General features: G+C 44.3%; 1 protein-coding gene across 1 annotated transcript; it reads right to left on the reverse strand.

Annotated features, from left to right (window-relative positions):
* Positions 1 to 46,222: 46,222 nt before the first annotated feature.
* sf3b3 (splicing factor 3b, subunit 3) lies at positions 46,223 to 118,761 on the reverse strand. The gene is made up of 27 exons (XM_061722341.1): positions 118,665 to 118,761; positions 117,077 to 117,253; positions 114,937 to 115,092; positions 109,819 to 109,989; positions 109,326 to 109,498; positions 108,891 to 109,032; positions 108,108 to 108,220; positions 107,042 to 107,179; positions 106,827 to 106,930; positions 106,583 to 106,748; positions 105,343 to 105,438; positions 104,778 to 104,850; positions 103,047 to 103,198; positions 101,476 to 101,631; positions 101,234 to 101,389; positions 97,567 to 97,710; positions 93,470 to 93,592; positions 92,615 to 92,769; positions 89,126 to 89,300; positions 87,296 to 87,501; positions 84,816 to 84,972; positions 68,679 to 68,804; positions 67,491 to 67,703; positions 67,301 to 67,399; positions 50,687 to 50,830; positions 49,727 to 49,831; positions 46,223 to 47,540 (listed from the first exon to the last, which is right to left on the reverse strand). The coding sequence occupies exons 2-27, from the start codon at positions 117,144 to 117,146 to the stop codon at positions 47,400 to 47,402; spliced, it is 3,654 nt and encodes a 1,217-aa protein (XP_061578325.1). The 5' UTR covers positions 117,147 to 117,253; positions 118,665 to 118,761; the 3' UTR covers positions 46,223 to 47,399.
* Between the last annotated feature and the right edge of the window lie 4,420 nt (positions 118,762 to 123,181).

Raw genomic sequence — 123,181 nt, forward strand, 5'->3', positions numbered from 1 at the left:
CAGGTTTTCTCGGCCGTGTTTCATTTTTTGGGGATTTTTTTTTTCCACAACAGAGCGGGGTCATGCTTTACACCCGCTGGTGCGCAGTGGGACCTTTGCGACTTTAGCATGTTAGCAAAACGCTAGCAACATTGCTTTTTGGGCCATTCTGGACGATTGCAATATGGTCATGCCACTACTTGGCATGCCCATAATAATAAAAATTCCTGCAAATACAATAGGGCCTTCGCACTGAAGGTGCTCGGGCCCTAATTAAAGCTGCAAGCAGCGATGAACGGGCCCTCGCACTCACGGCCACCGCCCCCCATAAGCATATCAGAAAAGACACCACCCACAACTTCCTATGTCAAACCATTCAAAAGTTATAGCAGAAAAAAGGGACAACCAATCAGAAGAAGGGGCGGGGCTAATTCAGGCCAATGAAGGTTAAGGACTCCATACAGAATCTGATGATACCACCCACGACTCTCTATGTCAAACCATTCCAAAGTTATAGCAGAAAATCGGGACAACCAATCAGAAGAAGGGGCGGGGCTAATTAAGGCCAACGAAGCTCAAGGACTCCATACAGAGTCCCATGACACCACCCACGACTTCCTATGTCAAACCATTAAAAAGTTATAGCAGAAAAAAGGGACAACCAATCAGAAGAAGAGGCGGGGCTAATTCTGGCCAATGAAGGTCAAGGACTCCATAAATAATCTGATGACAGCACCCAGGACTCTCTATGTCAAACCATTTCAATGTTATAGCAGAAAATCGGGACAACCAATCAGAAGAAGGGGCGGGGCTAATTAAGGCCAACGAAGCTTAAGGACTCATTAAAGAGTCCCATGACACCACCCACAACTTCCTATGTCAAACCATTCAAAAGTTATGGCAGATAAAAGTATTCTAGGGGGCGCTGTTGAGCCGTTAGGCCACGCCCATTAATGCAAACCATGAAATATCAAATTTATCCCCAAGTCTGGCTTGCATGCAAAATTTGGTGACTTTTGGAGAACTATCAAATATGGACCAATCACATGAAGGGGGGGCGCGCCTTTTGGCGTTTAGCGTCGCCACGGTAACACTTTTGAAAGAGAAAAGTAATGCGTGTAGTCGCAGGATGTAGACGCACATTTTGATGTATTTGACGTATTATGGGGCTTGAGGCTCAAAGTTTTTTCCCTCTGAACCAATCAGATGAAGGGTGGGCGCACTTTTTGGTGTCTAGCGTTGCCGCGGTAACGCTTTTAAATGAGAAAAGTAATGTGCGTCGTTGCAGGACAGGGACGCACATATTGATGTAGAAAAAAAAAAATTGCTGACAAAAAAGTCTGGATACTGCGGGAATCGAACTCTGATCTCTGGCTCCAAAGACGGGAATGCTCTGGCTGAGCTAAGACTCAGCTTCTCATTTCTAATTGACGTACTGACTTAGGACAGACCAACATATCGATATTTAGTAATGTAAGTCTGGAGCTGTTTTTTCTAATTTTTTTAAATATTTGTAAGTTATAAATATTAGTAAAACCCTACTATTTTAATTATTACTTTTTCTGTAAACATTCTGCCAAGGTTGTAACCGGGCTGAGCTGGGAATATTTCTGACGTCACCACATTACAGGGAGCTGATTGGTCAGGGGGCGGGGCCGTCATCACCCTACTCGCAACTGATTGGTCGGGGGGCGGGGCCGTCATCACCCTACTCGCCACCGATTGGTCGGGGGGCGGGGCCGTCATCACCCTCCGCGCCACTGATTGGTCGGGAGGCGGGGCCGTCATCACCCTACTCGCCACCGATTGGTCGGGGGGCGGGGCCGGCAGACGTTTGAATCAGGAAGCGGGAGTCAGCGCGAGAGCGACTGGCGGCTCGTGGCGATTTTATTATAAAAAAGGGACAACCAATCAGAAGAAGGGGCGGGGCTATTTCAGGCCAAAGAAGCTCAAGGACTCATTGCAGAGTCCCTTGACACCACCTACGACTTCCTATGTCAAACCATTCAAAGTTTATAGCAGAAAAAAGGGACAACCAATCAGAAGAAGGGGCGGGGCTAATTCAGGCCAATGAAGGTCAAGGACTCCATACAGAATCTGATGACACCACCCACGACTCTCTATGTCAAACCATTCAAAAGTTATGGCAGAGAAAAGTATTCAAGGTGGCGCTGTTGAGCCGTTAGGCCACGCCCATTAATGCAAACCATGAAATATAAAATTTATCACCAGGCCTGGCTTGCATGCAAAATTTGGTGACTTTTGGAGAACTATCAAATATGGACCAATGACATGAAGGGGGGGCGCGCCTTTTGGCGTCTAGTGTCGCCACGGTAACACTTTTGAAAGAGAAAAGTAATGCGTGGTGTCGCAGGATGTAGACGCACATTTTGATGTATAACACACCTGGGTGCACGATACGGTTCGGGCTGAATTAACTCTCGAAGGAATGGCATAAATTTCGCCAAGATGACACAATTTATTCAAAATGGCCGACATCCTGTTCGGTTTTGGCCATGGCTCCAAGAGACTTTTCTTTAAGTTGTGCCATGATACAGGTGTGTAGCGATTTTCGTGCATGTACGTCAAACCGTATTGTGGGGCTTGAGGCACAAAGTTTTCCGGGGGGCGCTGTTGAGCCATTTTGCCACGCCCATTAATGCAAACCATGAAATATCAAATTTATCACCAGGCCTGGCTTGCATTCCAAATTTGGTGCCTTTTGGGGAACTATCAAATATGGACCAATCAGATGAAGGGGGGGTGCGCTTGTTGGCGTCTAGCGTCGCCACGGTAACACTTTCGAAAGAGAAAAGTAATGCGTGTAGTCGCAGGATGGAGACGCACATTTTGATGTATAACACATCTGGGTTCACGATACGGTTCGGGCTGAATTAACTCTCGAAGAATGGCATATATTGCTCCAAAATTACGCAATTAATTCAGAATGTTCAAAATGGCCGACTTCCTGTTCGGTTTCGGCCATGGCGCCAAGAGACTTTTCTTTTAGTTGCGACATGATACAGGAGTGTACCAATTTTCGTTCATGTACGTCAAACCGTATTATGGGGCTTGAGGCGCAAAGTTTTTTCTGTCTGAACCAACCAGATGAAGGGTGGGCGCGCTTTTTGGCGTCTAGCGTCGCCACGGTAACGCTTTTGAAAGAGAAAAGTAATGCGTGTGGTCGCAGGAGGGAGACGCACATTTTGATGTATAATACACCTGGGTGCACGTTACGGTTCGGGCTGAATTAACTGCCGAAGGAATGGCATAAATTGCGCCAAAGTGACACGATTAATTCAAAATGGCCGACTTCCTGTTCGGTTTCGGGCATGACGGCAAGAGACTTTTCTTTAAGTTGTCCCATGATACAGGTGTGTACCGATTTTCGTGCATGTACGTCAAACCGTATCGTGGGGCTTGAGGCACAAAGTTTTCAAGGGGGCGCTGTTGAGCCATTTTGCCACGCCCATTAATGCAAACCATTAAATATCAAATTTTTCGCCAGGCCTGACTTGGGTGCAAAATTTGGTGACTTTTTGGGCATGTTAAGGGGGGCAAAAAGGCCATCACTTTGTCAGAAGAAAAATAATAATAATTAAAGCTGCAAGCAGCGATGAACGGGCCCTCGCACTCACGTCCACCGACCCCATAAGCATATCAGAAATGACACCACCCACGACTCTCTATGTCAAACCATTCAAAAGTTATAGCAGAAAAAAGGAACAACCAATCAGAAGAAGGGGCGGGGCTAATTCAGGCCAATGAAGGTCAAGGACTCCATACAGAGTCTGATGACACCACCCACGACTCTCTATGTCAAACCATTCAAAAGTTGTGGCAGAAAATCGGGACAACCAATCAGAAGAAGGGGCGGGGCTAATTCAGGCCAATTATGGTCAAGGACTCAATACCGAGTCCCATGACACTACCCACGACTCTTTATGTCAAACCATTCAAAAGTTATGGCAGAGAAAAGTATTCTGGGGGGCGCTGTTGAGCCGTTAGGCCACGCCCATTAATGCAAACCATGAAATATCAAATTTATCACCAGGTCTGGCTTGCATGCAAAATTTGGTGACTTTTGGAGAACTATCAAATATGGACCAATCAGATGAAGGGGACGCGTGCTTTTTCGCGTCTAGCGTCGCCACGGTAACACTTTTGAAAGAGAAAAGTAATGTACGTCGTCGCAGGACAGAGACGCACATTTTGATGTAAAAACACAAAAATTGCTGACAAAAAATGTCATCATAGGTACAGCCAGGCTCGAACTCTCGACTTCTGGCACCAAAGACCGCAATGCTGTGGCTGAGCTATGTCTCAGCTATCCCTTTCACTTCGACTTACTGGCTTAACAGAGACCAACATAGCGATAAAATGTCTGGAACTTTTTTTTCCTAATTTTTTAAATATTTGTAAGGTATAAATATGAGTAAAACACTACTATTTTTATTACTTTTTCTGTAACCATTCTACCGAGGTTCTAACCGGGCTGAGCACGGGTCTATTTCTGATGTCACCATATTACAGGGAGCTGATTGGTCGGGGAGCGGGGCCGTCATCACCCTACTCGCCACTGATTGGTCGGGGGCGGGGCCGTCATCACCCTACTCGCCACTGATTGGTCGGGGGGCGGGGCCGTCATCACCCTACTCGCCACTGATTGGTCGGGGGGCGGGGCCAGCAGACGTTTGAATCAGGAAGAGGGACTCTCTATGTCAAACCATTCCAAAGTTATAGCAGAAAATCGGGACAACCAATCAGAAGAAGGGGCGGGGCTAATTAAGGCCAACGAAGCTTAAGGACTCATTACAGAGTCCCATGACACCACCCACGACTTCCTATGTCAAACCATTAAAAAGTTATAACAGAATAAAGGGACAACAAATCAGAAGAAGGGGCGGGGCTAATTCAGGCCAATGAAGGTCAAGGAGTCCATAAATAATCTGATGACACCACCCACGACTCTCTATGTCAAACCATTCCAAAGTTATAGCAGAAAATCGGGACAACCAATCAGAAGAAGGGGCGGGGCTAATTAAGGCCAACGAAGCTTAAGGACTCATTACAGAGTCCCATGACACCACCCACGACTTCCTATGTCAAACCATTCAAAAGTTATGGCAGATAAAAGTATTCTAGGGGGCGCTGTTGAGCCGTTAGGCCACGCCCATTAATGCAAACCATGAAATATCAAATTTATCGCCAAGTCTGTCTTGCATGCAAAATGTGGTGACTTTTGGGGAACTATCAAATATGGACCAATCAGATGAAGGGGGGTGCGCTTGTTGGCGTCTAGCGTCGCCACGGTAACACTTTCGAAAGAGAAAAGTAATGCGTGTAGTCGCAGGATGGAGACACATATTTTGATGTATAACACATCTGTGTTCACGTTACGGTTCGGGCTGAATTAATTCTCGAAGGAATGGCATAAATTTCGCCAAAATGACACAATTTATTCAAAATGGCCGACATCCTGTTGGGTTTCGGCCATGGCTCCAAGAGACTTTTCTTTAAGTTGTGCCATGATACAGGTGCGTACCGATTTTCGTGCATGTACGTCAAACCGTATTGTGGGGCTTGAGGCACAAAATTTTCCGGGGGGCGCTGTTGAGCCATTTTGCCACGCCTATTAATGCAAACCATGAAATATCAAATTTATCGCCAGGCATGGCTTGCATGCCAAATTTGGTGCCTTTTGGGGAACTATCAAATATGGACCAATCAGATGAAGGGGGGGTGCGCTTGTTGGTGTCTAGCGTCGCCACGGTAACACTTTCGAAAGGGAAAAGTAATGCGTGTAGTCGCAGGATGGAGACACATATTTTGATGTATAACACATCTGGGTTCATGATACGGTTCGGGCTGAATTAACTCTCGAAGGAATGGCATATATTGCTCCAAAATTACGCAATTAATTCAGAATGTTCAAAATGGCCGACTTCCTGTTCGGTTTCGGCCATGGCGCCAAGAGACTTTTCTTTTAGTTGCAACATGATACAGGTGTGTACCGATTTTCGTTCATGTACGTCAAACCGTATTATGGGGCTTGAGGCACAAAGTTTTTTCTGTCGAACCAATCAGATGAAGGGTGGGCGCGCTTTTTGGCGTCTAGCGCCGCCACGGTAACGCTTTTGAAAGAGAAAAGTAATGCGTGTTGTCGCAGGATGGAGACGCACATTTTGATGTATAACACACTTGGGGGCACGTTACGGTTCGGGCTGAATTAACTTTCGAAGGAATGGCATAAATTTCGCCAAAATGACACGACTAATTCAAAATGGCCGACATCCTGTTCGCTTTCGGGCATGACCCCAAGAGACTTTTGTTTAAGTTGTCCCATGATACAGGTGTGTACCGATTTTCGTGCATGTACGTCAAACCGTATCGTGGGGCTTGAGGCACAAAGTTTTCAAGGGGGCGCTGTTGAGCCATTTTGCCACGCCCATTAATGCAAACCTTTAAATATCAAATTTTTCGCCAGGCCTGACTAGGGTGCAAAATTTGGTGACTTTTTGGGCATGTTAAGGGGGGCAAAAAGGCCTTCACTTTGTCAGGAAAATAATAATAATAATAATAATAATAATTAAAGCTGCAAGCAGCGATGAACGGGCCCTCGCACTCACGTCCACCGCCCCCCATAAGCATATCAGAAAAGACACCACCCACGACTCTCTATGTCAAACCATTCAAAAGTTATAGCAGAAAAAAGGAACAACCAATCAGAAGAAGGGCCAGGGCAAATTCAGGCCAATGAAGGTCAAGGACTCCATACAGAGTCTGATGACACCACCCACGACTCTCTATGTCAAACCATTCAAAAGTTATAGCAGAAAATCGGGACAACCAATCAGAAGGAGGGGCGGGGCTAATTCAGGCCAATGAAGGTCAAGGACTCCATAAAGAATCTGATGACACCAGCCACGACTCTCTATGTCAAACCATTCCAAAGTTATAGCAGAAAATCGGGACAACCAATCAGAAGAAGGGGCGGGGCTAATTAAGGCCAACGAAGCTTAAGGACTCATTACAGAGTCCCATGACACCACCCACGACTTCCTATGTCAAACCATTCAAAAGTTATAGCAGAAAATCGGGACAACCAATCAGAAGAAGGGGCGGGGCTAATTAAGGCCAACGAAGCTTAAGGACTCATTACAGAGTCCCATGACACCACCCACGACTTCCTATGTCAAACCATTCAAAAGTTATGGCAGAGAAAAGTATTCTAGGGGGCGCTGTTGAGCCGTTAGGCCACGCCCATTAATGCAATCCATGAAATATCAAATTTATCGCCAAGTCTGTCTTGCATGCAAAATTTGGTGACTTTTGGAGAACTATCAAATATGGACCAATCAGATTTCAAAATGGCCGACTTCCTGTTGGGTTTGGGCCATGGCTCCAAGAGACTTTTCTTTAAGTTGCGACATGATACAGGTGTGTACCGATTTTCATGCATGTACGTCAAACCGTATTGTGGGGCTTGAGGCACAAAGTTTTCCGGGGGGCGCTGTTGAGCCATTTTGCCACGCCCATTAATTCAAACCATGAAATATCAAATTTATTGCCAGGCATGCCTTGCATGCAAAATTTGGTGACTTTTGGGGAACTATCAAATATGGACCAATCAGATGAAGGGGGGCCGCGCCTTTTGGCGTCTAGCGTCGCCACGGTAACACTTTTGAAAGAGAAAAGTAATGCGCGTAGTCGCAGGATGGAGACGCACATTTTGATGTATAACACATCTGGGTTCACAATACGGTTCGGGCCGTATTAATTCTCGAAGGAATGGCATATATTGCTCCAAAATTACGCGATTAATTCAGAATGTTCAAAATGGCCGACTTCCTGTTCGGTTTCGGCCATGGCGCCAAGAGACTTTTCTTTAAGTTGCGACATGATACAGGTGTGTACCGATTTTCGTTCATGTACGTCAAACCGTATTGTGGGGCTTGAGGCGCAAAGTTTTTTCTATCTGAACCGATCAGATGAAGGGTGGGCGCACTTTTTGGCGTCTAGCGTCGCCACGGTAACGCTTTTGAAAGAGAAAAGTAATGCGCGTAGTCGCAGGATGGAGACGCACATTTTGATGTATAACACACCTGGGTGCACGTTACGGTTCGGGCCGTATTAACTGCCGAAGGAATGGCATCAATTTCGCCAAAATGACGCGATTAATTCAAAATGGCCGACTTCCTGTTCGGTTTCTCGACATGACGCCCAGAGACTTTTCTTTAAGTTGTGTACTGATACAGGTGTGTACCGATTTTCGTGCATGTACGACAAACCGCATTGTGGGGCTTGAGGCACAAAGTTTTCAAGGGGGCGCTGTTGAGCCATTTTGACACGCCCATTAATGCAAACCATTAAATATCAAATTTTTCGCCAGACCTGGCTTGCATGCAAAATTTGGTGACTTTTTGGGCACGTTTAGGGGGGCAAAAAGGCCTTCCTTTTGTCAGAACAATAAGAAGAAGAAGAAGAAGAATAATTCCTGCAATTACAATAGGGCCTTCGCACTGCAAGTGCTCGGGCCCTAATAAAAATTCCTGCAAATACAATAGGGCCTTCGCTCTGAAGGTGCTCGGGCCCTAATAATAATTAAAGCTGCAAGCAGCGATGAACGGGCCCTCGCACTCACGGCCACCGCCCCCCATAAGCATATCAGAAAGGACACCACCCACGACTCCCTATGTCAAACCATTCCAAAGTTATAGCAGAAAATCGGGACAACCAATCAGAAGAAGGGGCGGGGCTAATTAAGGCCAACTAAGCTTAAGGACTCATTACAGAGTCCCATGACACCACCCACGACTTCCTATGTCAAACAATTAAAATGTTATAGCAGAAAAAAGGGACAACCAATCAGAAGAAGGGGCGGGGCTAATTCAGGCCAATGAAGGTCAAGGACTCCATAAAGAATCTGATGACACCACCCAGGACTCTCTATGTCAAACCATTCCAATGTTATAGCAGAAAATCGGGACAACCAATCAGAAGAAGGGGCGGGGCTAATTAAGGCCAACGAAGCTTAAGGACTCATTACAGAGTCCCATGACACCACCCGCAACTTCCTATGTCAAACCATTCAAAAGTTATGGCAGATAAAAGTATTCTAGGGGGCGCTGTTGAGCCGTTAGGCCACGCCCATTAATGCAAACCATGAAATATCAAATGTATCGCCAAGTCTGGCTTGCATGCAAAATTTGGTGACTTTTGGAGAACTATCAAACATTGACCAATCAGATGAAGGGTGGGCGCGCCTTTTGGCGTCTAGCGTCGCCACGGTAACGCTTTTGAAAGAGAAAAGTAATGCGTGTGGTCGCAGGAGGGAGACGCACATTTTGATGTATAACACACCTGGGTGCACGTTACGGTTTGGGCTGAATTAACTGCCGAAGGAATGGCATAAATTGCGCCAAAGTGACACGATTAATTCAAAATGGCCGACATCCTGTTCGGTTTCGGCCATGGCGCCAAGAGACTTTTCTTTAAGTTGTCCCATGATACAGGTGTGTAGCGATTTTCGTGCATGTACGTCAAACCGTATTGTGGGGCTTGAGGCACAAAGTTTTCCGGGGGGCGCTGTTGAGCCATTTTGCCACGCCCATTAATGCAAACCATGAAATATCAAATTTATCGCCAGGCCTGGCTTGCATGCAAAATTTGGTGCCTTTTGGGGAACTATCAAATATGGACCAATCAGATGAAGGGGGGGTGCGCTTGTTGGCGTCTAGCGTCGCCACGGTAACACTTTTGAAAGAGAAAAGTAATGCGTGTCGTCGCAGGATGGAGACGCACATTTTGATGTATAACACATCTGGGTTCACGATACGGTTCGGGCTGAATTAACTCTCGAAGGAATGGCATATATTGCTCCAAAATTACGCAATTAATTCAGAATGTTCAAAATGGCCGACTTCCTGTTCGGTTTCGGCCATGGCGCCAAGGGACTTTTCTTTTAGTTGCGACATGATACAGGAGTGTACCAATTTTCGTTCATGTACGTCAAACCGTATTATGGGGCTTGAGGCGCAAAGTTTTTTCTGTCTGAACCAACCAGATGAAGGGTGGGCGCGCTTTTTGGCGTCTAGCGTCGCCACGGTAACGCTTTTGAAAGAGAAAAGTAATGCGTGTGGTCGCAGGAGGGAGACGCACATTTTGATGTATAACACACCTGGGTGCACGTTACGGTTCGGGCTGAATTAACTGCCGAAGGAATGGCATAAATTGCGCCAAAGTGACACGATTAATTCAAAATGGCCGACTTCCTGTTCGGTTTCGGGCATGACGCCAAGAGACTTTTCTTTAAGTTGCCCCATGATACAGGTGTGTACCGATTTTCGTGCATGTACGTCAAACCGTATCGTGGGGCTTGAGGCACAAAGTTTTCAAGGGGGCGCTGTTTAGCCATTTTGCCACGCCCATTAATGCAAACCATTAAATATCAAATTTTTCGCCAGGCCTGACTTGGGTGCAAAATTTGGTGACTTTTTGGGCACGTTTAGTGGGGCAAAAAGGCCTTCCTTTTGTCAGGAAAATAATAATAATAATTAAAGCTGCAAGCAGCGATGAACGGGCCCTCGCACTCACGTCCACCGACCCCATAAGCATATCAGAAATGACACCACCCACGACTCTCTATGTCAAACCATTCAAAAGTTATAGCAGAAAAAAGGAACAACCAATCAGAAGAAGGGGCGGGGCTAATTCAGGCCAATGAAGGTCAAGGACTCCATACAGAGTCTGATGACACCACCCACGACTCTCTATGTCAAACCATTCAAAAGTTGTGGCAGAAAATCGGGACAACCAATCAGAAGAAGGGGCGGGGCTAATTCAGGCCAATTATGGTCAAGGACTCAATACCGAGTCCCATGACACTACCCACGACTCTTTATGTCAAACCATTCAAAAGTTATGGCAGAGAAAAGTATTCTGGGGGGCGCTGTTGAGCCGTTAGGCCACGCCCATTAATGCAAACCATGAAATATCAAATTTATCACCAGGTCTGGCTTGCATGCAAAATTTGGTGACTTTTGGAGAACTATCAAATATGGACCAATCAGATGAAGGGGACGCGTGCTTTTTCGCGTCTAGCGTCGCCACGGTAACACTTTTGAAAGAGAAAAGTAATGTACGTCGTCGCAGGACAGAGACGCACATTTTGATGTAAAAACACAAAAATTGCTGACAAAAAATGTCATCATAGGTACAGCCAGGCTCGAACTCTCGACTTCTGGCACCAAAGACCGCAATGCTGTGGCTGAGCTATGTCTCAGCTATCCCTTTCACTTCGACTTACTGGCTTAACAGAGACCAACATAGCGATAAAATGTCTGGAACTTTTTTTTCCTAATTTTTTAAATATTTGTAAGGTATAAATATGAGTAAAACACTACTATTTTTATTACTTTTTCTGTAACCATTCTACCGAGGTTCTAACCGGGCTGAGCACGGGTCTATTTCTGATGTCACCATATTACAGGGAGCTGATTGGTCGGGGAGCGGGGCCGTCATCACCCTACTCGCCACTGATTGGTCGGGGGCGGGGCCGTCATCACCCTACTCGCCACTGATTGGTCGGGGGGCGGGGCCGTCATCACCCTACTCGCCACTGATTGGTCGGGGGGCGGGGCCAGCAGACGTTTGAATCAGGAAGAGGGACTCTCTATGTCAAACCATTCCAAAGTTATAGCAGAAAATCGGGACAACCAATCAGAAGAAGGGGCGGGGCTAATTAAGGCCAACGAAGCTTAAGGACTCATTACAGAGTCCCATGACACCACCCACGACTTCCTATGTCAAACCATTAAAAAGTTATAACAGAATAAAGGGACAACAAATCAGAAGAAGGGGCGGGGCTAATTCAGGCCAATGAAGGTCAAGGAGTCCATAAATAATCTGATGACACCACCCACGACTCTCTATGTCAAACCATTCCAAAGTTATAGCAGAAAATCGGGACAACCAATCAGAAGAAGGGGCGGGGCTAATTAAGGCCAACGAAGCTTAAGGACTCATTACAGAGTCCCATGACACCACCCACGACTTCCTATGTCAAACCATTCAAAAGTTATGGCAGATAAAAGTATTCTAGGGGGCGCTGTTGAGCCGTTAGGCCACGCCCATTAATGCAAACCATGAAATATCAAATTTATCGCCAAGTCTGTCTTGCATGCAAAATGTGGTGACTTTTGGGGAACTATCAAATATGGACCAATCAGATGAAGGGGGGTGCGCTTGTTGGCGTCTAGCGTCGCCACGGTAACACTTTCGAAAGAGAAAAGTAATGCGTGTAGTCGCAGGATGGAGACACATATTTTGATGTATAACACATCTGTGTTCACGTTACGGTTCGGGCTGAATTAATTCTCGAAGGAATGGCATAAATTTCGCCAAAATGACACAATTTATTCAAAATGGCCGACATCCTGTTGGGTTTCGGCCATGGCTCCAAGAGACTTTTCTTTAAGTTGTGCCATGATACAGGTGCGTACCGATTTTCGTGCATGTACGTCAAACCGTATTGTGGGGCTTGAGGCACAAAATTTTCCGGGGGGCGCTGTTGAGCCATTTTGCCACGCCTATTAATGCAAACCATGAAATATCAAATTTATCGCCAGGCATGGCTTGCATGCCAAATTTGGTGCCTTTTGGGGAACTATCAAATATGGACCAATCAGATGAAGGGGGGGTGCGCTTGTTGGTGTCTAGCGTCGCCACGGTAACACTTTCGAAAGGGAAAAGTAATGCGTGTAGTCGCAGGATGGAGACACATATTTTGATGTATAACACATCTGGGTTCATGATACGGTTCGGGCTGAATTAACTCTCGAAGGAATGGCATATATTGCTCCAAAATTACGCAATTAATTCAGAATGTTCAAAATGGCCGACTTCCTGTTCGGTTTCGGCCATGGCGCCAAGAGACTTTTCTTTTAGTTGCAACATGATACAGGTGTGTACCGATTTTCGTTCATGTACGTCAAACCGTATTATGGGGCTTGAGGCACAAAGTTTTTTCTGTCGAACCAATCAGATGAAGGGTGGGCGCGCTTTTTGGCGTCTAGCGCCGCCACGGTAACGCTTTTGAAAGAGAAAAGTAATGCGTGTTGTCGCAGGATGGAGACGCACATTTTGATGTATAACACACTTGGGGGCACGTTACGGTTCGGGCTGAATTAACTTTCGAAGGAATGGCATAAATTTCGCCAAAATGACACGACTAATTCAAAATGGCCGACATCCTGTTCGCTTTCGGGCATGACCCCAAGAGACTTTTGTTTAAGTTGTCCCATGATACAGGTGTGTACCGATTTTCGTGCATGTACGTCAAACCGTATCGTGGGGCTTGAGGCACAAAGTTTTCAAGGGGGCGCTGTTGAGCCATTTTGCCACGCCCATTAATGCAAACCTTTAAATATCAAATTTTTCGCCAGGCCTGACTAGGGTGCAAAATTTGGTGACTTTTTGGGCATGTTAAGGGGGGCAAAAAGGCCTTCACTTTGTCAGGAAAATAATAATAATAATAATTAAAGCTGCAAGCAGCGATGAACGGGCCCTCGCACTCACGTCCACCGACCCCATAAGCATATCAGAAATGACACCACCCACGACTCTCTATGTCAAACCATTCAAAAGTTATAGCAGAAAAAAGGAACAACCAATCAGAAGAAGGGGCGGGGCTAATTCAGGCCAATGAAGGTCAAGGACTCCATACAGAGTCTGATGACACCACCCACGACTCTCTATGTCAAACCATTCAAAAGTTGTGGCAGAAAATCGGGACAACCAATCAGAAGAAGGGGCGGGGCTAATTCAGGCCAATTATGGTCAAGGACTCAATACCGAGTCCCATGACACTACCCACGACTCTTTATGTCAAACCATTCAAAAGTTATGGCAGAGAAAAGTATTCTGGGGGGCGCTGTTGAGCCGTTAGGCCACGCCCATTAATGCAAACCATGAAATATCAAATTTATCACCAGGTCTGGCTTGCATGCAAAATTTGGTGACTTTTGGAGAACTATCAAATATGGACCAATCAGATGAAGGGGACGCGTGCTTTTTCGCGTCTAGCGTCGCCACGGTAACACTTTTGAAAGAGAAAAGTAATGTACGTCGTCGCAGGACAGAGACGCACATTTTGATGTAAAAACACAAAAATTGCTGACAAAAAATGTCATCATAGGTACAGCCAGGCTCGAACTCTCGACTTCTGGCACCAAAGACCGCAATGCTGTGGCTGAGCTATGTCTCAGCTATCCCTTTCACTTCGACTTACTGGCTTAACAGAGACCAACATAGCGATAAAATGTCTGGAACTTTTTTTTCCTAATTTTTTAAATATTTGTAAGGTATAAATATGAGTAAAACACTACTATTTTTATTACTTTTTCTGTAACCATTCTACCGAGGTTCTAACCGGGCTGAGCACGGGTCTATTTCTGATGTCACCATATTACAGGGAGCTGATTGGTCGGGGAGCGGGGCCGTCATCACCCTACTCGCCACTGATTGGTCGGGGGCGGGGCCGTCATCACCCTACTCGCCACTGATTGGTCGGGGGGCGGGGCCGTCATCACCCTACTCGCCACTGATTGGTCGGGGGGCGGGGCCAGCAGACGTTTGAATCAGGAAGAGGGACTCTCTATGTCAAACCATTCCAAAGTTATAGCAGAAAATCGGGACAACCAATCAGAAGAAGGGGCGGGGCTAATTAAGGCCAACGAAGCTTAAGGACTCATTACAGAGTCCCATGACACCACCCACGACTTCCTATGTCAAACCATTAAAAAGTTATAACAGAATAAAGGGACAACAAATCAGAAGAAGGGGCGGGGCTAATTCAGGCCAATGAAGGTCAAGGAGTCCATAAATAATCTGATGACACCACCCACGACTCTCTATGTCAAACCATTCCAAAGTTATAGCAGAAAATCGGGACAACCAATCAGAAGAAGGGGCGGGGCTAATTAAGGCCAACGAAGCTTAAGGACTCATTACAGAGTCCCATGACACCACCCACGACTTCCTATGTCAAACCATTCAAAAGTTATGGCAGATAAAAGTATTCTAGGGGGCGCTGTTGAGCCGTTAGGCCACGCCCATTAATGCAAACCATGAAATATCAAATTTATCGCCAAGTCTGTCTTGCATGCAAAATGTGGTGACTTTTGGGGAACTATCAAATATGGACCAATCAGATGAAGGGGGGGTGCGCTTGTTGGTGTCTAGCGTCGCCACGGTAACACTTTCGAAAGGGAAAAGTAATGCGTGTAGTCGCAGGATGGAGACACATATTTTGATGTATAACACATCTGGGTTCATGATACGGTTCGGGCTGAATTAACTCTCGAAGGAATGGCATATATTGCTCCAAAATTACGCAATTAATTCAGAATGTTCAAAATGGCCGACTTCCTGTTCGGTTTCGGCCATGGCGCCAAGAGACTTTTCTTTTAGTTGCAACATGATACAGGTGTGTACCGATTTTCGTTCATGTACGTCAAACCGTATTATGGGGCTTGAGGCACAAAGTTTTTTCTGTCGAACCAATCAGATGAAGGGTGGGCGCGCTTTTTGGCGTCTAGCGCCGCCACGGTAACGCTTTTGAAAGAGAAAAGTAATGCGTGTTGTCGCAGGATGGAGACGCACATTTTGATGTATAACACACTTGGGGGCACGTTACGGTTCGGGCTGAATTAACTTTCGAAGGAATGGCATAAATTTCGCCAAAATGACACGACTAATTCAAAATGGCCGACATCCTGTTCGCTTTCGGGCATGACCCCAAGAGACTTTTGTTTAAGTTGTCCCATGATACAGGTGTGTACCGATTTTCGTGCATGTACGTCAAACCGTATCGTGGGGCTTGAGGCACAAAGTTTTCAAGGGGGCGCTGTTGAGCCATTTTGCCACGCCCATTAATGCAAACCTTTAAATATCAAATTTTTCGCCAGGCCTGACTAGGGTGCAAAATTTGGTGACTTTTTGGGCATGTTAAGGGGGGCAAAAAGGCCTTCACTTTGTCAGGAAAATAATAATAATAATAATTAAAGCTGCAAGCAGCGATGAACGGGCCCTCGCACTCACGTCCACCGACCCCATAAGCATATCAGAAATGACACCACCCACGACTCTCTATGTCAAACCATTCAAAAGTTATAGCAGAAAAAAGGAACAACCAATCAGAAGAAGGGGCGGGGCTAATTCAGGCCAATGAAGGTCAAGGACTCCATACAGAGTCTGATGACACCACCCACGACTCTCTATGTCAAACCATTCAAAAGTTGTGGCAGAAAATCGGGACAACCAATCAGAAGAAGGGGCGGGGCTAATTCAGGCCAATTATGGTCAAGGACTCAATACCGAGTCCCATGACACTACCCACGACTCTTTATGTCAAACCATTCAAAAGTTATGGCAGAGAAAAGTATTCTGGGGGGCGCTGTTGAGCCGTTAGGCCACGCCCATTAATGCAAACCATGAAATATCAAATTTATCACCAGGTCTGGCTTGCATGCAAAATTTGGTGACTTTTGGAGAACTATCAAATATGGACCAATCAGATGAAGGGGACGCGTGCTTTTTCGCGTCTAGCGTCGCCACGGTAACACTTTTGAAAGAGAAAAGTAATGTACGTCGTCGCAGGACAGAGACGCACATTTTGATGTAAAAACACAAAAATTGCTGACAAAAAATGTCATCATAGGTACAGCCAGGCTCGAACTCTCGACTTCTGGCACCAAAGACCGCAATGCTGTGGCTGAGCTATGTCTCAGCTATCCCTTTCACTTCGACTTACTGGCTTAACAGAGACCAACATAGCGATAAAATGTCTGGAACTTTTTTTTCCTAATTTTTTAAATATTTGTAAGGTATAAATATGAGTAAAACACTACTATTTTTATTACTTTTTCTGTAACCATTCTACCGAGGTTCTAACCGGGCTGAGCACGGGTCTATTTCTGATGTCACCATATTACAGGGAGCTGATTGGTCGGGGAGCGGGGCCGTCATCACCCTACTCGCCACTGATTGGTCGGGGGCGGGGCCGTCATCACCCTACTCGCCACTGATTGGTCGGGGGGCGGGGCCGTCATCACCCTACTCGCCACTGATTGGTCGGGGGGCGGGGCCAGCAGACGTTTGAATCAGGAAGAGGGACTCTCTATGTCAAACCATTCCAAAGTTATAGCAGAAAATCGGGACAACCAATCAGAAGAAGGGGCGGGGCTAATTAAGGCCAACGAAGCTTAAGGACTCATTACAGAGTCCCATGACACCACCCACGACTTCCTATGTCAAACCATTAAAAAGTTATAACAGAATAAAGGGACAACAAATCAGAAGAAGGGGCGGGGCTAATTCAGGCCAATGAAGGTCAAGGAGTCCATAAATAATCTGATGACACCACCCACGACTCTCTATGTCAAACCATTCCAAAGTTATAGCAGAAAATCGGGACAACCAATCAGAAGAAGGGGCGGGGCTAATTAAGGCCAACGAAGCTTAAGGACTCATTACAGAGTCCCATGACACCACCCACGACTTCCTATGTCAAACCATTCAAAAGTTATGGCAGATAAAAGTATTCTAGGGGGCGCTGTTGAGCCGTTAGGCCACGCCCATTAATGCAAACCATGAAATATCAAATTTATCGCCAAGTCTGTCTTGCATGCAAAATGTGGTGACTTTTGGGGAACTATCAAATATGGACCAATCAGATGAAGGGGGGTGCGCTTGTTGGCGTCTAGCGTCGCCACGGTAACACTTTCGAAAGAGAAAAGTAATGCGTGTAGTCGCAGGATGGAGACACATATTTTGATGTATAACACATCTGTGTTCACGTTACGGTTCGGGCTGAATTAATTCTCGAAGGAATGGCATAAATTTCGCCAAAATGACACAATTTATTCAAAATGGCCGACATCCTGTTGGGTTTCGGCCATGGCTCCAAGAGACTTTTCTTTAAGTTGTGCCATGATACAGGTGCGTACCGATTTTCGTGCATGTACGTCAAACCGTATTGTGGGGCTTGAGGCACAAAATTTTCCGGGGGGCGCTGTTGAGCCATTTTGCCACGCCTATTAATGCAAACCATGAAATATCAAATTTATCGCCAGGCATGGCTTGCATGCCAAATTTGGTGCCTTTTGGGGAACTATCAAATATGGACCAATCAGATGAAGGGGGGGTGCGCTTGTTGGTGTCTAGCGTCGCCACGGTAACACTTTCGAAAGGGAAAAGTAATGCGTGTAGTCGCAGGATGGAGACACATATTTTGATGTATAACACATCTGGGTTCATGATACGGTTCGGGCTGAATTAACTCTCGAAGGAATGGCATATATTGCTCCAAAATTACGCAATTAATTCAGAATGTTCAAAATGGCCGACTTCCTGTTCGGTTTCGGCCATGGCGCCAAGAGACTTTTCTTTTAGTTGCAACATGATACAGGTGTGTACCGATTTTCGTTCATGTACGTCAAACCGTATTATGGGGCTTGAGGCACAAAGTTTTTTCTGTCGAACCAATCAGATGAAGGGTGGGCGCGCTTTTTGGCGTCTAGCGCCGCCACGGTAACGCTTTTGAAAGAGAAAAGTAATGCGTGTTGTCGCAGGATGGAGACGCACATTTTGATGTATAACACACTTGGGGGCACGTTACGGTTCGGGCTGAATTAACTTTCGAAGGAATGGCATAAATTTCGCCAAAATGACACGACTAATTCAAAATGGCCGACATCCTGTTCGCTTTCGGGCATGACCCCAAGAGACTTTTGTTTAAGTTGTCCCATGATACAGGTGTGTACCGATTTTCGTGCATGTACGTCAAACCGTATCGTGGGGCTTGAGGCACAAAGTTTTCAAGGGGGCGCTGTTGAGCCATTTTGCCACGCCCATTAATGCAAACCTTTAAATATCAAATTTTTCGCCAGGCCTGACTAGGGTGCAAAATTTGGTGACTTTTTGGGCATGTTAAGGGGGGCAAAAAGGCCTTCACTTTGTCAGGAAAATAATAATAATAATAATTAAAGCTGCAAGCAGCGATGAACGGGCCCTCGCACTCACGTCCACCGACCCCATAAGCATATCAGAAATGACACCACCCACGACTCTCTATGTCAAACCATTCAAAAGTTATAGCAGAAAAAAGGAACAACCAATCAGAAGAAGGGGCGGGGCTAATTCAGGCCAATGAAGGTCAAGGACTCCATACAGAGTCTGATGACACCACCCACGACTCTCTATGTCAAACCATTCAAAAGTTGTGGCAGAAAATCGGGACAACCAATCAGAAGAAGGGGCGGGGCTAATTCAGGCCAATTATGGTCAAGGACTCAATACCGAGTCCCATGACACTACCCACGACTCTTTATGTCAAACCATTCAAAAGTTATGGCAGAGAAAAGTATTCTGGGGGGCGCTGTTGAGCCGTTAGGCCACGCCCATTAATGCAAACCATGAAATATCAAATTTATCACCAGGTCTGGCTTGCATGCAAAATTTGGTGACTTTTGGAGAACTATCAAATATGGACCAATCAGATGAAGGGGACGCGTGCTTTTTCGCGTCTAGCGTCGCCACGGTAACACTTTTGAAAGAGAAAAGTAATGTACGTCGTCGCAGGACAGAGACGCACATTTTGATGTAAAAACACAAAAATTGCTGACAAAAAATGTCATCATAGGTACAGCCAGGCTCGAACTCTCGACTTCTGGCACCAAAGACCGCAATGCTGTGGCTGAGCTATGTCTCAGCTATCCCTTTCACTTCGACTTACTGGCTTAACAGAGACCAACATAGCGATAAAATGTCTGGAACTTTTTTTTCCTAATTTTTTAAATATTTGTAAGGTATAAATATGAGTAAAACACTACTATTTTTATTACTTTTTCTGTAACCATTCTACCGAGGTTCTAACCGGGCTGAGCACGGGTCTATTTCTGATGTCACCATATTACAGGGAGCTGATTGGTCGGGGAGCGGGGCCGTCATCACCCTACTCGCCACTGATTGGTCGGGGGCGGGGCCGTCATCACCCTACTCGCCACTGATTGGTCGGGGGGCGGGGCCGTCATCACCCTACTCGCCACTGATTGGTCGGGGGGCGGGGCCAGCAGACGTTTGAATCAGGAAGAGGGACTCTCTATGTCAAACCATTCCAAAGTTATAGCAGAAAATCGGGACAACCAATCAGAAGAAGGGGCGGGGCTAATTAAGGCCAACGAAGCTTAAGGACTCATTACAGAGTCCCATGACACCACCCACGACTTCCTATGTCAAACCATTAAAAAGTTATAACAGAATAAAGGGACAACAAATCAGAAGAAGGGGCGGGGCTAATTCAGGCCAATGAAGGTCAAGGAGTCCATAAATAATCTGATGACACCACCCACGACTCTCTATGTCAAACCATTCCAAAGTTATAGCAGAAAATCGGGACAACCAATCAGAAGAAGGGGCGGGGCTAATTAAGGCCAACGAAGCTTAAGGACTCATTACAGAGTCCCATGACACCACCCACGACTTCCTATGTCAAACCATTCAAAAGTTATGGCAGATAAAAGTATTCTAGGGGGCGCTGTTGAGCCGTTAGGCCACGCCCATTAATGCAAACCATGAAATATCAAATTTATCGCCAAGTCTGTCTTGCATGCAAAATGTGGTGACTTTTGGGGAACTATCAAATATGGACCAATCAGATGAAGGGGGGGTGCGCTTGTTGGTGTCTAGCGTCGCCACGGTAACACTTTCGAAAGGGAAAAGTAATGCGTGTAGTCGCAGGATGGAGACACATATTTTGATGTATAACACATCTGGGTTCATGATACGGTTCGGGCTGAATTAACTCTCGAAGGAATGGCATATATTGCTCCAAAATTACGCAATTAATTCAGAATGTTCAAAATGGCCGACTTCCTGTTCGGTTTCGGCCATGGCGCCAAGAGACTTTTCTTTTAGTTGCAACATGATACAGGTGTGTACCGATTTTCGTTCATGTACGTCAAACCGTATTATGGGGCTTGAGGCACAAAGTTTTTTCTGTCGAACCAATCAGATGAAGGGTGGGCGCGCTTTTTGGCGTCTAGCGCCGCCACGGTAACGCTTTTGAAAGAGAAAAGTAATGCGTGTTGTCGCAGGATGGAGACGCACATTTTGATGTATAACACACTTGGGGGCACGTTACGGTTCGGGCTGAATTAACTTTCGAAGGAATGGCATAAATTTCGCCAAAATGACACGACTAATTCAAAATGGCCGACATCCTGTTCGCTTTCGGGCATGACCCCAAGAGACTTTTGTTTAAGTTGTCCCATGATACAGGTGTGTACCGATTTTCGTGCATGTACGTCAAACCGTATCGTGGGGCTTGAGGCACAAAGTTTTCAAGGGGGCGCTGTTGAGCCATTTTGCCACGCCCATTAATGCAAACCTTTAAATATCAAATTTTTCGCCAGGCCTGACTAGGGTGCAAAATTTGGTGACTTTTTGGGCATGTTAAGGGGGGCAAAAAGGCCTTCACTTTGTCAGGAAAATAATAATAATAATAATTAAAGCTGCAAGCAGCGATGAACGGGCCCTCGCACTCACGTCCACCGACCCCATAAGCATATCAGAAATGACACCACCCACGACTCTCTATGTCAAACCATTCAAAAGTTATAGCAGAAAAAAGGAACAACCAATCAGAAGAAGGGGCGGGGCTAATTCAGGCCAATGAAGGTCAAGGACTCCATACAGAGTCTGATGACACCACCCACGACTCTCTATGTCAAACCATTCAAAAGTTGTGGCAGAAAATCGGGACAACCAATCAGAAGAAGGGGCGGGGCTAATTCAGGCCAATTATGGTCAAGGACTCAATACCGAGTCCCATGACACTACCCACGACTCTTTATGTCAAACCATTCAAAAGTTATGGCAGAGAAAAGTATTCTGGGGGGCGCTGTTGAGCCGTTAGGCCACGCCCATTAATGCAAACCATGAAATATCAAATTTATCACCAGGTCTGGCTTGCATGCAAAATTTGGTGACTTTTGGAGAACTATCAAATATGGACCAATCAGATGAAGGGGACGCGTGCTTTTTCGCGTCTAGCGTCGCCACGGTAACACTTTTGAAAGAGAAAAGTAATGTACGTCGTCGCAGGACAGAGACGCACATTTTGATGTAAAAACACAAAAATTGCTGACAAAAAATGTCATCATAGGTACAGCCAGGCTCGAACTCTCGACTTCTGGCACCAAAGACCGCAATGCTGTGGCTGAGCTATGTCTCAGCTATCCCTTTCACTTCGACTTACTGGCTTAACAGAGACCAACATAGCGATAAAATGTCTGGAACTTTTTTTTCCTAATTTTTTAAATATTTGTAAGGTATAAATATGAGTAAAACACTACTATTTTTATTACTTTTTCTGTAACCATTCTACCGAGGTTCTAACCGGGCTGAGCACGGGTCTATTTCTGATGTCACCATATTACAGGGAGCTGATTGGTCGGGGAGCGGGGCCGTCATCACCCTACTCGCCACTGATTGGTCGGGGGCGGGGCCGTCATCACCCTACTCGCCACTGATTGGTCGGGGGGCGGGGCCGTCATCACCCTACTCGCCACTGATTGGTCGGGGGGCGGGGCCAGCAGACGTTTGAATCAGGAAGAGGGACTCTCTATGTCAAACCATTCCAAAGTTATAGCAGAAAATCGGGACAACCAATCAGAAGAAGGGGCGGGGCTAATTAAGGCCAACGAAGCTTAAGGACTCATTACAGAGTCCCATGACACCACCCACGACTTCCTATGTCAAACCATTAAAAAGTTATAACAGAATAAAGGGACAACAAATCAGAAGAAGGGGCGGGGCTAATTCAGGCCAATGAAGGTCAAGGAGTCCATAAATAATCTGATGACACCACCCACGACTCTCTATGTCAAACCATTCCAAAGTTATAGCAGAAAATCGGGACAACCAATCAGAAGAAGGGGCGGGGCTAATTAAGGCCAACGAAGCTTAAGGACTCATTACAGAGTCCCATGACACCACCCACGACTTCCTATGTCAAACCATTCAAAAGTTATGGCAGATAAAAGTATTCTAGGGGGCGCTGTTGAGCCGTTAGGCCACGCCCATTAATGCAAACCATGAAATATCAAATTTATCGCCAAGTCTGTCTTGCATGCAAAATGTGGTGACTTTTGGGGAACTATCAAATATGGACCAATCAGATGAAGGGGGGTGCGCTTGTTGGCGTCTAGCGTCGCCACGGTAACACTTTCGAAAGAGAAAAGTAATGCGTGTAGTCGCAGGATGGAGACACATATTTTGATGTATAACACATCTGTGTTCACGTTACGGTTCGGGCTGAATTAATTCTCGAAGGAATGGCATAAATTTCGCCAAAATGACACAATTTATTCAAAATGGCCGACATCCTGTTGGGTTTCGGCCATGGCTCCAAGAGACTTTTCTTTAAGTTGTGCCATGATACAGGTGCGTACCGATTTTCGTGCATGTACGTCAAACCGTATTGTGGGGCTTGAGGCACAAAATTTTCCGGGGGGCGCTGTTGAGCCATTTTGCCACGCCTATTAATGCAAACCATGAAATATCAAATTTATCGCCAGGCATGGCTTGCATGCCAAATTTGGTGCCTTTTGGGGAACTATCAAATATGGACCAATCAGATGAAGGGGGGGTGCGCTTGTTGGTGTCTAGCGTCGCCACGGTAACACTTTCGAAAGGGAAAAGTAATGCGTGTAGTCGCAGGATGGAGACACATATTTTGATGTATAACACATCTGGGTTCATGATACGGTTCGGGCTGAATTAACTCTCGAAGGAATGGCATATATTGCTCCAAAATTACGCAATTAATTCAGAATGTTCAAAATGGCCGACTTCCTGTTCGGTTTCGGCCATGGCGCCAAGAGACTTTTCTTTTAGTTGCAACATGATACAGGTGTGTACCGATTTTCGTTCATGTACGTCAAACCGTATTATGGGGCTTGAGGCACAAAGTTTTTTCTGTCGAACCAATCAGATGAAGGGTGGGCGCGCTTTTTGGCGTCTAGCGCCGCCACGGTAACGCTTTTGAAAGAGAAAAGTAATGCGTGTTGTCGCAGGATGGAGACGCACATTTTGATGTATAACACACTTGGGGGCACGTTACGGTTCGGGCTGAATTAACTTTCGAAGGAATGGCATAAATTTCGCCAAAATGACACGACTAATTCAAAATGGCCGACATCCTGTTCGCTTTCGGGCATGACCCCAAGAGACTTTTGTTTAAGTTGTCCCATGATACAGGTGTGTACCGATTTTCGTGCATGTACGTCAAACCGTATCGTGGGGCTTGAGGCACAAAGTTTTCAAGGGGGCGCTGTTGAGCCATTTTGCCACGCCCATTAATGCAAACCTTTAAATATCAAATTTTTCGCCAGGCCTGACTAGGGTGCAAAATTTGGTGACTTTTTGGGCATGTTAAGGGGGGCAAAAAGGCCTTCACTTTGTCAGGAAAATAATAATAATAATAATAATAATAATAAAAATTCCTGCAAATACAATAGGGCCTTCGCTCTGAAGGTGCTCGGGCCCTAATAATAATAATAAAAATTCCTGCAAATACAATAGGGCCTTCGCTCTGAAGGTGCTCGGGCCCTAAAAATTCCTGCAAATACAATAGGGCCTTCGCACTGCAAGTGCTCGGGCCCTAATAAAAATTCCTACAGATACAATAGGGCCTTCGCACTGAAGGTGCTCGGGCCCTAATTAAAGCTGCAAGCAGCGATGAACGGGCCCTCGCACTCAGGGCCACCGCCCCCCATTAGCATATCAGAAATGACACCACCCACGACTTCCTATGTCAAACCATTCAAAAGTTATAGCAGAAAAAAGGGACAACCAATGAGAAGAAGGGGCGGGGCTAATTCAGGCCAATGAAGGTCAAGGACTCCATACAGAATCTGATGACACCACCCACGACTCTCTATGTCAAACCATTCCAAAGTTATAGCAGAAAATCGGGACAACCAATCAGAAGAAGGGGCGGGGCTAATTAAGGCCAACGAAGCTTAAGAACTCATTACAGAGTCCCATGACATCACCCACAACTTCCTATGTCAAACCATTCAAAAGTTATAGCAGAAAAAAGGGACAACCAATCAGAAGAAGGGGCGGGGCTAATTCAGGCCAATGAAGGTCAAGGACTCCAGAAAGAATCTGATGACACCACCCACGACTCTCTATGTCAAACCATTCCAAAGTTATAGCAGAAAATCGGGACAACCAATCAGAAGAAGGGGCGGGGCTAATTAAGGCCAACGAAGCTTAAGAACTCATTACAGAGTCCCATGACACCACCCACGACTTCCTATGTCAAACCATTCAAAAGTTATAGCAGAAAAAAGGGACAACCAATCAGAAGAAGGGGCGGGGCTAATTCAGGCCAATGAAGGTCAAGGACTCCATAAAGAATCTGATGACACCAGCCACGACTCTCTATGTCAAACCATTCCAAAGATATAGCAGAAAATCGGGACAACCAATCAGAAGAAGGGGCGGGGCTAATTAAGGCCAACGAAGCTCAAGGACTCCATACAGAGTCCCATGATACCACCCACAACTTCCTATGTCAAACCATTCAAAAGTTATGGCAGAGAAAAGTATTCTAGGGGGCGCTCTTGAGCCGTTAGGCCACGCCCATTAATGCAAACCATGAAATATCAAATTTATTGCCAAGTCTGTCTTGCATGCAAAATTTGGTGACTTTTGGAGAACTATCAAATATGGACCAATCAGATTTCAAAATGGCCGACTTCCTGTTCGGTTTCGGCCATGGCTCCAAGAGACTTTTCTTTAAGTTGTGCCATGATACAGGTGTATAGCGATTTTCGTGCATGTACGTCAAACCGTATTGTGGGGCTTGAGGCACAAAGTTTTCCGGGGGGCGCTGTTGAGCCATTTTGCCACGCCCATTAATGCAAACCATGAAATATCACATTTATCGCCAGTCCTGGCTTGCGTGCCAAATTTGGTGCCTTTTGGGGAACTATCAAATATGGACCAATCAGATGAAGGGGGGGTGCGCTTGTTGGCGTCTAGCGTCGCCACGGTAACACTTTTGAAAGAGAAAAGTAATGCGTGTAGTCGCAGGATGGAGACGCACATTTTGATGTATAACACATCTGGGTTCACGATACGGTTCGGGCCGTATTAATTCTCGAAGGAATGGCATATATTGCTCCAAAATTACGCGATTAATTCAGAATGTTCAAAATGGCCGACTTCCTGTTCGGTTTCGGCCGTGGCGCCAAGAGACTTTTCTTTAAGTTGCGACATGATACAGGTGTGTTGCGATTTTCGTTCATGTACGTCAAACCGTATTGAGGGGCTTGAGGCGCAAAGTTTTTTCTGTCTGAACCAATCAGATGAAGGGTGGGCGCGCTTTTCGGCGTCTAGCGTCGCCACGGTAACGCTTTTGAAATAGAAAAGTAATGCGTGGTGTCGGAGGATGAAGACGCACATTTTGATGTATAACACACCTGGGTGCACGTTACGGTTCGGGCCGTATTAACTGCCGAAGGAAGGCATAAATTTCGCCAAAATGACACGATTAATTCAAAATGGACGACTTCCTGTTCGGTTTCTCGACATGACGCCCAGAGACTTTTCTTTAAGTTGGGCCATGATACAGGTGTGTACCGATTTTCGTGCATGTACGACAAACCGCATTGTGGGGCTTGAGGCACAAAGTTTTCCGGGGGGCGCTGTTGAGCCATTTTGCCACGCCCATTAATGTAAACCATTAAATATCAAATTTTTCGCCAGGCCTGACTTGCATGCAAAATTTGGTGACTTTTTGGGCACGTTTAGGGGGGCAAAAAGGCCTTCCTTTTGTCAGAACAATAAGAAGAATAATTTCTACAGATACAATAGGGCCTTCGCACTGCAAGTGCTCGGGCCCTAATTAAAGCTGCAAGCAGCGATGAACAGGCCCTCGCACTCACGTCAACCGCCCCCCATAAGCATATCAGAAATGACACCACCCACGACTTCCTATGTCAAACCATTCAAAAGTTATAGCAGAAAAAAGGGACGACCAGTCAGAAGAAGGGGCGGGGCTAATTAAGGCCAAAGAAGCTCAAGGACTCATTACAGAGCCCCATGACACCACCCACGACTCTCTATGTCAAAACATTCAAAAGTTATAGCATGAAATAGGGACAGCCAATCAGAAAAAGGGACTGGGCTAATTGTCACCAATTATGGTCAAGGACTCAATGCCAAGTCCCATGACACCACCCACGACTCTTTATGTCAAACCTTTCAAAAGTTATGGCAGAGAAAAGTTTTCTAGGGGGCGCTGTTGAGCCATTAGGACACGCCCATTAATGCAAACCATGAAATATCAAATTTATCGCCAGGCCTGGCTTGCATGCTAAATTTGGTGGCCTTTGGAGAACAATCAAATATGGACCAATCAGATGAAGGGGAGGCGCGCTTTTTGGCATCTTGCGTCGTCACGGTTACACTTTTGAAAGAGAAAAGTAATGCGCGTAGTCGCAGGATGGAGACACAAATTTTGATGTATAACACATCTGGGTGCACGTTAAGGTTCGGGCCGTATTAATTGCGGAAGGAATGGCATAAATTGCGCCAAAATTACACAATTAATTCAAAATGGCCGACATCCTGTTCGGTTTCCGCCATGGCACCAAGAGACTTTTCTTTAAGTTGCGGCATGATACAGGTGTGTACCGATTTTCGTGCATGTACGTCAAACCGTATTGTGGGGCTTAAGGCACAAAGTTTTCCGGGGGGCGCTGTTGAGCCATTTTGCCACGCCCATTAATACAAACCATGAAATATCAAATGTATCACCAGGCCTGGCTTGCATGCCAAATTTGGTGCCTTTTGAGGAACTATCAAATATGGATGAAGGGGGGGCGCGCTTTTTGGCATCTAGCGTCGCCACGGTAACACTTTTGAAAGAGAAAAGTAATGCGCGTAGTCGCAGGATGGAGACGCACATTTTGATGTATAACACACCTGGGTGCACGTTACGGTTCGGGCCGTATTAATTCTCGAAGGAATGGCATATATTGCTCCAAAATTACGTGATTTATTCAGAATGTTCAAAATGGCCGACTTCCTGTTCGGTTTCGGCCATGGCGCCAAGAGACTTTTCCTTAAGTTGCGACATGATACAGGTGTGTACCGATTTTCGTTCATGTACGTCAAACCGTATTATGGGGCTTGAGGCACAAAGTTTTTTCTGTCTGAACCAATCAGATGAAGGGTGGGCGCGCTTTTTGGCGTCTAGCATTGCCACGGTAACGCTTTTGAAAGAGAAAAGTAATGCGTGGTGTCGGAGGATGGAGACGCACATTTTGATGTATAACACACCTGGGTGCACGTTACGGTTCGGGCCGTATTAATTCTCGAAGGAATGGCATATATTGCTCCAAAATTACGTGATTTATTCAGAATGTTCAAAATGGCCGACTTCCTGTTCGGTTTCGGCCATGGCGCCAAGAGACTTTTCCTTAAGTTGCGACATGATACAGGTGTGTACCGATTGTCGTTCATGTACGTCAAACCGTATTATGGGGCTTGAGGCACAAAGTTTTTTCTGTCTGAACCAATCAGATGAAGGGTGGGCGCGCTTTTTGGCGTCTAGCATCGCCACGGTAACGCTTTTGAAAGAGAAAAGTAATGCGTGGTGTCGGAGGATGGAGACGCACATTTTGATGTATAACACACTTGGGGGCACGTTACGGTTCGGGCCGTATTAACTGCCGAAGGAATGGCATGAATTTCGCCAAAATGACACGATTAATTCAAAATGGCCGACATCCTGTTCGGTTTCGGGCATGACTCCAAGAGACTTTTCTTTAAGTTGTGCCATGATACAGGTGTGTACCGATTTTCGTGCATGTACGTCAAACCGTATCGTGGGGCTTGAGGCACAAAGTTTTCCGGGGGGCGCTGTTGAGCCATTTTGCCACGCCCATTAATGCAAACCATTAAATATCAAATTTTTCACCAGGCCTGGTTTGCCTGCAAAATTTGGTGACTTTTTGGGCACGTTTAGGGGGGCAAAAAGGCCCTCCTTTCGTCAGAAAAATAATAACTCAAAGAATTCCTACAGATACAATAGGTCCTTCGCACTGAAGGTGCTCGGGCCCTAAAAATTCCTACAGATACAATAGGGCCTTCGCACTGAAGGTGCTCGGGCCCTAATTATTAAAGCTGCAAGCAGTGATGAACGGGCCCTCGCACTCACGGCCACCGCCCCCCATAAGCATATCAGAAATGACACCACCCACGACTTCCTATGTCAAACCATTCAAAAGTTATAGCAGAAAAAAGGGACAACCAATCAGAAGAAGGGGCGGGGCTAATTCAGGCCAATGAAGGTCAAGGACTCCATACAGCATCTGATGACACCACCCACGACTCTCTATGTCAAACCATTCAAAAGTTATAGCAGAAAATTGGGACAACCAATCAGAAGAAGGGGCGGAGCTAATTAAGGCCAAAGAAGGTCAAGGACTCCATAAAGAATCTGATGACACCACCCACGACTCTCTATGTCAAACCATTCCAAAGTTATAGCAGAAAAAAGGGACAACCAATCAGAAGAAGGGGCGGGGCTAATTCAGGCCAACGAAGGTCAAGGACTCCATAAAGAATCTGATGACACCACCCACGACTTCCTATGTCAAACCATTCAAAAATTATAGCAGAAAAAGGGACAACCAATCAGAAGAAGGGGCGGGGCTAATTCAGGCCAACGAAGGTCAAGGACTCCATAAAGAATCTGATGACACCACCCACGACTCTCTATGTCAAACCATTCCAAAGTTATAGCAGAAAAAAGGGACAACCAATCAGAAGAAGGGGCGGGGCTAATTAAGGCCAACGAAGCTTAAGGACTCATTACAGAGTCCCATGACACCACCCACGACTTTCTATGTCAAACCATTCAAAAGTTATGGCAGAGAAAAGTTTTCTAGGGGGCGCTGTTGAGCCGTTAGGCCACGCCCATTAATGCAAACCATGAAATATCAAATTTTTCGCCAGGCCTGGCTTGCGTGCAAAATTTGGTGCCATTTGGGGAACTATCAAATATGGACCAATCAGATGAAGGGGGGGTGCGCTTGTTGGCGTCTAGCGTCGCCAAGGTAACACTTTTGAAAGAGAAAAGTTATGCGTGGTGTCGCAGGATGGAAACGCACATTTTGATGTATAACACATCTGGGTTCACGATACGGTTCGGGCCGTATTAACTCTCGAAGGAATGGCATATATTGCTCCAAAATTCCGCGATTAATTCAGAATGTTCAAAATGGCCGACTTCCTGTTCGGTTTCGGCCATGGCGCCAAGAGACTTTTCTTTAAGTTGCGACATGATACAGGTGTGTACCGATTTTCGTTCATGTACGTCAAACCGTATTATGGGGCTTGAGGCGCAAAGTTTTTTCTGTCGAACCAATCAGATGAAGGGTGGGCGCGCTTTTTGGCGTCTAGCGTCGCCACGGTAACGCTTTTGAAAGAGAAAAGTAATGCGTGGTGTCGGAGGATGGAGACGCACATTTTGATGTATAACACACTTGGGGGCACGTTACGGTTCGGGCTGAATTAACTTTCGAAGGAATGGCATAAATTTCGCCAAAATGACACGACTAATTCAAAATGGCTGACATCCTGTTCGGTTTCGGGCATGACCCCAAGAGACTTTTGTTTAAGTTGTCCCATGATACAGGTGTGTACCGATTTTCGTGCATGTACGTCAAACCGTATCGTGGGGCTTGAGGCACAAAGTTTTCAAGGGGGCGCTGTTGAGCCATTTTGCCACGCCCAATAATGCAAACCATTAAATATCAAATTTTTCGCCAGGCCTGGCTTGCGTGCAAAATTTGGTGAAGAAGAAGAAGAAGAAGAAGAAGAAGAAGAAGAAGAAGAAGAAGAAGAAGAAGAAGAAGAAGAAGAAGAAGAAGAAGAAGAAGAAGAAGAAGAAGAAGAAGAAGAAGAAGAAGAAGAAGAAGAAGAAGAAGAAGAAGAAGAAGAAGAAGAAGAAGAATTCCTGCAAATACAATAGGGCCTTCGCACTGCAAGTGCTCGGGCCCTAATAATAATAATACATTTTATTTGTTAGGCACCTTTCATGGTACTCAAGGTCGCCGTACAACAATCGAAATATAAAAAACACAATTTAAACAGAAAACGGCACAGTTTGCAGCCGAAGAAAAAAGTGACTTGAATATTAATTGTGACATTTCCAAAAGATAATCCAACATATTTAGGAAGAATTGGTAGACAGACTGCACATTGGCAGATATAACTATATATAACTAACAGGCTTTTTTACAAGTGCATTTAGTGGCGGACTTTGTGGCGACTAAGAAGGAAAGGTCGACATCTACTGTACATTTTGGTTGTTCTGAAGAACATTCAAGCGTGTGAAGGTTGATCCGTCTATGACACGAGTCCCGGCAGTCTCTAGCGACCATTTGAGCTGCAGAACTAACTACAAACACAATATTTTGTGTCACAATACAATGCAACTCTTTTTTTCCATTATGTAGTTCTGGAACTGAAAAATGATCATCTAAACATGAAATATACAGTGTTTTTACTTGATATCATGTTACTTCACCAATTTTCTGTGCATTTTATACATAATTTATAGAAGTAGAGAGATTAAACTTGTGATTTCATATCGGCATAGTCAAAACTGTAAGAATAAAAGAAGCACAAAGGAATGTTTGGGTGCCTCTATAGGTGTACAGGTTAAATCACTTATTTATGTTGAACTTGAACTGAGAACCCTGCGTATGATGCATGTGGGATGATCCTGGACTTCTTAAGAAGACAGCACAGTTATCAAATACAGGGAAACACGTGACAGAGGCAAAGGGGAAGTTTATTCAGTATAAGATCATTCATAGATTTTATTTCACCCCCTCAAAACTGCACAGAATGGGCTTTATAGGAAATAACTTGTGTTGGAAATGTCAGAATGATACAGGGACATTTGTACATGTGATCTGGGGACGTAAACTAGTGTACCCATTCTGGGAGAAAGTACTGGAACATGTGCGTAAATGGCTGGTGTGGCGGTACCTGGATCACCAAGACCGGGTTTGTTAGTGGAATATCTAAATATGATGAGGTAGTTTTAAAAGTGGGGATGGTCACAGCTGCTCGAACGATTCTCAGAGTATGGAAAAGTACAGTTGCCCCAGATGTTAAAAAATGGATGGAAATGATGTCAGAAGTTGCATCTTATGAAGACATGCTGGCTAGAGTGATCAATGAAGAGGAAGATCCTAGGAGGGCGTGGGACTGGATTTTTTTATATGTAGGGCAGATGGGGAAATTTGTGGGGGGGTTACACTGGGACACTCTTCTGGGACACGGGGGACTGGAGGCAGAGTGACGTGATGAGTGCGCGCATGGGACAGAGGGGGGGGGGGGGGACTTAAAATGAAGGCATCTGATTGGTTCTTTCCACCCTGCCAATCCTCTGGGGCTCTGACCAATCCGTGCCACTCGGTGTGCATTGGTTAGAGTTTTTACAGGATTAAAGCTGTCAGAGAGATTGGATTTTTTTCTTTCCTTTTTCTGAACACATTATTCACTGGCTACTCTCAGGATGGAAGGACCATCCTGAGATGTTTTTGAATACGATCACAGACTATACCTTTAAAGGCAGCTCACGGAGTCCAGGAGTTGGGAAGTATTGGAAAGCTCAAAGGCGTTGTGGGCTGTGTTGTGAGTATCAGGACCAGATGAGTCCCCGGGGCGTCCACTGGTGTTAGTGCAACTTCAACACTCTCCAAGGGTCACCGGTGGAAAGATGAGCCCGCGTTTAGAGAGCATAGCTGGCCTTTGCTCCCTTAATCCCGGCCTCCAGCCTTCTCCTCACCTCGGTGCAGATGCATCCTGAAGGCCGAGTCCCGCTCTTTTCCATCCAGCCAGGGTTTTAAGTCACATGCAAAATGCATTTGCTGTTAAAGCTGCAGACAGATGGTCTACCGTGGCCCTTTCCTGGGGATGTCCCGCTGTCGTGCTGGAAACAGCACAGATGCTCCTCAATGCTCTACTGTGTGCCATGTTATTGATTCTGAGCACAGGATGATGAGCAGGAATCAGCATGACAGAAATGCGATTATAGAAACAGCCCTTCTTTCATTTGTTAGAAACGTGGTTGAGTGTGTTACCACTGGCTAATAAGGAAACATGATGGTGGCACATGGGAAGAATGTCCATGAGTAAGTGCCTGGCTGCTTTTTCTGGGAAACACACATGTGATAATTAAGTTCCACTAGCTGTGGGCAAGTAATGTGACCAGTGGTTGAGGCCAAATGTGAAATAGTAAAATGTTAATACAACCGCAAAAATATTGGGATGTTGTATAAACCATACAAAAAAACAGAATGCAAATGTTTGCATACGTTATAAAACCATATATCTTCAATCTTTATTTCATTCATTAAAAGAAAAACAAAACAGTTCAATATAACTACAACAAATGTCTTTCCTTGAATGAAAGGGAACAGAAAGAAGACTAAGCTTATTTTATCCGTCCCTTTTTCCTACAAAATCAAATTTCAATAAATGTAATAATAAAAAATAAAAAGACAAATTACACAATTTAAAAAAAACAGTTTCCAATAAACGTAATAAAAAAACAACAAACAAAAAAACAAACCAAAACTACAACAAAGTTATAAAATAACACAAAATAGCTGTCTTCAAACACAGTCGTATTCTTATATATTATTCCCAACAGAACAGAAATGCATCAGATGTTGCTATTTTGTAGAAAATATTAGCTCATTTTGAATTTGATGGCGGCAACATGTCTAGAAAAAGCTTTGAGGGAGCATATTTATTTACCGTTGTGTAGCATCTTTTCTTCTTTCAACAACTGTCTATAAAATTCTGTATGTGGTTGAGCATCGTCTTGCTGAAATATTCAATTCAATTCAATTTAATTTATATAGCGTCTATTGCAACAGAATGTATAAAAAAATATGCAAGGTCTTCCCTGAAAGACTTGTTTTCAGGATGGGAGCGAACCTGGCTGTTCTGCCCTCAGACACTAATGCACTAATGAACTGTTTCAGTCATTTCTAGTAGAGTCCAGGGGCCTCATTTATCAACCGTTCGTACGCACAGATCTGTGCGTAAAGTGTGCATAAGAACATTCCCACGCAAAGTATGGAATTTATCAACATGTACCTGTGTGCAGAAACGCATGTAAATTCAAGCACAACTCCGACCATGCGTACACACAAAACCTAGTGGTAGAACAGTGAAACTACAAATAGAACCCATTAAAAGAGTCACAGTGTTCAGCGATCTTCCTGTCCCTGGCCGGTGGGGGCCTTGGGGGCCTGTGGGGGGGGGTTGCCTCATGGCGGTGGGGGGGGTGGCTGGGGGGGGCTCGGGCGGGGGGCTGTGGCTTGGGCGTCTCCGGGTCTCCCGGGGGGGGCTGGGCCGTGGACGTGGGGGTCCCACTCGGAGGGCCCGGCCCTGCCTGGGTGGGGGGTGGCTGTCTGCGCTGGGGGGGCATTGCTGCCTTGGTCCTCCGTTGCTGGGCGAGTGCCCCTGCGGATGTGGGGACTCCGTGACCCTTGGGGTGTCCGCCGGGGTGGCCTCGGGGGGGGGTGGGGCCGGGTCCGGGGATCGGGCCTCCCCTGACCGAGGGGTGCACGTGGCGGCGGGGTGGCACCATTCCCAGGTGTCTATGTCTTATGTTGTCAGTATGAATGGGAGGATGTTGGACCGTTTCCCCCTCTGTCTGGGGGCTCGGCGGCGCCGGGGGTGCCCGTGGAGGTACGGTGGGGCCCTGGCCCGGCTCGGAGGGCTGGCCCCCGTCTACTGGATGGCCGGTGGGGGGGCGCGGGTGTCTTATCAGGGCTGGCTTTATGGCATTAATCACACGCACTCAACACCAGGGGCGGGAGGGGGTCCCACATCACCCGCGTTCCCTCACCGGTCTGGGATAGGTGGGTCGGGATACCCGGGCCTGGCGGGGCTCGCCGTGCAGCCTGGGGTGCCTCCTGGCGGTGCTGGACCCCCCCGGGGAGGGGGAAACGGTGCGTGATTGTGTGTCTGTGTCGGTGAGAATGCGATATGGAAGGATCCTGCCATGGAGGATTTGGGCTTCCATTGGCAGGACAACAAAACTTAATAATTTATCAATATTATATTATACAAAGATGGTTATTATTATTATTATTATTATTATTAGTAGTATTATTATTAGTATTATTATTATGTATAGTATATCATATTATTATTAGTATAGATATCGGATAGTTGAATGGATGAATGAATGGGATGCCTGGGTCTGGGGCCCTCCGTTGTCGGGCCTGCACGGGTGTCGCCTTGTTGGGGGGTTCCCTCTCTCCGGGCCCGTCTCCGGTCCCCCCCGCTGCCTCTGTGGCGGGGCGCCCCTCTGGTCTTGGAGGGCCACTTTCGTGGGGGGCGGGTGCGCCTGCCCGCGTCGGCAGCCGGGGCGGCTCTGTCTCTCTGGGCAGGCTGGCCCCCTGCCGGGTGGGGGTCGTTGGCCTGAAGGGTGAGGGCCTCCTGGCCGCGTGTCCGGCCCGGACCGGGTGGCCGGGGATTGCCTGGGTCGCGGTCCGCCGCCGCGGGATCCCTGGCTGCTTCTTCCCGCGCCGTGGGCGCCGAGACCAGAGGCCGACACGGAAGAGCCCGGAACCCAGGCCACCAGAGCGTTGCAGCACATTTTGCAGCACACAGCCTGTTCAATGCCAAGGAGAGATACACTAGAGGGCTCATTCTTTTGGGTTTGGAACGCTTCATCTGACATTATTACTAGAAAACTTAAAATGTATACGGATTTTTTTCATAAATCTTGCCACAATCCGGCCTCAAGCTCCTTTAAGTACATTCTTACGGGAGGGTCGGGGTTGCCGTAAAGATAAGCAGATATTTCGGTTAGTTTTTTCTTTTTAGATCCGAGGCTTTGCGTAGATGGCGGCTTCCGCAACTTTCAGGCGCCTTTTCTGCGCAAGCAAGCTTTATAGATGAGGCCCCAGAAACTCATTGCATTACCTTTGTTAACATTTGATCAAATGGCTTAAATATGTTTTTGAAGACTTTTAGGGCAGGACCTCTTCCTACTTTTTTGAAAGTTGTGGCTGCTTTAGACTTTCTGGTTGAGTCTTCCTTTTACAGAAAACAATCAACAGAAACAGAAAACTCCAAACTGACATGTTTAGGTGTGATTCTTAGCATGGCTCAAACGGATAAGGTAGAGACCCCAAACCAACAAAACACCTCCTTTTTCAGTATAAATATGACTGGAATGATAATTACCTCTGTGGTCTAGGACAAAAGTACCTTCGGCCAGGAAATATTGTGCATGATATAATAAAGCTGGATTTGACATTTGATTCAATTCAATTCAATTTTATTTATATAGCGTCTAATACAACAGATGTTGTCTCTAGACGCTTTCCAAAGATCCAGAACATGAACATAAACATAAACATAAACCCCCGAGCAATTATTACATAAACAATGGCAGGTAAAAACTCCCTTAGTGGGAGAAAAACCTTAAGCCAAACAGTGGCAAGGAAAAACTCCCCTTTAGGAGGGAAGAAACCTTGAGCAGGACCAGGCTCATAAGGGGGGACCCTCCTGCCGAAGGCCAGACTGGGGGAGTCAGGGACGTCGACAGCACACAACAGTCATGTGGAAGCAGGAGCGGGATGACCAGAGGGGGGGGGGGGCGTCAGCAGCACACAACAGTCATGTGGAAGGAGTAGCGGGATGACCAGAGGGGGGGGGGGTGCAGGCAGGCGGAAGCAGCAACAGCAGACATCCACGTAGGCAGGTGGAAGAAGCAATGGGATGACCAGAGGGGGGGGAGGGCCGGGAACACAGGCCAGAACGCAGCTCCTGAGGCTCCGGCCTGCAAACATGCACAAAAGAGAAAAAAGGGGGGCCGGCACAAGAAACTACAGGAACGATGGACAAAAATGATAGCTATGAGATATTTATAATAAATAAAAATGGTAATGGAGAAGAGAGGCAGGGAAAAGGAGAGGAGAAGAAGGGTGAGAGGCACCGCCCAGCGGATCATGTCGGTGCCCCCCTGCAGCATAAGCCTATAGCAGCATATCTACCGCGAAGCTATATTTGAGACTAACTATTATAGTTTTGTTCTATAGCTGCGACTATGACTACTGACTCTAACACACTAAAGTTTACACTACCTAGAGATTTACCAACACCAGCTAGAGGTTTACTAAACACTAACTATAAGCTTTACTAGCTTTATTCTTGATGGTTTTTCTTATGTTGCAGCAAATGAAAGAACATGGAGATCCTTCACCAACAAGGAACCCACTTATTTTGCAGTAATAATACTACACAGGTGCATTGTCTTCACTGATTTCATCTTCAAACCCCTTGTGTTGTTAAATGTTTTGCGCTCCTGTCTTGGTTTGGCTTTTTTATTGATCTGGCCTGGTTCATATTCATCTTGATCTCGATGTTTTATCTTTGTGTCTGTGAAGCGTTTTTGAGATCTTTTAAAAGCGCTCTATAAATAAAATTATTATTATTTTAAAGTGTCCCGACATTTTTGGAACTGGGGTTGTAAAAACAGACTGAAATGATTTGCTTCAATCTTTGTGTTCAAAATGCGTGAAAAAGAGAATGAAGTCATGAAAAAAAACATCTGGAAAAGTTAGAACATGTTTAGCAAAAGGTCATTAGCAAGGAAAAATGTGAAAAAAGCTAAATCAATGTTTCCACCGAGGAATGGAACGGTTACGAACCATTCCAAAATGCATCTACTTTCAAATAAAATTATAAAGACGTCAGTACTCTGGGCCTTTAAAGTCATATATATGGGGGTATTATTGTTCCAATATTATTTGTGTGTGCGTATCTCAATCTGTGTGTGCGTAAAAAGATTTGTGTGTCTGTATTCAGATTTGTGTGTGCGTAAAAAGATTCGTGTGTCTGTATTCAGATCTGTGTGTGCGTAAACATATTTTGTGTGTCTGTAGTCAGATTTGTGTGTGCGTAAAAAGATTCGTGTGTCTGTATTAAGATCTGTGTGTGCGTAAAAAGATTCGTGTGTCTGTATTCAGATTTGTGTGTGCGCAAAAATCAGCCGGTAGCTCTCGATTGGCTGTTTTTGCACACGTGGATTTTGACACACTTCTGCCGCGGCAAATCTGTAAAAAGATCTGTGTGTAAAACGATTTGTCCGTATCTTTTGCTTTGCCCTGAGCTCAGACTCACAGGCTCACGCCAGGCTACAGTAGCAATGCAGCCTTCACCACTAGTCGGCGCGTAGCACTCAGTCAGTACGTTCACCTGCAGCAGTTCCATCGGGGTTTTGAACATATTATTAGACATCGTTTGGACTTTTATACTGCATTCAAACACCTGAACCCCATCTACTTCGGACCTATGTCGGACACTTAGTAATCGGGTTGCATATGGAGTAAGATAACTTCCAAAAAGATGTGTCCATGTTATAACTATTCGTATTCATAATGATAAACATTTGTATGTAAATAAAAAAGTTGTACTCAAAATGCTGCTGTCACGCACATGAGTCTGATAAATTATTAGGGTAAGAGTAAGAAATTAGGTAAGAAATTGACCTTTTACGTCTCATTTATTCATTCACACACGCACTAATATATTTGGGAAACAGTTAGGCACCAAATATAATATATTTTAATTTTCTCAGATGGCAAAAATAAGAACTTTATTGATCCCACATACTGTAGGAGTAATTCATGTCATATTAGAGAACAAGGTAGTGCCGAAAAACAATATATAGCCTATCCCCCCTCACAAAAATAAAAAAAATATATTTTCTCATCAACAAAGCATATTTTACATAAACATATTTAAAAATTTTCAAGTAACAAAATAACATATTTGAACAATTCTTCAGATTTTTTCAGTTCTTTTATTGTCTGAAAAATGGTTCAAATGTGTTATTTTGTTATTTGAAAAAATTTAAATTTGTTTTGTTGATGAGAAAATATGTTTCTCTATTCTTATTTTTGTGAGGGAGGATAGATTATTGTTTTTTTTTCAGCACTACCTTGTTCTTTATAGCTGATATAAAATTAATTACTCCTATGTGGGATCAATAAAGTTCTTATTTTTGCCCTCTGAGAAAATTAAATATATTATATTTGGTGCCTAACTGTTTCCCAAATATATTAGTGCGTGTGTGAATGAATAAATGAGACGTAAAAGGTCAATTTCTTACCTAATTTCTTACTCTTAACCTAATAATTTATCAGACTCATGTGTGTGACAGCAGAATTTTGAGTACAACATTTTTATTTACATACAAATGTTTATCATTATGAATACGAATAGTTATAACGTGGACACATCTTTTTGGAAGTTATCTTACTCCATATGCAACCCGATTACTAAATGTCCGACATAGGTCCGAAGTAGATGGGGTTCAGGTGTTTGCATGCAGTATAAAAGGCCAAACGATGTCCAATAAAATGTTCAGAAACCCGATGGAACTGCTGCAGGTGAACGTACTGACTGAGTGCTACGCGCCGACTAGTGGTGAAGGCTGCATTGCTACTGTAGCCTGGCGTGAGCCTGTGAGTCCAAGCTCAGGGCAAAGCCAAAGATACGGACAAATCGTTTTACACACAGATCTTTTTACAGATTTGCCGCAGCAGAAGTGTGTCAAAATCCACGTGTGCAAAGACAGCCAATCGAGAGCTACCGGCTGATTTTTGCGCACACACAAATCTGAATACAGACACACGAATCTTTTTACGCACACACAGATCTTAATACAGACACACGAATCTTTTTACGCACACACAGATCTTAATACAGACACACAAATCTTTTTACGCACACACAAATCTGAATACAGACACACAAAATATGTTTACGCACACACAGATCTGAATACAGACACACAAATCTTTTTACGCACACACAGATTGAGATACGCACACACAAATAATATTGGAACAATAATACCCCCATACATATAATTCTATGGAGCAAAAGTTGAGTAAGTCCTTATGAGGTGGAACATCTTCTGGTGCAAGTGTTCAGTCTGAAAGTAATTTCCGAAGTCATGGGCGCTGCGGCGTCCTGGCCGGAGATGAGACGGCCGTCCAGCTCTTCATCCATCTACAATCCAGAATCATCTGACCCGGGACGGGGCTGGATTCATCCAGCTCTTCATCCGTCTGCAATCCAGAATCATCTGACCCGGGACGGGGCTGGATTCATCCAGCTCTTCATCCATCTGCAATCCAGAATCATCTGACCCGGGACGGGGCTGGATTCATGCGTGGAGGACAAATATCCTGCACATCGACAGGGGTGGCTCTGGAAAGCGTCTTTATTAGGACTGCTAATAAACCCGTACATGTGACCAGCTTGCAGCCAAAACCCGCCAAGACATTCATTGGAAATATTTGGCACATTTTGAAACAAAACAATATCAAAAAAGGATGAGATGGCTGAAAGGCTTTGTAGAGAATGTGAAAACAATTTGAGTTGAACAGAAACTACAGCAGTGCTCTCCCCAGCTGCTGTCAGATCATTAGCAGTCACATTTATCACTTTTCCACTGGGATTTCAAACATGTGAGAAGTTGGCTGTGAGTGGGGTTGATGATGAAATCCCAGCAGGACTGGAGCAGCTCGCTGTGCATGGTCCAGGACAGTTCTGTTCTCGCCTTCTGCAACACTAACGTCACCGTTGCTGCTGTTGATACTGTAGACCAGTGTTTCTCAATCCTGGTCCTCGAGTACCACTGTCCTGCATGTTTTAGATGCTACCCTGCTTCAGCACACCATGATACAAGTACCTGTGTCATCAACAGAACTGTGCAGACCTTGGTGACAAGCTAATTAGGACCTTTAATTAGAATCAGGTGTGTTGGTGCAGGGAAACATCTAAAACATGCAGGACAGTGGTACTCGAGGACCAGGATTGAGAAGCACTGCTGTAGACCATGTTATTCTACTTCAGCACCTTGAACAGTGTTTGGGCCTCAGAGGCTCAGTTCTTAACTGGTTTTCATCATATCTAAGTGGTAGATCTTTCTCTGTTTCGGTCAGCAGCTATGAATCTGATAATGTCAGCATTCAATATGGAGTCCCACAAGGGTCAATTCTAGGTCCCCTACTTTTCAATTTGTATATGTTACCACTTGGGTCCATCATTCAGCATCATAATATTCAATATCATTCTTATGCTGATGACACACAATTATATATATCTGTTACTGCCGATCATTTGAGCCCAGTCAATGACCTCATTCAATGCATTACAGATATCAAGTATTGGATGGCAACTAACTTTTTACAGCTTTTAGTTGGTCCAAGTGCTCTGAGGCAACATATTCTCCCTTTGTTAAGTCCTCTGTCAGTAAAACCTTGAGAGCTCGTCAAAAACCTGGGTGTTATTTTAGATGCTGATCTTAACTTCCAGAAACACATAGCTAATGTCTCCAGGACTGCCTTCTATCACCTCAGAAATATATCTAAAGTGAGATGCTTTCTGTCACAATCAGACTCTGAAAAGTTGGTTCATGCTTTTATCTCCAGTAGATTAGATTATTGCAATGCACTTTTTGCAGGACTAACAAAGCAAGTGTTACATAAACTCCATCTTATTAACCAAAACCAAGAGGTATTTTTTATCCTCTCTTCACTGGCTCCCTAAAGGAGCTTGAGGCCGGATTGTGGCAAGATTTATGAAAAAAATCCGTATACATTTTAAGTTTTCTAGTAATAATGTCAGATGAAGCGTTCCAAACCCACAAGAATGAGCCCTCTAGTGTATCTCTCCTTTGCCTTGAACAGGCTGTGTGCTGCAAAATGTGCTGCAATTCGGTCCCGAATTTCCCGCGCTGGGCTGCGGATGTGACGTCACATGACGCTGCATGTGCGTTCTCCCCGTTCTCCCGTGCCGGCTTCACTGTTGGCTGCAGTACCCCCAACGGCCGTCGTGGCGAAGGGTGGCGCTAGAGAGTCTCATTTCTTAAAAGGAGCCTCAAGCTCCTTTTAAGAAAGTAGATTTTAAAGTACTTCTTATTGTTTTTAAATCTATGAATGGCTTAGCTCCCTCCTACATCGTTGACATGCTGAATACATACCTGACAGATCCCTTAGATCATCAAATAAGAGTCTTCTCATCATGCCTAGGAATCCACACTAGATCTGCTCATGGTGCTTCAGTCACTACTACACTCTCTGGAATTCCTCTCTGCAGGAACTAAGGTCTGCTCCAACAGGAACTAAGGTCTGCTCCAACAGGAACTAAGGTCTGCTCCAACAGGAACTACGGTCTGCTCCAACAGCAGGAACTAAGGTCTGCTCCAACAGCAGGAACTAAGGTCTGCTCCAACAGCAGGAACTAAGGTCTGCTCCAACAGCAGGAACTAAGGTCTGCTCCAACAGGAACTAAGGTCTGCTCCAACAGGAACTAAGGTCTGCTCCAACAGCAGGAACTAAGGTCTGCTCCAACAGTAGGAACTAAGGTCTGCTCCAACAGTAGGAACTAAGGTCTGCTCCAACAGTAGGAACTAAGGTCTGCTCCAACAGTAGGAACTAAGGTCTGCTCCAACAGCAGGAACTAAGGTCTGCTCCAACAGCAGGAACTAAGGTCTGCTCCAACAGGAACTAAGGTCTGCTCCAACAGGAACTAAGGTCTGCTCCAACAGGAACTAAGGTCTGCTCCAACAGCAGGAACTAAGGTCTGTTCCAACAGCAGGAACTAAGGTCTGCTCCAACAGTAGGAACTAAGGTCTGCTCCAACAGGAACTAAGGTCTGCTCCAACAGGAACTAAGGTCTGCTCCAACAGCAGGAACTAAGGTCTGTTCCAACAGCAGGAACTAAGGTCTGCTCCAACAGTAGGAACTAAGGTCTGCTCCAACAGCAGGAACTAAGGTCTGCTCCAACAGGAACTAAGGTCTGCTCCAACAGGAACTAAGGTCTGCTCCAGCAGGAACTAAGGTCTGCTCCAACAGTAGGAACTAAGGTCTGCTCCAACAGTAGGAACTAAGGTCTGCTCCAACAGGAACTAAGGTCTGCTCCAACAGGAACTAAGGTCTGCTCCAACAGGAACTAAGGTCTGCTCCAACAGGAACTAAGGTCTGCTCCAACAGGAACTAAGGTCTGTTCCAACAGGAACTAAGGTCTGCTCCAACAGGAACTAAGGTCTGCTCCAACAGGAACTAAGGTCTGTTCCAACAGGAACTAAGGTCTGCTCCAACAGGAACTAAGGTCTGCTCCAACAGGAACTAAGGTCTGCTCCAACAGGAACTAAGGTCTGCTCCAACAGGAACTAAGGTCTGCTCCAACAGCAGGAACTAAGGTCTGCTCCAACAGCAGGAACTAAGGTCTGCTCCAACAGGAACTAAGGTCTGCTCCAACAGGAACTAAGGTCTGCTCCAACAGGAACTAAGGTCTGTTCCAACAGGAACTAAGGTCTGCTCCAACAGCAGGAACTAAGGTCTGCTCCAGCAGGAACTAAGGTCTGCTCCAACAGGAACTAAGGTCTGCTCCAACAGGAACTAAGGTCTGCTCCAACAGGAACTAAGGTCTGCTCCAACAGCAGGAACTAAGGTCTGCTCCAACAGGAACTAAGGTCTGCTCCAGCAGGAACTAAGGTCTGCTCCAACAGCAGGAACTAAGGTCTGCTCCAACAGGAACTAAGGTCTGCTCCAACAGCAGGAACTAAGGTCTGCTCAAACAGCAGGAACTAAGGTCTGCTCCAACAGGAACTAAGGTCTGCTCCAACAGGAACTAAGGTCTGCTCCAGCAGGAACTAAGGTCTGCTCCAACAGGAACTAAGGTCTGCTCCAGCAGGAACTAAGGTCTGCTCCAACAGGAACTAAGGTCTGCTCCAACAGCAGGAACTAAGGTCTGCTCCAACAGCAGGAACTAAGGTCTGCTCAAACAGCAGGAACTAAGGTCTGCTCCAACAGGAACTAAGGTCTGCTCCAACAGGAACTAAGGTCTGCTCCAACAGGAACTAAGGTCTGCTCCAACAGGAACTAAGGTCTGCTCCAACAGCAGGAACTAAGGTCTGCTCAAACAGCAGGAACTAAGGTCTGCTCAAACAGCAGGAACTAAGGTCTGCTCCAACAGGAACTAAGGCCTGCTCCAACAGGAACTAAGGTCTGTTCCAACAGGAACTAAGGTCTGCTCCAACAGGAACTAAGGTCTGCTCCAACAGGAACTAAGGTCTGCTCCAACAGGAACTAAGGTCTGCTCCAACAGGAACTAAGGTCTGCTACAACAGGAACTAAGGTCTGCTCCAACAGCAGGAACTAAGGTCTGCTCCAACAGCAGGAACTAAGGTCTGCTCCAACAGGAACTAAGGTCTGCTCCAACAGGAACTAAGGTCTGCTCCAACAGGAACTAAGGTCTGCTCCAACAGGAACTAAGGTCTGCTCCAACAGGAACTAAGGTCTGTTCCAACAGGAACTAAGGTCTGCTCCAACAGGAACTAAGGTCTGCTCCAACAGGAACTAAGGTCTGCTCCAACAGGAACTAAGGTCTGCTCCAACAGGAACTAAGGTCTGCTCCAACAGGGACTAAAAACTTACCTCTTTGCACTGACGTTTGAGTAAATTCTACATGATTGGCTGGGTGATAGCACTTTTGTTAAAATGGAATTATGGTTATTGTTTTTCTCTTGTCATAATTTTTGTCTGTTCCTGTTATTGTTACCCTGTAATTTTGTTTATGTATTTGAGCACGAGTCCATGCTCATCATGTGAAATGTGCTTTATAAATAAATTTGCCTTGCCTCGCTAGTGTAAAAATATAACAAATAGATATAACAATTCACAGAAACAACTGGATTCCAGGCACCGAAGCGTGGATTTGTGGTTCCCATTTTGTATCAGGTAATGTTGGACTTTTGGTTAGCTAACGTTAAACGGTCAAATCATAAAGTTCAGTGTCCTCATCACTTTAATTCTACAACCAAGCGTCAAGACTTTTGTAAGCCTTCAAGCTTTGCTTTGTGTATTTCCCCGGCGTAGAAATTAAGTACATATAAATATCAGGAAACTGGATTCGTGGCCAAATATAAATGTCCATGGACCACTGGTTCTTGGTAACTGTACCAAATATTAATGTCCATGGACCACTGGTTCTTGGTAACTGTACCAAATATTAATGTCCATGGACCACTGGTTCTTGGTAACTGTACCAAATATTAATGTCCATGGACCACTGGTTCTTGATAACTGTACCAAATATTAATGTCCGTGAACCACTGGTTCTTGGTAACTGTACCAAATATTAATGTCCATGGACCACTGGTTCTTGGTAACTGTACCAAATATTAATGTCCATGGACCACTGGTTCTTGGTAACTGTACCAAATATTAATGTCCATGGACCACTGGTTCTTGGTAACTGTACCAAATATTAATGTCCATGGACCACTGGTTCTTGGCAACTACCAAATATTAATGTCCATGGACCACTGGTTCTTGGTAACTGTACCAAATATTAATGTCCATGGACCACTGGTTCTTGGGGTAACTGTACCAAATATTAATGTCCATGGAACACTGGTTCTTGGTAACTGTACCAAATATTAATGTCCATGGACCACTGGTTCTTGGGGTAACTGTACCAAATAATGTCCATGGACCACTGGTTCTTGGGGTAACTGTACCAAATATTAATGTCCATGGACCACTGGTTCTTGGGGTAACTGTACCAAATATTAATGTCCATGGACCACTGGTTCTTGGTAACTGTACCAAATATTAATGTCCATGGACCACTGGTTCTTGGGGTAACTGTACCAAATAATGTCCATGGACCACTGGTTCTTGGTAACTGTACCAAATATTAATGTCCATGGACCACTGGTTCTTGGGGTAACTGTACGGGTCACTGTCAAGTCCAACTGACTTTAATTTAAGCCAATAATCAGCTGTTATCCCATCTTCTCCACTAGTTGTACCAGTAAGGGGACTGGTACCTCTATTGAGCTAACAATTGACAGGTACTACAAATATTTAAATTCAATTTTATTTATATAGCATCTAATACAACAAAAGTTGACTTTAGGCGCTTTCCAGAGACCCAGAACAAGATGAAATATTCTTGTGTCAGCAATGGAGAAATACGTCTCTGTGTTTCTACACACGGTCTCCGGCAGAAAAATGACAAACACACAGGATATCATAAAGTACAAAACAGCTTTATTTACAAAAAGCAGACCACTGCCACTGTCCCACAAACCCAGGCCCAGGTCCTGTGCTTTGTGTGGAATGCTGCGTCTGTCTGAGGTTGGAAATTCACTGGGCTGACAAAAACACCACCAAGTGCAAGCCCGGAGTGTTTTTCCACCCACGTATTTAGTCTGAGTTTACCCGTCGTCTATTAAACCTCCTTGAACCTGAGGCTCGGTCGGAGCTCTAGCTCCGTCTGACTCCCGGCCGCAGGGGAACCAACCAGACGACAGCAGACGCTGGAGGAGGATGCTGCTGGGGGAACGGACCCATGTTCTAACTGTTATACATTAAAAGAATTGATACAAAAGCCTGTTTCTTTCACTGGGATCAAAGTGAGGGGACCAAATGAGACGCTTCCTTCTTTAAAATAATAATAATAAAAAAAAATAGTCATTTCAGTTTCTAGACTTTGATGCTCATCTGCACCAGCAACACCAAGTCCGTCTGTACAAAGTGTGTCCATGAGGGAGAATCTGGACTGTTCTCCCTGGTCTCTAAATAAAGATGCAAACGCTCAGAAACAACGACAGATGGATCTGGCTCAGCTTTCACTTCACATGCACAGATGACACGATCCAAGTTACTCATGTAATCAAACGCACAAGGATTCATTCCACAGCTTGTGTGTGTGTGTGTGTGTGTGTGTGTGTGTGTGTGTGTGTGTGTGTGTGTGTGTGTGTGTGTGTGTGTGTGTGACAGACAGCTGGTTTCAGAGCTGTATGTGTCAGATATAATCTGCACGGAGACATCATTTGAAGTTGATTAGACGCTGATAAACTGCAAGGTCTTTGTGCGACGATGTCCTCGCAGCTGTGAACACGTTCTCACACATGTCAGTGCGTGTTCTGGGGTCAGTGTGAAGCAACTTCCTGTCTGCTGCATCATAGCTGGTCAGCTTGAGATGGCTGCAACATCCGTATGGGAAATTTTTCTTCTTTTGCAAGTTTCTATGTAATAAATTGCGCCTGAAAAGTTTCTACATGAGAAAACAAACTGAATTCTTGAAAAAGGGACATATTGTTGCACAGCAGGATGTGTGTGGTGCTGTCCATATCAATTATTTCTGTGTGAGTATCTTGGGTGGATGGTCCTCTGCGCAGGTCTGTGTGTGTTGGAGACGGATTAGAAGGCGTAGCGAGTGCGGATGTCCTCCAGCTTCTTGGACACCTCTGGGGGCGTCCTGTCCAGCTCCTCAGAGACACTTTTCTGCTTGTGGGGATCCATGCTGTTGAACTGCTCGCAAAGATCTCCATCAATCACATTCTAGAGAAAAACACACACAAACACACAGATTCAAATCTGCTCCCATCGCTCTCAAGACAGTGAAAATACATTTACCCAGAATTATAAAAATGTTATGCGTTTGTCTAGACTTCTCTTGTCTGCTGTGTGCTAGCTGACGTCCTGGCCTGAAGACCTGCTGGTCTTCAGCAGGAGGGTCCCCCTTATGATCCAGGTCCTGGTCCTGGTTTCTCCTTATGATCTAGGTCCTGGTCCAGGTTTCTCCTTATGATCTAGGTCCTGGTCCAGGTTTCTCCTTATGATCCAGGTCCTGGTCCAGGTTTCTCCCCCCTTATGATCCAGGTCCTGGTCCAGGTTTCTCCCCCCTTATGATCCAGGTCCTGGTCCAGGTTTCTACCCCCTTATGATCCAGGTCCTGGTCCAGGTTTGTCTCCCCTTATGATCCAGGTCCAGGTTTCTCCTTATGATCCAGGTCCTGGTCCAGGTTTCTACCCCCCTTATTATCCAGGTCCTGGTCCAGGTTTCTCCCCCCTTATGATCCAGGTCCTGGTCCAGGTTTCTCTGTATGATCCAGGTCCTGGTCCAGGTTTCTACCCCCCTTATTATCCAGGTCCTGGTCCAGGTTTCTACCCCCTTATGATCCTGGTCCTGGTCCAGGTTTCTCCTTATGATCCAGGTCCTGGTCCAGGTTTCTCCTTATGATCCAGGTCCTGGTCCAGGTTTCTCCTTATGATCCAGGTCCTGGTTTCTCCTTATGATCCAGGTCCTGGTCCAGGTTTCTACCCCCTTATGATCCAGGTCCTGGTCCAGGTTTCTTCCCCCCCTTATGATCCAGGTCCTGGTCCAGGTTTCTACCCCCTTATGATCCAGGTCCTGGTCCAGGTTTCTACCCCCTTATGATCCAGGTCCTGGTCCAGGTTTCTTCCCCCCCTTATGATCCAGGTCCTGGTCCAGGTTTCTACCCCCTTATGATCCAGGTCCTGGTCCAGGTTTCTACCCCCTTATGATCCTGGTCCAGGTTTCTACCCCCTTATGATCCAGGTCCTGGTCCAGGTTTCTACCCCCTTATGATCCTGGTCCTGGTCCAGGTTTCTACCCCCTTATGATCCTGGTCCTGGTCCAGGTTTCTACCCCCTTATGATCCAGGTCCTGGTCCAGGTTTCTACCCCCTTATGATCCAGGTCCTGGTCCAGGTTTCTACCCCCTTATGATCCTGGTCCAGGTTTCTACCCCCTTATGATCCAGGTCCTGGTCCAGGTTTCTACCCCCTTATGATCCAGGTCCTGGTCCAGGTTTCTTCCCCCTTATGATCCAGGTCCTGGTCCAGGTTTCTTCTTATGATCCTGGTCCAGGTTTCTACCCCCTTATGATCCAGGTCCTGGTCCAGGTTTCTACCCCCTTATGATCCAGGTCCTGGTACAGGTTTTTACCCCCTTATGATCCAGGTCCTGGTCCAGGTTTCTACCCCCTTATGATCCAGGTCCTGGTCCAGGTTTCTACCCCCTTATGATCCAGGTCCTGGTCCAGGTTTCTTCCCTCCTAAAGGGGAGTTTTTACCTGCCAGTGTTTATGTAATAATTGCTCGGGGGTTTATGTTCTGGGTCTCTGGAAAGATCCTAGAGACAAATTCTGTTGTAATAGACGCTATATAAATAAAATTGAATTGAATTCTTAAATAATACAAAGAGATTGTGGGGCTGGACAAACAAAATGAACAAAAACATCAGATCTATTCCTGCATCTACCAGAGGGCCAGTACTCTACCCAGTACTCTGCTGCAGAAACACAGTTCCAAGTGTTGGTGGGAGGTGAAAGCAGCGCAGAAGATCATCGGCTGCCCTGATTTGACTATTTAAAAATGCACCTTAACCTTTTTTATATTATTTATATTTCTTGTATCTGTATGCACCGTCTTGCACTGGAAAGGAGATGCTGCTTTTAATCTCACTGTACCCATGAACACTGACAAAGTATTCTATCCTATAATTTTTTGGTCCTGCACATCTAACTACCTTCTGCTGACCTCAGGATATTTACCGTTAAGAGCAAAGAAAAGTGTTAAAGAAAGACGTGAGTATTGTGTCAGTGAAGATCTGCCTGCAGGCGTCCGTGCTGACTTCTTTTACCCCGAGACAAAAACAACATGCGAGTACACTGATCATTTAAAAAGCCCCATATGATGCACCCTCAGTAAAAAGACCACTCACCTTCACTGGGAAGTAGTAGGACCTGAAGCTCAGGTGGTCTCTCCCGCAGAGCGGGGGGAATTCAGAGCGCATGTGCATCTCTAGATGCTGGAAGAAGTCATGATCCTAGAGGGAAGAGAGAGAGAGTTATCCATGTAATAGATGATGATTCTAGCAACGATTTAGGTCATCCAGCATGTTAGTGCCCGTGTGTGGAGCGCGGCACGTGCCCGTGTGTGGAGCGCGGCACGTGCCCGTGTGTGGAGCGCGGCACGTGCCCGTGTGTGGAGCGCGGCACGTGCCCGTGTGTGGAGCGCGGCACGTGCCCGTGTGTGGAGCGCGGCACGTGTCCGTGTGTGGAGCGCGGCACGTGTCCGTGTGTGGAGCGCGGCACGTGCCCGTGTGTGGAGCGCGGCACGTGCCCGTGTGTGGAGCGCGGCACGTGTCCGTGTGTGGAGCGCGGCACGTGTCCGTGTGTGGAGCGCGGCACGTGCCCGTGTGTGGAGCGCGGCACGTGTCCGTGTGTGGAGCGCGGCACGTGCCCGTGTGTGGAGCGCGGCACGTGTCCGTGTGTGGAGCGCGGCACGTGCCCGTGTGTGGAGCGCGGCACGTGTCCGTGTGTGGAGCGCGGCACGTGTCCGTGTGTGGAGCGCGGCACGTGTCCGTGTGTGGAGCGCGGCACGTGTCCGTGTGTGGAGCGCGGCACGTGTCCGTGTGTGGAGCGCGGCACGTGTCCGTGTGTGGAGCGCGGCACGTGTCCGTGTGTGGAGCGCGGCACGTGTCCGTGTGTGGAGCGCGGCACGTGTCCGTGTGTGGAGCGCGGCACGTGTCCGTGTGTGGAGCGCGGCACGTGTCCGTGTGTGGAGCGCGGCACGTGTCCGTGTGTGGAGTGCGGTACGTGTATGGAGCGTGGTACGTGTCCGTGTATGGAGCATGGTACGTGTCCGTGTGTGGAGCGTGGTACCCGGGTCTGGCTCGTACCTCATGGGAAGTGAAGGGGACCAGGATGCCGATGCCTCCGGACAGCGTGGTGTAGACCAGGGACTCGGAGCCTCCGGGGATCAGAGTGGTTTTCTGGAGAGACAACACGGTCTCCCCTACGTGGTAGTTGACTATCACTTCAGCCTGGAGACAGACAGAGGAAGAGGAGCAGGGGATGAAGGACAGGTTTCTGTTGAAACTGGTATAGAACAACAAGGAACGCTGTTGAGACATGACAAATGTTATCCCGTTCTGACCAATGAAACAACAGATGTTATCTGATGTCATTTTAGGTAGAGATGCACCGATCGATGGGCAACCGATCAGGATCGGCCCATAATGCCCCTATCGGCTTTGATCGGAGTTCTCAAAATAATAGTCCAAAGCTGGCCGATCAGATGACGTTTACTACAACAAACCGCCGCCGGCGCTGCGTTCCCGCATCTCAGACCCAGCTGTCCTGATGGGGCGTGGTCGGCCTCGTCGGTACGGGAGTTTTACAATGTCCCAAAAGGACAATAAATTTGCAGTTTTTTGCAAAGTGTGTGCAAAAGGAGATACCACGAGGAGGAATGTTAAAAGAATTTCAACACAACGAAGCTGATAAAACATTTGAAAGTTTCTCAAGTCAAGGACTATATAAAGAACAGGAGGGTGCAGCAACGGCGCTAACTCAGCTGTAACAGACCTAGAAACGACAGCAGCAACAGCAAGAAAAATAAAGAACTACATTGTAAGGTAATGAATTCATATGCCTTGATCATCATTTCTGTTGCAGAAGACATCGGGTTTAAACGCGTTGTTAGCTGCTTTGATCCCGGGACGCGCTGCTGCGTCGGAAATATTTAACTGATGAATATCGGCTGGAGTTATACCAAACTAATATTTATGTATGTATGTATTTGCGCACACACACACACACACACACACACACACACACACACACACACACACACACACACACACACACACACACACACACACACACACACACACACACACACACGGAGTTTTAGTGTGAAGAGTTTCCTCACACACAGCGGATGATATCGCTAAAGCTTTAGCAAACCTTAATTCATTTTTTATTTTGAGATTTATTCCTTTTTCCACAGGAAAACTAAAGTTTATAGTTTACAACTTGTATCAACTCAAAGAGAGAGACGTGTCTGCTGTTGTCTGTGTTGGTGGACATGTTGTGGTGTACATAATCATTACCACAGGAAAGCTTAAGTTAATAAACTACATGAGTCTAAATTGTCTCTAAGAGTCTCTCCAGGGTGAAATATTGCACATTGCCTCAGCCTGAAATAAAACAGTGGTCAATTCATGATACTTTCTCATCTCCTAATTTTGATACCTAATAATACAATGTCAGTGTTGTGTACATGAAACAACAATACTGACGAATTTATCCAGAATTCAGCCAGAACCAGAAAAACAAACCCATGAACAGCTTTGCTGGTGCCGGAGTCAGAGAAGATGCACCGGGGTCCCCTGGAGGAGAACGTTACACAGTTACACGTTACATCATCCTCCGCTGCAGTGAGCTTATCAGGACGTGGCTCAGGTACAAACGCAGCACTGGGGACTAATAAGACCTCAGTGGTGCTCTGCTGATGGAGATGAATCACAGAGATGCGTGATCCTAACACCATGAGACCAGGAGGGCTCAGGGAAAGTTAAATTAGACTCTGTGGTGGAGACGGATGGGGACGACATGCAGGGAACACAGCTCCTCTCTGACGGGAGACAACAGCAGCTCTGTGTGGAGATGACACTTTAATGTCATGAGATGGGAGACACAAGTCCGTCTTGTGATTTGTTAGAAGCCCCCAAAGACAACAGCCAAAAGATGTTTTTAATCACTGCCGACAGACAGACAGTGTATTTCAGTGAAATCCTCCGCTCCAGTCTGGTCTCATCTCCTTCTGAACCTGACCCGCTGGAGGAGGAGAGATCTCAGGGAACATCAGTGCTGATACACGGCTCAGCAGGTACAACCAGGCACCGCTTAACCTCCTGGTAGCAGAGTGCTGAGGTTAAAGGTCCAGTTTTGGGGGTTGTGAGGAACGTTTTTTGTAAAAGCTAAACAAAATTAAAGCTGCAAGCAGCGATGAACGGGCCCTCGCACTCATGGCCACCGCCCCCCATAAGCATATCAGAAATGACACCACCCACGACTTTCTATGTCAAACCAGTCAAAAGTTATGCCAGAAAATAGAAACTAGAAATAGAAACTATCAAATATTGACCAATCAGAAGAAGGGGCGGGGCTAATTCAGGCCAATTATGGTCAAGGACTCAATACAGAGTCCGATGACACCACCGACGAGTCTTTATGTCAAACCACTCAAAAGTTATGGCAGAGAAAAGTTTTCTAGGGAGCGCTGTTAAGCCATTAGGACACGCCCATTTATGCAAACCATTAAATATCACATTTATCGCCAGGCCTGGCTTGCGTGCAAAATTTGGTGACTTTTGGGGCACGTTTAGGGGGAAAAAAAGGCCCTCCTTTCGCCAGAAGAAAGAATAAAAAAGAATTAAAAAAAAAATAAATCCTACAGATACAATAGGGCTTTCGCACCAAGTGCTCGGGCCCTAATAAAAAAAAAGCATAAATTGTGCTGAAATGTGATATTTCCTATAGAACAGTGAAACGGCATGAAGTCGCTGACAGGAACTGGTGATCCAGCCTGGACTCATCTGGTCACAGGCTGCTCACGTTACAGCCGACCAACTAACGTAGGAGACGTTTGTGTCCTCGTTAGTTCAAAGTTAGGGTTGTTCATTCTAGCACGCGTGTATCCATCTGCATAAGCTCATCCTACACAGGGAAGCATTTTGGATAATTGTAGTCACGTCAAGGATTTCTTTTTTCATGTTGCAAATAAGTAACAGAAGAAGTGAGGATGAGAGAACGAGGGTGACTGAGCAAGAGGCCAAACTAATCTTGGACGTCGTCGTAAAACCAACTTGACCTCCAGGCGATACCACCTTAAATCAATATCAACAGAAATCGACACTTTTACCTGGATAACCATAAATGCGCGTGTTGTGTGTTGGAAATGCATACATTTGTGAATATGTTCATGTAAAATATGTATCTAAACATTTCAAATATCTGACATGTGTTTACCTACGCAGGCACGTACACAGGCCACTTTATTGGATACACTTGTCCAACTGCTACCCACACACACACACACACACACACACTATTAATAGACTCAAATAATATTCTGTCTTAAGTAAAACTGACCACTACTATCTCTCTATGTGCGCATGGGTTTTGTCACGTACCTGGACACAGACCATAAGCCTACTATCTGCACGCCGACTATGAAAATATGTATTTTCAATGTAACCCAGTATCCTGTATCATAGCAATGTTTGACTTTTGCACCAAAGAAAACCCGCTGGAAAATGGATTGACAATCCAGTGAGTTGTGGTCATTTTTCCTCCCTTTTAGACGGGGGAGTGAACGGAGCTGACGAGCGGTCCAACATGTCAGCCCATTGGTTGGTCCGCTGCTACAGACGAACCATCAACTCTGTCCTGTCTATGGTTTCACAGAGACTGCCCCCCAGTGGCCGGAGCCCGTCAGAACCCGCTGACCTGCATTCCTGCGGGAGCAGCCCCAGAATCACGCTCAGGCCCTAAAGCTAAGGTATTCTTTGAAGTTGATGTTGGTCAGGAGGAGACCGGCAGCTGGCAGACACATGACCTGAAGAACCAAACCAGTTACTTTCCTGGGAGCTAACATCATTTGAATGAACAAGTGAAGAATGTAACACTAACAGAAGTCCAACTGTTGCCTCACATGATGGAAAGCCATCCTTCGCCTCAGTATAGCCAGTGGAAGTGGTTTGTTTTGGAATATGAGGCGGCTAATAAAACTGACGGTGATAAGAAAGTGTAAACAATAGTAAAAAATGCCTGTGATTAATACAGGCCAAGAGAGTTACTCCTGCTCTTTGAAACAAACTGTTAAAATTTAGTTATCGTTGGCCAAGGTGGTTTGAAGCTTCTTATAATTTCAAGTTTTTTCTTTGCATGTGACATGACCACACAAGATAAAATTTGGTGCAGAGACAGTTGATCCATTCATTTGTTTGACAGGCGGCTATGTCTGCCCAGCCGTGATATTTGGAGATAAAATAATCAAAGTGGAATGTTTCTAACTCAATATAAGACCAGCCATGCAACGATAATTGAGGTCAACTGGCCAAGATGTGTGCACAAACACAGGCAAGACACACACACAAGTCTGGGCGTTTACACATCTATAAATAGAAATGCTGCATTTCCAAACTGAAATGAATCAATGTGCACACAAGCAAAAATAGCAAACAAACACTGTCACAGAGGAAACTGGGAGCAGCTGGTAATTGGAGGGACTTTCCTAGCCTGAGTGCTACCTAAACAGTTTCTGACCAGGATTTAAAATGCAGGGATGATGATGATGATGTTTCCTCGGTGTGCAGCACTAGTGAGGAGATTGAACCTGTGGCTTAAGGAAGTGTCAGTGGAGGTTAAAAACAGTGGGCAGGGCGGCGTGGTGCGTCGGCTGCATTTTCTGACCTGGAAAGATATTTCAACTGAAAAATTCTTTGTTGGAGCCTGAGTGTGTGTGTGTGTGTGTGTGTGTGTGTGTGTGTGTGTGTGTAACCGTAGATCATATAATTGTTACCATGGGCAGAAAAACCTATGCTTACAAAAAGGGTCAGACCTCCTGCGTATGCAGAAGTTAGAGCAGTTGAACTTGTTTGAGCATATGCTGATGAGCAACAACCTTTAAAGCAATGGTATCGCTCTCTCTTCATCACATTAGGCAGATACTTTTCTCAAAAAGGGTCAGACCTCCTGCGTATGCAGAAGTTAGAGCAGTTGAACTTGTTTGAGCATATGCTGATGAGCAACAACCTCTAAAGCAATGGTATCGCTCTCTCTTCATCACATTAGGCAGATACTTTTCTCAAAAACCACCCGCAACAGAAGAATACAATCATTATTCAAATATATTTCTAAGCTATTTAATTGTATTCTGAAGTATCGTATAACTCTGAGTTATCAGTTGTACTGTATAGGCCTATATGGTTTTGTGAATTAGTTTTTTATTTTTTCTTGTTTTTAGGAAGGGAGCCACTTATGCCGTATTTTCGCGACCATATGGCGCACTGTGTGGAAAGGCGCACCCTCAGTTTTGTGTGTCAGTTTTGGTTTTAAAACACACATACGGCGCACCGACCCAAAAGGCGCCGTCTACGGAGACGGAGCTGCACACACACGCGTTGCAAAACACACACGCGCTAAAAATACAGCAGAAGCAAAACTTAGTTTGATATTTTATTTCACTTTTCACATCAATCAAACCCTTCAAAGGTTCATATTCTGTTTCTGCAAAGAATTTAAAAAAACCACCGGGTTGCTGCACAAACCTGTCTCAGCCACTGATCATCTCCTCATCCATCCAGCCCTTTTCATTTCACTCTGGCTGGAAAAGTCTCTTTAGGGAACGCTTTTCTTTTAAAAATCCCGACCGCGGCGGTCCCGGGTCCCGCTCCCCGTTTGCTCCCTCGCGCTGGACCGGGTCCCGGTCGGCCCTCCCCCGCGCTGGTCCCGCGGCGGACCGGGTCCCGGTCGGCCCCCCCCCACGCTGGTCCCGCGGCGGTCCCGGGACCCTCGCGCTGGACCTGCTCACACACACGCGCTGTCGGGGAGCCGGTATCGGGGTTTGTATCCGACAGGAGCTCCGTTAATTCAGCTGCGCCAGTCCGAATTTCCAGACCTGTCTCAGCTTCTTGATCATCATCATCCCTTCATCCAGCCCCCTCTTTTCATTCACCCTTATAATGACTCCGGCTGGAAACGTCTTATGCAAAGTTTTTCTTTTAAATATCACCATAAGTTTCTGTCCATCAGCTGCGCCAGTCCAGCACCACATACATGAGAATCTGTGTGTCGCGCCGCAAATACACACACGCGCATGTCGGGATCCGGTACCGGGTTTGTAACCGACAGATTTGGCTGCAAATCTCGGAGAGTGAAGCTGATCTGACCTGAGACAGACCCCAGAAATCTCTGCTCTTAAAGCGGCCGGGAACCAGGTCATCGGACCCGCTTGGGGAACCAGGAAGTCGGCTGCAGCAGCGCGCATCACCGCGCTGCTGCAGCCGCTGCTTTAACCGGGGAATGTGGACGGTTCCGACCGGCCGGGACCGGAGCAGCCCACATGGACTGGTAGCAGGGGCTCCCGGGGAAAGAGCACCGGCATTTCAGCCGGATCTGCCCCGGGGAAAGCGGCGATCGGACCCGCAAACCCACGGCAGGTGCGATCGGTTCCCGACATGCAAAACACACGCGCGCTGCAGAACACTCACACACAAGTGTGCTTATTTAAATACAGCGGAGCAAAACTTAGTTTGATTGTATTTTATTTCACTTTACACATCAAGCAAATCCTTAAAAGTCTTCATCATCTGTTTCGCATTAAACAGCTCAGTGGATGGTCTCATTCAGCTTCACCCGCCCCCTTCTCTTTTTACCTTCTCATGGTGGCCGACCTGACATTACCGTAATTCAGGTAATAGACACGGCGCACCGTTTCTTAAGGCGCCCGGCACATTTAAAAAAAAAAAAAAAAAAAAAAAAAAAGTTGCGCCTTATGGTCGCGAAAATACGGTAAGCCCTTCGCGTTTTTATGCCCTCTCCTGCACATATTTTCTTTTCATCTGTGTAATGTTCCTTTTTACAAGTGCAAACAATAAAACAAAAACAAAAAAATCAAGCTACAGTCCTTAAGTGGAGTGCCACTAAGAAGACATTCAAGTTCCACTCACTAAGTTACAGTTGCAGGTACAGACGGGTGTTCTTGGAAGGGCCAGTGGCATTTTCCACACCTTCTTGAAAGTAGAGGGACGTCACAGGTCACTTGTTCCCCCCACCAGAGGAACAACGTGGGAGAGCAGTCCCGACTGGCCTTGTGTAAGGAGAATAGCGGCGTGCTTGTGAAGGGGTTTAAGTCTCTACGATGGAGTTCAGGTGCGGACTAGAGGGCTGCGTTGTGATTGGCTCCCGCCGGCTCCCTCCGGGTCCCAACGCAAATCTGGCGGGAGCGGGCGGTTTGAACTTTGCTGCTAAAAAAAAAACACTGCGGGATCGGGATGTAGTCTAGCGACAAAATGGAAATCAATGAGGTGGAAAAGAACCTCAAACAAGGTCTTTACAAAACCAAGACAAAGCAAGGCCAGTCAGATATTTGAAAAAAAAAATGTGTCTGTGGAGCATCTTGGAAGAGACGCAGGGATTGGAACCATCAGTCGGTCAGCAACATTCTCTTCCTCCACAGCAATGTAATGGCCAAGTGGTTCATTTGTTACATTAATTTCATTCGTTCACTTTGTTTATTTTATGTTATTTATTAGTGTTATTTGAGCCACTCACACCTACTCTCGTTGCTGTAACCTCAATCACATAATTGATACGTGTGTGAAAGGTGAAATAGCTTGTGTGGTGATGATGGATTTGTAACCAACTTTCGGTCAGGTGACCTATGAACTGTCAATCATCCATCAAGCTCCACAATTATCATGTTAACATTAAATCAGATAGATTTGTCTGGACATTTCTCTTGCGGGACGGGAGAAGACAAAATCAATGCATCTTTATTATTGTGCAGCATGAATTCTCAGAGTTTTGTGGATGCGGGCAGGAGTATAATATATATATAACGGGGCTTAAAGTAAAAAAAAAAATCCTGAGCCTGAACTTTTTTCCGGGAGCGGGGGCACATGCGCTGGCAATTTGGCAAGTAACAAGAGATAAATATATCTAAAAATGGGAGCCAGAGACCCACATGAGTGATTATGACAAATTAAAAGAAAATGTTTCACTTTAAAACAATCAATTTGTATATAAACTGAAAATATTTAAAATAAATAAATGTGCTTTAATTCCCCTTTGTTTTCATTTAGGCTCTATTATAGGAATTGCATACAGAGGAATGTCCACAGCACTTCAGTGTCAACAAAGGTACATAAAGAGCTTTGTAAAAGATTGACGGGTAGATATTTTAAATATTTTGTAAACCTGTCTTAAAATGTAATGGACCTCGGTTGGGCTGGTTGGACAGCGGGTGGCGTTAAATTTCCCTTATTTTTTTAATCCAAAACTTGACAGGTATGTATGCCATGAGTATTCATATAGTAATCCCTTGTTTTTCGTGGGGGTTACGTTCCAAAAAGAACCCGTGATAAGTGATATCCGCATAGTAGCAACCCCTTTTTTTTTTACAATTATTATACAAGGCTTCAAATTGCGGAGATCAGCCCTGCCTCGCACGTATTCCACTGCTCTTCTGATGCTGCTGCATCCCGACTCGCGCTGTAGCGTCTTTTTATCCTAAAGCCCGCGGTGCAGGTGTGTTTTTTTCGAGAAGAAAATGGTTATGGGTATTTTTTGTCGCTCTTTTTTTCTTCTGGGCAAAAAGATTCTTATAAACAGACATTCATTAATTTTTCTCCATCTTGAAGTCGGTGATTGGTATTCCGGCAGGTTGAACCACGGCTCTGCGCCCTGCTGCCGTCAAAGACCTGCCCAGCTCTACTTCTGATGTGTCTTTGGTTGAGCGCCAGAGCTGCTTTTCCTCTCATTCTATGGGTAGACGAACTCGGTTGACTCAAACTTTTTTTTTTTCTCAATTTTTTCTTCTTTTTTTTTTTTTTAAAGCAGTCAAACTCGCACGTCAAGAAAAAAATTCCGTACGCCGGAGATCCGGCACGGTGCCGGAATACTTTAAGCCCTGATATAATATAAAGACTGCGGGAGCGGGTGGTAACGGCCAGGACGAAGGAAACGGTCCCATGCAGGGCTCTAGTGCCGACCCTGACGTGACAGGCAGATGACCGGGACTAGTGTTTTATTTACAGTTTTTCACAATTGTTTAAACACATTTCCTGATAGACTATCTCACTTTCTCAAAACTCTTACACACAAATTACAAAACTCACACACAAAATCCTACACTTCTCTTGCAAAAGCACACTCTACCCTCAAAACAGTGTTAACTCTTCACTAAATGGTATTTCCTTCTCAAATGCCAAACACATACATCATTTGAGTAGACATTTCTAAGCACCCACTGAACACTGATGTGCAGAATGGAAGACACTATAGTATGAATGGAAAACACTATGAATGCCTCAGTAGAATCATGCATTTGTATGTTCAGTGTTACACCTTCAGCTGTTGGATGGAATATATCACCATATAGTATTCTTATGTATAGGCTACTCGAATAGAAAACAAGAGACAAATTCTTTACTGTAACAACAGATACAGTAATATTTTACTGTATTTGGACTCAAAATGTGTAAGATCGCTCCTCCTCCTCTTACTCTCACTCCTCTCCCTCCTCCTCACCTTTCTCAATATTGCCACCATCCATTGTTCTCCAAACAAACCAGAAGCTCACCTGTGACCCTGTGACCCTGGTCCATGGGCCAGAGCCCAAAATTTCACTTGTCAGTACCACTCAAGGTGACCAAACTTGCTTATAATTTTTCAAAATATCCATGTCTATAGATGATATTCTGGTATGATAACCCTTCCTGAGTGGCAGCTGGATCATAGTTATCAGCTCATGAAGTTACCCACCTCCTTCAGAAAATTACATTTTAGATGCTGCTGCATATCCTGGTTTAGACTCATGTACAGGATATCTGTCAATGTGTCACAATATTGTCTTTGGTATCATTTTAAAGGGGACCTTTTAAGCATTCATTCAAGCTTATATGTGATACATTTCCCGAATCCAGTTTTTGTATTTTGTGTCTCTGTTGTTCCTAGATGGCACAGGGATAAAAAATACTATATCATTTAGGCGGAAATTGTGTAAAAATGTGTGTTGTTTATAGTTTAAAGAGCTGCAGTGACCTCTATGTTGGTCAGAAAGATTCACATATTAGCTTGAATGAATGCTTAAAATGATACCAAAGACAATATTGTGAAACATTACATAACAGATATCCTGTACATGAGTCTAAACCAGGATATGCAGCAGCATCTAAAATGTAATTTTCTGAACTTCATGAGCTGATAACTATGATACAGCTGCCACTCAGGAAGGGTTATCATACCAAAATATCATATAGAGACATAGATATTTTCAAAAATTATAAGCAAGTTTTTTCACCTTGAGTGGTGCCGATATCTGGCCTGGCCCATGGACTATTATGGCAAATTGCTGATTGCATATCTCACAACAGCCTTTGGAGTTTAGAAATGTGATTGACTGTGTGTTCTGTGTGAACAGCAAGAGAGGGAATTCAGGAAGAGTGTGCAGGATATTGGGAATTGTGTGTAGTGTTGTGAGAAATGTGTGGTATGGAATGGGAATTTGAGTCTAGAGCAGTAAATGTGCTTGGAGTTCAGCAGGATTGGTTCAGCCACCTGAAACATGAGTTTCAGGTTGTGCACATTGTGTCTGATGTTCCAATGAATGTGTTTAAACAATTGTGAAAAACTGTAAGCTGGTAGCCGGCGGAGCTCAATTGGCACTTTTGCACAGGGATTAAAGCAAAAAAAAATCCCAGGATGGAAAGTTTTCAGACCCCCCCCGGTGGTTTAAATTTAGTCATTTCAACCATCAGGGGGAAGGATAGGTTGCAAGTTTGGATTACAAGGTACAGTTAAGGACCCATTGGCTTAGCAGTTAGTTATTTAGCAACGTGTAAGTACCTTTAGTGTAGAACATTTTAACTTTCTTACTCTTATGTTTAAAATATCCCTGATGGTCAATAACAAGTGAAGCCTCATTAAACTGAGCTGCAAAGGGAAGAAAAACAAGCACAAAAATACTGTAACGACCCCCCCACTCCCCCCTACTCCCTCACGGTGTTACCAACTTTAACATTAGTCACATTTAAACACACATCCATTTCCACAGGTGTTGTGATTGTAGTTGTTATACAACCTTTAAAAAAGAACAAGCAGTACACTTACACTTAGCTCCCAGGCTAACTAAGCTGGCTACCACAAAACTGCCCCTTTAACTCTCATTTAACTGCCCTGATTCCCCCTGATAGACACACCGGTGACAGGTACAAGGCTGTCCCGTCGTGGGGGGGGTGAATGAATGAGGGGGTGAATGAACGAGGGGGTGAATAAACAGGAATATCCCTCTCTATCGTGGCGGAGCTGGCGCCGAGCCTGAAGCTGCTGTCACGCAACCACTGACATTGCTGAATAATCTCTCGAATATAACCCAGCTGGAGCTTGAAAACAACATTTTAAAAAGATATTTAAAAAAATAAAATAAAAACATACAACAAATACCAGTTTGGGGTCGAGAAACAGCCGAAACCGGCAACGGTGGGAACATTTTTCGCGGCAGATGCGCATGTAAGCCTGATTTATGGTTCCGCGTTAAATCGACGGCGTAGGCTACGGCGTAGGGTACGCGGCGACGCGCACCATACGCCGTAGGCTATTAGGTGTCAGGTTACGTGCATCTAAAACCAGAGGAGAACTTTACTGTGTGTGCACAGCCAACAGCTGATTGACTGCAGTGGGCGCCGTTCGACAAGTCACCACGGCGCTACAGACACCCCGGTGTTCATATTTTTTGTCGGATTTGCGCTGATCTCTTTAAAAATATTTTTAAAAAAATCCCCAGGACGGAAATCCGTACCCAGTACGGAGAACTTTAATCCCTGACTTTTGCACTAGGACTTACTTGGCGCGGCTCCACACGTGTGTTTTCGCACTGCCAGGGGAGAAGTGGGGGGGGTGGGGTGAAGCGGCTGTGACGTACTCGATTGCGCAGCACCTTTGTTTGTGTCGGCGCAGATGAGAAATCAGCTGGAGCCGGGAGCGGCTGAGAAAAAAACAGCCCGTCTACATCGCTTTTTTAATTTTTTCTCGACAGCCACCAGGTTTATGAACATCTGCACCTCAGAGTTGGATCACCAAACAGACGTTTTTGCTGTATAATAAAATCGCTGCGAGCCGCCTCGCGCTGACTCCCGCTTCCTGATTCAAACGTTTGACGGCCCTGCCCCCCGACCAATCGGAGGCGTGGAGGGTGATGACGGCCCCGCCCCCGACCAATCTGAGGCGTGGAGGGTGATGATGGCCCCGCCCCCCGACCAATCGGTGGCGAGGAGGGTGGTGACCTCAGAAATAGTCCCTGCTCAGCCCGCTATAGAACCTCACTGAAATGGTTACAGAAAAAGGTATCGGCTTGGAACGGCTCTACCCGTCTCAGCCCTAATGCAAAAGCGCAAAACGGGTAGAACGAAGCGAAGGTGATACTAGTGCAAAAGCGGCAAATGAGCAGAGACGTGACACGTGTCCGTCTGAGTTGATTAAAGACCTTATCTTCAGGTTCTGAAGACTCTTGAGGCAAAGTGTTGAATGTTTAATTTCCTCTGATTGGATAATCACATTCACACCCTTGACCCAGTCTGGATGACGACGGTGACTAACGATAACGATAGAAGCAACTGCTCTCTACACAGGGGAATGTGGGCTTGGAACAGGAATACAGAATACCACAGTGATTTTTTTTTTTTTTTTTATATTACAAAATTAATATTGTTCTTTTTAAATTCTTTAGTGCCCCTTTGGAGGACCATTTTTCATTTTCCGTGCATGTCTAGAAAAGGTTTCTCCAAAAGTGTGCACTGGAGTAACTTATGCAGTAACTTGGCATTACTTTCGCTGATGTCTTTAACAACCTCTTACTAACTTATCATATACTGCCAACTAAACTTTTGTGGATTTTTAAAAATTATTTTTAAAACATTCATCCATAGACCCGACCCTTGTAATTTTAAGTCTGTTAGCTTTGTGCCAACTTGGCATCTTTAGCAGAGCAACGGCAGCTGATTAGACGGGCGACTGACAAGTGATGCTTTCTACTTCAGGTGAGTCAAGTACCAAATTTCCGCGCTACAACTTGCACTTAAAATCCTTAATTTTCCTCAGAAAAATCCACAGCGTGTCCTATAATAAGGGGTGCATTACGTATGAATTTTGTTGTGCTTACTGGCCTCAAACCAACTTTATGTGGAACACCGCACTCAAATCTGTCCAAATGTTTCAGTGAGACTTTGGTAGCGACGAAGCCGCTCCGCTTGATTGGTTGTCAGACCAGTCAGCTGATATAAGGACGTTGCATTAAAATCAGTCCTTGGTTGGATACGGGTTGCAACGTCAGACATTAGACAATGTTTTATCATGACCCTTATAGCCTGCTGCTCCTGATGTATATCTGATGTATAAGTGCATCTACTTGTATATATGTATATAAGATGTATAAGTAGACCCGGTCATTGATGTCGCGCTTTATAATGCGGTGCAACTTATGGCCCCATAAATAGTATTAAGAGTACATTAACCTTGTTGTTCATTTATAAATCATGGGGCTGTCTGTGAAATACTAAAAAATGTGGTCAAGGATAAGAGTAGACTTTACAGCTGCTCAATTCTGGAGGGAAAAAAAAAAAAAAAAAAAAGAACTGCACATTTCTTTACTATTCTTTTATTATCTATTGATGCAGTGTTTTTACAGGCTCAAGACCTTTTTAGTCTAGCTTATAACTGAATTTTATTTTATTAGTGTGGTTTAATTTATTGTTATTTAGTTATTATTTTAATTGTCTGCTTGGCCTGTGGGGTTGTTGCCGTGGCGATGGGGAGTCCTGCACCGCAGCCATGGCTGTGGTGGGGCCGTTACCGTGGTAACGGCTCTGACCTGGGCCGTTACCGTGGTGACGCCCTCATTGGTCATTGGTGGGGGCTCCTGGTGTGGATAGATGCCCAAGAGATTGTTCCTCACCTCAGCGTCAAGCCAGAGCTTTATTTATTTATGTATCTATTTATTTATGATGTTTGTGATTATGTTTTCATGCCTATGGGTATTAAAGTGAGGAAGTGTGTGAAAATGACCACATGTGTTTTTAACCATGAGTGTGTAAGTTGTTCTGTTAAAATTTGATTTTATTATGTAAAGCACTTTGCGTTACTAATGTATCAAAAGTGCTTATATGAATAAAGTTTGGTTTGATTTGATGTTGGTACATGTGGCCAAATCCCTTCATGCAGTGGCCACGGTTACATGATGTTTTTTTAATTCTGAATTCATTATTCCGAATTAAATAATTCCGAATTAAACTATTTTCCTTCGAGTTTACATGGAAATAGTAATTCTGAATTGAGGTTTACATGGAAAACACGTTTGATGGTCTTTCTCCAATTCCTCTTCAGGTCTGGGGGTTAGGAAGGTTCTGATTCCAGAGTCCCTGACCCTGCACCCCAACCTGGGACTTGCTGATTGGGCCGGAGCTTCGGGAGCTGCGTGCTGGCCTGCAGTCCCCACCCCTGGTCATCCCGTTGCTGCTTCCACCTGCCTGCTGTGCTGTTGCCGTCCCTGACCCACCAGTCTGGCCCTCGGCAGGAGGGTCCCCCCTTATGAGCCTGGTCCTGCTCAAGGTTTCTTCCCTCCTAAAAGGGGAGTTTTTCCTTGCCACTGTTTGGCTTAAGGTTTTTCTCCCACTAGGGGAGTTTTTACCTGCCATTGTTTATGTAATAACTGCTCGGGGGTCATGTTCTGGGTATGGGTCTCTGGAAAGCGTCTAGAGACAACTCTGTTGTATTAGACGCTATATAAATAAAATTGAATTGAATTGAATTGATTGGATAGGGGAGCGGACCGGAAGTTAAACTACCGGAAGAAAAACAAACTTAGCCGCTACAACTTTGAAAAGTTTCACTCCATCTGTTCTTTTAATTATTTCCAGGTCCTCCAAGCTATTTATTAAATAAATGGTCTCTGCTATTGACCAGCGTTTACTGCGTGCTGCCATCTTGAAACTTTGTTTGAAAACCAGCCCAGCGCGGAATATAAGCGTCATGGAGACAGACGGGCGAGGGAACGAGCAGAAAGAAAGACCGGAATTAATTTAAAGAGGAATGAGTGTATACATGATCGCAGGATTATTCTATTCGGATTTAAAATCGGAATAAACCAACCACTTACTTCGGAATTAAGTCTAATTCGGAATGGCCATTTTTATTCGGAATTAGGTGTTTACATGGTAATTTTTACTCATTTTAAGTCAGATTTAATTAATTCTGAATTAAAGAGGAATTAAACTTCCCATGGAAACGCACTGAATGTGTCAACGTCACTGAAGAAAAGAGCAGATTCCTGTACTAACTGAACAAGGGCTGCAGGTAGCAGGGAATGTTGCAAACGTGCAGAGAACACGCTGCTTTGCTTAGGTTTATCATACACAGTTATATCTCCATATGAAAAAACAGGTCACGTTTCATCCAATTTACTTTGAGCTGGAAAAACTGGATGAGAAGGAGCAGTTAGTGAGTAACTCAGTGTTTCCCCTACCATTATATAGGCCTGGCGGGGCCGCCAGGCCAACGAGACCCCCCGCCAGGCCTAAAAAAAAAAAATCAATGATCATTTACGTTTAGGAGCCTCTGCAGCGCTGTTCTGCAATGGGAGTCAACCTGCTTCCTAGTAACGCTGCTGAAAGCGCGGGCACATTATTATATATTATGGCATGTATAGAGTTTGTAGCTAGCCAAAAAAAAAAGAAAAAATATGGCGGGCGACAGACAACATGATATAAAGAAATGTTTCTGCAGGTCCCTGTGTTTGTGTTTGCATGAGACGCTGCAGGGAAGCATGAAGGAAAACACCGCCCGACGACACACCAGGCGTCCGCGGGGTCCTGGCGCCAGCCATGTATGAGCGTCTAGGCTGATTTATGGTTCTGCGGTACACCAACGGCGTAGGGTACGCGGCGACACGCACCGTACGTACGCTTCGCTGTGTACCCTACGCCGTAGGCTCTGCGTTGGTGTACCGCGGAACCATAAATCAGCCTTTACCGTTGCTGACACCGGTCCGACTGGTGACCCAGTAAAAAACAACGCAAAAACATCTGGCTGGGATCCCAAATGGCTTAATAACCATAAATACAGCCTTTGGTTGTACCACACTCCCCATGGTAAATTTCCAATTTGTTGTTTAGCTTACATTTTTGTTCTGATTGAGCTTCTTTTTTTGGTAAGCAATAATGATGAAAATAACACAGACAATAGATTGTCTTTCCAGTAAAACCACTAAAGGTTCATTTTTTTCCCCAGTCAAATGCATGTAACTCTGTTATAACAAAACGGGTAAAACAAATCTACAATGTTTAAATTATTTATAACTGATATAATCTCAATTGTGAATAGGGATGTTTTGTCACATATGCCGTCAGCACAAGTGGCCCGTTAAAAGAAGACCATCCCAGAGGGTTTTCATAGAGATCCCTCTGAAATATCTAGAAAAGATGTGCTCAATGCTCGTATAGGTCAGACCTTTCTGGCCCACGACACTTTGGTTAAAGGTTAGATTAAATCTTATTATTTCATTGAAGTGATATCATTCAGCAATATAGGCCTACAATGATTTTTAATGTTAAACTTTGTTATATTGCTACATGTCCAATATGCCGTCCCACGCGCCTCGTCTGTTTAGGATTTTTTCGGTGGGTACCACCGGGCCTGAAAAAAATTCTAGGGGAAACACTGTAAATGTTTACCTTTTGTGATGCTCCGTTCAGGAGCCCTCTGTCCCATAAGGCTTTGTTCCCCGTGGGGTCTTCGTCCACGTCGTCGCTGGTGTTGGGCGGGAGACGCACCTGGGAGAGCAGGGACAGGAACGGGACTGGTGTGAGTGCAAGTTGGAAAGGGTGGACGCCCTGCTGACACATCCCTCCTCCAGAAACTTACGATGCTGATGTTTCCAAACTTATCGGCAGAGGCCATGGTGTCGTAGTCCAGCAGGCAGGCCGTCGTCACCCAGCGGGGATACGTGTCATCGGCAAAGATGATGAGCTGGTTCTCGTTGCGTCGATACCGAACCCAAAACAGACTCTCCTGAACGTCTGTCACAATTACCCGCTGGCCAATGGTGTGGATACCAGTCACAATGGTGGGGACGTGCTGTAGGAGAGAAGAAATCAACAGTGAAGAAAGAAGAAAAAGAAAAAAAAAAAAAACTTTAAAAAAAGTTTTAGGCCTGTGTTGAAAAAAAATAAAATAATCAATTTTCCAATTCTAAATCGATTCTCATATTATTCCTAATAAGTCGATTCATATGTCTAAAGATTGATTTTTTTCATCATTACATTACAACTTTTGGGGTTTTTTTTGTTTATGCCCAAAAAAGGAATGTTTTGTTGGACACAAGAATAACTGGTGCCATGTTTTTGCCTTTAAATATGTTTAAAAAGATATGAAAACAAGGTTTTCAGTTATAATTGCATAAATTGTCTACATTTCATTACTTTATATACTGTCTTGGGGAACATTTGCATAAAATGCTCAAAACCAAATTCTCAAAAATAAAAAAACGAAAAACACCAAAAATGGAAAAAATTTGAACGGAATGTGGGAAAAAATTAAAACGATTTCATAAGCAGGGATTAAAGCAAAAAAAACATTTTTGACTGAACATTTTTTTCAGGCCAGTTCATATTCCCCCTCCATCTCTGCGCTGCACCACTTTAAGAATGGCCCCTTTTCTGCCGTGCGGTCGCTTCCCAAAGGTTTCAAGTAAAAAAGTTAAATGCTCTATTAGCCCTTCTGTTTTCTGTTTTTTATCACCATTTAATTCGATCCGATATTGATGTGAATTAGTGTTATTAAATATGTTTTTTGAGCTGTTGCCTGAATTATACGACTGTAAAATAATTAGTGAAATAATAATTTCACAATTTCACATTATTGTGAAATAACTTCAAAAATAAATAACTCAAATGGATCCATTTAAAGTGCAAAAAAGAAGGAAACTGCTAACGCCTTTAAACTGCTGACGCCTCTAAAGCAAAGCTCCTACAGAACCAGTCATGTTCATGTGTTACCTTGTTCTCACACTAAAGCAAAGCTCCTACAGAACCAGTCGCGTTCATGTGTTACCTTGTTCTCACACTTGCGAAGCAGCTTCTTCTTGCCCAAGTCGTAGATTCTCAGAAGTTTCCCAACTCCGACCAGGACTCGTCCCTGGAACGGTGCGATAGCCAACGGTACATCCTCTACTGGAGTCTGGAAATTCATAAAATAAAGTGAATTTAGGTTAAGATATAGTTCAATGGAAACAAAATAAGCTGATATTTCTTAAGAAGCTGGTGAGATCATTTTAAAATGGAGCCAAAGTGTACATCCATTTCCAGTTTTCAGAGTTAAGTGGCAGTTTGCTTTTTTCCCCCTTTAATTATTGTCTTATTATCAAAGCTTCTTTACAAATGCAATTAAGTGAGGATAAATTATTTAACTGCTGCAATGAAATTTAAAATCAAGGACTGGTGCAAAATGTTGCACGCATACACAGATCATTTTCAGGAGCACCAGTGAGAAGCGACAGCCTGGAGTCATTCATTATCAATTCATTCATGTTTAAGGTTAATCCTACCACAGACAGCTTTTTATATATATATATATATATATATATATATATATATATATATATATATATTTTTTTTTTTTTTTTATTAGGAGATAAGGCACAGTAGAGCAGGATCTATTACATTTGCATTGAGTATCATATCATTTCAGTATGCATGGATTAAAGCCAAAAAAGTCAATCAGGGGGCAGAGACTGGAGAGAGTGGAAGAATGTAAGAAAAGGCCATCTATTATAAGATTTGTTAGAGCTACCTTTCACTGAGTATCTGATCTTTTCCAGCTTCAGAAAAGACATGGTATCGTTCAGTCACTGAGTTAGGGTTGCCACCCGTCCCGTAAAATACGGAATTGTCCTTTATTTGAGAAAAAAATGTTGCGTCCCGTATTGAACTAATACGGGACGCGATTTGTACTGTATTTTCATTAACTTTTACACCATATTCTAGTTGAATTATTGAAATAAATTAACTTTTACACCATATTCTAGTTGAATTATTGAAATAAGTTAACTTGTACACCATATTCTAGTTGAATTATTGAAATAAATTAACTTTTACACCATATTCTAGTTGAATTATCGAAATAAATTAACTTTTACACCATATTCTTCACCTGTAGGCTATATTATACATTTGGGCTGATGTGGACATACATAGCATAGGAGGCTATTTCAGTTGCTAGTATGGTTGGCTGTCTGTACAGTCATGAAAGTTCAATGCTATTAAAGCACTTTAAACTTTAAATCAAAGAATTTTGTTTTAGTTTAGAAGTTTTGGGGCTTTTTTTTGGCTCCTGCGCTGCTGAAATCAGGGCGTCCCTTATTTCTATTTCTGAAAGGTGGCAACCCTACACTGAGTACTGTAGTACTAGAGTACTCTAGTGGCACTTTTGCACTAGGACTTACTTGGCCCGACTCGGCTCGGCTTTACACGGCTCCACACGTGTGTTTTCGCACTGCCAGGGGAGAAGTGGGGGGGTGGGGTGAAGCTGCTGTGACGTACTCGATTGCGCAGCACCTTTATTCATGTCGGCGCAGATGAGAAATCAGCTGGAGCCGGGAGCGGCTGAGAAAAAAACAGCCTGTCTACATCGCTTTTTTTAATTTTTTCTCGACAGCCACCAGGTTTATGAACATCTGCACCTCAGAGTTGGATGGTGATCCAACAGACGTTTTTGCTGTATAATAAAATCGCCGCGAGCCGCTCTCGCGCTGACTCCCGCTTCCTGATTCAAACGTTTGACGGCCCCGCCCCCGACCAATCAGAGGCGCGGCGGGTGGTGACGGCCCCGCCCCCGACCAATCAGAGGCGTGGAGGGTGGTGACGGCCCCGCCCCCCGACCAATCAGAGGCGTGGAGGGTGGTGACTAGGGCTGAACGATTTTTGAAAATAATCTAATTGCGATTTTTTTCCTCAATATTGCGATTGCGATTTAATATGCGATTATTTTTTTCAAGGTCCTGTTCTCATGTATTTTTCAACTACACAAGCAATAAATCAGTCTGTTTTATAATAAACAATGCCAGATTTATTTAAAGCACAGATTACAACAATAAAGAAAACAAATTTGTGCCTTTACCTCTTTAACACGTCTACACATGGGTCGTTCTCTCTGAACCCAAACCGGGTTAAACTTTAGCCAAAACGAGGCGTAGTTTAATAGAAAAACACAGAAAAACTCCCACAGGGAACAAAAAACCTTCCTCACAGGCAGTACTCGAGTTGTAAAAAAAAAAAATCAGGGGGGATGGTGGATTTTATCATATGGGGACAGATAATTTGTGCTGATTACAAATAATAAAATATATAACAAATAATAGCACTGACCTGCAGAAATACTGCAGGAATGACATAGCAGCAGTTAAATGCAGCCTTCTGTAAGCTTTAAATATCCACTGGGCTTACATTAAATACATCAAAACACAACAATAAAAAACAGTTTTCTGAACTTATCAATATGACTCTGTCCTTCACAGGATAAGTAAAATGGATCAATGCAAAATCTTAACAAGAATATTTGTCTTATTTCTAGTTAAAATGTCTCATTTTAGTAAAAAGAAATCTCATTACACTTAAAACAAGACTCATCACTGGAAAAAACAAATATTTTCACCCGTTTCAAGTAGATTTTCACTTGAAATAAGTGGAAAAATCTGCCAGTTGAACAAGATTTTTTTGCTTGTAATAAGAAGATAAATCTTGTCCCACTGGCAGATTTTCCTACTTATTTCAGGTGAAAATTTACTTGAAACAGGTGAAAATTGTCAAGTTATTTTTCTGGTGATGACTCTAAATGTTGAAATAGCAGTAAAACCACATTCATTGATGAAATGACATAAGCACTTTTTTTCTCTGCCGGCAACGTGACCAGATCCCGTGACTGGTCAAATCGCAGCCTTTGCGGTTAGAAAATCTCGTTTTATCACATCGCGATATTATCGCAAATGCAATTAATCGTTCAGCCCTAGTGGTGACCTCAGAAATAGTCCCGGCTCAGCCCGCTATAGAACCTCACTGAAATGGTTACAGAAAAAGGTATCGGCTTGGAGCGGCTCTACCCGTCTCAGCCCTAATGCAAAAGCGCAAAACGGGTAGAACCGAGCTAAGGTGATACTAGTGCAAAAGCGGCATAGGTACTAGTACTAGAGGAGCCTTCGTGAACTTCCAGTGGAGAAGGAGGTGGCGTCTCGCCAGTAAGGAAGTAAAAGCTAAAATGTGTAGTTGAGTTGAAGTAAACCGGCTCTGGTTCCTCTGGGAGCCCGAATACGGCAACATGGGGGGAGACTTTTATATTCACTGAAAGTATTTTTGACATAGTGTCAAAATAATTCAACCAAAAGTGAGAAAGTAGCGGGCAAGAGGAAAGCATATGGGTTAGATTGCAGGATGAGGCACGACATTTGTCCACAGACAGCTTTAAGGAAAAAGGGATTGCAATGAAGCCAGACAGGATGGGATGTCTGCAAAGAGAAATTGTTCTCACTTTGGTCTTTTTGTGCTCCAATAAAACGCACTTACTCTAGACTTGAGTAAAAGCTGCTTATTCTGACCTGTCAGACAGATATCTGCTTAGATAAACATCTGCACTCGTTTCTAAGTGATTAAACTAAAGAGACAAGTCTTGGGTGCTTCTTAAAATGGTTAACCTTTAAAAGAGCTTAAAAAATATTTAGCTCTGACTGTCATGATATGGAAAACAGAATTTAAAGTTTAACTTGGCTGAGTGACAGATGTGCTCTGTTGAATCTCTGTAGTTGTCCATGACAAATACTGTTCTGCCTCAGATCCATATGCTCCGATGACGACGGTCCATTTCCTTCCTTTGAACTCTGCACAACATGCCTTTTACAAACCTGTTTTTTGCAGCACCTGGATAATGCTAAAAGGTATCAGGAGGGTTTAGCTACAAGGCAAAGTAAGAAAGTGATACACCAGCACAAAGGAAAAGTATAAAAGGAGTCAACCCGCAACAGCAACTTCATCACACTAAATTTCCAGATGTGCCGTACAAGCTATCAAAGATCTAGAGACACAGCCGATGAGAAAAAAGCCTGGGTAATTATCAAGAATCTGTCTTAAACTGAAACTGGCAGCAGACTTGTGAAAAATCTAGTCCAGAAACACTCAAATTAAACCCACTTATTCAATATGTAGTTGCAGAGAAAACTAAAGAACTTTTTTTTAGTCCACTACCAGTGCAGGCACACATCCAGGCATGGCTTGGATCCCTACTGGCAGTAACCCGGAGGAGAGAGACCGCCCTAAACCCACCCAGGGACAGCAGAACGGCTGCTGGCCCCCATGGCCCCGATGGCCTCCCTGGACGAAACACTGAAAACACGTCTTCAGCTGCTCACCCTTGTGTTCGTCTCCATTTTCAACCTTTTCCCCGTTTTCCGGCGTGATCCAAAAGGTCTACTGTCACCCCAATCATCCCCCCAAAAAAGACCAGTACTGCACGTGTAAATAAAAAGCGGCAGGAAGCACCTGTACCTGTCTCTGTGGTTACAATGTGCTGATCAAGGACTTCCATCTGCTCTCCCTGACCAATTATTTTCAATCTCTCAAGTTCACTCACTGCATGAAAACAGGAGTCCCGTTGATGCTGTAGACCCGTGATTCCCAACCCCCGGTCCCCGGACCGGTACCGGTCCGTAGAGTCGTTACTACCGGGCCGTGGAATGGCTTGTGTTCCGATCATAATTAGGGCTGCAACGATTCGCCGACGTTGTCGACAAAAAAGCGATAATCAAAATTGTCACCAGACGTTTTTTTTCCCAATGGAGTGAGGCATCTCACCTCACTTCACCTCATACAATCTCTGCCCAGAGCCGCGCTGCAGGACGTCTCAGCGGAGCCTTTTTTTTTTTTTTTTTTGCGCCCTCCCAGCGCAGCTGCGTGTAACAAAACTTCAAATGTTCGGGAGCATTTTAGCCTGGATACGGCGAATAAAAGAACACTTGCAAGTAGGGTTGCCACCCGTACCGTAAAATACGGAATTGTCCTTTATTTGAGAAGAAAATGTTGCGATTTGTCCCGTATTTTCATTAACGCCCCATACACACGTCTGTCACACACACACATCAACACTAAATTGATCAATAATAACACAAATAAAACACAGGAAACATTAAGTCCAGCAAAATCTTTGTGGCGGACCTGCTGCGTCTGTGCCCAGATCTTTCTATGTGCCAGACAGCGCTGCGGGGAGGAATCGGGCTTCACTTCCAGGTAGGGGTTGGGAATTGGAATTAAAAGTTCCGTATTGAACCAATACGGACATATATTATGCCAGGCCCGGTTCTACGAGGGTGCATAAGCAAGCATTGCACCCTCAGTTTGTGTTTGCGTGCTCAGTTGAAAAGACGAAAAGAAAAATAAAAGAAAAAATCGTTAAGCCTGATTTATGGTTCCGCGTTAAATCGACGGCATGGCTACGGCGATGGGTACGCGTGCGACGCGCACCGTACGTTCGCGTCTCCGCGTATCCTACCCCGTAAACTCTGCGTCGGTGCAACGCGGAACCATAAATCAGCCAGTGTCCGTCACTCATCTCCGTGCAGCAGTTACCTGCAGCAGCAAGACGCTGCTCTCTGATTATGGCTGACAGTTTATGAAAGCCCCAAATAAAAGAATAATTAGAGAATATTTTATGAAATCAATAAACAATTCCATCATCAAAATTATAACATAGGTTCAAAATATCATGCTTTGCATGTAATAAGACTAGGTAATATATTAGTTTCACCTTTTAAGTTGAATTATTGAAATAAATTAACTTTTACACCAAATTCTAGTTGAATTATTGAAATAGATTAACTTTTACACCATATTCTAGTTGAATTATTGAAATAAGTTAACTTTTACACCATATTCTAGTTGAATTATTGAAATAAGTTAACTTTTACACCATATTCTAGTTGAATTATTGAAATAAGTTAACTTTTACACCATATTCTAGTTGAATTATTGAAATAAGTTAACTTTTACACCATATTCTTCACCTGAAGCATTTTTTTGTCATATAATTTCAGCCAAAACTTGTTTAAATCTAAATGTGTTTCTTTGAGTGGCAGCCCTGTCATGGCTTGGCGGACAATAAGTTCTGGTACCCGACTGGACTGAACAGCGCCATGCACAGGTGCTGTATGCAGGTTAGGTACAGTCAGCTGCAGAGATGAGCGGACCTCAGCAAACCTCCATGAGCCGTTTCTTTACTGGTTGTTCGAGTAAAAGAAATGGTGATGAACAAGTGGAAAATCCTACCAAAAAGAAAAGCAAAAGCTTTAATCGCAAGTACGACATTATGTATATAAAATATGGATTTGTTGCAATTGGCGATTTGGAGGCGCCAAACCCACTATGTATTTTATGTGGAGAAACGCTCGCCAATGAAGCAATGAACCCATCCAAGCTTCAAAGACACTTAAATACAAAACATCCTTCTCTCAAAGACAAACCAGTGGATTTTTTCGAAAGGAAAAAACGTGAGTTAGATTTGCAGAAGCAAGTTTTAAAGGCCACAACATCAGCTAACGTCGTTGCAATGAGGGCTTCATATCTCGTTGCTCACCGGATTGCAAAAGCTAAAAAGCCCTTTACAATTGGAGAGGAGCTAATACTGCCCGCTGCAAAAGACATCTGCCTCGAACTTTTGGGGGAAAAAGCAGCTGGCAAAGTGTCGCAGCGGTCTGGCAATTGAAATAGGCTGTTATTTTCGTAAAATGAGTCGCCACCTGTTGGTGGATAAATATATGCACCTGAAACCATTGTAAAGTTAGTAAAACAATGATAGCCTGCATTTTAAAATGCATTGTTTTTTTCTAAAATGTTTATTAAAATTGACATAAATTGTCAACCGGTCCCTGAGCTTTTTGTTTATACTTCTGCTGGTCCTCGGCATAAAAAAGGTTGGGAACCCCTGCTGTAGACGATGTCCTCCCGTCCCCGCTCACTCACCTGTGGTACCGGCTGTTCTTTCACTACAACTCTGCATTCAACACCATCGTCTGCCTAAGCTGCTAACCGAGCTCAGGGGTCTGGGACTAAACTCCTTACTTTGGGTGCAGAGCTTCTCCACTGACATATTACAGTATGGACGGGCAGGAAATTGCACCTCCGAGCTCCCTACCATCTTAAAATCAGCAAGCCCTGGACATCTCTACACCCACACCCCCCTCCAACATTGTGGTGAACTCTGGGGCTCTCACAACGGTAATGGTAAAGGGAGACAACCTATGTGGAGGTGAGGACAACCTGGATCTGAAGACAACAGAGATTTGCCATCGACTTGAGTGAGATGAGCAGAAGACCTATGGCATCTTATGGTGCTTTTCCACTATTCGACTCGACTCCACTCGCCTTGCCCTCGTTTATTTTCAATACCCAGATCAGAAGTAGGAGGTTGGAGTGAAGCTGCTGTGACCTATTTGATTGTGTATCTAAACGGAGAAGACAACAACACTAAAGATGTTAACCTGGAGGAGATGATAGATGTGCTGCTGGATCTGTGGTTTGTGTTTGATATCAAGTTAAAAATGAGTGAGAGAAGCTTCAAGCAGTGATGAAGAGAGAGCTCCTGGTAGATCTGGTCATTCCTCATCTCCGTCTAGATCCCTTTTTAATTCTCTCCTCAGCACCAGGTTAATGAACATCTGCACCTCAGAGTTGGACCAGAACAGACTTCTGCTGCTGTTGCTGGTTGAATAAAATGAACCAGAATCCGTCAGAGTCTCTTTCTCTGATTCCTCCTCCCGACTCAGACGTCTGACTCCAACCCCCCGACCAATCGGTGGCCTGTAGTGTGATGATGTCAGATACAGCCGACTCAGCAGCTTAGAACCTCAGCAGAATAGATACAGAAAAGTATCTACTCGGCACTAGACCCCTAGTGGAGAAGAACCAAACCGAGTGGAGGAGAGTCAGGCTGAGTAGGGACTAGTGGAAAAGCGCAGTTGCCTCTAATGGCCCTTTTCCACTAGTCCCGCTTCACCTCGGTTCTACCCGCCACGGCCCCGTTTTGCACATTTGCCCTAGGGGCTGAGACGGGTAGAGCTGCTCCAAGCCGATACTATTTCTGTAACGATTCTGGCGAGGTTCTATCCGGGCTGAGCCGGGACTATTTCTGAGGTCACCACCCTCCTCGCCACCGATTGGTCAAGGGGCGGGGGCCGTCATCAAACTACAGGCCCCTGATTGGTCGGGGGGCGGGCCGTCAGACGTTTGAATCAGGAAGCGGGAGTCAACGCGAGGCGACTCGCGGCGATTTTATTATACAGCACAAACGTCTGTTTGGTGATCCAACTCTGAGGTGCAGATGTTCATAAACCTGGTGGCTGTCGAGAAAATTAAAAAAGGGATGTAGACGGGCTGTTTTTTTTCTCAGCCGCTCGCGGCTCCAGCTGATTTCTCATCTGCGCCGACACAAACAAAGGTGTTGCGCAATCAAGTACGTCACAGCAGCTTCACCCCAACCTGCCCACTTCTCACCTGGCTGTGGAAAAACAAACGAGGACAAGGACGGGTGGAGCTGCGACGAGCCGAGCCGGGCGGAGGCGGGACTAGTGGAAAAGTGCCATAAGTGATGCTCACATGGATCCTTTGTGTCTAGTCAACTGCTTGCTGACAAAACTTGCAGATCATTGAATCGCCAGACACGTTACACACGGACACATTCATACACACCCCCAACCGTGCACAACCAGGGTTTTGGATATTTCAGCTTAAATTTCTAAATGTTATATTAGTTCAATGAAGTTCCATCCATCCATCCATCCATTGTCCACCGCATTATCCGAGTCCGGGTCGCGGGGGCAGCAGTCGGAGCAGGGATCCCCAGACTTCCCTCTCCCCGGACACTTCCTCCAGTTCTTCCGGGGGGACTCCAAGGCGTTCCCAGGCCAGCCGAGTGACGTAGTCACTCCAGCGTGTCCTGGGTCTTCCTCGGGGCCTCCTCCCGGTGGGACATGCCCGGAACACCTCACGAGGGAGGCGTCCAGGGGGCATCCTATACAGGTGCCCGAGCCACCTCAGCTGGCTCCTCTCGATGTGGAGGAGCAGCGGCTCTACTCCGAGCTCCTCCCGGGTGACAGAGCTCCTCACCCTCTCTCTAAGGGAGCGCCCCGCCACCCTGCGGAGGAAACTAATTTCGGCCGCTTGTATCCGGGATCCCGTTCTTTCGGTCATGACCCAGAGTTCATGACCATAGGTGAGGGTGGGAACGTAGATCGACCGGTAAATCGAGAGCTTTGCCTTTCGGCTCAGCTCCTTCTTCACCACGACGGACCAATACAATGACCGCATTACTGCAGACGCCGCACCGATCCGCCTGTCGATCTCGCGCTCCGTTCTCCCCTCACTCGTGAACAATACCTCAAGATACTTAAACTCCTCCACCTGAGGCAGGAAGCCACCTTTTTCCGGTCGAGAACCATGGCCTCAGACTTAGAGGTGCTGATTCTCATCCCAGCTGCTTCACACTCGGCTGCAAACCGCCCCAGTGCATGCTGAAGGTCCTGGCTCGAGGGAGCCAACAAGACCACATCATCTGCAAAAAGCAGAGATGAAATCAAGTGGCTCCCGAACCGTACCCCCTCCGGCACTTGGCTGCGCCTAGAAATTCTGTCCATAAAAATAATGAACAGAACCGGTGACAAAGGGCAGCCCTGCCGGAGTCCAACACGCACCGGGAACAGGTCTGACTTACTGCCGGCAATGCGAACCAAGCTCCTGCTCCGGTCATACAGGGACCGTACAGCCCTCAGCAGAGGGCCTCCGACCCCATACTCTCGGAGCACCCCCCACAGGATGGCACGTGGGACACGGTCGAAAGCCTTCTCCAGGTCCACAAAACACATGTGGACTGGTTGAGCAAACTCCCATGCGCCCTCGAGCACCCTGCGGAGGGTGTAGAGCTGGTCCAGCGTTCCACGGCCAGGGCGAAAACCGCATTGTTCCTCTTGAATCCGGGGTTCGACTATCTCCTCTCCAGCACCCTGAAATAGACTTTCCCCGGGAGGCTGAGGAGTGTGATTCCCCGGTAGTTGGAACACACCCTCCGGTCCCCCTTTTTGAAGAGAGGGACCACCACCCCGGTCTGCCAGTCCAGAGTCACTGTCCCCGACTGCCACGCGATGCTGCAGAGGCGTGTCAGCCACGACAGCCCCGCAACATCCAGAGACTTGAGGTACTCAGGGCGGATCTCATCCACCCCCGGTGCCTTGCCACTGAGGAGCTTCCGAACTACCTCGGTGACTTCAGCTTGGGTGATGAATGAATCAACCTCTGAATCCTCAGCCTCTGCTTCCTCGACGGAAGGCGTGTCAGTGGGATTGAGGAGATCCTCGAAGTATTCCTTCCACCGCCCGACGATGTCCCCAGTCGAGGTCAACAGCTCCCCTCCTCCACTGTAAACAGTGTTGGCGGAGCACTGCTTCCCCCTCCTGAGGCGCCGGATGGTTTGCCAGAATTTCCTCGAGGCTGACCGGTAGTCCTCCTCCATGGCCTCCCCGAACTTTTCCCAGACCCGAGTTTTTGCTTCCGCGACCGCCCGGGCCGCAGTCCGCTTGGCCTGCCGGTACCCGTCAGCTGCCTCGGGAGTCCGCCGAGCTAGCCAGGCTCGGTAGGACTCCTTCAGCTTGATGGCATCCCTTACTTCCGGTGTCCACCACCGGGTTCGGGGATTGCCGCCGCGACAGGCGCCGGAGACCTTACGGCCGCAACTGCGGACGGCCGCGTCAACAATGGAAGTGGAGAACATGGTCCATTCGGACTCAATGTCTCCGGCCTCCCTCGGAATCCGGTCAAAGCGCTCCCGGAGGTGGGAGTTGAAGACCTCCCTGACAGGGGAATCTGCCAGACGTTCCCAGCAGACCCTCACGATACGCTTGGGTCTTCCAGGTCTGACCAGCTTCCTCCCCTGCCAGCGGATCCAACTCACCACCAGGTGGTGATCAGTTGACAGCTCAGCCCCTCTCTTCACCCGAGTGTCCAAGACATACGGCCGGAGGTCAGATGACACGACTACAAAGTCGATCATTGACCTCCGGCCTAGGGTGTCCTGGTGCCACGTGCACTGATGGACACCCTTATGCTCGAACATGGTGTTCGTTATGGACAGACTGTGGCTAGCACAGAAGTCCAATAACAAAACACCGCTCGGGTTCAGATCGGGGAGGCCGTTCCTCCCAATCACACCTCTCCAGGTAACACTGTCGCTGCCCACGTGAGCGTTGAAGTCCCCCAACAGAACGATGGAGTCCCCAGTTGGGGCATTTTCCAGCACCCCTCCCAGGGCCTCCAGGAAGGCCGGGTACTCTGCACTGCCGTTCGGCTCGTAGGCCGAAACAACAGTGAGAGACCTATCCCCGACCCGAAGGCGCAGGGAAGCAACCCTCGTTAAGTGGGGAGAACTCCAACACATGGCGGCCTAGCTGGGGAGCTATGAGCAAGCCCACACCAGCTCGCCGCCTCTCACCATGGGCAACTCCAGAGTGGAAGAGAGTCCAACCTCTCTCAAGGAGTTGGGTTCCAGAGCCCAGGCTGTGCGTGGAGGTGAGCCCGACTATCTCTAGTCGATACCTCTCAGCCTCCCGCACAAGCTCAGGCTCTTTCCCCCCCAGCGAGGTGACATTCCATGTCCCTAAAGCCAGAGTCGTCGTCCGGGGATTGGGTCGCCGGGGCCCCCGCCCACGGCTGCCACCCAAATCACACGGCACCTTCCCCTTATGAACCCTCCCGCGGGTGGTGGGCCTACGGGAGGGCGGGCGGTCAAGAATCAATGAAGTTCATATTATCTATATTTACTATAGCTTGTTTGGTTTCTCTGTTATCGGACACAGTTTATCATGACATACCGGAGAAATGTCTGATGCTTCATGTCCAGCTGTGTCTGGTGACAGAATAAATTAGACAAGCTAAAATGATTTGTTTACTGAATGAGCTGTTGCATTTTCTCTCTTTTTTTTTTAATCACTTTAAATGGATATTGAAAGGCCTATTTGAGTTATTTATTTCTTTATTATTCTCAGACAGATGAGGAAATTCGACATTCCCACAGCACAGCAGTGGAGTCTGTAGGGATGGGAATTGATAAGATTTTTTCGATTCCGATTCCATTTTGCTTAACGATTCGATTCTTTATCGATTCTCTTATCGATTCTCATTTGGAAAAAAGAAGAAGAAACCATTGTAGTATCAACTTTGTTTTAATAAAACAAAGTTGTCACTAAAATTGTTTCTTTGTTTCAATTTCTTTGTTTCTCTGATCTTTTTTGTTCAAAGATATAAAACTTTTATATCTTTGAAGAAAAAAATATAACATAACATTTTCTTATGATTCGTGTTTTGTGGACGGTTGCTGCACGCGACCAAACAACAATAAAATGCAGACGATGGCAAGAGGAATTCCCATTTAAAGAAGGAACAGGAGAAACGGACAGTAGGGTGGTGTGTAAACTAATTTAGGCTGAACTAAATTACAACAGCAACACGACAAACCTGCGGAACCACTTAAGCCGACACCTTGCGGATGCAACAACCTACGGCTGAAACTGTGGACCCAAAACAGATGCAACTCGACCAAGCCTTTGTCTGCAAACTAGCGCCAAGATCTGTCCACGCACGGAAGATAACGGAGTCCGTGGCGTCCTCATTTGTAAGGACCTTCGACCGTTCAGTGTTGTGGAAAATCAAGGTTTTAGGAAGATGGTACACACACATGGTACACAAACTTATGGTGCTGCTGAGTTTAAATGCTCAGTTCATTTCTATGTGAAGTAACATGTCACGTCACGTGTTGACCGGGCATGAAAATAAAAATAATTGCCAACAGATATTTGTGTATTTCTACGTCTTACTGAATCGATATTGAAGCATTTAAAATCAATAATCGAATCGTGAGGTTCTTAGCAATGCCCAGCTCTATGAGCTACTCTCACAAAAACATGCACACAGTCCTGGGGCCTCATTTATAAAAGAGTGTAGGATTCATACTAAAAGTGCACGTAAACCCAAAAGCCGAAAACGCTGTGCGCAAAAAAAAAATCTGGATTTATAAAACCGTGTGCACGCACACTTGCACGCAATGTTTGCTTTATAAATCAGTCCAGCTGGAAGGTTGCGCACGTGAATTTGCCTCATACCCCGCCCTCTACACGCCCACTTTTTACCAAGAATGGTCAATGCAAAGCACCTGGCGACTGTATTTGCATATAAATGAACCTGCTGATCAACGGTGTTTTACACTCAAAAATCATGGCAGGGAAGACCAGAAAGCTAAATTTCACGGAGACTGAGATGGAGATGTTGTGGATGAGGTGGAGGCAGGAAAACGACATTATTTGGTGATCACAGTAATGGCATCACTAACAAAAATAAAGCGAGTGATTGCCTGCCAGAATCTGATTTCTGGCCGCGGGAGCGCGCACAGCAGCCCGTTGAGCGATAGCGCTGAAACGTCACATTTTCAGATTATGAAGCTCAAGAATCAAGATCAAATCATATTTAGGTGGAAACAACCTTTCATTAAATTGTATTTGGCCTTCAATCAATTTTTGGCAGGTAAAAAGACCCATTTTCAGGGGAGAAATCAGATTCTGGCAGGAAATCACTTTTTGGCACGACACCGGCACGGCCTGTCCGCGGTAGGATGATTTGACAGATGAAAAGACCCCGTCAGATCACGCGCCCACATAGACATCAACATTTATCTATGTGGAAGCGTGATCTGACGGGGTTTTTTCTTCCGCCGAAGCGTCGTACACATAGACCTATGTGGAAGCACTTTCTGACTTCCTGCTGTTAAATCGTCTATTTGCATGAAAAAGCCTTTGAAAAAAAAGAAACTGAGATAAAAGAAACAGGGATCGTACAGTAGTATTTTCTGCCGAGGTAGGACACCTCGGCAGAACACCGGCTTGGGTGTACATGGATCTATAAGTCTGATATGTGATGATGACATTAAGAGTAATACATGAATCTGGCTTCATTTCACCACCTCACCGCCGTCGCCAGTTCCCCATATCTTCAAAATGTTCGTGCACGAGGGTCAGGGTTGGCGTAAAGATACACAAATTTTTCAGTTAGTTTTTTTTTTTTTAAATCCCAACCTTTGCGGTGAAGGTGGCGTGCGCATCTTTCAAGCCCTGTTTTGTGCGCAAGCAAGCTTTATAAAATGAGGCCCCTGGGCCTACATTCCCCCTCTGGCCAGCCAGGGAACAGATGGGGTGGGCTAACGTGATCGGAATACCGTGATCCTTCCACCGGTCCACCGGGCCGGAGAAGCCCCACCCTGTCTGGTGAAAAGAAGCTGCTCACTCCTCAAGTAAGGAGGAGACCTGAGCTCAGTGTGGCCCCCCCGGGGTTGGAAGAGGAGCTACGCCCAGGACTGATATTTGGTTGGGGGGGGGGGGCGCAAAAATGTTGTTTTGTAAGTACGGGCATGTAAAAAAATATAAAAGCTTGCGTCACAGCCAGATAGAAACACCTAAAAACATTTCTGGTTAAGTGGTGGGGAAATTCCTCTAGCTGTGTGTAATATTGTGACGCATCACTCCTTGGTCTGTTATTCCCCATCAGGTAAACACTTGTAAGCTGATTCACCCCCTGATCTCCACCCTGCTCATGTTTCTGGGGAATTGCCCAAAGAGCAGTATGGGACACCACAGGCTGAGCCATCTTTAACGGCTTTATTTAGGACCGTCCCTCCTTGTGAACTCTCATGACCCTGGAGGATTGTTCTTATTATGCAGCGCAAACATTCATTTCTTTTGCTCTGCAACTCTCAGATTAAAACTTTGGAGACACTGTGTTGTTAACAGACATGATGGACAGACAGAAGCTGACAGCAGTGTAGTCAGTGCCAGAACACAATGCTGCCAGATACCAGGAATACAACAGTTTACCCGTCATGACAGGCCGACCGAAAAGGAATTACAGACAGGTTATTTCAAATGAGAGAGCTGAAGAAATGGCTGCTGTATAACAAACATTATCATTCCCCAATATCAGCAGGAAAGGCCAATAGGGGGAATTCGTTGATGTCAATTTCCCACTGGACCACGACCCCTTACTGGCACTGAGTGGCAAAAACACCTGGAGAAAACGGGATAACAGCCGATTATGGGCTTAAATTAAAGGCAGTTGGACTTGACAGTGACCCGTTCAGTTACCCCAAGAACCAGTGGTCCATGGACATTAATATTTGGTACAGTTACCAAGAACCAGTGGTCCATGGACATTATTTGGTACAGTTACCAAGAACCAGTGGTCCATGGACATTAATATTTGGTACAGTTACCAAGAACCAGTGGTCCATGGACATTAATATTTGGTACAGTTACCAAGAACCAGTGGTCCATGGACATTAATATTTGGTACAGTTACCAAGAACCAGTGGTCCATGGACATTAATATTTGGTACAGTTACCCCAAAAACCAGTGGTCCATGGACATTAATATTTGGTACAGTTACCAAGAACCAGTGGTCCATGGACATTATTTGGTACAGTTACCAAGAACCAGTGGTCCATGGACATTAATATTTGGTACAGTTACCCCAAGAACCAGTGGTCCATTGACATTAATATTTGGCCACAAATCCAGTTTCCTGATATTTATATGTACTTAATTTCTACGCCGGGGAAATACACGAAGCAAAGCTTGAAGGCTTACAAAAGTATTGACGCTTGGTCCGACTTCAAGGCAGGATTTGTTGTATAAATTGAAGTGATGAGGACACTGAACTTTATGATTTTACCGTTTAACGTTAGCTACCCAAAAATCCAACATTACCTGATACAAAATGGGAACCACAAATCCACGTTTCGGTGTCTGGAATCCAGTTGTTTCTGTGAATTGCAGCGATCCATTTGTCTCTATTAAGCTTTTTTTTCGGCAGTCTGTAAAACGATAACTCTGATTTCTTGCTATGCTAAATCTATGAGTACAGTCTATCTCACGACAGCTCTTTCCCATTTTAGATTTTTTCCAGTTGCTCAAACTGAAAGTTTACGCTGCCACTCAGTCTTTCCGACACCCAGTCTTTCCGACACCCAGTCTTTAGGACACGTAACCCGCTGTGAAGTCGCATCTGTGACGTTGTGCGCATTCCCTCTATATGAAAGAAAAAAAAACCTGCAGAAGTCAGACCTACCTTATGCACAAACTCGAGCTTCTCCCCTCCAGCAGTGAGCCGATAGGTGTAGATGAACCCGCCCCCCACCGACCGGGGGTTGAGGATCATGTCTCTGGCTACGCCCACCAGGACGTACCATTCGTCCCCCGTGTTGGGAAACCGACACACTGCAACACTGAACAAGACAGAGAAGGCAAAGCTGTGAGAACATGGCACATCTTCATCAAATGTCATCGATGAAAGAGATGGGATGCATCATTGTGGAAAATGGACGTATGAACAGTTTTGTTAAGGTGAATTAAATGGACGAGACGACGAACTTCTCTGACATGGGAGAAGGTCATGTCTCATCCAACGTTGGTTTGGGACAAGCGCCAACCATCTCACTTCCAGGTTGAAGCTCATGTGGAATCGAGATAAGTTGCCGTTCCTCTACTGACCCATCAACCAAAAGTGAGTCATTCTCCATCGTCTTCCCAAGCGGCAAGGCTGCATGCGGTACGGAGAAGAGGCTTCAAGACCACTCTGAAGGAACCAATCTGTCACCTTAACTAATGCTCATTTTTTAGGTTTGATGCAGTGTTCATTTCCTTGACGAAGACTATGACAAAAAATGTGTCAAATAACTTCTTCATGGACGAAAACTAAATAAAAAGTCAGATATGATGATGAAGACTATGACCAAATATAACTGACACTTTATTTTTTTATTTTTTAAGATTTTTTGTGGCTCTAGTGGCCCTTTATTCAAGTTGCAGACAAGAATGTGGATGACATGCAGCAAAGGTACGCAGGCCGGGATTGGAACCTGCAACCAATGCAGGAGCACTGTAGCCTCCACCGCTTGCTTAACCCACTGTGCCACCGACCGGCCCATAACTGACACTTTAGTCAATGAATAAAAACGAGACGAGAATGTTGGGAGGGAAGAATGGACAAGAGATCCAATCAGAACGACTGTTCTGTGGGAAGAGTTGGGAAGAAACCCAATCAGAGCGAGTCTCATTGTGAGGGTAGGTTGATCTATGCGGAAGCAGCAGAGCATCTTAAAAAACTGCGGACGGGACATGCAGCGCAACAGCTAAACAAACGCAGCAGCACAGTTCAGGGATTAAAGACAAAAATATATTTTTGACTGAACATTTTTTTCATGCCAGTTCATATTCCCCCTCCATCTCTGCGCTGCACCACTTTAAGAATGGCCACCTTTCTGCCGTGCGGTCGCTTCCCAAAGGTGTCAAGTAAAAAAGTTAAATGCTGTATTAGCCCTTCTGTTTTCTATCACCATTTGATTCGATCCGATATTGATGTGAGTTAGTGTTATTAAAAATGTTTTTGGAGCTGTTGCTTGAATTATATGACTGTAAAATAACTAGTGAAATAATAATTTCACAATAATTATTGTGAAATAACTAAAAAATAAATCACTCAAATGGGTCTTTCAATATCCATTTAAAGTGCAAAAAGAAGGAAATTGCAACAGCTCATGCAGTAAATAAATCATTTTAGCTTGTCTAATTTATTCTGTCACCAGACACAGCTCGCCATGAAGCACCAGGCATTTTTCAGGTGTCATGACAAACCGTGTGTCCAATTACAGAAGAAACCAAACAAGCTATAATTAAAATTGATAAGTAAAATGGATCACTGCAAAAAGTCAAAATCTTAAGAATATTTGTCTTATTTCTAGTTAAAATGTCTCATTTTAGTAAAAGAAATCTCATTACACTTAAAACAAGACTCATCACTGGAAAAAACAACAATTTTCACCTGTTTCAAGTAGATTTTCACTTGAAATAAGTAGAAAAATATGCCAGTGGAACAAGATTTTTTTTGCTTGTAATAAGAAGATAAATCTTGTCCCACTGGCAGATTTTTCTACTTATTTCAAGTGAAAATTTACTTGAAACAGGTGAAAATTGTCAAATAAGTTATTTTTCTGGTGATGACTCTAAATGTTGAGATAGCAGCAAAACCACATTCATTGATGAAATGACATAAGGATGGAAAGGGGGGATGATTTGGACCATTTTTAGCTCTGTCTGTCCGTTTTGTTGTCATGTTTGTACTCGCAGAACAGCTTCACAAAGTGTTTTTTTTTGTTCCATTTTTGAGGCAAACATGGCATTATTGATTAAAAATGGACATTTCTTGGGCTTTATTTGATCAACATTATATAAGAGCGCCCTCTGCTGGACCATGAGGCAAACTACTTCCAATTAATTGGAAGAACTTTATATAATGTCGAAGCAAACGGACTGAGAAATGTGACTACCAACCGATAAGAATTGCTTGATTTTGAATTTGGACTATAAAAAGGTGATGACACAAAGGGAATGTTAGAAAATCATCATTCACACATCTATTGTTTCTTAAGGAAAGATGTGATATGATGAAATCCTCTCTACCCTACTAAAGTTTCTAAGGATTGTTTGATGACAGAGATAATTTGCACGTTCATTTGCTGTGCAAATTACGTTTAAATGCGTCCTGCTCACCTGAATGCAGCTTCGTTCTGCTCCAGCTGCACCTGGTCTAGCGTTGCTCCCTGTATGGGATTAACCAGCCGCACCAGCGACGCCCACTGCCCGGCTCCGGCTTTAGGCGCTCCAAAAATGGCTTCGGGGAGATTCTCGTTGAGGAACGCAGCAGCCATTTCAGCAGCCAGCTCTCGCTCGTCCTCGCCAGCAGCCTCCACCATTTCCTACAGCAACACAAGATCAATCGTTTGTTTGACTGCATTTTGAGCTGCAGAATATGTTAACAAAAACCGGCCCATATCAGTCAAGTATTGACATGTATATTTTGTTCTGAGCTGCTGTTGCAGCTATTAAAGTGCACTTAGCAGAGCTTGGGAACATTAACCTAGAGAAACTAACCCCCCACTAGTCTTGGTGTCGTCAAAGTCAGAAAATCTTGTTGAGGTTATTGGAAAGGTCATTAATCAGGAATTGAGGACGAAGGTTCAGTTATTTCTGATCAGGATTTTTCTGCATGTTACGCAGATAACGACTCATGGCAGCCCAGAAACAGACTAGGTTTTGTTGGTATCTGGCTGAACATGAACACAAAATAATAATCCACTATGACAGTCATTTATCTTTTTACCCGGTAACATATTATATAATGAATGAAAACACATTGGCCTCTCTTTTGTGCTTGTAAGGGGGGCACTGGTGGTTCTAGGACTTTTCTGAAACAGGGGCCATTATGGTGCCAAATGTAACCTTCAGAGGCCACACCATTTTCATCCAGATATAGCGCTGCTTGACTGAACGTCAATTTGCGACAATGCAAAAAGCACATTATCCAGCAGGTGGCAGTAAAACATGTTGACTGACTGAAAAAGTAGGAAACGCGCATCAAGATGACTTGCCATGCCAAAAGACTGTGACTGCAGTGTTTAATATCTCTGGCTGGAGTTTCCATCAACTATCCCTGAATACTTGATTCCCTGCCATGGAGCATCTTCTGGACGATGAAACAGCAGTCTGCTCTGTGGAATTACTGTGGACTTTGTGTCACAAGGCTGGACTCATTCTTGAACCAATTTGATTCCCATCATAGTCTGACTGAATGTATTTACCCCTCAGCCTTATTGAAAACCATTTTTCTATTCAAAATGCCACATGATTTTAATACATAAAACACAAATAAAGACTAGATCCATATGGCATCATTACCTACAGGGATTACAGCTAAAGTTGAACATACTTAATTATATAGGCTACTTAATGTTTGTACACTTGTAAAAATGACCAAGTCTACTTCTTCTATTTATTAGCAGCTGTAGGCATTTGGATACTAAAACAAGTTAGAACTTCAGTAGACCCTTAAACTGCATTTATCCTCTATGCAATCTCAATGAATGCTGTTTCCTGAACAATACACTCATATTATATCATTTCCTCCTCCAGACTGTTGGTGGTTAACTTGAATTTCTTTTGAATGACCCAAACCACTTCATTAAGTAGATGTTTGGAAGCTATTCAGTAATTTGGGCTGATCATCTGATGGATGAACTTTGCTCGGTTATCTCCAACATCAGTTATACAGTTTTCAAGCTTAGGGCTAGTAAAACTTCATGCACATGTGAGAGGAAAATAGCCCCACTAGAACATCCACTCTTGGCTCAGTCTTTCACATTAACACACTGCATCTAGAACAACAGATCAAGTCTTTCTTTCCAAGCTGTGAACTGGAGTGAGTGAAGACATGCAGTTTACAAGACTTGCTGTCATGTCAAGAGAATGTGTGACATAAAAAAAATACATTTATAAACAAATATGCTAAAACAATCCATGTTTGATGTGGCGAGCGTTCCACACCTCAGCCATCTGCTGCTTCCTCTGAGCCTTGGTTGCTTCTGTGTAGGCGTTGTGGTCCGTCTCAATCAGGACCAGGTTGTTGGTTTCTGGGTGGATTACAAACTTCCTGGGCGTGTACTGCAGAGGAAAGGCCACCTGGTTGAAAACCGCTCCTAGTTTCTCCAGAGCCAGGATTCTGCAGTCACATCAAGGCAGAAGAAACAAGTTAGGCACTTCATTCATATATTTTATTTAACAGTAGAACCCAAAACTGGAGGCGTTTGCTTTATTAGTAAGATAGATGTTGCATGTGTTTTGAGTTCCTACCCGGACAATTGCGCTTTGTCCAATAAGGAAAAAGAAAAGGTTGACCTATGATTACTGCAAGCTAGACCAGTGTCTCCCAACCTGGGGTCCGGGCCCCCCTTGGGGGGGCGCCTGAGATCTCTGGGGGGGGGGGGCGTAAAACTTTGTCTGCTTTGAGGATATGCATGTTAAATAAATAAAAAATAATAACACACCTAATGGAATACTGTAATCCAAGTCTGTATAAACCCACTTAGTATTTTAAAATGACCAAAATATATTTCTAAGTTATTTAGCAGGATAAAAACGTAATAACTTATTATATCATTATTCAACATTTAATCATACTACTACTCAGACAGGTAGGAAAAATGTTAAAAATGTTTGCGCTCATATTAAAAGAGGGCTGAACGATGAATTGCATTTGCGATAATATGGCAATGTGAAAAAATGAGATTTTCTAACCGCAAAGGCTGCGATTTGACCAGTCACGTGATCTGGTCACGTTGCCGGCAGCGAAAAAAAGTCAGTGCTGCGTGTCCGCCTGTAACCTATTTATCATGGCCTCAGTGTTAGGGCTCGGCCAGGCGGGGCTTTATAAATATATGGGCTTTATAAATGTATTAAATATATGAGCGCAGAGTCGGCGAGGAGCTGTGTGCGGCGCCGAGCACGAGCCGGGCGCACAGTGAGTCGCGCTGTGAAGCCTGATTTATGGTTCCTCGTTAAATCAACGCAGACCCTACGGCGTAGGCTCTGCGTTGGTGTAACGCGGAACCTAAATCAGCCTTAAACCACACCTGCAGCCCGACAGCTCATCAGGAGGAGAGGTTAAACAGCGGGGCTGCCATTTGTTCATTGCTGGTTCATTTTGTTAACTCTGTGAGATAGTTTGCTGGTGTTTTTTTTTTCTCTGTGATTTTTGAGTTATTTATGAAGAAGTTCTGAGTTCCCTGTGAGCAGTAGTCGAGTTGAGGGGGGATGAAATAAAAACGGTCCAAATCATCCCCCTGTAAAACTGCCATCACTCCTTTCCATCCATTATGTCATTTCATCAATGAATGTGGTTTTACTGCTATTTCAACATTGAGAGTCATCACCAAAAAAAATAACACCAGAAAAATAACTTATTTGACAATTTTCACCTGTTTCAAGTAAATTTTCACTTGAAATAAGTAGAAAAATCTGCCAGTGGGACAAGATTTATCTTTTTATTACAAGCAAAAAAATCTTGTTCCACTGGCATATTTTTCTACTTATTTCAAGTGAAAATCTACTTGAAACGGGTGAAAATTGTTTTTTCCAGTGATGAGTCTTGTTTTAAGTGTAATGACATTTCTTTTACTAAAATGAGACATTTTAACTAGAAATAAGACAAATATTCTTGTTAAGATTTTGAGTTTTTGCAGTGATCCATTTTACTTATCCTGTGAAGGACAGAGTCATATTGATAAGTTCAGAAAACTGTTTTTTATTATTGTGTTTTGATGTATTTGATGTAAGCCCAGTGGATATTTCAAGCTTACAGAAGGCTGCATTTAACTGCTGCTATGTCATTCCTGTAGTATTTCTGAAGGTGTTTTGGTCAGTGCTATTATTTGCTATGCTATGCTATTTATTTGCCGGGGCGGCAGTAGCTCAGGTGGTAGAGCGGGTCGTCCAATGACCAGAAGGTCGGCGGTTCGAATCCCGCTCTGTCCCAGTTTGCTGTCGTAGTGTCCTTGGGCAAGACACCTTACCCACCTTGCCCCGTGTGAATGTGTTTGAATGTTTGGTGGTGGTCGGAGGGGCCGTTAGGCGCGATATGGCAGCCACGCTTCCGTCAGTCTGCCCCAGGGCAGCTGTGGCTACAATGTAGCTTACCACCACCAGTGAGGATGTGTACGAATGAATAATGATCTCTGTAAAGCGCTCTGGGTGCCTTGAAGGGCGCTATATAAATCCAAGTCATTATTATTATTATTATTATTAATATATTATATTATTTGTAATCAGCACAAATTATCTGTCCCCATATGATAAAATCCACCATCCCCCCTGTTTTTTTTTTTTTTTTTACAACTCGAGTACTGCCTGTGAGGAAGGTTTTTTGTTCCCTGTGGGAGTTTTTCTTCACCCGGTTTGGTGTCGTGCAATTGGGTTCAGAGAGAACGACCCATAACACTCATGTGTACAGACGTGTGTAGACGTGATAAAGAGGTAAAGGCACAGATTTGTTTTCTTTATTGTTGTAATCTGTGCTTTAAATAAATCTGGCATTGTTTATTATAAAACAGACTGATTTATTGCTTGTGTAGTTGAAAAATACATGAGAACAGGACCTTGAAAAAAATAACCGCATATTAAAACGCAATCGCAATATTGAGGAAAAAAATCGCAATTAGATTATTTTCAAAAATCGTTCAGCCCTATTGGTGACACAAAATGAAAGTGAGAAAGACAAAGTCATATGTATACAGGGTAAACCAAAGAGAAATGTATCACAAAAACATAATTAATGTTAATTTTTTTCAATTAAAGATTTGTAACGAATCACTTGACTCTTTTGGTGCTAGTACGTACGGGTCGGGGGGCCCGGCTGATCTTAGACACAAGTAGGGGGGGACAAGGAAAAAAGGTTGGGAACCACTGGGCTAGACGATCAATAGCCTTGTGCTGGAAAAGTGTTAAGGGTCCAAGCTTAGGCCTCTGGCTGAGACATCTAACGTCATGACTGGCTCTAGAAAAACTCACCTACTGTGTCAAGAAAAAGCCCTTTGAATTTGATGATATATGGGGAAAGTTCTTAGCTTTTCTTAAAAACGGTGATATTGATGAGGCCTTGGAAGCATGAATATACAGTGAGGTGACCTGAAGAGGCATCGTGGAGATACTTTATATAAATACTTACATTTTAAAATGCCTCTTATTTTTTTATTTTATTTATTTTTTCTATTTAGTTAGTTGTTATTTCTGTTACGAGCTTGTTTTCATTTTGTTAATGCGTTTCTCTTCTTTTTAATGTCCTTGCCCTTGTCTGGTTTTTGTTTGTGTTTTTTTGCGTTGTGCTGTCAAAGGGGGTTTCTGTATTGTTGTGTATTATGTGGAAAATCTAATAGACATGTTTAAAAAAAAATTAAAAATAGATGTTGCATGCACCATTTACTTCAATTAAAAGTGAATCCTACATGTGTTTCCCCCCCTCCAGAGCAGATGCGTCCGTACCTGAGCGTGTTGGTGGAGATGGCCACGATGCCCTCGGGACACTGCTCGGAGGCGAAGCCCGAGGCGTATTCCAGAGTCTCGTACGAGAGCGGGGTCAGGTGGAACCGGGACTGGTACGAGTAGCTGAGCCACGAGCGGCTGGACATGGCCAATACCTGGTAATGAGAGCAAGTGCTGTGAGACTTCCACAAACATTTCTTTCCCTTCAATTCAACTAGCAATGGATACTGGTTTTTATGTATGTAATCCATTGGCCTTTATAATTCCTTATTTTCATATGGTACTTTTCCACTAGCACCTACTCGGCTCTACTCATCTCAGCTCAACTCATCTCAGCTGGACTCAACTCAGCCTGGTTTCTTTTCCATAACAATTCAGCACCTGGATCAGAAGTAGGAGGTTGGAGTGAAGCTGCTGTGACGTATTTGATTGTATATCTAAAAGGAAGAAGAAAAAAACACTAAAGATGTAGAACCTGGAGGAGATGATAGATGTGCTGCTGGGTCTGTGGCTTGTGTTCCATATCAAGTTAAAAATGAGAGTGAGAGAAGATTCAAGCGGTGATGCTTTTTAATTTTGTTTAGTTTGTCTCTGCGCTGCTGAAAAGTCCGTTAGTAGCAGAGCAGCTATGAAGAGACAGAGCTCCTGGTGGATCTGGTCGTTCCTTATCGCCGTCTAGATCAGTGATTCTTAACCATAGGGCCGCGGCCCACACTTGGGGCACTTGGGGAAGGAAAGAACCAAACCGAGTGGAGGAGAGTCGGGCTGAGTAGGTACTAGTGGAAAAGCGCCAATAGAGACATTATTGACACAGTTTAACTGTTGTGTGAGTTAAATGTGAATAAAGGTTCATACAGCTTCCTGGCCCTGCATCCGGACTCTGAACAGCTTGACGGGTCGGGAGCCCAGGTAGCGGGTTCTGGTATCTGACAAGTCCCCGGTCACGGGGTCCAGAACCGTCCTAAGCAGCACACCGTTCTGAGGGATTTACAGACAAACATACATTACAGGCTGAAAATCTCACAACCAGACAAAACAACAATAGAAAATGCTGCTACACAATACATTTTTTAAAAAAAATAAAAAATTGTGACTTCAATTTAGACCTACATGCAATCTCATTTCAAACTAATTTCTTCTGCATTTTATTTGACGAGATGCATCACAAAGAAACACTCCTACTTTCCTCCAAGTATCCAAGGAGTTTCTCAAACACTCCAATACATCCGAGGAGATTATCACTTTAGCATTATAGTTTATGTAACTATTATTCACTGCTAGGGATGGGAATCGAGAACCGGTTCTTGTTGAGAACCGGTTCCCAGTGTTTCAATTCCTTGGAATCGTTTGCCTTTTTCCCCAAACGATTCCCTTATCGATTCCAGCGGGCGCGAATGACGTCACCAAGCACGTTGCGCAGCGTGCGCATTTGCGCCCAGCAGGAAAACACGGGGACAAAGCGGCATAAACGCTGGGAAGTTTGGTTACATTTTACCAAAAAGGATGACAACAGGGCGACAATTCTTGCAATGTGGACATTTCAACAGAGGGGGGAAACTGTTAGGACTCAGCCGGCTGATCCGCTGGGAGCGCGGAGTCAGCCTGCATGTGGTAAGGCTGATTTATGGTTCCGCGTTACACCAACGCAGAGCCTACGGCGTAGGGTACGCGGCAACATGCACCGTACGGCGCGCAATGCCGCGTACCCTACGCCGTAGGCTCTGCGTCGATTTAACGCGGACCATAAATCATGCTTTAGAAGAGCTGCGCTCCGGCGGACAGCGGAGCTCCTGACACAGCTGCAACTGATCAGCTCATCTATGGAGAAGTTAAAGAGCATCTACCGCTAGATTCTCCTTTCATCAAGGCAGGAAGAGAATCAGGCCAGAATAGATGAATGTCACCAAGCAGGGACTAAGTTTGTGGTGTTGAACATGTTACTGGACATTCTTGTGTAATTGCCACAAAATAATTTGTTGTTTTTCATTAATTTCTACAGAAGAATATTTATTTTATTATTATCATTTTATATTAAATACATATTTTACTGTATATTACAAATCATTTTGTGGGGACCCACTGGCACCATCGAGGAGCCTAAGGCTGGGGGCATCTTAAGACCTCATTATATTTTTTTTGTTCAAAGATATAAAAGTTTTATATCTTTGAACAAAAAAGATCGGAGAAACAAAGAAATTGAAACAAAGAAACAATTTTAGTATCAACTTTGTTTTATTAAAACAAAGTTGATACTAAAATTGTTTCTTTTTAGTATTTTAGTATTTTCTAAAATGGTTTCTTCTCCTTTTTTCCAAATGAGAATCGATAAGAGAATCGATAAAGAATCGAATCGATAAGCAGAATCGATAAGAGAATCGGAATCGAAAAAATCTTATCAATTCCCATCCCTATTCACTGCACTGGCTTGTAGTCAGGATAAAGGGTTATGGTTGGAATTTTGAAAATTGTAAAATGACAATAAACATTTCAATCAGTGAAAAAAAAAAAAAGTCATGCCCAAGAAATGCAAAAGGAAAAAAAAGAAAAATTGTGATTCTCATTTTTCGAGTATTATTGTGCAGCCCTTATATAAAATATTCACAAGCTTTAAATATTTGTTTAACTGCTCAGATGATCATCTAACTGCTGCACCGCAGGCCGCAGTTTTGATTCATGAACAATCTGAATATCTAGTTGTATATTCTTCCTGTTCAACAGAAATTAACTCAATACCTGCACAGAAATGACTGAATGAATGAATGAATGAATGAATGAATGAATGAATGAATGAATGAATGAATGGCTGTAAACTGGGCAAGGCAAGTTTATTTGTATAGCACAATTCAACATAAGGTAATTCAAAGTGCTTTACATCAACATTAAAAGCAGCAAGACATGGGTGGTCACGTGATCCGGATCAAGATGGACGCTTGAGACTTTTCTCCACTCCAGGCTTCAGATAAATCTGTAACTTTCTCCAAGTAAACTCACTGTCATCAGCCAAATCATATCTGAGATGCCTAGAAAGCAGCGCGGCGAGGACTATTCTATTTTTTCACCGTCGCCTTCCGCAACTAAGATGAAAATTGCCGAACAAGCGGCTGCACGTGTACCGGACGAGGCTAAACTAGCTCATGCTAACTCTTGGGAGCTGGCGCCGACTAACCAAGCAGCTATGGAGCAGATTTTAACTGAAATAAAGTCTGTGGCCTCCCGGGTGAACAACATGGATCAATCAGTCGGCGCTCGCCTGGATACCATTGACGGTGCGCTAAACAAAATAAAAGTATCCGTCACATCCTTTTTTTATCCTGTGGTTCTTAATTTTTAAGTTTATTGATTTCGATGTTTTATCTTTGTGACTGAAGCGTCTTGGATTTTTTAAAAGCGCTCTATAAATAAAATGTATTATTACTATTATTGTTATTATACTGACATTTAGTTGAATTCACTTTTTTTAAATGGATAGATTATATGGCTCTCACTGAAATACATTTCCAATTTTTTTGCTTTCATGGCTCTCTTAGTCAAAAAGGTTCCTGACCTCTGCACTAAATCAATGCATCTCTATTATTGTTAAAACAGTCCTGCGCAGGGCTCTAGAGCAGACCTCAGGTCTACAAGAAGTTTGTTCCACCGGTGAGGAGAAGAATAACTGAACGCTGCTTCACCTTGCTTGGTTCTGGTTCTGGAACCACAACAAACCAGATCCAGATGAACCTCAGGGGTCTGGGAGCTTCATAGGAACTAACAGATCCAGATGAACCTCAGGCGTCTGGGAGCTTCATAGGAACTAACAGATCCAGATGAACCTCAGGGGTCTGGGAGCTTCATAGGAACTAACAGATCCAGATGAACCTCAGGGGTCTGGGAGCTTCATAGGAACTAACAGATCCAGATGAACCTCAGGGGTCTGGGAGCTTCATAGGAACTAACAGATCCAGATGAACCTCAGGGGTCTGGGAGCTTCATAGGAACTAACAGATCCAGATGAACCTCAGGGGTCTGGGAGCTTCATAGGAACTAACAGATCCAGGTGAACCTCAGGAGTCTGGGAGCTTCATAGGAACTAACAGATCCAGATGAACCTCAGGGGTCTGGGAGCTTCATAGGAACTAACAGATCCAGATGAACCTCAGGGGTCTGGGAGCTTCATAGGAACTAACAGATCCAGATGAACCTCAGGCGTCTCGGAGCTTCATAGGAACTAACAGATCCAGATGAACCTCAGGGGTCTGGGAGCTTCATAGGAACTAACAGATCCAGATGAACCTCAGGCGTCTCGGAGCTTCATAGGAACTAACAGATCCAGATGAACCTCAGGGGTCTGGGAGATTCATAGGAACTAACAGATCCAGGTGAACCTCAGGAGTCTGGGAGCTTCATAGGAACTAACAGATCCAGATGAACCTCAGGAGTCTGGGAGCTTCATAGGAACTAACAGATCCAGGTGAACCTCAGGAGTCTGGGAGCTTCATAGGAACTAACAGATCCAGATGAACCTCAGGGGTCTGGGAGCTTCATAGGAACTAACAGATCCAGATGAACCTCAGGCGTCTGGGAGCTTCATAGGAACTAACAGATCCAGATGAACCTCAGGGGTCTGGGAGATTCATAGGAACTAACAGATCCAGGTGAACCTCAGGAGTCTGGGAGCTTCATAGGAACTAACAGATCCAGATGAACCTCAGGGGTCTGGGAGCTTCATAGGAACTAACAGATCCAGATGAACCTCAGGGGTCTGGGAGCTTCATAGGAACTAACAGATCCAGATGAACCTCAGGGGTCTGGGAGCTTCATAGGAACTAACAGATCCAGCATGTATTCTGGTCCAAGACCATTCAGGTCTTTGTAGACCAGCAGTAGGATTTTAGACTATGTAAATGGGATTATCTTGTGTTCTTTCAAAGCATGTGTCTCAACAGTGACACTTCTGAAATCAAAATGAATACCTGGAGGCCGATGTTCAGGTAGAGGAAACCCATGGTGGTTTTGTCTCCAAGTTCATCCTGCTTCTCGATGCCGCCCATCTCTACGATGCACAGACTCTCTGGCTGGGCAGGAAGAGCCTGCATACTCAACGGCTGCAGACAGTCCTGAGGGGAGAAACATTCAGAGCGTTTGAACCATTTCAACATGTGCAAGGTTCCAAAAAAAATAGTAAATGCAACTCATCACAGTGTTTGGATGTAACATGTCAAGAAAACACACACAGACACACACAACCCCCCTCCCCCTGCAGCCCACCTCCCACACACACACCTATCTTCATTCCATTTCAGAGTAGAAATATCAGACTGTATTTTAAAGTATTTTTTTTGTATTGTTGCAGTGTTCTTTTTTCTTTTTCTTTGCAAACGAGAGCTGCAATGTCAATTTCCCTGAACTTGTACATCTAATCATCTAATACAACAGCGTCTTCAGTCTTGCATAGATGCTTCTCAGGATTGTACAGTAGGTAGGTAGTCTGTCAGTAGGGAGATGAAGCTCTGAGACTTTTCTGATTTTGATGACTAACCACCTACAAGAGAAGTGAAAGAAAGCAGTGCAGCTTCCTGGGGGAGCAGAGGAGGACCAGCGCGGGGGAGCGGACCGGGACCCGGGACCAGCGCGGTGGCTGAGACAGGTTTATGTGCAGCGACCCAGTGGTTTTTTTTAAATTCTTTTTTTTGCTCCTGCTTTATTTTTAAATAAGCACTCTTGTGTGTGTGTTCTGCAGCGCGTGTGTGTGCAGCTCTGTGTCTGTAGACTGCGCCTTTTGGGTCGGTGCGCCGTATGTGTGTTTTAAAACCAAAAATTATACACAAAACTGAGGGTGCGCCTTTTCACACGGTGCGCCGTATGGTCGTGAAAATACGGTATGATCCCTGGGTTACTCCTTTTAAAACCCGAATATTCAGTCAACGGAACAGGAATTTGTTTTCTGACTACCGTATTTTCCGGACTATAAGCCGCTACTTTTTTCATAGGTTTTGAACCATGCGGCTTAAACAACGGCGCGGCTATTTTGTGGATTTTTTTCCACCGCCAGGGGGCACGCTAACCGGAATTACCGGTAGAATCAAAAGTAAGACAAGTAAATGCAAAGAAGAATACACTACTCCTTTAGCAGATAAAACTAGGTAGAAGCAGATAGAAAAACGACGAATTAAATATTTTCAAATTCTCACCCCCCTTCATCATGGAACCCACACGAAGAACTGTGTGCTGCTGACGCTAAGGGAGTTTTTACCTGCCATTGTTTATATAATAATTGCTCGGGGGTTTATGTTTATGTTTATGTTCATGTTCATGTTCTGGATCTCTGGAAAGCGTCTAGAGACAACATCTGTTGTATTAGACGCTATATAAATAAAATTGAATTGAATTAGAACTTCGCATGATGCAAGTTTTAAGTTGAAGGCCGTTGATCCCGCTATACAGGAAGGTAACCCCGCTGCTGCTCGGAAGCTTAGCGTCAATGAGTCCATGGTGAGACGTTGGAGGATGCAGCGGGATGAGCTCATGCAATGCCCAAAGTCCAGGAAAGCTTTCAGGGGACATAAAAGCAGGTGGCCTGAACTAGAAAATGTCCTGGAGGACTGGGTGAACACGCAGAGAGCGGGTGGCCGGGGTGTATCCACTGTACAGGTCCGACTTAAAGCCAAAACCATTGCCCACGAAATGGAAATTAAAGATTTCAAAGCGGGGCCGTCATGGTGTTTCAGATTTATGAAGCGTAAAAACCTGTCCATCAGAACACGGACCACTCTCTGTCAGCAACTCCCCCCTGACTATCAGGAAAAAATAAAAAACTTCCATACATTCGTTGAAAAACATGTACAAGAACACTCCATCAGACCAGATAAGATCATAAATATGGACGAGGTCCCTTTGACGTTTGATCTGCCGCTGACCAGGACCATTAACAAGAGGGGCGCATCATCCGTGCAGCTGAAAACAACGGGCCATGAGAGGACGCATTTCACCTGCGTTCTGGCATGCACTGCATCGGGGCAAAAACTTCCACCACTGGTGGTTTTTAAGCGCATTACTATGCCTAAAGAACAATTCCCGAAAGGCATAGTGGTCAAAGTTAACAGCAAAGGCTGGATGATGGAAGGCGTGATGAAGGAATGGTTAACGGAGTGCTACAGCAAGCGACCGGGAGGATTTTTTCACCGGAAAAAAGCACTGCTTGTTTTGGATAGTATGAGGGCCCACATCACAGATTCTGTAAAAGCAGCAATCAAGAAAACAAATTCTATTCCAGCTGTGATTCCTGGAGGTACGACCAAGTTTTTGCAGCCGCTTGACATCTGTGTCAATCGGGCATTTAAAGCTGCGCTCCGGGTTGAGTGGGAGACTTGGATGACAAGTGGAGAGAAGTCATTCACAAAAACCGGCCGCATGCGAAAAGCATCCTTTACTGACGTCTGTCAGTGGATCCTAACAGCGTGGATTGCTGTGAAAGAATCCACCATCACCAGCGTGTTCAGAAAGGCTGGACTGCTGCGCCGCGAGGAGAGCGGCGCAGCTGCAGAGCCGACCTCAGCGGAGGATGACAGTGACGCGGAGAGCGAGACTGATGGAGACAAATGTGATGAAGCGCTGCTGAGTTTGTTCAACTCCGACACTGAAGAAGAGGACTTTCTGGGTTTCAGCGAAGATGCTTAAGGTGACGTGATTTCACAGATAAATAAATAAATACCGTTTATTTTCTCTTGGTTCTGTCCTGTTTTAATCAGCAAAGTTGCTGCCGTGTTACTGTTAAAAGACATGTTGTCTTTGTTTATTGTTAGGAAAGGATCTATGGTATTTAGGTACATACATGTATCATTTACAGTTAAAAATCGTTCTGTACATGTATTAAATATTTCATTTAACAAATAAACTTTAACATAAATATCTGCAGCTTCCATATCTTTTTTTTTTTTAATAGAGTGGGTGCGGCTTATATATCTTTTTTTTATTTTTTTTTTTAAAATAGAGTGGGTGCGGCTTATAGTCCAGAAAATGCGGTATGTTCTTTTTGCAAGGAATCCTGGTCTTTTGAGTCCAGGAAGTTCTTATAAACATGGAGAAACACAAGACCAGGAGGAGACTAATCACTTCATAAATGTAATGAAGGATATGAACATTTCTGCATTTGTAGACGGTAGAAAGTACCGGGATAGAAGATTTACAAGAAGGTGAGTGAAAAGTTGCGTGAAGCAGCATTTGTAGGAACACCAGACTAGATCAAGCTCCGCTGGAAGACGCTGAAAAAGGAAAACTACAGGGACAAGAAACAAAACGACTTCTACTGAGCTGTTGATTATCCACCGTGCTGCTGTTATTGTTGTTGTTGTTGTGGATTTGGATACAGGAAGAAGCAGCGGAAATTACGGGAATTGCGTCATGACGTTCTCCGTGCATCGCTGTTTGATCCAGATATCCCAAATGATGAATTACCATGTAAACAGGGATAACCCCGTTTGCTCACGCATGGAAACACATTATTCCCAATGTTTCAGTAACCAGAATATTGACTGCATACATACAAACATAGTGATTGACCAGGACTTGTACTGCAGCATCTCAACACGTCACACACCAGGACGACTGGTGTCTGCGTGAACCTTCAGGGCTCGTTCCTACCGAGGGGTCCAGGGAGATGATCCGGACCGTGTTGTCCACCAGTCCCACAGCCAGGAAGCGGGAGCGCTGCTCGCCGGGCGGGACGTTTGCCAGGCTCATGCACACCACGTCTGCAGACATCTCCTTCCGCTCCGTGTACTCGTTCAGCTGGCCAGACTGAAGGGAGGGGACACCACCCAAAACACATGTTTAATCACACAGTCTCGTCTGTCACAAAGACTCGTCTTATAACTCTTTCCTACCGGGTCCATCTCAAAGTAGACCAGCTCCCCTCCGGTCAGAGCGATGACCACCTGCCGCTGGTTCACGGCGCAGCGGACGATGGTTTTTTTACCCGGAGTCTTCCACTCGTTCACACGCTTGTCTGCTCGGATGTGGCGGATACCGTCGGGGTACACCTGAGGAGTTTATTTAAACCAAAAAACAAACAAAAAGAGCAGAAAAACTGAGCTGCAGAGCAAGACTGAAGCAGCAGCAGCAGCCGCAGCAGCAGGCTGATCCGTTTATTGATAACATTTACTCTCATTCAGGATCAATTCTTGAACACTTCCACATGCAGCACAAATGTAAAATGATTCCAGTGTTAAGATGCAGGACAGCAGAATCTGCTACCCATTTTCTGTGAATAATTATAACATTTTCTACCTCCACCATTCATATATAAACAGCTCACACACCAGCAGACCCCACCCACATATTACAAAGTATTTGCATTTAACTTGCAGTAAAGTTAGTTTTGTCAACGAAAATTATGACTAAAATATCATATCATCGCCCGGGTCGTACTCCTCGCCGCGTGCGGCTCCTCGCCGACTCTGCGCTCATATATTTAATACATTTATAAAGCCCATATATTTATAAAGCCTCACTTGGCCGAGCCCTAACGCTGGGGCTATGGTAGATTTAGGTTACACGCGGACATGCCGCACTGTTGACTTTTCCCTGCCGGCTCTGCTCACTCGCTAAACAGTCCCCACACAAACAGATTCCACCGGCGCTACGTTCCGCCGCACGGCGTTCCCAATGTTGTGTACGCTACTCACCGGTATGAAAAATTCATATCATAAGAAAAATAAACACCGGTATTCGGTATGAACCGGTATACCGCCCAGCACTAACGAGACGCAACTAAAATGCTGGTCATGTGACGATAACGATAATTAAATATATAATGCAATATTGTAGAGGAATAAAAACCAGACTAAAATGTAGATTACAAAATAAAGACTCTGGTAAAATGTGTCTTCATTTTCGTTGAGCAAAACGAGACAAAATGTTCTAACAAAGATCCTTAATGTCCATTTTTCAAGTAGTTTCCTCTGGTTTAGTCGCTGACAGATTTTAAGTGATTAAAGCCTTCACCAGCACCAGGAACTAGACGGGGAGGAAGGTTATGCAAGGTGACTTTCTTTTGGAAAATCACAACAGCTGGAAAATAGTGAGATTTCTGCAGAATTTAATGTACTTTCCAACTACAATTGGTCAGCAGAAATACTTTTTATTCTCATCTTGTGCCTTTGATGCACATTTACGTCTTGGTGAAGTAAGTGTTGAATCAGAAATTGCATCTATCTCCACATTTTATCAGAGAAGAGACATGACAATTCATCATTTCAACACTTTAATGGATGTCTTTTGCAATCCTGCAAGATGGTGCAGGAAACGTGACAAATGGTTGTCATGTTCATGTGAGGAGACTAAAACTAATAAAAACTAAAATGATAGCTGGACCCAAAGACTAGACTAAAACTAAAAGTGAAACAGGCTGACAGAAACAGCACTAGTATGCAGCGGTTAGGAGTATAAAACGTACCTGGACGAGGGCGTCCTCCCCCAGCAGAGAGCAGGACAGCGTGGGCGTCGTTCCCAGAAACCCTGAATCTGTCACTTCCTCTACCGTCTCCCCGATGGACAGAACCAGCGTAGCGTTGACGAAGGACACGATGATGTACGCGTCAAACTCATCTGATGAGCAGAACACAACAGTTATCATTGATGAATGTCTGGTAAAAGAAGGAGAGGATTGCAAAAATGTAAAGTACAGTAATCATTAGCCTTCTTATCTGTCCCGATGGATAGCTTTCAGATTTTTCTGCACAATTAGCTCAGTTCACATTTACAATGATTTGCAATATCTCTAAACTGTATGGGTTATATCATTTGCAGCTGAATGTTTTACAATCTTTTTTTTTCCCCATCACAATGCTTCCCCAAAAAGGAAGAACACTAAATATTGTTGAGGGGTAGAACTTCCGTTAAGACCATCTTTTTCAATGAAACAAAGTGAAGCCCAAGACTGCGTTTTAAAGTGTAGGATACGTTAGTTTGTGAAACCAGAGAACCAGAGCAAGCAGTAATGATTGCTGGAGAAAATGTGGAACTGAGGAAGCCAATCACTTCCATGTATTTTGGGATTGCAAGGTTATTGCACCCTATTGGGGGGAAATTCAAACACAAATATATTTGGAGTCAAGATTCCTGACAGGTTTGATTCTCTATATATGGGTGACATCCAATTTGAGGGGTGGAATTATAAAGATAAGAAACTGCTACAGATACTCCGCAGTGAGCAAAAAAGCTATTACAAGGAGGTGGTTAAAATCTGAATCCCCCAACTACAGATGAATGGATAGGAATAATATATGAAATATATGAAATGGAAAAGTTGCCATTCTCTCTAAAAATCGAGAAGGAGAAATGTTACCAGATGTGTCTAAGTGGACTGAGAACATAAAACCTATTAGGTCTGACTTTTGCTAACTTGACAGAAATGTGGGGTCAAAATGTGTCTTGTAATATGATATACTGACATAATCTACAGCACAATCTTTACTCATTCTGCTTTGTGTGTAATCTTCTATATGTAATATTTAAGATGAGAAGCTTTCCATGTTCCATGTAAATATTTTACAAAGAAAATTCTGGGAAGAGCCAGGAGGCAAAATGGACATTAGAAGTTCTACAAGATGTCCTGCCAATGTTATGTTCACTTACTTGAAGTGATTTTGACGCTATGTAAATCTGCATCTGTGAAATCAAGGCTTTTCCAAATAAAAGATGAACATTTTAAAAAAAAGAAACCGGAGAACTCCTTTGTCCCCAGAAACCACACAAGTAAAAATGCACCTGTGGTTTTGACCAAAAACAACTGCTCTGCCAGTTAAAAGCCACTGGAGTCCAGTGTATGCAGGTTTCTTTTCACATAACTTAGTTCAATTATGCAACTTATTAGTTTCACCAGGAAATGACCACTGTTTTGCAGTAACTATGAGTTCAGCATGCAGTAATCGTTCATTTCAACTCAGCTTATTCTGCTGTGGGCCCATAGATAAAGTGAAAGCTCTACTATTGTTCTAGATCCTTCTTTTGATGCTTTCATTTGGTCCATTTTAAAACTGCATTTAGATTGGTCAGATCTTTATCACACAAAGCAACAGGTCCGTTTCACCTGTACGGGAGCTGTTTTGAACGACAGCGATTAATCAAATCTGACTGAAGACAACTGTTTCCAGTGACAGATTTTAAGTGATTAAAGTGTTGGTACCTTCCACGTGTCTGCGGACCGTCCACACAGCGTTGGGGTTACCAGGCAGCTCAGACACGGCCATCTCCGAAACCTAAGAAAAACAAGCACAGAAGGAAACAAGGCCTTAAAATAGCAGAAGAGATTACGTTTGGGAGTTTTAGCTACAAACTATTTTCCAGTTAAACTTTAACTGCTTTTGTTCTTTTGTTAGGAATATGACTAAATCCTAATAGCTATCCAGACCGTGTTAACAGCCAGGAGCGTCCAGCATTCTGAAGGTGAATCAACACCTGCTGTCTTCAGTGTCTGATACGTGGAGAATGTTGTTTTCATACTAAAAACTACGTTTCAGACACAGTTTTAATACTCTGGCTGGCCAGCCACTCAGGGATATTATTGACCAGCCAAGTGTATTTGGCAATTTACTTCAACGATCCAGAAATAGTGAAATCTATGTATCAATTTTCATTCAATATGCACAGATTCACCCAAATCCCTAATGTCGTTCTGGCTTTTTAGAGCAAAGGTTTGATCCCCACCAGAAAAGAGCCGTTAGTTGTATGTCATTTCAGAACGCGTGTACCTCCAGTCCGTGTCGGAGAACTCGCAGAGTCGACCTGGGTCCTCGTCCGCAGGAAACGTACAGCTGAGGCGTGTCTTCGTTTGCCAAATCTGCAATCTAAGGAGCATGTAACAAAACAAACTGATGACATCAAATTAGGAATTTCAGTTTTAATCCAAAACTGTCCATCAGCACCAGGAACTAGACGGGAGGAAGGTTATGCAACCTTTTGAAAATCACAACAGCTGGAAAATAGTGAGATTTTTGCAGAATGTACTTTACAACTACAATTTTATTCTCATCTTGTGCCTTTGATGCACATTTACATCTTGGTGAAGTAAGTGTTGAATCAGAAATTGCATCTATCTCCACAATTTACCAGAGAAGAGACATGACAAACTCATCATTTCAACACTTGTCTTTTGCAATCCTGCAGGATGGTTTCATTATTCCACAGCCATGGGTGAAAGCTCTACTGTTGTTCTAGATCCTTCTTTTGATACTTTCATTTGGTCCATTTTTAAACTGCACAACAGGTCCGTTTCACCTGTACGGGAGCTGTTTAATCGAAAACTGTCCATCATATCATTTCCTTTTCACAATCAGTGCATTTACATGGGAAGTTTAATTCCTCAGAATTAAAATTAAATCCGATTTAAAATGAGTAAAAATTACCACGTAAACACCTAATTCCGAATGAAAATGGCCATTCCGAATTAAACTTAATTCTGAAGTAAGTGGCTGGTTTATTCCGATTTTAAATCCGAATAGAATAATTCTGCGACCATGTATCCACTCATTCCTCTTTAAATTAATTCCGGTCTTTCTTTCTGCTCGTTCCCTCGCCCATCTGTCTCCATGACGCTTATATTCCACTGGGCTGGTTTTCCAAACAAAGTTTCAAGATGGCAGCACGCAGTAAACGCTGGTCAAGAGCAGAGACCATTTATTTAATAAATAGAAATAATTAAAAGAAAAGAACAGATGGAAACAGGAAACATAAACATTGTGATCTTTTCAAGTTGCAGCGGCTAAGTTAGTTTTTCTTCCGGTAGTTTAACTTCCGATCCGCCCCCCTATCCAATCAGAACCTTCCCAACCCCCAGACCTGAAGAGGAATTGGAGAAAGACCATCAAACGTGTTTTCCATGTAAACCTCAATTCAGAATTACTATTTCCATGTAAACTAGAAGGAAAATAGTTTAATTCGGAATAATTAATCAAAAGTCATCCTGTAACCGTGGCCAGTGTGATTCATTACCTGGCAGGACATGATGGGGGACAGGTTCTCTTGTTCGTCCACCAGCACTAGGTTTTTGAGCGGCCGGGGCTGGAAGAAGAACGTGTCTCCTTCTTCTAACGGCATGGCAGAGGAGAACTCGGGCTCATCGTCATCGTCACCCAAGTGAGCAATTTGATAAAGATAACTGGAGGAAGCAGAGCAGCAAGAATTAAAATAATTAAAATAATAAAAAATAAAAAGAAACGGGTATTTAGAAACTTACTGGTTTCCAAACTCTGAGGCCACAAACAGGAAGCCGGTTTTGAGAACACACATGCCTGTTGCCACGGGGATAGTGTCAAAATACTTCAGTCTGATTTCTGTGACCTAAAACACCAAATAGTTAATTTGTAATATTTATTCCAACTGGAAAGTAACTTTGACACAATGAACAGACTCAGCAAAGATGAACGAGGCCTAGTTTCCAAGTGCACTCACCATTTCTTCGTCCGTTTCCAGGGTGACTTTAAAGATGTCGCCCTGCTCTGTCTGAGCCAGGAAGAAGAACATAGACTTGGTCTTGTGGGTGGCCGAGCAGACAAATATCATGCCCCGCTCCGGGTCGTCCAGGTCATTCTGGGGAATGGACAGACAAGAGGGAGGGAGAAAAAAGAAAGCAGAATGAAAATAAACAGGCATCCAGAGAACAATGATAGCTGGAAAGTAGAGTGGGTAAGTTGCACAATATCCAGGTTTCCACATTAATGGTGAAAACAACCCTGGTTCTCTTTATGTAATCGCAGCATAAATCATTCCAATTAGAAGAAACGTGACAAACGGCTGTCATGTTATGCAACTTATTAGTTTCACAAGGAAGTGACCAGTGTTTTGTAGTGACTACGAGTTCAGCATGCAGTAATCATTCATTTCAACTTACAACATTGAAGGAAAAGGACTGATGTTTTGCTAATCTGAAACTGCCAATTCATTCCACCTTATTCTGCTGTGATAGATAGATATATAGATAATAGATGAAGTGAAAGCTCTACTGTTGTTCTAGATACTTCTTTTGATCCTTTGATGGTCAGATCTTTATCACACAAAGCAACAGGTCCGTTTCCCGTCTATGGAGCTGTTTTGAACAACAACGACTAATTAAATCTGACTGAAGACAACTGTTTCCAGTGACAGATTTTAAGTGATTAAAGCCTTCACCAGCACCAGGAACTGGACGGGGAGGAAGGTTATGCAAGGTGACTTTCTTTTGAAAATCACAACAGCTGTAAAATAGTGAGATTTCTGCAGAATTGAATGTACTTTCCAACTACAATTGGTCAGCAGAAATACTTTTTATTCTCATCTTGTGCCTTTGATGCACATTTACGTCTTGGTGAAGTAAGTGTTGAATCAGAAATTGCATCTATCTCCACATTTTATCAGAGAAGAGACATAACAATTGATCATTTCAGCACTTTAGTGGATGTCTTTTGCAATCCTGCAGGATGGTGCAGGAAACGTGACGTATGGCCGTCATGTTCATGTGAGGAATATTCCTGTAACTCACCCTGCGGCGAGGGATTGGACAGCGGATGTCAGGCTGGTCTCCAAAGTTCTTGTAAGTGATGTAGTTTTCAGAGCAGATGAGAACCCCGCTGGGCCCGTCGGAACCACCAGGAACTAGACGGGAAGGAAGGTTACGCAAGGTCAGTTTCTTTTGGAAAAATCAGAGAAATAAATCACAGAAATACTTTTATTCTCATCTTGTGCCTTTGATGCACATTTACATCTCAGTGAAGTAAGTGTTGATTCAGACATTGCATCTATCTCCACATTTTATCAGAGAAGAGACATGACAAGCTCATCATATCAACAGTTTAGTGGATGTCTTTTGCAATCTTGCAGGATGGTTTCATTATTCCACAGCCGTGGTTCTGGACGAGCCCTGGAAGGCCACAAGACTCAGGAGATATGAGTTCAAAGGAAAACCCAACTTGCAAAACTCATTGCTATTTTCGTTGTTGTTGCCAAGAAACCGGTTTATCGTGGTAGTTAAGAGCAGGTTTTGATGTGGCCGACAGTAAATCTATACCCTCTTAAAGAATTCAAACCTGTTATAACCCCTGTTCAATCACAACTGTAAAAAAAATATTGATGAATGATTTGAATCTTTGTGTGTTGATACAAGGAGACAAATAAAGCATGGAGCAAGGATTGAAAACTGTTTTTCCCACTTGAATAAAGTTTGTGATAGACAATTAAAGTCTATTTATATACAAAAAAGGCCCATGACATACAGATGTGTTTTTGAATCATTTCAGCTCATGTGAGCAGGTTTTCAGGAAATTACCAGTGATGAGGAAATTGCCATGCTCTTCCAAAGCTTCACTGTACTTTCGTACCACGTGATTCAAGCCCAGATCCAGTTCATAAAAGGTGAGTGTTTGCTGCGTGTTTGCAGCAGCTTCTCCCGTCGGGTCGTTGTCAGCTTCCTGGAATCAACAAATGAACAGGGAAGAAGTTGCTACAAAGTCTGTTCATTGTTAAGTTAAAGGAACATATTACAGTTGGACCTTTTGACATAAGTCTTGAAAAACGTTATTTCTTTTAAATTCAGAATTGTTTTGAGATCAGAGATGTTAATCTTTCTCCAGTGACAGTCAGAGAAGAGACATGACAAGCTCATCACACCTACAACAGTCTGAGTTGGATGAAAGACCTGGAATCTAAAAAGCTCTTGGACAAATTCATAAAAACAGAACTGATTTGTTTCTCTTGAGCTCACCTCGTAGTCCATTTCTAGACAGGCGAACATGGGGTTTTCAAAGCCAACGTCCACTCCGACGACGTGATAGACCAGCGTGTTTGCTTTATGAGCTTCCAGTGGAGAGGAGATGGTCAGCCGTGCAGCGGCGTCTCTGTTCAGAATATACACCAGTTTCTGTTTCTCTATCGCTCCTGGAGGAGTGAAGGACAAGAACACACAAAATATGCTTTAACATTCGGAGAGATGAGCTTTTACTTCTGCCAAAAGGTTAGGTAGTCAGGCACTCCCCACGAGAGCCACTGGTTGCAAAAAAGGTGGTTAAAGTTCCATTTCCTGGAGAGCTGGAGGAAGTGTCTGTGGTGAGGGAACTCAGGCTGCTGCTGCTGCTGCTGCCCCCGCGAGCCGGTTCAGAAAAGCGTAAGAAGATGGATGGATGGATTTCAACGTTTCCCATAATAATCACGCGTGTGATTTTTTTCCTCTCCAAAATTGGAGCAGCCCTAACTCTTACCGATCATAACAGCTCTGCCTTTAGGGTCCACAGCCAGGTATTGTCCAGGGACAATTCTCCGGCAGCCGCTCTTCCCAAATGTTTCCTGGTGGATCTTCTCAAACATGTTTTTGGATGGATGATACTCCAGGATGACAATGCGGCCACTGTCACTTCCAACAACAATGTAATCTGTAAAAATGGAAAGGTACATTGTTGAAAGGTGCACTGTTAATTATCAATGTGTCAAATGCTTCAAATTTGTGAATTCAAATGAGCACAGGGAAGAGTGAGCCTTCAGCTCACGAGAAAGTAAAATCCTGGCCACACAAAGATTAGAAAGCTGCTACCATCAACTGTCCAAACGTAATAATATTACAGTTCTCACTTCTACATTCAACTTTGATGCAAAACTGTCATGACAGAATGTGTTACAGAAAAGAATTTAAAAAAATTTACATTTAAAATAGAGTTGCAACGAATCATTAAATTCCCCGTATGGGAGCCTTTTGGCATCCCTGTCAAATATAATGATGAAGGACAGAGGTTAGTGGAAAAAAACGTGACGTGTGTAGGAACTGCCATGACAGTGGAAACACATCAAGCATTTGAAGCCACATCACCCCGGTGTTTGGAACACTGGCTGCTAAACAACGGCACATCCCTGCAGGATGGATGCAGTCCACGTTAGCCGTGCCTTTACAGTTGCAGGACGGGGACAGGGACTGCAGAGAAGCCCACACTCTCCCCGGACATCCTGGTCTTTTAAAAAAATCATTTGTAATTATAAGCTCGGGTCTGCTTTGCTTTCTTTCTTTTATTCTGCTTTGATGATGAGGACATAGGCTTTATTTCACTATTCATGTTTCAAGGAAGTTGATATGCCTTCTTATGTTGCACTTTAAGTTGTTTTTCATTAAAGGAGCTTGAGGCCGGATTGTGGCAAGATTTATGAAAAAAAATCCGTATACATTTTAAGTTTTCTAGTAATAATGTCAGATGAAGCGTTCCAAACCCAAAAGAATGACCCCTCTAGTGTATCTCTCCTTTGCTTTGAACAGGCTGTGTGCTGCAAAATGTGCTGCAATTCGGTCCCGAATTTCCCGCGCTGGGCTGCGGATGTGACGTCACATGCCGCTGCATGTGCGTTCTCCCCTTTCTCCCGTGCCGGCTTCACTGTTGGCTGCAGTACCCCCAACGGCCGTCGTGGTGAAGGGTGGCGCTAGAGAGTCTCATTTCTTAAAAGGAGCCTCAAGCTCCTTTAATTATGTTAAAAGATATGTCTTGATTACTTTAAAAAGGAGCTTGAGGCCGGATTGTGGCAAGATTTATGAAAAAAATCCGTATACATTTTAAGTTTTCTAGTAATAATGTCAGATGAAGCGTTCCAAACCCAAAAGAATGAGCCCTCTAGTGCAGGGGTTCCCAACCTTTTTTGTGCCGAGGACCAGCAGAAGTATAAACAAAAAGCTCAGTTGACAATTTATGTCAATTTTAATAAACATTTTAGAAAAAAACAATGCATTTTAAAATGCAGGCTATCATTGTTTTACTAACTTTACAATGGTTTCAGGTGCATATATTTATCCACCAACAGGTGGCGACTCATTTTACGAAAATAACAGCCTATTTCAATTGCCAGACCGCTGCGACACTTTGCCAGCTGCTTTTTCCCCCAAAAGTTCGAGGAAGATGTCTTTTGCAGCGGGCAGTATTAGCTCCTCTCCAATTGTAAAGGGCTTTTTAGCTTTTGCAATCCGGTGAGCAACGAGATATGAAGCCCTCATTGCAGCGACGTTAGCTGATGTTGTGGCCTTTAAAACTTGCTTCTGCAAATCTAACTCACGTTTTTTTCCTTTCGAAAAAATCCACTGGTTTGTCTTTGAGAGAAGGATGTTTTGTATTTAAGTGTCTTTGGAGCTTGGATGGCTTCATTGGCGAGCGTTTCTCCACATAAAATACATAGTGGGTTTGGCGCCTCCAAATCGCCAATTGCAACAAATAGTACTACGTACCCCTTGGGGTTTTCAAACTGTGAGCCATAATCAGAGAGCAGCGTCTTGCTGCTGCAGGTAACTGCTGCACGGAGATGAGTGACGGACACTGGCCGATTTATGGTTCTGCGTTGCACCAACGCAGAGTTTACGGGGTAGGATACGTGGGGACGCGAACGTACGGTGCGCGTCGCACGCGTACCTACCGCCGTACCCTCGCCGTCGATTTAACGCGGAACCATAAATCAGGCTTAACGGGCGCATTTGTCAGTTTTCTTTTCGTCTTTTCAACTGAGCACACAAACACAAACTGAGGGTGCAATGCTTGCTTATGCACCATCGTAGAACCGGGCCTGGCATAATATATGTCCGTATTGGTTCAATACGGAACTTTTAATTCCCAACTCCTACCTGGAGGTGAGCCCGAGTCCTCCCCGCAGCGCTGTCTGGCACATAGAAAGATCTGGGCACAGACGCAGCAGGTCCTGTTGTCCCGCCACAAAGATTTTGCTGGCCTTAATGTTTCCTGTGTTTTATTTTGTTATTATTGATCAATTGATGTGTGTGTGTGACAGACGTGTGTATGGGGCGTTAATGAAAATACGGGACAAATCGTTCCATTTTTTTCTCAAATAAAAGGACAATTCCGTATTTTACGGGACGGGTGGCAACCTTACTTGCAAGTCTTCTTTTATTTGCCGTATCCAGGCTAAAATGCTCCCGAACATTTGAAGTTTTGTTACCCGCAGCTGCGCTGGGACGCAAAAAAAAAAAAAGGCTGCGCTGAGACTGTCTGCAGCGCGGCTCTCGACAGAGATTGTATGAGGTGAAGTGAAGTGAGATGCCTCACTCCATTGGGAAAAAAAACGTCTGGTGACAATTGCCGACAATTTTGATTATCGCTTTTTTGTCGACAACGTCGGCGAATCGGTGCAGCCCTAATTATCATCGGAACACAAGCCATTCCACGGCCCGGTAGTAACGGCTCTACGGACCGGTACCGGTCCGGGGACCGGGGGTTGGGAATCACGGCTCTAGTGTATCTCTCCTTTGCCTTGAACAGGCTGTGTGCTGCAAAATGTGCTGCAATTCGGTCCCGAATTTCCCGCGCTGGGCTGCGGATGTGACGTCACATGACGCTGCATGTGCGTTCTCCCCGTTCTCCCGTGCCGGCTTCACTGTTGGTTGCAGTACCCCCAACGGCCGTCGTGGTGAAGGGTGGCGCTAGAGAGTCTCATTTCTTAAAAAGGAGCCTCAAGCTCCTTTAAGTTGATTTTATTTATTTCAATAATTTAAAAGTGTTTTGGAAAATCGCAACAGCTGTAAAATAGTGAAATTTTTGCAGAATTGAATCCACTTTTCAACTACAATTGGTCAGCAGAAATACTTTTATTCTCATCTTGTGCCTTTGATGTACATTTACGTCTCAGTGAAGTAAGTGTTGAATCAGAAATTGCATCTATCTCCACATTTTATCAGAGAAGAGACATGACAAGCTCATCATATCAACACTTTAGTGGATGTCTTTTTCAATCCTGCAAGATGGTTTCATTATTCCACAGCCGTGGTTCTGTACGAGCCCTGAAAGGCCAAAAGACTCAGGACATAATTGTGTTTGTCTAGTTTTTTTTGCTGATCCGAAAAATGATCGGATCCATCATGACTCTGAGCAGAGAAACGATCCGAACCATAGGTTTTTTGATCCGTTGCACTCCTAATTTAACATCAAATTTGTTTGACATCAATAACGCCAACATAAATAACGTATAAGTCGGAGGGTAATGGATGAGGGACAACCCCTGCTGATCTAATCCATCATCTACATGCACTTGCTTTAGAGGCTGAGTTAACAAACAGGCGATATTAAATGTTATATGTCCACTCCACACCTGGGGCCTGTACTACGAAGCAGGATTTGGGGTTAGCGAGGTAACTTCAGGTTTAACCCTGGGTTTTCAGGACTACGACGGTGGTTCACTTCTTACCGGGGTACATCGCCATGGTAACTTATGCTGAACAGCTAACCTGCTCCGTAGCAGGTTATCTTCGAGATACAGATTGCCGGGTATAAAAGCACCGCCCACTGACCAATCAGCTCTCTTGGAAAATGGCATGCCCTTTCGAAGAGAATCCAGTGGAGCTCGGTGCGCGGATCGTGAGAGGATCCCTCCGATGATCTTCTTGTCATTTTTTTTTTCTGTTTGCTGCAAGTAATGTCAATGCTATTTCATTGTGCTTTTGTATACTGATATCATCCTAAAACAGAGAGTGATATAGAAACACTAAAGCCTTGTACTTGTTGTACTTCTAAGATATGAAAGTGAGCCTACTTACCGCTTTGAATTATGTTTTTATATTTATTTTTTATTTGCTCCCATGTGCGTTTCACTCCGCTGGGGTTGCAGCTGAAGGAATGAAGCTACAATTGTCATACACGCCATACGAATACATCTAAGCAACACATGCATTTAACAGAATAGACAACTGTAATTATAGTCAGATCTACTTATGCCCTAATGATGGGGCAGTGATGTTTATATCCCTATGAACTTACGCATTTATACAGTCAGCGATCTTTTGCCAGCTGTCTTTCCTGCATTTTGCAGCTGCAACTGTGTTGCTTTTTGCCTGTATTATATGCCTATACTCATCATATTTCCGTAAAATTATTGTTTGCTCTTCGCTACTGAAATAACACTCTCTGACAGCGGACTTCTCCATGCTTGCGATTGGTCATGCGCTGAAAACACCGCCCCTTTTATGTGCACGTGCTCATATCCAGATTGGAGAAACCTGGGTTGATATACGGAGTTGATAACCACCGTCGTGTGACCGTTTAGCGTGATTGCAATTGTCCGGGTTAGTGAATCTGGATAAGGAAAAGATATCCTGGGTATGTTGAACTTGCTTCGTAGTACAGGCCCCTGGTATCGCAGTATTTCCAGGAAAAGTGCACTCCCTTACTTCTTTCCCTCAAGACCAATAAAGTATCTATAAGGTTGTCAAATCAAATGCATGCCATGTTAAGAGTCTAGAGAGAAACCATTTTCTCTCACACACAGACTTATGCACATGCACGCGTGCTTTTCATCCCTGTAAATCTATGTTTGCAGTCACAAGCAAACATGTCACCATGGTTACGTACCTTTGGTTCCTCCTGTGAGTCTGAAAGCCATCAGGGATCTCACAATGCCAAACACTTCCACTGTGAGAAGAGTGTGCACTTTTCCTGTGTTGGCATCCGGACGCAATAATTCTAAGATCTTTCCTCTGGAAACAACAATCTCCTGCATCTTGGTTCCTGTGACAAAGAAATATGTTAAAATGTGTTATACAGTCACCTAACACTTTATTAGGTACACTTGTTCTATTACTTATTATAACCGCCAACCAGCCAGTCACATGACACTAACTCAATGTGTTTAGACACATAGACATGGTCAAGAAACCAAGTGGCAAAATGAGGAGATAAGATTAAAAGGGACTTTGAACGTGGTGAATTCCAAAAACTGCTGATCTACTGGGATTTTCATGTGCAGACATCTCAAAGGTTTGCAGAGAATAGTTCCAATAGTCCAAAAAAGGGGAAATATCCAGGAGCAGTCATCAAAATGCCTTACTGATGTCAGAGGTATGAGAAGACATATCAAACACCAACTCAAATAATCACTCATTACAACCAAGAACACCATTTCTGAACACACAACCCACTGCGCCATGACTGTCATCAGCCAAGAACAGGAAACTGAGGCTACAGTTCACATAGGCTCACCAAAACTGGATAATGCACCTCTCACTTTGTATTTCTTTGTACAATTTAAATTTTTTTTTTATCTTGTATTTTTTGCATAATTCTTGTCTGCAGAAATTGTAAATAGGTCATACTTATTCTCACTACCTCAAACTGCTGCACCTTAAAATGTTTATAATTTTTGTACATAGAAATTCCACATTTGTCTACTGTTCATTTGTTTATTGTTCACCTTATACCATAGAGAGCGAAACTACCGGAGTCAAATTCCTTGTTGGACAATGTTCGAACCTGGCCAATAAAGCTGATTCTGATTCTGATAATACAAGACTGCAAAACGTTGCAGGTAGGGGTGTAACGGGACATGCATTTGTACTGAACCTTGTAGGTACAGCTGAGCCCCGAGTTTCTTCTTCAGGGGTCCTTATTCTAGTTGTTGGGGAATCAGCCCGGGAACTGAGAGTTGTAGTCTGCCTTGCTCCTTGTTAATGGCTGTAAACCTGTTCGTAATCTTCCGGGCAATAAACTGGCTAGTGGAAGAGAAGAGCCCGTCTCCGCTTGGTCTGTGAAATGTTACAGTAGGGTGGACTACTTTTTTGAAGTGAGGAAAGATGGAGAATGAAAAGGGACTTTTGAACGGTTAGTTCACTTCCAAAAAGATGCAGATGGTTCGCTGGACAAGACTAAAGTTATTTGCATGTACTGTTGATTTGAAATGAATTACCATCGAAGTACGTGGAGTCTCAAATACCACTTGCAGCCAAACACGCGACCGATTGATCCCACTTAGAAGGGGATATTTTTTGAGCCTTTTATTTTCCTCCATATGAGGTTAGACATAATTACATGGAAAATTTAACTGACCGATGCACTTCTTGTACAATGTTTGTGATGCTTATGGTTCATTGTTTTACATTGAGCTGCTTAAAAAAACCAAGGAATCTTAAGTTAGTCTTTACAAGTGTAAAGTTGGGACTACATTGTGTTTGTATTTAAGAAGGAATGTTACATTCAGGTCAAAAGCTTTGTGGAAAGTTGAATAAACATTGGCATAAAGCAGCATATTTTCCCTTTCTCATGTTGTTAACGGTATTAGAAACATTTAAAAATATACCTAAAGGTAATTTAGAACAGCCAAAAATGTGTGAATAAATGTGCGATTAATCGCGAGTTAACTATGAACATGCGATTAATCACGATTAAAAAAATGTATCGTTTGACAGCCCTATTATCTACCACATGTATCAGAATTCAGCATTGCAAATACGTTGCCGAACGCCTAGACTTATATTTCCAAGACATATTTGACTAAAAATTAACTAAAATTACTATCCAGACTGCAACAAGTTTAAAAACCATGGAAAAGAAAAACAGTTATCATTTAAAATGTAAAGTAACGCTAATTTTATTCACAGATTTCAATGTACTATATCAAACCATGCGCATATGAAAACAAGTGGGCTTGAACGAACACACCAGACCCGATCAAGCAGCCAGGTAGGACACGAGGACGGTGCAGGATCAGGAGAGTCACCTGAGAAGTTTCCATGGATGGCGTGGGTGATGCCGGTGGCCCTCTGCAGGGTCAGGTTGTACAGAAACATGGCTCCTCTTCAGTGGCGTCGACACAATGCTGGTGTGGGGCGGCTATGAGAGCGCTGGGCCCGGCTCGCAGCTATAAACCAAGGTGACCAAACCAGTATCGCATGGGCTGAGGGAAGAAACACAGTTACGTGGGGAGATCTCACCAACGACGTGTGAAGGAGTTGGATCATACATACAGGATTTGTGCATCTATAAAATCAGTAAGATAAAACCAGGGCTCCTACACCTTTTTCAAGGTCAAATTCAAGCACTTTCAAGGGTCATTTTCAAAATCTTCAAGCACCTTATCGCTGGGGTCAAATATCTACAGGAATATGTATACTCATAATTATTTTTTCGCTTTTTAATCACAATTATGTACATTGTATCGTGCTGTAAACATCTAGTTACGTTTCATCTTACTGATTTTATTTCTCCTTGTAATAATTAAACTATACAGTCTGATCCCAATTTTGTGAAAGTTATAATTTCAAGCACTTACAGGACTGTCTCAGAAAATTAGAATATTGTGATAAAGTTCTTTATTTTCTGTAATGCAATAAAAAAAAAAGTCAGATTATGGATTCATTACAAATCAACAGAAATATTGCAAGCCTTTTATTATTTTAATATTGCTGATTATGGCTTACATTTTAAGATTAAGATTCCCAGAATATTCTAATTTTTTTAAATAGGATATTTGAGGTTTCTTAAACTGTAAGCCATGATCCGCAATATTAAAATAATAAAAGGCTTGCAATATTTCAGTTGATTTGTAATGAATCCAGAATGTATGACATTTGTAATTGCATTACAGAAAGTCACAATATTCTAATTTTCTGAGACAGTCCTGTAAACTAAAATTCAAGCAGTTTTCAGGCCTTGAAAACACAATATTGAAATTCAAGCACTTTCAAGGATTTCAAGCACCCGTAGGAACCCTGAGTGTTGTACATATACACACACACACACACATATATATATATATATATATATATATGTATTCTGTTTTTACTTTTTTCTACTCGTTTTTTATCGTGCATGTTCGAAATAAAATCTTCAAATCGAATGAATGAATGAATGAATGAATGAATGAAAGCATTTTAAGATGATGAGTTGTTATTAGTCTCACGTATGAGACATTATAATCCTCGAAAAGAAGGAATAAGCAGTGAGTTAATCTGAAAATAAACTCTTTAACATAAACTTTACCGCCTGACACTGATGTTTACATTAGCACTGGCTAGCTCCCGGTAAATAACGTTTACTTAGGTTAACAAAATCATTTCAGTCTCCGAAATCTGCTTTCTAATTTGGCTGTATGTTCGCGAACAGCTCCACGTCGTCTTTTTTAACATTATCTTGGCCTATTCTTGTCATTTTAACCTTCACCCTGGTGATTATTTCCATACAAAGCAGCACTTGTGTCTGGTGCGGTAACATCTCATCTTTATAACCTAAACATCGTCCACATCACCAGCATACCGTCAGAGTTTAGGAGCAGAGAATACGGAGGTTTGGAGAAGGAACATATTTACCTGCGTTTTAACGGGATGTGGATGATTTTGATGGATACAGTTTGATAGAAATGAGTTTCCTGGTCGACCCGGGAAACCGACGTCGGTCGCGCGTTAGGGGGGGGGGGGGGGGGGTCCTTCCACCAGCAGCTGTCGCTGGCAGAGGTGGCCGGAACACTGCCTGAAAGAAACTACAGCTGTTATAGAGCTGTATGGCCACTAGATGGCAACAGAGATGACGAAACTAACAGCTTTAACGACAGGCTTAAAAACACAAGTATGAACTGTGCAGGCTGTGATTTTGACTTGAAGGTTATATATATATATATATATATATATATATATATATATATATATATATATATATATATATATATATATATATATCATTCTTTTGGGTTTGGAACGCTTCATCTGACATTATTACTAGAAAACTTAAAATGTATACGGATTTTTTTCATAAATCTTGCCACAATCCGGCCTCAAGCTCCTTTAACATGTAAAACATGTCCCGGAAGTCAAGGTTATGGTAATCCTACTCCATACAGGACCATACTTTGGAAGAGTTGTGTTCAGACCTTTGCTGCTAATAAAGCGCTGCTGCAGAGGTGCAGAGGGAGGTGTGGCAGTGTTTGCTCACTGTGTTTAAGAAGGAATGACACCCCTTCGCTCACCAGGATGCCTACAAACCAGGGGCCGGATTCACAAAACATTCTTAAGAAAAAAAATCTTCTTAAGTGTCTTTTTTTTTTTTAAGTTCAGTCTTAAGAAGAAAAAAGAGAAGAAGTCATATTCTCCAAAAAAGTTCTAAGTATTTTCTCAACTTTCTTCTTAAGTTTCTTCTTAAGAAAAAACTTAAGAAAAAAATGGTATTCTTGAAATAAAAGTTCTCAAATTTGTTCTTGACTTTTTTCTTAACTTTAAAACAACCTTGACCTGTCTTAAAATTTCTTCTGTGAAAAGGTAATAATAATAATAATAATAGTAATAATAATAAGCCTTTAATATCACCTTTTTCAACACATTTTAGACAAGTTTAGAATAGTAGGTCATAGTTTGAGGATATACTTTGTAATTAATTACACAAAGAGCCTGTTAACTGTTTGTTAGCATGTTAGTTAGCGTGGTAGTTAATAACCTTGAAAAGTTCCTGCATCTCTTTTTCTCCTTCTCCATGTTTAGTGAGTGACTGACGGTTAAGACCCAAACTACCTGTATAAATGTTGTTTGTTGGCGCGTGCAATTACATATTTTAAGAAGTTCTTAAGTAGGAAAAATAAGAAATTCGTAAGAAATGACAGTTCTTAAGACGGTTCTTAAGAGAATATTGAGGAATTTCACTTAAGAAACTTTCTTAAGAACTTCTTAATTTTAGATCTTAAGATATTTCTTAAGGTCGTCCTTAAGAACATATTGGTGAATCCGGCCCCAGATCTGCTCAGCTTTCATGTTGTGGTCCATTGAGCAGCGTCGGCGGAGCGTGGACCTTTACACATAGTTGGGTATTTAAAAAAAACAATATTTCCCCCTCTACGTTTAGAAAAACACCATCATTTACACGAACCTGCATAAATACGCTGTTAAGGTGCTATGAGCAGCCAAGCCTGCAGGGGGCAGTGTAACGAGAAGATAAAGTCATGCTAGCCAATCGGAATCCTGGAAAAAAACATCAACAAATGACACGAGTAACTTCCAGTTACTTCCAAGATGAACGAGACTCTTTCGTTTGGAGTGACTTTTAAAGGTGACCTATTATGGCATTTAATGTATATTTTAAACAGGCCTTGAATGTCTTAAAAACAATCTAAGGCTTGTTTTTTCTACATAAATCATAAATCCAGCCTGTGGGCCCTGTCACTAGTTTTACCGCTTCTAACCTCTTTTTCTGCGCCTCATTTTTAGGGAAGGGGGGGGGGTATGATAATGAGGCTCTGTGCTGATTGGCTCCCTGAATGACGTGTAGCAGGGGAGGAGCATAAACCTCGCTCCGCCAGAGCAGCCCGAGCCTGTAAATAAATCCTAACACTGAATTTTCACAAATGGCAACTTTATTGTTAAAAAAATAAAATATGAGTTGTATATAAATAACATTTATGCACTATTTAAGCCGGATCTACCCGGCGGATGCTGAACGCTGGCCCCGGAGCCACGCCGGGCGCCCGGGAGCAGCGCTGCTAGAGCAGCGCGCATCACCGCGGCTTTAACGGGGGAATCTGACCGGTTCCGACCGGCCGGGACCGCAGGAACCGGCCTGGACTGGTAGCAGGGACTCCCGGGGACCGACCAGCGGAATTTCAGCCGGATCTACCCGGCGGATGCTGCGCGACGGGCGCCGCAACGCCACGGCGGGCGCACAGATCCGCTCCGCGGCGCATCCGCGGCGCATCACCCGTTATCGGGGATCAAACCGACAGATTTGCCTGAAAATCTCGGAGGGTGAAGCTGGTCCGACCTGGGACAGACCCCCGAGGACCCAGCTCCCAAACCACCCGGGAACCTGGATGATTTAACCCGGATCCGCTCCGCCGTGGCGCCACGTCCGACTGGCTGAAGGATGGAGCGCTCCAGCCGGGGTAGAGAGCTGGTTGTGGGCGTGGTTTCAGCAGCGGAGGCTGAACCTCTGGAAATCACGACGGGAGCAGATTCTAATCGGCTCAAAAAAAACCACGTGACACTGGAGGACTCTGTCCGGCGGGGGTCAGAGACCTTGCAGAAATTCATGGTATTTTGTCTCCCCTGTGCTGGCAGGGTGAGGGGAGACCACTTTATATATGTTAAAACAAGAAAAAACGTGTTTTTCATAATAGGTCCCCTTTAAGTGTGACGTTAGAATATAAAACAAGTAAAATACAAAAAAATATTGACGGTGGCCAAACAAATTGTAAACCCAGGTCACACTCATGACGCTGTTGACGTTTCTGTCGCATAATGTGACGTTCTGAAGCCTAAATGTCAGTTTCCGTCTGTCTACAAGCAAACGTGAAGACAGAGTTTTTGCAAATATCCACTTTGGCCGGAGTTTTCAGAAATGATCTGTTTTTGTGACATAGAGCTTCGTTTTCGTGTAAACGAACAGTCAAAACGCAGGAAAACACCACCATTTTTGCTGCGTGGAAACGGGGCCTGAGAATCCATCCAATCTGATGGACAGGTTTGTCAACACCTCTCCGCATGGATTTGGTGTTAACACTTTTTCTTTCATTGAGACTCACCTTAAATTAATTTCAATGTATCTTCTTTCTTCTCTTTTTCAAAATAGCAAAGTAGAAACCAGTTTCTGGGATGTTTTTGTTAACTTAATGACATGGAAAAAGGAGTAATAACAATCTACATTACTATTCAGATGCTTTCCTCAGCGTTTGCTTGCTCCTCATTTCAGATCTTGAAATGATCCTTCCAGCTTGTATAAACGTTCATTTGGTGGTTTCTTGAATTTATATGGGCAGAAACATTCGAGCGTAACCAGTTTTAATTGGGAGCATCAGTGCACAGCCATTTCCGGGCCTTTGTAAAGATGCTCCATTTGGCTCAGTTCTGACTCCAACGTGGAATTTATGGGATTTCTCTCAGGCCTGCCCTGTTTTCTTGGTGTTATTGGGTTCTTTATATCGTTGAGGGGTGAATCTCCTTCCCTGTGCTACAACCTGTCCTGAATACCATGTCATAAAGGGTGATGCATTGGTTGTAGACCATTCATAAATTACTTAATTACAACAAAACATTAAGGCAACACAACAAATATCAAACCGCCACACCACCCTGAGATCCTGGCGTACTGTCGAATTTTTAATAAATCTTAAGTATCAATTTTTTTCCTTAATCCTGAATTGTCTCTCAGGCCTCTTACAGAAAATAAGCCCAGACGGAATGATGATGCCAACTACGGAAGAGTATTAGGGCCATGCAGGAGAAAAAATATTTTAGAGTGCAAGATTTTTTTTATTGTGCACTTTGAGAAAAAAGTAAAAATGAAATGAAATGAGGAACTCCTCACCCTATCTCTAAGGCAGCGTCCAGCCACCCTGCGGAGGAAACTCATCTCTAAGGGAGCGTCCAGCCACCCTGCGGAGGAAACTCATCTCTAAGGGAGCGTCCAGCCACCCTGCGGAGGAAACTCATCTCTAAGGGAGCGTCCAGCCACCGTGCGGAGGAAACTCATCTCGGCCGCTTGTATCCGCGATCTTGTCCTTTCGGTCACTACCCAAAGTTCATGACCATAGGTGAGGGTAGGGCCGTAGATTGACCGGTAAATCGAGAGCTTCGCTTTTCGACTCAGCTCCTTCTTCACCACAACGGTCCGGTCCACCGGTAAACCAAGGCCATGGTTCTCCACCGGGAAAGGGTGGTGTTCCTTCTCCGGGTGGGTGGAGAAGTCCTGCCTCAGGTGGAGGAGTTCAAGTATCTCGGGGTCTTGTTCACGAGTGAGGGAACGATGGAGCATATCAGAAGTTTCTCCTGATAATTAGTAGAAACTTAGATGGAGGTTTTCACCACCGTCTACCTGGCCACCTGATTTCTGGGCTAGTAGCCTTTACTGA

This window comes from Cololabis saira, chromosome 5, assembly GCF_033807715.1.
Source record: "Cololabis saira isolate AMF1-May2022 chromosome 5, fColSai1.1, whole genome shotgun sequence".
NCBI lineage: Eukaryota > Metazoa > Chordata > Actinopteri > Beloniformes > Belonidae > Cololabis > Cololabis saira.

Excerpts from the sequence above, each read along its gene's own strand:
- sf3b3 (XM_061722341.1), bottom strand. The coding sequence starts at position 117,146 with ATGTTTCTGTACAACCTGACCCTGCAGAGGGCCACCGGCATCACCCAC. Across the intron at positions 108,221-108,890 it reads TGGCAATTTCCTCATCACTG|TTCCTGGTGGTTCCGACGGG; the intron begins GTAATTTCCTGA and ends CTTCCCGTCTAG. Across the intron at positions 101,632-103,046 it reads GGGAGGACGCCCTCGTCCAG|GTGTACCCCGACGGTATCCG; the intron begins GTACGTTTTATA and ends TAAACTCCTCAG.